At 24.5% G+C, this 109193-nt stretch overlaps 5 protein-coding genes across 7 annotated transcripts; 2 read left to right on the top strand and 3 right to left on the bottom strand.

The window, feature by feature from the left end:
- The first annotated feature begins 990 nt into the window (after window positions 1-990).
- On the top strand, window positions 991-12725 carry LOC112598889 (protein-cysteine N-palmitoyltransferase Rasp). Of its 2 annotated transcripts, XM_025345552.1 has the most exons (10): window positions 992-1106; window positions 3368-3529; window positions 3614-3786; window positions 3865-4062; window positions 4138-4347; window positions 4415-4561; window positions 4629-4849; window positions 12016-12226; window positions 12382-12523; window positions 12585-12725. In XM_025345552.1, the coding sequence occupies exons 2-10, from the start codon at window positions 3412-3414 to the stop codon at window positions 12680-12682; spliced, it is 1518 nt and encodes a 505-aa protein (XP_025201337.1). In that variant the 5' UTR covers window positions 992-1106; window positions 3368-3411; the 3' UTR covers window positions 12683-12725. The 2 variants fall into 2 exon arrangements, with proteins under 2 accessions (XP_025201338.1, XP_025201337.1); XM_025345553.1 differs by lacking the exon at window positions 12585-12725 and having other exon boundaries at window positions 991-1106; window positions 12339-12486.
- On the bottom strand, window positions 5216-8137 carry LOC112598891 (gamma-glutamyl hydrolase A-like). The gene is made up of 4 exons (XM_025345555.1): window positions 7786-8137; window positions 7603-7723; window positions 7183-7406; window positions 5216-5609 (listed from the first exon to the last, which is right to left on the bottom strand). The coding sequence occupies exons 1-4, from the start codon at window positions 8013-8015 to the stop codon at window positions 5240-5242; spliced, it is 945 nt and encodes a 314-aa protein (XP_025201340.1). The 5' UTR covers window positions 8016-8137; the 3' UTR covers window positions 5216-5239.
- LOC112598890 (gamma-glutamyl hydrolase B-like) lies at window positions 8863-10974 on the bottom strand. The gene is made up of 4 exons (XM_025345554.1): window positions 10623-10974; window positions 10452-10563; window positions 10132-10364; window positions 8863-9232 (listed from the first exon to the last, which is right to left on the bottom strand). The coding sequence occupies exons 1-4, from the start codon at window positions 10850-10852 to the stop codon at window positions 8863-8865; spliced, it is 945 nt and encodes a 314-aa protein (XP_025201339.1). The 5' UTR covers window positions 10853-10974.
- Window positions 12726-14236: 1511 nt separating the features above from the next.
- Window positions 14237-69622, bottom strand: LOC112598885 (trace amine-associated receptor 1). Of its 2 annotated transcripts, none has more exons than XM_025345544.1 (8): window positions 69552-69622; window positions 30436-30676; window positions 30182-30307; window positions 23826-23942; window positions 17695-17988; window positions 15034-15189; window positions 14801-14926; window positions 14237-14740 (listed from the first exon to the last, which is right to left on the bottom strand). In XM_025345544.1, the coding sequence occupies exons 2-8, from the start codon at window positions 30655-30657 to the stop codon at window positions 14495-14497; spliced, it is 1287 nt and encodes a 428-aa protein (XP_025201329.1). In that variant the 5' UTR covers window positions 30658-30676; window positions 69552-69622; the 3' UTR covers window positions 14237-14494. The 2 variants fall into 2 exon arrangements, with proteins under 2 accessions (XP_025201329.1, XP_025201330.1); XM_025345545.1 differs by lacking the exon at window positions 69552-69622 and adding an exon at window positions 36859-36931.
- A 10123-nt stretch (window positions 69623-79745) lies between these two features.
- LOC112598819 (prominin-1-like) lies at window positions 79746-98842 on the top strand. Its single transcript, XM_025345450.1, has 14 exons — window positions 79746-80703; window positions 86920-87113; window positions 90254-90441; window positions 94173-94268; window positions 94340-94542; window positions 94613-94745; window positions 95592-95762; window positions 95851-95950; window positions 96542-96775; window positions 96849-97080; window positions 97389-97562; window positions 97646-97774; window positions 98326-98484; window positions 98544-98842. The coding sequence occupies exons 1-14, from the start codon at window positions 79927-79929 to the stop codon at window positions 98703-98705; spliced, it is 2952 nt and encodes a 983-aa protein (XP_025201235.1). The 5' UTR covers window positions 79746-79926; the 3' UTR covers window positions 98706-98842.
- The last annotated feature ends 10351 nt before the right edge of the window (window positions 98843-109193 follow it).

The raw sequence follows: 109193 nt of genomic DNA, 5'->3' as shown, positions 1-109193 counted from the left end.
AAATTTCACAACTGGTATAGCGAAATATTAAGTTATACTACACTGTGCGATTTAGTCTCGAATTGGGTATTTGTGGCCTTGTACACCGCGATAGTAAATGTTTTCGTTTCTGTTAATTATTATTCTAAGTTATTATCTCTAGTTACCTATTTATATTTTTTTCAACAATTTCTCTAGTTACAAAAATCATAAAATATTGGTTTTTTTATTAGTTTAATACAATTTCAGACGACAATAATATTGAGTGTTGGGGGAAATCATCGACCTATTAATCCTTATACTAATAGACAGTAGTACACTAGTACGGTACACAATAGTAGTTCCGGCGTCCACACGTAAGGGCATTACAGGGTACCTGTACACCACACATACGCACAGCCGCGAGTCGGGAACTATGGGATTGTACAACCATTGTAACCGTGCGCCTTATCAATACACACACCGCATACTATCACAGCTAGGAAAGCCCGTACCACCCACCCACAACCACTCCGAATGGCCCATCACGTCTATTATATATATTTATATAGTATTAGGTCTATGGTGAAATAATATAATCTAATAAATAATAATAATTTTTTACCAAAAAAAAAATGGGCTGCCATCTAGTATTATTATTTTAAAGCATTTGATTGTAATCGCCTATAGTAAGAGTAACCATTACCACTTTGGTATGAATCTTGTTTACAATGTGATACCACAGAATACATACAATGCATATTATACTATCCTTTTTTGAATAAGTTAACAGTTCAGTGTTAACAATTTACAGTTATTAGTTTGTTACTTCTATTTAAATATTTGTTAGTTAATAGTTAGGAATTTCAGTATTTGTTGACTGTAGTGTAGTACCTATTACTACCTAATCGTTAGTTGTTAGAGTGTTTTAATATATCGTTCAAATTTAAATTATCACAAAATTCAATATTCATTTTCATTTTAATTTGATTTTTATATTTATATATCTAACAAAATTGACTATTAATTAACAAAACAATTCGATAATAAACTTTTTTCTACTTATAAAGCTTTTTACCATCGATATATTTTGCTTTGATGGATTGCAACTTATTAAAATACTTCTTAATGGTAATGAATAATAATAGGTATGTACTTTTATATCCATGCTATTTAGTTTTTATTTTGAATGGAAATGATGTTAAAAATGAATATTGTAAGTAGACCATACTTATATGATAAATTTGATTAGTTTAATTTAATAAAATAACAATTATAATATTGTCACAATGTTTATCGCAAAAGTTTACTCAATATTTATATTTGTATACACTGTAATTTGTAATCTGGGTATGTAAAAGTCTTTTACATCAATCAAATTATCCAACTTTTATGAGGGGCCTATAGGTATATTATGCTTTGATTTATACATTAGCATACCAATAACAACATAAATAATATTACTTAGTGCATATAATGTATTGTATTGTTATTAAATTAAAATTATCAATGTCTAATGCACGCACTTGATGTTATATTATATACTAATTTGGTATTGTAAAATTATAAGACCTTGTGCAATGATTTTTTCATGAACAAATTTTATGTATAGTATAACATATCATCTGGACAACTTATATCAGATGTATTAAATTTTGAAATTTATGATATAATAGTAATTGTTAGACTAATAATTAGATGTGGAACTGGGGATAAGCTTACAAAATAGTGTGATTTGGCAGCATTTGGTAATTGTTCTATGCTGAGGAGAAAGTCTCAGTGTTGATAAAAAATAAAAAAAATAACAGTTTAACTAATGAAAAAGAATTTAACATATTTGTTGAAGTATAAAGGCTTATTATATAATTACCTAATGTTAAACAATTGAACATTATCAAGCTTATAATAACTTCACTAATTGTATTTAATAAGTTTAGAAAAACAAGATTATATTATGATAATTTTAAGCGCATTTCATTTTTATTTTTACATATGGGTACAAAATAGGAGAAAAAAAAACAAATTGATATATTTTATTATTATGTTAGATTTTATTAAATATAAGTTCTAATTAAAAATGTAGATGAATAATAATTGCAATTAAAATCATATTTATCTAAAGTTATACAATATTTAAAAATTATTTTTTGTTTTATTTATATATATATATATATATTAGAGATGTCAAAAATCCGGATTTTTGGATATCTGGATTATCCGAATAGTATTGGAATCTAGATATTAGTGACACCACTAGTACATATTATTCATATTATTTTGTACTTCTATGTTTTGGTAGTAAATATTTTTGGTAAGTTCAGAATAGTTAAAAATGGAAACAACAAAATAGAATTTAGAATCAATTTTTTAACCAAATTTATTAAACATTCAAAAATCAACTTTGAATGATTAAGAAATTACTAATAATTTGACTGAAGGATAGACCTATATATTCAGTATAAACTTATCCATAAATTTTGACTTTTATACAAGTAACACACTTAGAAGTGGTAGCTGATTTAACTAAGCTAACCTTTTTTTTTTTTAATCGGCAATACACCCAGTACCTGTTAAAACCATGAAGCAATACTTCAGATAGATAAGCTAGCCTAAATTAGAATACCACATCAAATAAGTTAAATAATTTTAGGTATCAATAACTTTATTTGACTAACCAAATTTTTAATTATTTTTACTATATTTAACTAACTAAATTATCATTTGACTATTGACCAGTCATTCAATACAAACATTGTGGAATTGAAAAAATGTTATTTAATATATTTCATTAATCTTTTAAACAATTGTTTTGATTTATTGTTATTTATTTCATGATGTGTAATTTCTAATATACTAGAACACCTAGTTGAATTAATAACCCAAATTTTTAATTAGAAAATTGGAACTAGTGTTTAATAAAATCTTATAAAATAGTAAAATATACAAATCTGGCTTTTATTTTAAATTTTTTTCCTGTGACTCATACCAAACAAGTTTATAACAGTAAATAGGATACATAAAAATACCATTTTATACAGTATAATGATATAACAATATTAAAACCACAGTATAAATTAAAGTGATTTATATATTGAGGTTGCGGGGGTCCTCATTTGCTTGTTTCATTTGTCAATTAATTGATTCATTAGATATATAATTGGTTCAATGAAGAGGAATGTAAAAAGAAGTATTATGGTGAATAAAACATGAAGACTTCTTCACTAACTATAGGATTGTTATTTATAGTTGTAAAAATAAATTAACACATTTTTCACAATTTATCTTTTTTCTATTAGGTACTCAACAATAATCAGATTTTAAATTTTACTATTTATAAAAATGATTAATGATTATAATGCATTATTTTTTTATTGTAAATTAATACTTATCAAATTTTAATTATTTTTAGGTATTACTAATCATTTAATTTAAATAAATATTACAATATTCAAAATGAAAAAGGTGAAAAATCAGTATGTGCCATTGTATCATTTCGAAATAGTTTGCTATACTGTTATTTGGGCATTAGGCATAATTTATGCTGCTTATAATTTATTAGATATCAGCTCCAGTAAGAACTTAAAGATACAATTTAATCTTTTATTCTGTTTAAAAAAAAACATACAGACATACGTTTTCTTTTTTATTTTATTAGGTTTAAAGAATTCAGAAATACCTGACTTAGTACCTGGATGGTCATGGCTTGGTCGAAGAAAAGATACTTGCCCAGAATGGAGAATATGGACAGAATTTCTTATGTACTCATTAGGCCCATGGGTTATTTTACATTCATCAATTCTACTAATAACACAACATTATTTTTCAAAGGTATTTTTTTTATTATAGTTTATGTTTTACAAAGAATTGACAAATTATAAACAATAACTTTTTTCTTGTTTTATATAGATATCAATAATTCGTGATGTATGGTTTATTACTGTTACAAGCTTATGTATTGCTTATAATTTTGGATTATTATCAGTCTTCATATTTTTTGGTTTGACTTTGATTTATTACTGTTTATTATTATTTGGTAATCAAATTTCTATTTGGATTACAAGCATATTACTATTAGGAGTATGGTCATACAATGATTCTTTATTTGTAAGTAAAGAATTAAAAAATGGTTAATTATACATTTATACTATAAATCTATTAACAATTTTTGTATGCTTTTAGACTATTATTGACCCTAGTTCAGATGGAGAAATTGCATATTTATTACTTTTGACAATATACTGGCATCAACTACGCTGCATAAGTTTTTCACTTGGCTCATTGGATAAAGCTAAAAGTAAAACTTTGCCGAATTGTCTTCACTTTTTAGCATATTCATTTTACTTACCATGTTTTTTCTTTGGACCAATAATTATTTACAAAAAAATAAATGTAATTGGATTTAAAAAATTGATTATTTTAATTACTTCAATCTTTTTTTTTTTTTTTTTTACAACAGGATGCAAATACAAATATTACTACAAAATCATTGTGTCAACGTTTGTCTAAACTTACAATAAATTTGATTAGATACTTTTTCTGGATGTTTTTTGTCGAATTTATGTTACATTATGTTTACATAAATATGTTTTTACAAAATATTAAAGTATGTTTTATTTATCTTATCATAACATTATATATTTAGTGTTGACAATTTTATTATTTTCTTTTAGGTTTTTAAACATTTTGGAATTTCAGCACTTAGTGGGTTTGGTTTTGGAATGGGACAATTTTTTTTTATCAAGTACACATTTATCTATGGTACTGTGATTACAATTGCAAGATTTGATGAATTTTTTGAACCACCCAAGCCACCAAAATGCATTTCACGGATTTATTTATATTCTGATATGTGGAGAAGTTTTGATCGAGGACTATACGATTTTTTAAAAGAGTAAGTTAAATTAAATTATTTAATCTGTATGAATGTATGTATAAATATCTAAGACAATGTACCTAATTACATAATAAGTATCATAAATTTATATGACAAACTATTTTAAGTGGTGGAATATTATTCTATATGTATCAGTATAACAGTCAGATATTACTAATATACTATTTCATATCTATTTTAGTTTTAAATGGAATTAACACAAATTAATATTTTGATGTGTATTTTATTAATATATCAGACACTTTGTTCATGCATAAAGTGAATTAAAGAATAAATCATAGCTATCATAAATAGTTATAAATTTAAAGTGGAATAAAGAATATGTTAAATTACTAAATTATTTATAATTATAAAACTATGATAATATTTTAAATATATAATTGATACTTATCCATCAAAAAAGTATACTTGTTCAAAAACATAGTTTAATTTTCCTATGTATGAAGTAGGATAATTATAAATTAATTCGTTATCTAGCGTATTATTATCAATATATCTATGCTTGTTTTTACGACATTCATTAATGAACCAATCATAAAAATAACGTGCTGAATGTATTGCTGACCAACTATGAGGGTCATTTCTTTCCCATTCATAGAAATTCTTTTCTGGATGATATTGTAATCCCACAAATGGATAATTTTTAGCTTCTACTGTGGATATGAATGTTAAATTATTTGAATCTTTATTTACTGTTATGGAATTCCAAAAGCGATCTAACTCCATTGACGTGAAGTTCTTTTCTGTTAAACATTGTCTGTAAAAAACAAAATAAATTATTTTGATAGCTCCTATTAAAATGTTTCAATAAATATTTTAATGAAATCATGTATTCATTATATTATTATGACTCAAGATTGAAAGAATGTAAAATTTTCAAAGTATCTGATTTTTTTTTTTAAATTTGTTTTGTTATCTTTTTTATGGTTATATACTTGTATTCAAGAAGATAATATTTTATAAATTGTATAAAATATTGAAACCAATTGGTAATATATTGCTAGGTTTAAAAAAGGCTAAATATTAATTCCTACATGAATAGGTAACCTTTTTTCATTTTTACCAGTAAATTAAAGATACTGTAATCTCCTACATGAATATTTTTACTTGAAAAAAATAGGATGATATAATTTAAATTCACAATTTTGGAGTCGAAAAGCTCAAAAAGTTAAAAATAATCATAACTTGAAAACAATAAATTTAAAAAATACAAACACTTGAATTGAACATGTTTATTTGATGTATGATGATTCTTGAAGGCTGGCTATATTCATATTATATACTATAAGTTTATATCGGCATTTGCAATACAAAATGTTAATAAATTGGCGATAGTAATTAGTATGGTATTGACACAACACAGACAAACAAAAACAATTTAAAAATATGAATTTATACTTACGCAAAAAATTAAATGTATATAGAAAAATTTCACATTTAGAGTTTATCTCCAAAGTATTTCATAAAATTAACATTAATGATTATGAGTTATGGCTATTGTTTTATTCAATTTTTATATTATTCAAAGATTTTTGTTTTAACTTTTAAGTTTATACTTTTGTATAATATTATGTATTAATATATTGTTGGACTGATATATTTTTATAGTGGTTCAAGCAGTATCCTTTTTTATCATCTTTTATAGAAGTTAACACTATCTTTTATAGGAGTTAACACTATGTCTATGTAGAGGATTACATTACATTTGTGGAAGCTTACCATTCTCCTAATAAAATATATTCGTAGTAAAAACATTATTATACTTGTGTCTTGAAAATATATATTCAGATCTAAAATTATAATACTGTTCATCCATATTTAATTGTTTTTAAATTATGATAATATATTATTAAAATTAAATTTAATATACTATAAAAATACTATTCGTTACCTACTGAATTGTAAATTATTTATATTCTACAGTTAATTAATGAATATTGAATTATTTACAAGATACAAAATGTAACTCATTTAATAATGTTGGTTTCTATCAATAATAATTGTCATTTCTGAACTATATATTAATTATTATAAAAGAGATCATTGGTGGATATTTGATTTAAATTTATTAATTTTTTGCTAGACTTTCATTATTTAGAGTACAGTGATACATACTCAAATTTATTTTTAAACGATCAAAGGTTGTTGATCATACAATTCCACTTGAGGGATAGGGTTATAGGGATCTATTTAAATTTTACCTCTCCCCCAAATCTATCTATGAAATTATGAAAAAGATTTCCCAACAATAATAATAACTGATAATATTTTTAAATTTTTCTGATTGTATCTTATACATATTTAAAATTAGTAATAGAATAAATTCATACCTATGATAGTTAGCTGTAACTGGTTCTGTAAGTAATATTTTTTGGATATCCTTTGGCATTTTTTTGAACAACACACTTTTTTCTTCCATTTTTGGTATTAGATTTAGAGGTAAATACATATCCTGAGCATTACAGTTTGTTAGAGGATTTTTTCCGTCTATAGATGTAACTAGAAGAAGTTCAAATCCTAGACAAATTCCAAGAATTGGAAATCGATCTCCGTTGTCATTGATATAAAAAAAAATTTAAGATAAATTTAAAAACAGCAATATTAAAAATAATTCAAATTCTAAATAAATTCTGTTTGTTAATGATTGTTAACAATGTTTATCTAAAAAACAGAAAATTTAGTTAATGAGTAATAAAAAAATTTAACCATAAACTAAAGTATTTAACTATTAATATCTTTATTTATGTTATATCATTTACATTTTTTGCAATCCGAAAGATTTCATGTGTCGATCGACTGATTCCAAAACTATTATTAAATGTACTCTCTCCTCCAGGAACCAAAATGCCATTCACTTTTTTCACTACATTCCTAAAATATTTTGTGATTGTTAATTGTATTTTATGAAATGTAATTATGCTATTGTTACATACTTGTAATATTCAGTAGTTCTGTTGGTGAAAACTGGTACAACTCGTCCTCCAGAAGCTTCAATTGCTTTAACATAAGATGCAGCTATATACGTGTAATTTGATGGTCTTAAATTTTTAAAACTAGACCAATAAACTTCTTGTGCTAGTATTCCAATCACTGGTCTTTCATTACAAATGGTTAGTTTTGTAAAAAAACTCAAAATTAGAGTAAAAAAAACTGGTAAATACATTTTGGTTGTTAACAAGTTTATGTACTGAATAAAATTCTTATGGTTAAAATAAATTATAAGTTTTAAAGTATTTTAAAACTTATATTTTGTATATTAGTTTAAGTATTGTATAAATGATGATAATTTATGATCTATACAACGAACCTCTACTATTAATGATATATATACTGGCTCTTTTATCTTGCTTTTTAGACCATATTTTTAATTATAATAGTTTAATCAAAAGTATAATTGAAACCTTTAAATATCAAATTAATTACTTATAATTTAAAATTGCATTAATTTAATGACCAGGCAATGATTGTATCTTAATTTTAGACTGTGCATCATACCATAATAACATTACAATTTTTATTATTATAATTATTTATATTATTACTTATTATTCATAGCTGTATTAAATCATTATATTTATTTTTTTTTATGTAATTTAATATTCTCCTTTTTTTAATTAGAATACTGCGTTTGATTAAAAATGTTTATATACTTAATTTAATTTTAATTTTATACTTTTCTGAAAACACTTATTTAATTCAATTTAGTACATGATTGAAGAAGATACAAATCATTAGATAAAAAATAACTATTCAGAATAGTAAAACATTTTTTGGTAGATCAACTTAAAAAAAAATGGTTGACCATTGATGTTATTGAAACTCATGTAAATGTATAGGTATAAACTATAAGTTTTATTGAAATATAAAAATATAAAATATAATTTTTAAATCATTTTTTGTTAATTATGATAATAGCTTACGTATAAAATATTATCTATTGTATTATATGCTTGTTTTCAATCAATTATAAAAATAATAAATAAATAATACTTAAAACAAACAATCAATTTTTATTCATCAAAAAAGTATACTTCTTCAAAAGTATTGTTAAATTTTCCTACGTATGTAATAGGATAATTATAAATTAATTCGTTATCTAACGTATTATTATCAATATATCTATGTTTGTTTTTACGACATTCATTAATGAACCAATCATAAAAATAACGTGCTGAATATATTGCTGACCAACTATGAGGGTCATTTCTTTTCCATTCATAGGCATTTTTTTCTGGATGAAATTGTAATCCTACAAATGGATAATTTTTAGCTTCTACTGTGGATATGAATGTCAAATTATTTGAATCTTTATTTAATGTTATAGAATTCCAAAAGTGATCTAACTCCATTGACGTGAAGTTCTTTTTTGTTATACATTTTCTGTAAAAAAACAATGTTCTGTGAAAATGTTTATAAAGGTCCTCATAAAAAGTTTAAATATAAAAACTTTTGTCAATTGGCAATGATAATAGTTGAATTGAAAAAAAAAACTTAATAATATAGACCAAAATATATTTTCAGTTATTTTGAAATTGTATACTTATAAATTAATGTCATAAAAAAATAAGCACTTTTTTATGAAATTAAAAAATAAGCAAATAAGGTATATTAAATTTTTGATTTTTAAATTAATTATTGTATAGAATTAATTTATAGTTTGGTCTACAACAAATTGAGAGCTTTCATAAAAATATGCAACTCTGACAACTTTCAAGTTCTAACAATGAGTTATTAATTATCTATAACAGCATTTCTTAAACTGTGTAATCTTCCATGAAAATCACTTCAAGGTTCCACGATGTTCATGTAATTTTTTTTTCAAAATTTCCAAGAAAATTACTTTAAAATATGTAACTGAAGATTAGTAGCAGCTAGTGGTAAAAATAATGTTTGTACAACTTTCATCAATAAAGCCCAATATTTGTAATAATAAAAAGCAATTTCACTCATTTTATTAAAATTAAAATGTAGTTTAATTAAAGTAATTTAATAATTACTTAAATAATAATTTATTTACAATTATTACTATTATCACTTTTTCTTTCAACATAATTTTTGAATTTTATACCTTTAACACATTATTATTATATGAAATAATTATAATTATTATTGAAAATAATGCTAAAAATAACTAAAAAGCAAGTAGAGGTTCCACAATAAAAGTGGATATCAAAAAGGGGTTCATGGATAAAAAAAGTTTAAGAAACGCTGATCTTTAAAGTTCCTAATATTTTTTTCCGTTTTTTAAATATATCTAAGTAAAACAAATAATCACGTACTTATGATGATTTGCTGTGACTGGTTTTGTAACTAATATGTTTTGAATATCTTTAGGCATGTTACTAAATAACATACTTTTTTTTTCCATTTCTGGTATTAGTGTTAATGGTAAATTTAAATCTTGAGCATTACATTTTGAAAATGGAAATTTCCCTTTTATTGATACCATTAAAAGAAGTTCAAATCCTAGACAAATTCCAAGAATTGGAAAATGATCATTTACCTCGTTTATCTAAATAACAAAAATATTTTATTCATAGACAATAAACTATTTTAATCTATGTTGATTTTCATAATTATGTTATTTATAATTATTTACATGTTTTGCAATGTGAAAAATTTCATTTGTTGATTGACTTATTCCAAAACTAATATTAAACGCACTTCCTCCTCCTGGGACCAAAATACCATTAACTTTTCTTACTACATCACTACAATAAATTATTTTTAATTATGTTGTATACAATTTATTTATTCTGTTGTTACATACATGTAATATTCAGTAGTTCTGTTGGTAAAAACTGGTACAACTCGTCCTCCAGAAGCTTCAATTGCCTTAACATAAGATGCAGCTATATACGTGTTATTAGATGGTTTTAAATGTATTAAACTAGACCAATAAACTTCTTGTGTTAGTATTCCAATCACTGGTGATTCATTACAAATGGTTAGTTTTGTAAAAAAACTCAAAATTAGAGTAAGAAAAACTGATAAATACATTTTGTTACAAATTTTACTTGAATTAAATTGAAATATTAACAAACGAAACGAGTTATAAACAATACTAAAGTAGAATAAACTTTTTTTTTTTAAATTTAATAATTAATTTTTTAAATAAGCAATCATAGTTTACAAATGATATTATAATATGTAATTGATTAGTTGAATAAACATTAAATGTATGTACATTTAATCTCAAGATAACACAGTGTTACACTTTGGTTTGTTATCATTGGATCTTCCCACCGTCTCTCGCAGGAGCGTTTATTGGATTTTCTTGAGGCAGGGATATGAAATAACTTTTTAGTGCTTATATAAATTAAATAATCAATAATAGTCCTCCAAAAATTATGTTTAATATTTTAAATGCTGGCGCCTAGTATCCCAAACAAAAATAGTCATTAAATACAATCGAGTATAGCTATCACAATTTTTTAACATCAGTTAATCTGTGTAAGAAATTTTATAATAATGATAAATGAACATAATACATTACACTCTTATTACACTTCTTATTTATTTATAAAATAAATTCTAATTTTCTATTTTTTATACTATTTTATACTTTTTACTTATAATTGTGTAATATCATTAATTAAATATAGACATAATTATGTATATTTTGCTAATAGTAATTTTACTCATATCTCATAGGATAGCAAAGTTATAAGTAACAACTACACTATTATCCCAGGTCTTAAAAAAAAAGGGCAAGAGAGGGGATCTATTACCATATCCCCTCCATAAATATGTCACTGGTCTCTCATATATAATAATTATTATAATAAGTGTTTAGATTAGATTTAATAATGGTTGGAAAGTAATTTTTGAATTTCAAGCTTTAAAAATTATAACATTAAAAGAATATTGTCCAATTCAAGATTATCTCATTATTATTTTTGTAGTATTTCAGTAGTTGTGAATCACAGGAATTTTTTATAATTATTTGATACTGATAAAAGAGATAACTAAGTTCATTAGAAATTAATTTATTACATATACCAAGTAGGTAATTAGTATTCAGTAGATATTCATATACATTTAATTTATGAATAAAATTATAAAATTCAAGTATTTTCTAATAAAATTAAAAAATATACAGAGAATCAATAAAAACATACATTATTTTTTCTTATATTTATATTTATATTATTATTTTTCAGGTATATATATAGACCATCTGGATATCATTCAGAAAATGTTAGTCTTACTTCCAAATTAACTAGGTCATTTATGTGTTTTACATTTATTTTCATTTGGCATGGATTATCATGGGAAGTTTTTTTATGGACTCTATTTAATTTTATAGGAATTACATTGGAAACCCTTGCAAGAGTTTTTGGAAAAACGTCTTACTATTTACACTATGTTAAAGTAATTTAAATTCTGTTTTCTACAATATTATAGAGTTATTTATTAAAAATTTGGAAAAGGATTAATTAAACACTATATCTATGAATTAAATAAATTTTAAAATAATTTATAGATCAGTCAATTATCCATAATTATTACATATTATTTGATTGTAGCGCAATCTAAGCGACTCTAATGAAAGGCGGTTTTTAGCATTTATAACCAGTCCTTTAACAATGCTGTCCGCCATTTCAAACTTTTTTTTTTTTGGTGGTATTGATGCTGGATTGAGTTTTTTTGAAGCAATATTCTTATTAAGTGAGTAATTTTTATCATAAATTTTACAATATTTTATTGATTTATTTAATATTTTTTTTAGATACATGGATTGAAAATATTATTATTATCATAATATTTTATTCAATGTGTCAAATATCTATAGAATTCAACCATTATAAAAAATCAAAACAACAATAAATTATATATATATATTTTAAATAAGGTACATATTTTATTCAATTAACACAAAGTATTAAATTTAAAATAAATATTAATAGGTACAGTTTATATAATAAATGTTCTATTTATAGTTCCTATTTTTGATATTGTAATAGTGTAAATGCAATGATTTAATAATAGTTTGTAGTCTACATATGTATGTTGTAAAATAATTAGTAAGTATTAAAAAAAAAATCTAATTTATTAAGTATTATATTTTTATTACTAAATAGTAAATATAATAATGATTACATATTATATTTTATTAGTCATTTTATTTACAGATTCAAATTTCAAATATATATTTAAAAAAAAAAATTGTTTAGTCTTCATACTTTTATGAATGTATTTGTAATTTCCTGTAAGTGTCTACCAACAATTAATAGTATAATTTTTTTTTTTTTATTGTAATATTGCATCATTATGGTATGGTTAGAATAATCTTATTATTATTATACTTACTAGTAAATTTAAAATTAAGAAAAAAAATTTGTAAAGCATTAGTTTTAAAACGATGATTTGCTATATTCTTCCATCGTACAATATCCTTCATTATCAAAATGAAAAACTGTCACTTTCTTATTAATTTGAATAGATATTTTAAAAGATAGTAAAATATAATTTTTATAATAATTTATAATCATAATAACTTCAAATATAAGTGTAGTACACAAACAAATTATCGTCAAGTATTCTTCTTTTTTAAAAGAGATTATGATTGTGTAATATGTAAATAACAAAAACCTAAATCATTTATTATGTACATTGGTTTTAAGAATTGAAGAAGATTGAGAAAAAAAAAGTGCTGTAGGTATTTAATTAGTGCGATTAAATTAAATTAAAAATCTTTAGTTAATATTGCAGATTCAATTCTTGCTATTTGATGGTTTATTGTTAGTTAACTTGATAATTTGTTCATGTTAAACTTTCATTATTTCAAAATATTTATCAAATTATATGTACTTGCTGTTTTAGTCATGTTCAATATTTTTATACTACAGAGTATAAATTTTATTATTTTCTCAACTACAAAATATTTTCTTTCTTTGATAAAGTATATCAAAATATTAATGTATTTGCTAAAATAGTTTAAATTGAAGTAAACAAGTGTGATGGTGAAGAAAGCTCGAGTAGCAAAAATTACCTCTAGAATGATTTATTCACATAATATGTAGGTAATGTTTAATTACAACTAAAAAGTTTTTTTTTTTTACATCAAAATGTAATTGATTTTTTTTTTTAAATATAATTTAGATAGTCACTTTGGAATTATGTTAAACTTTGTGGCTGACAGATTTTTTAAAGATTATTTAAACTATAAAGAAGTTTTACACAAAGAAGTGATTTAAAGTCAATTAAATAATTATACATTACATAATATTGATAATAGGCTTTCATAAAATTATGATGTGTGGTTATCACATTCAATTAATTAGTATGAATCAATAAAGAGATTTTTATTACAATACATTATTTAAATAGGTACTTAAATATCTAATTTTGTATATTTTAATACATTTTGATTCAGTTTAATAAACATGGGTATTAAAAACTGAAAATAATATTATATTATACTAAATATTCCGAGGTTTTAAATACGAAAATTTCAATACTATATTCAGAGCCACCCTGTTAAACGATCGATTATAATTATATGATTCATAATTGTACAGTGATCATTCTTAAATCGCTCTAACTATAATTCTATACACAGATCATATGTACAGTTATTTGATTGATCAACTTGAGTACCTATCTATAGTATATTTATTTTATTCAAATTATTTATTATCAGTATCTCATTGAATGACAATGTTGTATGTCCCCTCTGTGATAAGGAGGGGGCGGAGGCGGCGTCGGGGGAAATCCTCCTCTGTCTTGGGATCCTAATGACTGTCTGTCCACCTCAATAATATCTTCGTTGTCTTTTTGGAGGGTTGAAAAACACATGTCTCTATTGGCGCAACAACTTTCCTGATGTCCAACATTGCAAGAAGATGATATCACACTAGAGTTGTATTTTTTACGGCGAAAAATCTTAAAGAAAAAAATTAAAATTAATATTTGAAAACAACTTGGATTATTAACATTTATTACATTGGTTTTGATTATATTACGGCTGATACGTCTGAACTTTCGGTTCAAAGCCCAGTATATGAATGGATTCCAAAAGCTATTGCTTAGTGCTATCCACGTGATTATGAAATCTACAGCTGGGGGCATCTGTATACATGGTAAATGTTTTATAAAATATCTCATATTAGTGGGGTATATCATATATAACAATATTGATGATTTATATTATATTTATGAAAACAAAAATTACATACTTTTGTGCCTGTACACGCAGTCACAACTTCTTGAATTGTCCAAGGAGTTACGGCTACTATAAAACCTAATGCTACTGCTCCCATAGCCCTGGTAGTTCGTATGCTTTGTCTCAGTTCTTTCGATGCTAATCGATCAGATGCTTCGTCGAGAGCGTTCTAAATAAAATAAATTTTCAAGAGCTTATTATTTAATGTTTATCTACTCTTATGTTGTAGACGTTATAGGTACACCTAACTTAAAGAAAATTATAATTACATAACTAATATTTTAGTTTGTTTTATGATGTGTTTATTCAATTTATATCAGTCTATGTGTCTAACTATGTTTTTTTATACTTTTATGTATTATTAAAACTTTCTACCACATGAGTTATTTTCAATAATTAGACAAAAGACTGCAGGAAAAAAATGTATTGTATTTGATAAATACATTTTTCATGGTATAATATTATAATAGCTAGTCATAAAATATGTGAGTATTTAGTTATATTTTATGGATAGTTAGAAAAATAATATATTTATTTAATCATTAGATACTCCCTTCCTACACACACACACACATTTCATAGTTTATGGTTGCTGTTAACTTTTTCGAGATGAATAAATATAATACAATGGTGGGTACTTATTACTGTAAAATTATTTTGAAACGACTACAGATGGTAAAATATTGTTAGAGATTCGAATTGTATAATAATTGTATTATAACTTATTATAACTAAAAGCGATAACATATTATAATACTAACAATAGTATCTAATTAATATTTGAATTAAAATTTTAATTCAATATCTAATTACCTAATAAAATAAATAGGTACCGTGATTTTTACTTAAATTTGTTCACCTTAACATAAATTAAAATTATTATGTTATTGATATAATTACTATTTCAAATTTCCGGATTTATCAAATATATGGAATAGTGTTTGTCATATTGTGATTTATGGTTTAGAAATTCGTAGGTATGCATACGAAAACAATAGTGTCAACGAATTATTAGACCTTCGGACTAGGAAAAAGGATATAGGGACTATGTATCATACACGAGAAATTCCCGAAATTACCCTTTTTTAGTGTTTTCAGTGCGTCTCAAGAAAAAAAGACTTATTTTTGACATAGCCGTAGTGTTAGTGCATACCAGTTTATTTAGAGTTACTCGAGGTGCACCACAAAGAGTTGAAAAAGCTTACACCCTTGAATTTTTGGTAAACGTACCTACTAATTATTATTTTAAATGGTTTTTTTTATCTAAGAAAATTTTTTTTTTTTTTTTTTAGTACCTATAACTATAAATGTCTGGTGTATAAATGCCATTATTTTAACAAAATCTAGTCTTGATATTTTATTACTTTTAAATTGATTATCTTCGATGTATGATATTTTTTTGCATGTGGATTGTGAACTGAGGACGCACTTGGGCTATGAAAAAGGTAAAAATAAAAACTGGACGCACTTGGGATATCCTCCCCCCACATGGCATACACGATACACCATACACATGAGATAGTACGAAATACAGACATTTTAAAAAGTAACTTTATTTTTTATAAACCCCAATTGTGACTTGTTTATTTTTTTATTGTATAAATTTATTATAAAATATAATTTATAATAATTTTATAAGTACGTTTATTCCATTGGGCCAGTGACGCGTTTACACGTCAGTAACATGTACGTTTGTATCCGTCATAATTTAATCAATTTTATTTTATTAAAGCTAAATTAATACCCCTATAACATTAATGTATTTTTATAGAAATAAAATAAAAGGAATTCACACGAGCTTACAATATTCGGTGAAAAAAAACTAACAATATAAAGTTCTCATGCAAAATTAAATTTATTATTTTATGCTTCACATTCAAGTTTATTTAAATTGTTAGCAATTTTAAAACAGTGCTGAATATTCCTAACTACCTACCTATATGATATTTTATTGTTAATTTGTTCCATGAAAAATACATTTTTAAACTTTTTAAACTATACTTTTATGAGTTGACTATATTAATTATTTTATAAGACTGATTTGTATTTAAAAGTTTATAATTGTGTATTTGTGTAAAGTTACGTGTAAAAAAATTGATTAACATCATATTTTCATAAAGTTTTATTTTTATTATTTCTGTTTTATGAACTCGTCGATACGTTATTATGTTGAGAATTATTAAAACCAATGTTTGTTTAGATGCAATTAAGATACATATTTAAGAAACAATAGGACTACTTGAATTCAAGCTGCTTTTGGTCAACTCAGATTTCAGACATAGGCACTAGGTATATTATATTAGTCGTCGAGTTCCGCAATACATCTTGGCCAAACTATTATACGTTACCTATTATCATTGGTATAAGAGTACCTATCTTTACTGAAAGTTAAGCTACATTTTAAAAATTTAACTCTATTTTTGTTTGAATAAAATATAAAGTTTATAAGTTAATCAGAAAACAATGATTTGCTCTATACTCCTTAATGGTTAACACCACACGTCCCTTGTTTATCGAACGGCACGTGAATATTCTATAACCAAAGAGTAAAGTCCTAGCGGTTGGTACAAAAATAGTAAAATATTGTCTAATTTTTAACGTGAACATTGATTTTATCATATTTTAAATTGCACATTCAAATTCAATGTTGGATATTATAATATTTAATAAGTACCTTTCTGGCGCTATTGGGTAACATTGGTTGCACTAGAATGGCACATATGTTGATTTGTTGTCTGTGCCGAAGCCTGTCCACGTGCAGTGCCGACCCGTAGAAATACATAAGTGCCATTGTCGTGGGGAAGTAAAACAGGCAGGCGGCCAATATTCGCAAACTTGGCCTTTGATAAAACGGCTCGCACGCCATTAATCCATTGCCGTTATAGAAATATCCACCTCGGCGGATTACCGCCGCACCGAATGCGGTTAACGAACCCACTAGAGTCAAACTCAACACCAACATACAGCCCTGCAAAAACAAAATTCAAGTAATTGGCAATAAGTGGTAAAATTTTAATTTTTCAATTGAATTCTAGAATACGTAAGTATACAAGTATATCCAATACTTAATTAGTACGTAGGCACCTACTAATAACAAGTAGATTTTGTAAGCAGTTATTTTGGTGGAAATATTCAGCCGAGAAGCAGTAGGTATATTTAAATAAGAATTTATATTTGATATTTTTTAAGAGCTCGATATATATATATACATACTATACATCGAGTTGTTGTTATTGTCTATCTTAAGGAAGTGAATAACCGCGTACTTATATACTATATAATTGACAGGCTTTGTGACTGTCGTATGTTTATTTAAAAACGATACTTATTTTAATTTTTAACAAATTCAAACATTCATAACAATAGTACTTACGAGGGAACAACTGGACAAATTTTTTTATTTTTATTATTTGTATTATACATATGTAACAAATGTGGTTATTTATTTTAAACTAAACTAAAATAGAAATTTTAATAAAAATTTACACCGGCCTGTACCATATGAAAGAATTTAAATATTTTTTTAGAATGAAATTCACAGTAAACATTGTCACGTATTATTAAAATTATTTTGTTAGAAGTTTCAGTGAAAAATAAAATGGTTTTTGTTATTATAAATTATAGATTGTTTGCATGTGTATTTGAGGTAAAATATTATATCGCATAGCGCATATTTACACTTATTATATTCAATACTCGTATTATAATAATCATTTATGAATTACGATTTACGACGTAAATGTATGAAGTACAAACAAAACGACATGACTGACGGCCGATTGCATAAGTATTTCTTCGTCAAGTTCCATAGGATAAATTTCTTTTATGGATTTTTCTCAGATTCAACACAATTGGAATAAATTATCTAATTGAACAACTATTCTAATTTTTCACTATTTAGGAAGCGTGAAGGTGAACCATACGAATTACGATCGAGAATATTGGATGTACTCTTATAGGTAGTCAAAATGCACAGTATTCTTGGTATCAGAATTTGTACCTTTTATATTTTAAGCTCAATTATTGTTTTTGTCAGGACTGGAACACGATATCAACTAGTTAATTCTTAAACCTTAGTAACGAAATTAGAAAGATTACATTTCCAAAGTCTATAGACATAATTATTGTTTTCATTGTCTAAAAAAAAAATTAGGAATAAAAACAATTATTTTTTTCTTGTTTCAATCAGAATTTTAAGTAGGCATTTACAAATGAAAACCATATGATAAATAAAAATAAATGTTACATTAGTTTAAATTAAATTTTTTTTTCTATAAATTAAAAAAAAATGTATTTTAAGATCAACTAATAACGAAACATTTGTTTTACTTCCATTTTTCGTTATATATACTATAAATTATTATTTTGAAGTTTGAGATCTGTAACAAGTTGATAATACAAATAAATATATACCTATTCATATATTTTTATGTCATTAATGTAGTACTTGTTTCATAAGCAAAGGATTTTTTTTTTATCATACAATTTATATTTATACGCTATAAATTTAATTAATTTAAATTAACATTAATTATCAAATTAATTTTATAAAAAACTAAGGTGAAAAAATATATTTTTTTTTCAATTGATTTCTGGAAAGTATTACGCGCAAGTTAACTTGAAGACTAAATTTAAATCGATTCAGTAATTACTTTTCACATTCTTTTGAATTCTAGAAAAAAAATTTTAAACTATTATATTTCCTGACAATAATGGTAAATATGAAGATGTTTTCCGATTAAACATTTGATTTAAACATTTAAAAAATATATTTTTAAATTATCTTTAAGTTATTTTTATTAGGTACTTATTACTATTACTTTTTCAAAATTAAATACAATTACTTTTAAATTATTTGGAAAAATAGTACCATATTGTTTAGGTTTGGTTACAATTGTATAAATTTATATATCATTTATTATAATATTAACTATTTATTTAAAAATATGTATTATATATTATAGTACCTATTACATAATATAGTAATTAATATTATTATTAAAATGTTTACAGGACATATATTTTACTGTTATTTTTTTCATGAGAATTGTTTTTTTCTTCTTAATTAAACTTCAATGAAAATCAATGTTGTTAATCATTCTATATTGTATGTATCTATAAATGTGTTACGAGGTTCGATTTTGTTTTATGCAGGCTACATATTATATAACTTATAATAGGAATAATATAATATGCAATAAAATACAGAACATATTTGAATTTTGAATTTTTACAATATTTCTAAGTTAATTATATTAATTAATAATTAAAAGATTACTAAAAATAAATTAATTTAACGATTTATACAATAATACTTTATTAAATAACAAGGTGCCTGCTATGTCTACCTATCCACCTATTATATTTTTTTTCCATTAAAATTTAAAAATAATTATTACTTGTTAGTAACTATGAATGCAATTTTTCCAATTAACGTATTTTAAATTTATACATTATTACATAATATGTATACATATTAGGTAAATTTTTTTTAACTTTTATTCATTATAGGTACTTATTTATTATATAACAATATTATATTGTTACAACTTACAATCACTGTTTACATATTTTAATAATATTATCTTAATTATTATTGTTTTAGTTGAATAATTCTTGATTTGCATGTGTTATAGTGTTATAACATATTATAATTATATCTTTGATATTTTGTAACGCTGGACTTTGACTTTGGACACAAGTGCACAACCCTCAATTAAGAAATGATCCACCCGTTTTCTTATTAAATAAAATTATTACTGTAATTTGTTTTCTTATATTATTGCTTAATAAAATATATAGGTAGCGATATAAAATGTGTTGTATAAAATTATAAAATATTTAATACATAAACGTATCTTAAGGATATAGGAAACTACTGAATTATGAAGATAAAATGAAGGTGTATCTACGTATTTTGTATTTCTAAATACTTGAAAATTTTTCGGTCATATAAATTTTCTATGATTCCTTTTTCATATTCACGCGTGAATTGCACAAAGAATATTTATTTTTTTTATTTTTTTTTATTTTTTTAAATATTTTATTTTCATTTTCATGTATATCGGTTACATTACTAAAGCACATCACGTAGACCAATCATAAATTATTAGGAAACGATTTTAAAGCTAAGATACCAATAGATACAAAACAATAAATAATAAATAATACTTCAAACATATTATATAATGTTTTTTTTTAGTATATTTAGGTATTCATAAAAATGTTATGCTACTGAACATGTTTTTTTTTTATAATTCAATGTTCTGTGTTATGATAATTGTAATATTTGTAGTAAATTCCAAAGACTATTTACAATATTATTTTTTTTTATTTTATTGCATAATTTATTTTAATTAAAATATTAAATGAAATATTAATTGTGGTAGTTTATGAAAATAAATGCATTTTCTTCTCTATTAGTATTTTTCAGGAAGTTATTAATTATTATACGATATTATACTGCACGTATCATAACATGGTTAAAATGTACCCGAAACAGTAAATATGTTTCTATAGATGTTTTAATGATAGCACCGACTTTAGTATGACCTTTCAATTAAGTTAAATGTTGTGAATGATACCTTTTGGTTTTCCTAATATTGTTTTCACTACTATATGCTTAGGCCGATGAGAATTTTCAATTGAAACTTTATAAATGTTAATTTCCTCTACTCAAAGTACACAGATAGGAATTCAAGAATCTAACGAAGACCACTAAACTATTTCTTAAGTCGAAATGGAAAATGTATTAGTCATAATTTATAACCTAGCTATTTGAGTATTTCATCAAGATATTTTCAGGAAAAACTAGTAATATACGTACACATGATGTGAATCGGAAATAGAAATTCAAATGACATTCGAACTTAGAGGAAATTACACTCTATATAGCTAATAAAGATAACAAAAACAGGAACAAAAAACTACGGTAAAAATAGGTGTATGCGATTTATTTTCTTAGTTTGAAATACACTTTTTTAAACATGAATGATGAACATTGATTAACTATAACAGAATTATTATACTTTTATAGATTTATTGAAAAAGGATTATTTGAATTTTGAAGCATAAATATTTTTTTTTACAAATTATAGTTATTAAAGAATTTTTCGAGTACATTTTTATAAATATAAATAGTACTTATTTAGTTAGCCTAATTGAATTTGGTTCTCGTGATAAGAAATTATTATGCTATTGATCAGTCGATCGCAAAGAATATTACAAATACAAAATAATTTATCAACATTTGACATGATATAAATTTAGTATAAATATTAAATAAAGATTATGTTAATCGGGAGAATGGAAAAGGAAGTAATATTTCGTTGGTGTAAATAAGCATAATTAAATAATGTTGTTTAATATATTAATTTACATAGTTACTTCTTTTCTAAATGATAAATATTTCATATTTTCATTCTACTCAATTTTCGTTTACATGAATAAATATTAAATATCTTTGTATTCTGAAGTTTAAGAACCATTTCTTTGAGTTTTATTGTTATTTATCATAGATTTATAAATATGAGTTTGAACAAACTTATAGAGAGACCAATGTATCGAAAATATGAAGAACTGAATATAAATGTATCTTTTAAGAATTTTAAATGGAAATTATTCATCGATTTTAAATAAAATGTAGGTACTAAAGGGTACTAAAATTTTATTACACTATTTTATTTGTTTGATATTATTAGTTATGATTATGATTTAATTTTGAATAACCTGTAAATGAATTGATGTCTATGGAATACACATTTTAATAATTTCAAATCAGGCTCGATTTAATTTTGTGTATACCTATAAATTATATGTTAGTTTCATTGAAGTATGTACATAATATAACATCGATTTTTGTTAAAATATCTGTTTTCATACGTACACCTTTTAGGTTCTGAGTAGAAATGAGAAGTTTGAGTTTTGAAATTCAATGTTTTTATACTCGAGAAAACTGGTTTTAGAGTTGGTAGTAAAAAGTAAAAACAATTAAATTTATTTATTTATTATTTAAAACGTGTAATAAACATTCATAATATTAAAATAATCATATAAAACTATGATCTATACAATACCAGAATTATTATTTTTTATTTTTAGTTTTTTTTTAATACAGATTGTAAAAGTACGATTATTTTTACTAAGTATAATTTAATGACATTTGTATTCAACATTTTTTTTTTTTTTACAGGTTATTTGTGTTCTAGAGTTTTAGACGAAGACAATACGAATAAATTATTTAAATATTACTTTAGTTTACCTAAATAATAAGACATAAGACTTTTAAACTTTTGGAACATGACTGTAGTAGATATCAATTAGGAATTTACTCATTTGGTACTCACAGTAATGCTAATGGAACCCACGTATCTTTCGATGTAATGTTACAATTAGAGGCTCTATTGTTGTGCAAATAAAATTGTTATCTTTTTCGTGTAAGCATTTGGTGTTTAAAGTATATCTATAATGTAAATAATTGTTTAAGACTAAATTGTCTTTAGGATTTATTTTTATAGGTATGAATCAATTTTTATTTATGTATAATTTCAGAACAAGATGTGTAATTATCAAAATTATATAATGATACTGGTTTATCGTTTATCATTCAAAATTCAAGTAGTAAATGATAATATAGTATATGATAGTATTTTATAATGTACTTCAAATATATTTAGCTATTAATTTCAAATTTTTATTAGTTTCGGTTAAAGTTACCCTCATCAAAAACCATGAACAACAGTGACAATCTGTACTTACTCTTCATAATATTTTCCATCTTTTCACGATAAAAAATTCATAACTTACTTTTTTACTCGAATGTTTGTGATATTTATCTGGGTGCAACATACATGTGTATCTGTCGACTGCCATGAACACTAATATCATAGCATTTTGTTGTGGCAAAGCTGCCCTTAAAAGAGCCTGAAAATATGATAATGAAAATTAATAAATTGCTTTAATTTGTTAAATAACGTGTTCAATTTTTTATTAATATAGGTCATATTCGACCAAAAAAATATGGTATTAAAACAAGGTGTCAGATTATATTTATATACCTAGTATTATATAAGTAGTATAAAAAAGTTTATTTTTTCAAGAACTCACGTTCTTTGGAACAGCATTATTTCACATGTTTTTAAAATCTGCCAGTGAAGGGTTACCATTTTAGTTTTAATAGTCTATAAGAGTGTACTTTATTTTTGTACTCTTATATTATTTACACTTCTTTGTAAGTGCTTGAATTAGCAAATTTAAATAATGTTTCATCATTTACTTGATGATATTTTAACAACACGCAATATTTTTTGTATTTTACATCAAATATTACGTAATTACAGTGTATTTTTGGTTAACAACTCTGTCAAGTATTTGAATTTTCTAGAAGTATCTAGATATATATATATATTTATATAATTGAAAGATATTTGAGTAGAATTATTATTATGTTATTTGATTAAAAATTTATTCAGATTTTCGTTCAATTAATAGTACATCTAATTTAATATAAAAAATATGTAGAACTGCACTTAAAATGTTCATTATAGTACAATGTATATAAAATAATACAAAGTTAACAATTAGGTACATTAAAAATAAATATTAACAAAAATAAATAAGGTGGCTTAAAAAAAAAAAAATTGACAAATTGGGAATGGTGTTTTTTAAATGTTTTAACAAATGTTACAAAACACTTAGTTTTAGTTATCTGCACTTGCTTTTAAAAGGTCTAAAGATTGTAATGTGTAATATAAAATATATATCTGTGTTCTACACTTGGATTAGTTAAGCTAGATTTAAAATTTAGCTTAAGTACAAAAATACTAGTTAAATGTTGAAAATATAACTTCTACAATAATTTAGTTTATTATGATTATTAAATTTTTTTTTTTAAATGTGTACACATTTAATAATTAATAAGATGTTTTAATTTAAATTAAAATAAGATACAAGTACTCGGTAATTTTATAAACAAGAGTGGACATTTTTACGTCTTAATTGATATTAAAAAGATTCATAAAATAATGAAATTGTTTATTTTGATGTATATTATTATATCAATTAAGAAATTTGTATACTTTACAAGGTTAAGTTAGTTCGTACGCTTAAAGTTAAATAATATCTTTTAGCTTTTATGATACTTATTATTAATACAATATTATGGACTATGATGTAATAACTTTTAGGTACAACCAAACTTTGAGTGGAATATGAGTCTTCTTTAAACTTATTTACCTCTCATATTATAATTATATTATGCAATATGAACCTTGTAATTAATGTTAATAAAAAATTAATGTTAATTAATGTCTTTAAATCGTTTTGAAATAAACACTGTAGAACGAGTGTGTAATTTATTATTTATCATATTATTATATAGTATATTTCGAGTTGAGTTATAAAAGTTGTACTTTTGAAGATTACAGTTAAAGGTACGCTGTACTCGAAAAGGATGGCTCGTCAAAATGATACATTAGAAAACTGTTTATATAAATTACATGTATATAATACATATATAAATATATTTATATATATATTTTTAGGTAATACACCTAAGCGCTGTGCAAATAATATGATAAAAGTCTGCGCGACTCTATATGTACGACGCAGCGTGACTGGATGCGGTGGCGGAAGTGGTGGTGCGGTCTCGATGAATCATGTCAAAGCCGTGAATACTCAAAAGCAATCTACTCCGACCGGTGTTGAATTTTAAAAGGCCGGCATGTAAGAGTGATTACCCGATTAACTGCTAAACGGAACACGCAAGATGCCGAAATTACGTTGAACTAGTGGGTTATAGTTGTGAATAAAAAAAAAAAAAAAAAAAAAATAAAGAAAACCATTTTCTTTTTAAACTTTTAGTAGAATCAATTGTACCCATGTAGGTACATCGCGCATTATTATGGTATTCGTTAGTGTTAGTTTCTTCCGGACAATGAGCTGAATGTTAAACAGCTATTGTTACATTTCGAACATGTATTTCTCACATCGTCATCTCTGTCTTCGTTCAATCTCTTCGATGCGCTGCGCTCGCGCGTATCGGCCAAGTCTGCACGCGTGAGGTTTTCCATTCCGATCACGGTCCGCCTGGTAAGTTAATATAGACTCGAGTGTCTATCACTTTGTAATGCGTCGTGTATAGGCCCTGTCACTACGTTATCATAACTAAACACCTACAGGCTATAGCTGATATTCAGTAAAATCTGTTGAATTTGAAACAGCTTATAAGTTATAACTTGTCTTTTTCCGATATATATTTACAAGTCTATCGGTACAAACTACACTGTCGGCGGCATGTCTTCTGATATGTTTATACTAAGGAGTAAGGACATTAATCCTTAAAAATTATTTACGAAAATAGTTGTAATATTGACATTTATTATACTTGGATCATTTTTAGAAATTATTAAATATGTTGATAAATGAATATTAATTACCAAAATTTTCCAATCATTAAATTCACCACACCTTTCAAATTCATAATCATTGATCTATTATTTTTGGCACATAGTGTCAAATATATCAAAAATTACTCGTTTGAATTTAAATTTTAATGCGTCAAAGTTTTTAGGAAAATAATTAGATAAATAGAAAAAAAAGAGGGTGTCATTTGCAGAACAGAAGTTTGCATCTCCATAGGATACTTGGACACATATTGAGTTGTATAAAATGTCTCGATATTTTGAAAAATTACACTATCGAAGAAGAAGAAAAGGATGAGCATGTTTTTATATAAGTATATAAACATTGTGTATGTATTAACGAAAATTATGAACATTTAGAAAATAACTATATTTTATAATAAATATCTAAACTAATTTGAATTGTTAGCAAATGACTAAAATATATCTTTTATTAGGTACATAAGACACATTACCGTTTAGTTTATTAGGAATATTGTTATAATTAAAAACTTTACCTAGGAATTATGTAAATTTTATTATCGTAGGCGACGTTATATAGTAAGTTTAATGAACGATTCTTAACAGTTGCTATATTATTATTGTATCTTCAATGAGATAGCGAGACTGGACTCACCTCACGCGCATGGTATATTTGCACGTATTGTAAAATTTAAAACTTTAATTATTAAGCACAGGAGTTTTAAAATGTAATAGTAAAGTGAAATGTAAAGATAGATAAAAGATAAAATAGGTTAAATGGGAATTCCCATGCAAGACATAGTAGGTTAAAAATCACCCATGGGTATGCATGCGTAGTTTCCCACACGAATAAAAACTATTACGAGTAAAAATTTTCTTTTTACTTTGTTTAGAATTTTATAGGCTATAAGACTGATAACTTAAAATGTAGTTGGTATGGTAAAAATTGGTCTGTTTTTGTATTGCATCAAAACGTTTTTAATTCAATTTTTAATTGAATAAAGTCTATTATGTAATGAAAAAAGATGCACAAATTGTATTTATTTTGTATAAAATAAGAGAAGTCTAGACTCTAGATAATTGAGATTATGTTACAATGTTGTATAACATGGATATACATATTGTGCAGTACAGAAAGTAGGATGTTATTTAGTTTTATTTCTGTGCAGAGATAATTATAATATACATTGGTTTATATTTGTTTAATTAGGAATTTATGTACTGGTGTCTTTATTTTCGTATAGATATTTAAATAATATGTAACCATTTGTCTATTATGTTTCGTGTGGGAGCTTAACAAAACTTTAATAAATATATTTGTAATATGTTACTTGAAATAATATCATGTATGATATAATAAATATTTTTCTAATTGGAAATAAATTTTAATGATAAATAATTTATTTGTTTGAAAACAATTTGTATTTTTTAATACCACGAGAATTAGCCTTTGATCATATTGCTTAGTGAATATTCATATTTTTAGAAATTTTAGTTTGATTTTCTAAATTTATTGGGAATTGTCATAAAAGAGTAAAAGATAGGGTATAATAAGTATAATATAAATTCTTTTACAAAACAGGCGATTTCATTATTATGTCCAATCAGCCAGTCATTATTGATAATGTCTAATCACCATCATTGCCGGTAACATATAAAGACGAATCGGTATATGGTTCAAAAATAAGTCATCTTTTGTCGTTATCGTTCACATAATCGCTTTATTGCGTTTATATATAAATCGCTGTAGCCGGTCATTTTCACCACCCTTATAGTAGCTTCTTATAAGTTCATTCGTCATAACGAAATTATTTCGATCTTTTTCACTTCTTTTATTATACACAACGGACCGCGCCACACATATTATACAGTGTATAATAATAATAATAATAATAATAATAATAATAATAGTAATAGTAGGTATAATATACATCGACACGATCGTCTATTTGAAAACTCTGTCCGCCTACCCATCGCCGCCCCTTAATGGGATCATAAGAGGATTTCGATAACGCGATCGCGATGTACCGTTCGAACGGTTTCGAATGTACATCTCGTGGGAAATATAATACCGCGCTGAAAAGTGTCTTAATAATTTCCTTGGGACTACGCGTAAAGGCTCAATACGTTGGGTATATAGTCATTTAGATAGCATTAGGTACCATATATTCGCCTTGCACTGCAATATAAGGAATGGTATGGATTTAGCAACGCTATTGGAAATAGTTTTACTTTATATTATATAAAATATAATATATAGAAGAAAATATATGGTAGAGGGGAGGTTAGCTTGATAGATATAGGAGAGAATTCAAACTACTATTTTGGACCATATATTTATATATATATATATATATATATAACATATATGTAAGATCATTATATTTGATATAAATAAATGGATCTTAAAAGTAAAATAGCGTGTTCAATCGTTACGTTTTAAAGTAATATCACCCGCGAAGTCCTGTTTAGCGAAACTATATTATACAACGGTTTTAGATATTATCTAAATTTATCGTTGAATAATGTACAATAAATTATAATAATATATTAAATAAGTATAACAACTAATCAATAATCGAAAAAAAAACAAAAATGTATAGTAAACTTGTAATACACCGTTTGTGATGGGTAGAGTTATTTGTTTTTACCAAAACTACTAATAATGTAATGCGCAATATTGATTATATTATAGATGTGTGTAAAACTCGTTGGCACTTGCATATTATATTAAAAAAATTATGGTATTATTGTGGGATTTAAAATTTTATAATATTTTTATCTTCTATATCGATTTTTTTGATATTTTATTTCATCAACATCGCGTGTTTTAAAATCATCAAGAGGTAATTTGAGTTAGTATTTTATTCAATAATTAGATTTAAGTTGTAAGTTAAATTAAACGCGAAGTATTTAACATTCTGATATTACATACCTAAAAGTATTTTAATATTTACATTTTAATACATTTTAATTTAGTCTACGGTTGTTCATCATCATAAGTCATAACCAGTGTTGTTCAAAATTGTTGTACCGTTACTTTTGGAATAGTTTGGCGCCCTTTTTAGTTGGTTGATTCAGTTATTTAACGGATTGAAAATTAAAAGAAAACTATTATAAAAACAGAATTTTTTTTTTATTGAATAAAACTTTAAAAAGTATCAAGGTTAAGGAAACAAATCAATGTTCCATTTTGATTTATTTAGTGTAGTTTACACTTTTTTTTTACATGATTTTTCGCTATCAAAGCATATGTTGAGAATAAACTAGTCGATTATATATAAAAAAAAAGTTACAAAAATGGGATAGTCATTGCCATGTAAATTTTTATTTATATTTTATACATGTTATCATAGATTTATATTTAGTTATGAAAATATTATTATTTAAGTAATGTTTATTTACAGCAAACTAAAAATCAAGTATGAGAATAACAATTTATTATTTTTTTTCGTATAAATGACAATAGTAAATAAATATAATAATTTTATATTTTATTTAAGTTTCATGATATGTAAGTGATTTATCTCACAAACGTGACGTGGATAAGAATTGTGTATAAATCATATTTTTTCTTATTAACCGTTACTATTGTAATTAAGTTACATGTAAAATATACTAATATTTATTTATTTTGAAAAATTAAAAGACTGTCCAAAGTGAAATGTAATTTAAAATTTATTTTATTTATTAATTGCATAATATATGTTAAATTAAATTATTTATATACATTTATAAATATAAATATTACACTGACCAATACACGAATTATGAACTTACTTGAATTTGACATACGATTTCCGAATATGGCCAACAATGGACTAAAGCTGAAAAAGCGGCTAATGGTGTAACCAATAGTCCAATGGCCAAGTCATTGCAAGCGAGCGATGTCACCAAGTATCGAGGCTGGAAAATGGGAATAAAATATGAGATAAAAAAATTATTATTTTTATTACACGTGTAATATATGGTATCTTTACATTCTATGCCATAAATTATTATGTATTATAACACAGATGAATAGAATATTTTACCTGCGGGTGTATAAATTTCGTATATTTGTCGCTGTTGATAGTGACTATCACCATAAGATTAGCGACGAGTATGGCTACTGTAAGTAACGAGACGAATGCACTCTCTGTAATACCCGATACGGTTATGCGAAATAATAGACCGTTGGTGTAGATACGCGGATGCCAGCAACTGCTATTGTACAAAAGTGGAGCTGTTAGCACTGTTGATCTGCCAGCCCTCATTTTGTTACATGGTTTTATTCTTAAAAAAATACATATTACATAAGTAAAATGAATGCAAATGTTTATACAATAATTAAGTTATTGTTTATTTTCTCTAAGAAAAACATTGAAATAATTACTACTAATTAAAATATTTGAAATATGACGGATCTAATTTCTCAAATACTCAAGTAATAATAAAACAAATATAAGAAACAAGAAGTATGATTTAATAACATTTCTGCTTTGTGCTTAAAGTATAGTCGTGTAAGTATCTATCCACAGTAATTTATTTTATTAATATAATATTATATTAATATACTCTTGCGCATATAAATATTTATATTCATATGGATATTAATATATTCTTTTGTAGCTAAATATAGTTAATGCTACTACATTAACTAGGTGTTGATATAAATATATATTATTTACTGTGTGTGATGAATATATATATTATATACATGTATTTATTATTAAGTTACTGTAATATGTAATGATTGATTGTATTTTCATGTATATTCATATAATATTACGCTACAATATAGATATTAATAATATTATTATAATATCAGGTATCTATTTACTATGAGCTAGACCGCTAAACTACGTATAATATATTATAATTTATACTGTTATCGTATTGAATATTATTATCATAACGATGATGAAAAAAAAAAAATTGTTAGATTTATCGACTTATTTTTTTTTGCAGTGTAACGAAAATACATTTTAAGTAGGTACTTTATAAATTTTGTTCGTATAAGTTGTATTACATGTTATCTTCATCTAAAACTTTGATCATTTCCGCATGCATACCATCCGGCTAAATAGTTTTAAATATAAGCTCTTTTCAAAAGGAATTAAATACTTTTATAATTTACTTTTAACAATGTTCCACGGAATTTTTTTATTCTCATTTTTTATTAGTTGTATTTAAAATAATTAGGCTGTAAAACTTTTTGGATATTCAATAATGCGCGATAGGTGGTTTTTAATACTTGATACTTTTGGCAGAAAGAAAAAAAAGAAGAAATTATTATTATTTTTCTGTTAGGTTATAATATTCAGTACAAAATAAAATATGGTCATACCTAAGTTTAATTTTTTGTTGTTGTGATAAACGATTTTTAGATCTATTTTATATTGAAATATAATAATATGTGTTGACATATTTAAATATTCACGAATAATATTTTTTAATTTTAACAAAATAGTAAATATTGTAATTCATTGTTAAAATATTAAATTTTATTTAAATTTTAACTATAAATATCTATAAAAAAAATTGTGTTTGTATATTTTTAAGAATTTTTAGTTTCAGTATGAGCTACTAATGAGGCATCTTATATTATATTTTCAAGGCTTAGCTATAAAAATTGAATATTTCATAAATTTATAACTACGAAAAATTGATTTACAAGTTCTTGTGATTTAGAAAAAGGTTTAATTGAAATTGTTTACTATAAAATCATGTATAATAATATGTATATTTTTAACAATTTTTTTACTTTTTAATTTAGCGAAGAAAATTTGATTTTCAATATTGAAATTTAAAACAGAAAAATAAACTATAACACAAGAAAATCAAAAATGTCTATACATAGCTCAAAAATATTTTGAATATTGTATAATGGATGAAAAACGTTTAAATAGATATTTGGAAACATTTTTAGTTTATTCGATTATTTGTCCTTAAGTTAGACGTTAAAAAAACAAAAATTCTCATTTTAAATCTAATGAAGGATGAAATCACCAATAAAATAAAAAATTAATTTTTCTACAAAAAAAAAAAATTAAATAAATAAATAAAAAAAATACCACTCATCTTTTTAAAATCAATACATTTATTGATCTGCTCTGAATTAAAAACTGTACAATAGTTATCTAAACCAATGGTGTATTTGTTATGTAAGTCAAAATTTCTTAAAAATTAAAATAATAATTTATTTGTTAGTAAAAGTTTGATAAAAGTACGATAATATACTGACAGATAAAAGTATTGATTATTAACAAAAATATTACAGTAAAAAACTTAATTTATTAATTATGTTCTTGTTTTAATCTGTACTTAAATTAAACTAATTTATTTACAATATAACTGGAAATTCATTTTAACGTTTTATAATCAAACTCGTAGTGGTTTGGACGCAACTGCAGTATTTTTATTTTTATAGCTTGCTATAGCTTAAAATTTTCTTTTAAACACAAATGTGTTAATTTTAACGTCATTGTTGAAATTATGGTAGATACTATTATAATAAATTATATTTATTATAATAGTATCTACCATAATATTAAATACATTTAAAAATAAAAATTCAAAATGCCCGAAAAAGTGAAATGCCAAAACTGAAAATAGTGATAATAAATATTATATTGTTTCATTTATCTTATTTATAACCTATATGTTTATATAATTGTTAGTTAAATATCAATGGATTATACATATTATAAATGTTTGGTAGATACTTGACCTTTAATTTGTATATTATGCACCCTTGTAACACCATAATTCGCAAATAATTTAAAATATTTTATTATTTACAATTTTAACTCAATTTAAAATGTATGATTTGATATAAACTAAATACTGAAATTATTTTATTTTTTTGGGGATAACCAAATAACTCATAATGTTAAAGTATAAAATGTATATCATTTATTTAATCTAAAATCATAATAAGTTTAAAATGTTTAAACGTATGTACTAAATAAAATGTATATATTATTTTTACTAATATGATTCATATTAAAATTTTTATATATTTTTTTTTGTTTTTGATTTTTAATAATTTGATATTACTATGTCATCGATTAGGTATACAGAATAATTTTACTTTCATCAATTATTAGGTATGTGTTTTTCTATTTACCTTTGTAAAGAATTCAAAATATCATTCCTATTTTAAAATAATTACATTGTAGTACTTATTGCAGAATTGTAAATTAGATACTAATTACTATTAGATCTTAAGCTTAACAGTTTATACTTTCAAATTTTATAATTCTTATAATTTATAAGTAAATAAAGTAGGATATCCAAATACGAAAAAATCGAAATATATTTCTCCTTCCCACAATTGAGCTTTAATTCTTATCTATTTGGATTTTAGATTATGTTAAAGTCGATTTGAAATTAAAAACATTTGAATTATTTTATTTTAATTTCTTTTAAAATAACACAATAGGTATATTTTTAGTTAATATAAATTGATTGCACTTGTATATGATGATGCAGTTGCATTTTCATAGATAAATCATTACTTTTAAATTATTTTGTTTCCTTTAAGCCATACATTATATATTTATACTTATGAAGTTTGAAATGAGACTATATAAAACATATGCATGACATGCATGTGCTGCAAGGCAAAGACAACGTTTTAGTTTTGATTGGATAATAATAATATAGAATAACATTTTGTCGTGAAAGTTTAAACATTACAGTGTAATATAAGTTTTTTAAATGGACTCAAGTTTTTCATTTTGTGTATCAATTGGTTCACAATAAATAATCAAGCTTCTTATTTTATATAAACTGACAACTGTCAACATTTGTTTTGATGAAATAGTAAATCATCTACATTTTATTTAAGATTTAATAAAGTAAGAATTATGCGTCTTATATGTAATGGTATAGTATTTAATGATGGGCAACGATATCGATAATTTGAAATTATGTCGTTGCACACCACTAATAATATTGCAGTGTTTTACTGTTTACTGATGACATTAAAATCATTATACGTATAATGAAAAATATAAAATCATAAATAATAATTTATTTATTTTCGTCAAGCTTTATTTATAAATTTAATGTAGAATAAATACATATTTTATATTTTAAAATATGAGACTTGCGTAATAGAATTACTTAACAACATTATGTATATGATAGAATAAAATAATACAATGTACAAGGAATAAATGTTTCAAAGGAAATCAGTTAAAACCATGAATACTTAACTAATTTTTTCTATGACTTGTTAAAATTGTTTTGGTAGTTTTGAAAATAAAGAAAAATAAGAGTATGCAAGTATCTGTCAACTATATAGTCGGCTATTTATTTATTTTATTATTTTTTTTTTTTTTTTGATAGATTGTAATTAATAAAAAATTAAATTATGTATTGTAACTTAATTTGAATTGTTCATATTACCTATTGTAAATTATAAATCGAATATTTATAGATAATTTTTTTATTGATTGGCTATTGCAGTTGCCAGCCGTTTACTATAAAACTTAGACACATATGTATTAACTTTTAATCCAAAAGCAACGATCAATAAAATTACATTTAAAAACTGAATGTGATTCTGAGGTGAGCATTATATCGGAATATTGTCGGGTTGTTTTTAAGATGGGTATAATTAGTAATTATACAGGTGTGCATTGTAAATGATACTCAATTTAAATGTATTCATAACTTTCCTGACAAAAAAATAATAATAACGTATACTAACAACTTAAGCACGACAGTCAACAAATTCATAGTTTTTTTTTATCCAGGCTTGTAACAATGATTTGTGACCTATGAGAAAGTAACATTAACTCTACAGAAATACATACAACGTGGCTCCATTATATTTCAAGAAGACCCTCCTCTTTTCGGACTTTTATTATAACTCTTCGGGTTCGTCCGTATTATATACTTTTTTCTTCCGATGTAACCCGGTTATATTCACCGAATCGTATTTACGATTGTCGGTGCTCAATAAAAAATGTCATCGCACTAGTAGAACACGCGTTACTTTGGCGTGAGAGGTAGTCTTAGAAAATAGAGAGAAAGAGTAAACTAGAAAAAAAAATTATCGTTTTACGAGTGGGCGGGGATTATATTATGTACGTGCAATGCAATAATATAATGATATTATTTTTATTATAGAAAATATGGATTAGTTGAAAAATGGTTACGTTTCATTTCATAAAAATAATAGTTCTTACTTTTTTTATAAGTTATGTATAAAATGTACTTATGTACGTAAATGTATTATTATTTTAATTTAAATCGCTATAAATTTACATTGTATACATTTAATTTAATAACCAATAAATTTACGGTTGTAAATATGTAGTCTAAAATAAGATATTAGAGGATTATCAGCTATTAGAATAATAATAAAACGATGCAAATAATGAAAATGTTGAGTATGCTGAATAAATGTTTAATTTTAAGTATTTTATTTTATATATAAATCGTACTATATAGTAAACCATTTCTTAATAAAAAGTTATGTGTTTATTATTGTGTTAAAATTTAAATGGTAAAAAAGATTTTTGCGATACCCTTTACGTTAAGTTGTTATACTAATCAAAATTTATATATTCGAAATATCTTCTAATAGCATGTCTTAAAAGTTAAAAGTATAAATAGTATAATATTTAAGTGTTAACTATTTACATAATCATTTACCACATATATATGTGTGTAACTATAATAGTTAAAAGGTTGATAAATGGCTATAACTTTAGAGTAAAATATAATAAATATATACTAAATACAAAAAGTTCATGCGAGATTTCAACCAATATATTTGGGAACTAAAATGTAGCAATAATTTAAAATTTATTCTAGATCGGTGAAAACTATTTTTCGAAGATAATAAAATATAATTTATGAATCTATCTTAAAAAAAAAAAATATGAAAAAAATTTTATATTGACTTATTGTTATAGATCGTATTAATATAACACCTTTTCGTAATACTTGTCAAACTTTTATCTTAACGGGTTTTTATAGAGTAATAACTTCCAGCTCATTTAGTCGATCAATAACACTTTATACTTTTTTTTTTTGGACAAATGCCATTTCCAAAGAACGCTTTATAAAATAATCTAATTAACTGTAACCCTTTTTTTAAGTACAATTAGATATTGTCAATTGTTTTGCGGATAGGATGTCCCGGTTTCTTCTTTTACGATTTGCCAATAATTATTTATAAATAAATATTTATGTTGATCGTTGTCATCACAGGTATTTATTTTACATACATAAAATTATAATACTATTAAAAGCTCGCAAAAATATTAAAAAGTCAAGGAGTCAAAATGTAAAAATCTTATAAGTTGGGTATTAGTTATTATACCTATACAGCGCCTACTGCAGGGTAAAGAAGTGTATATGATTAAATAAGTATTAGTTATAAATGTGGTATTAAATACAAAAAAGCACCTTTGTGGTTTTAAAAATACTAATAAGTCCAATTATTATATACATACCTACACGCATGACCCAATTGAATAATCGAACGTTGTTAAATTATTTTTTTTTATTTAAAAAAAATTATTTAAATCTACACCGTTCTAAAATGTGTAATAATCAATTTTGATGAAATACAATATAATAATAACATTTATAGTTAGATGCTCAGCAGTATCAACTGACTATAGTTATACTTATTTAAGTTTAAATTTTATCTCAGTTATATTTTTTTTTTCCTTATGTTATTAGATATTTTGTTTAATGCAACACACGCTAATTTATTACAGTTTAATTTGTATAAAAATTATGATAAGGTAAATATATTACTCAAAACACATGATAGAACATTTTTATAGTCGTAAATTTTCTTTAAAGAAAATAACTGTAAAATAAAATATCACTAAAAATTGCTCTACTAATTAAATAGATTATTGGTATTGAAATAAAATTTATGGATTTAATTAGCTTATAACTATAACGTAATAATACATTTATATTTAATAACAATTCAAATGTTTAATATTTTAAATATCAATTTTACTCAAAGTAATTCTTCTTAAATTTAATATTTCAAATAACAATAAGCAGATAACATATAGCTTTTAGTTTTTTTTCATTTTATCAACTATACTTATTATTAGCAGCTAATAATTACATTTGTTTTTAAATATCTAAATTATTTTCAAATGTATTTATATATATATACATAACATTTTCTAAGATCTATAATATTTATGTTGTGAAATGTGTTTTAAAGTTTTTTTCAATACCACCTTATTAATTTATGAAATATATATTATATACATTGCTAAACTTTTTTTATTTATGATTATTATATATATATTAATTAGCAATTGAATAGTATTAATTCATTACCGGATGGATACCAAAAGTCAAATAAAATCCTTGAGTCTGAAGGGTGTGTAGAAAGCCATGTTTCACCCTGTCAACATAAAACCCTATCCGGTTGTCTGATTTTTCTTCTTATTTTCCTTTTTTCTCATTTTTCTTTTTTTCCGGCTCGAACTGTAGCCAAAAAAAAATATTTCGATACATAATACAGTTCCCGAGCTCCGGTCGCGCGCGTTAGAAAGTTGTATTAGTAACTCGACGAAAAATAACAAATCGCCCCTCACCTTGGCCGTGACGCCAAATAAATTTACCCTCGAGGTTCCCCAGCTACACAAGGGACATGCAGACAATCTCTGTTTTTCACCCAAGCCCCAAGTGTAATCCGTTTTTATTCGATCTCGTAAAATACTGAGGTTTTCCTCTTTCTCTTTTCATTTATTGTGATCACAAAGTATTCTGTCAGCCAAAAACGGTATAATCTATACTTATTTGTACATACATATTAAATTATAATATGCATTTATGCTTTTTGATGTTATTTTCATCAATATTACGCTAACTATTCTAAAATAACTCTAGTTTGTATTTTATACACAAAAAAAAATTAATTTAAATACACAATAGGTAATTTATATTTAAAAACACTGTTTGAAAGGTTTCATGAGGTGTCAAATTCGATTAAATTCTTACTAAAACACGTATTACATATGCATTGTACATTGGTATCTAATCAATAATTACATAACGTGTGTAAAGTTATTATTGTACATATTTAAGAGAGTTAATTTGTAGTAATTAATATACAAGTTTATCTTTGTATAAAATGTATTAAGTATAGAATATTAAAACTGCGCTATAGATTTTTTCGACCATGATACAATTATAAAACTGAAACATAAATTAATACATTCAAACAAAACATTCATATGTAAATAATGGGTTGTAAGGTAAACATACATTGTTGTTTAGCATAAAAGGGTAAACCGTAAGAATTAAATGCCCTTATAGTTGAGTAAAATAAATTATATAAATTCATTTGTTTACTTTAAATAACATTCGTCATCGTTGACTATGTTACAGCTATTGTCTATTTAATATGGCCGTATATTAAAAAATATTTAATTAGTCACATTTATAATAGTGATCTTTATAAGAGAATCAATAGTTTATTTTAATTTATATTTTTAATTAGGTACAGTAATACAAGTTGATAAGTATTTTTTATAAATGATATCATGACGTTTTTTAAATGTACTCATTAATAAGTGTCTTGAATACTGTATTAATTATTTTAAGATTATTTATTGTTTATTCTTAGTTTAAAATGTTTATAACATAACGTGATTATATTGATAAAAGTAAATTAATTTAAACGGGTTTAATAAAGATTTTAAATTAAAATTAAGTGTCGTAAATAACAAAGAAGTACGTCAAAGAAATTGCAACTTCTTTTTGTTTTTAATAAATTTTAAATCTGGTTTTTGTTTCCATTTAATACAATTTTAATGCTTCGTGGAAATAACAATAGGAATAGGAACTCTGACTTTTGACACATACATACAAACTCACGCACGAATATACGAATTTTAGCTCGTATAAACGGCGTTGGCCAATAATATTCATGAGAGATTGCCTGATTATATTAAAAATTCCCATTTACCACGCAGCACCGAGTGCTAATCTTTGAATCACTCGTGGGGTATTAGCGACATAAGTGGTTTTCCGTTTCTACTTGCCACAAACGTCGTATCGGTTAGTGGAAAATGTAAATCAAACAAACCGATTATTACGCTATTGTCAAGACACCGACCGTGTGACCATCTCAATATAATATTTCGTTTAAGACCTAAGACAATAGTTACCGTTTTAAAATAAGCATATGGGTACTATTTATTCACAAACTTTGATGAGCTGATCGTCTTATAATATTGCATACATTCCCTATTATCGACACTTCCATATAAATAATCTGTAAATGTGTATTATTTCATGTGTATATATAAATGTATTAAATATGTTTCGCGGTGTTGGGTATACATCATTGATGGCATGTCATTGCAGATCAAATCACTCAATTTGTTCACGAGTGACGAGGTGGCTTCCAGAGAATAGGAGGAAGTTACGCTTGGTGAGCTGTAAAGTTTCGTGGTTTATGTGAGATCTCTGGGCCTTTTGTGTAACGACAAATGAATCGTGGTCTGTGATTACGTACGTAAGCGGGGGAATTCGTTACGCGTCTTGGGAATTGGACTCGTAAACTGCGATGACGTTCTCTGGGGAGGAGACTGAGCAGGAGAGAGGCATACTCCACTGTCGCGACGGACTGAGCGTTTTAAAATCCTACCGAACTAGCGTCATTCTTCCACTCCTTTATATATATATATTTTGTTCCAAAAATTTGGACTGATGTTCTAAAATATAACATAATACGTGTTTAATTGAAGACAAAGAAACTAACGTTTTGTCTTTTGTGTCTCTAACAAATCACACTAATTGAAAATAAAATTTTTTTTAAAATTGTTAGTAGTTTTCATTGTATACGTGTTTATAATAATTTGTGTTTATTAATATCTTATCATCGAAAATTATTTGTTAATACAATAACATAATAATATGATCGTTAGTATAGTAGATAAGATGTTGCCTTCAAAACCACGAAGTAATATAATATAGTTACTATTATCACGAAATAATATTTATTTAAAATTATAGTTTATCACTTTAAATTGCTTTTTATTTAAAATATTTGAAATTTGTAATCATTAAAATCGTTAAAAAGTTTTACTAACAATACTTTTTTGAAAAAGTAGTTAACTGGTAAAAGTATCTATACACAACATTTTTCAATAAGAAAGAAATAATTTTATCGAATTATAAAAACTTAATCGAACTTCAGAATAATATTTATGTTAATCAACATGAATAAGAAATATATACATAAATAAAATATATTAGGACATTTATCACTATCATTAGCCTTAACGTGTAATTAAAAAAAATATTCATGAAGGTTATATTTTAAAATTTGAATTAGTTTTTGTTGTCCATTTACTTTTTTTGGTTGACTAAACATAATGTGACATGTGGGTAAGTAAGACTTTCAAATAAAATTAATATAGAACTTTAAAATGTCATCTATTCTGTGACAGATTAAAACCAAACGCAAGCCTTTATAACATATTTATTTACAGGTATCCATAGATGTATTTAAAATTGTCATACTTTATGTTAATTTTTTTTGCTTTTATTACACCATTAAAAAATTAAATTTTGATGACACAAGCATAATGAATGGTATAGTTAAATAAAAAAAAATAATTTAACAAGATTACAGTATTTTTTATGAGAAATTATAGACGTAAATGTATTAAAAAAATGCTTCCAATCTCATAACCCTTCCGAGACTCCTTTAGTCATCGATTATAATCCTTTTACAGATTGATTTTTCAAGCACAATAAACCTATTTTAATGTTTAAACTGTACATTTGGTTAAATTGACATTATAGATTCTGAGCGGAGCAATGTATTGATTTTATCATGATGTGTTTTTTTTTGTGCATGAGTACACGATAAGTTGTCGATAAAATGCTTTGATTTTTAAAAATTAGGGAGGTTTTGTATTTGAAATTGGATTTAGTTTGTACTTTAAAAAGGACAAACTTAAAAATCCTTAGTACTTATTTTAATAATCGGGAAAAATAAACAAAAAATTGAGAAAAACACACATTTTTACATAAATCCAATTATCAACAAAATCAATTTTTTTTTTTTTTTATGTAATTCAAAAACAGATAAATATAAATACTTGAAATTTTTACCAAATGTTTATGTTATCGTTTTTTATTTTATGATACATTTTTAAAATATATTTGAGTTATTTTTAGAAATAAGAAATTTTTAACTTTTTTAGTTTTTTTTCTATGAATGTCGATTAAAATTTATTTACTGCGTTAAAATTCAATACACGATTCTAAAAAATTATTCTTATATCTGTATAAAAATACATAAGCACAATTCATGACAACTCTTATTTTTGTTTCTAAGTTTTGAAAATGTTATACAAGATTCTTCATAAGTATTTCATATTGAAAATATAAAATCTAAAAAATGTATTAAAACAATTGTTTTTGGTAGACATTTTAAGTGTCAATTTGAATGAAATTGCTAATTTAAACAATACATAATGGTATATTAATTATTTTATTAGGTATAATTTAAAAACATTATTCGTGAGAACTTAAACTTTTTTGTATTTTATATTATTATGTATTTTATTATACGCAAAAACATTTTTGATTTATTTTGAAATATTATCTAATTATTTTATAGATAGTATAAGTGCTATTTTTACTTTTTTATGGTATTTACAGAAAGGTTTTATTAAATGTTAAATTACGAGTTTATAAATTGATATAATTTAGTATAAATTTATGTTTGTTATACACATAATTGGTACTGCTGAAGATAAATTGATATGTTGTAGATTTGGAAGACATCTTCTTAATATTATAATGGTGTGTGCTGTGTGGCGAAATTACAACGGGACAAATCATATCCGCTTGTTTGTGACTATATCATTTCCGGTCAAACAAATCGCCCATTTGAGCTTTAAGGAACTTACGAGCTGAGAACGGCGCGTCAGGGTAAGACGCACATGACACATACATTGATTTAGAATGTAAATAATAAAATAGATTGTTAATTCGTGATAATAGGTAAAATGGATATCTATCATTTGTGCAAGAATTATTTACTAAAATGGATTGTACTACAAAATAGTTTTTGTTTATTCAACGCCATTATTCTTATGATCATTAATCAATAACAGTTATTTACACATTATGTATAATTATAATATTATAAAATAGGTACATATTTTATAAAAACAATACACATTTGTAATTGATAATACACTAGTTCTCTTAAAGATGGAAGCAAATTCATTCATTTCTATATTAAATAGTCAGTATATAGTAAAGGTATTATTATAAAATAATTATTAATTAGTAATCTATAGATTTTTATTATTATGTATGTGTACAGGGTCATATTTAAACTAAGTCATTTGAGACATTTGCACTAGGTTCATTCGAAATAAGGGACCTCCGACAACAAGCAAACAAAATTAGTTATATTTTTAATTTTATTTTTTGCTTAGAAACCTTAAGTTTCGTCAATATTATTGACAAGTTTTCAGAAAAAAAATGAAAAAAATGTTTGTGAATTCTTCAGTAAAGTTTGACTTAAAGAATTTAGTTTTTTAAAAGTAAAAATTAAAAATATAGAATGTTAAAAAAAAAATTGTTTATAATTTGAATATAAATATTACGTTATTAAGCGTAAATACTTTAAAATGTATAACTATTAACTATAGTATTCTTATGTAAGTATTAGATAATTATGTTTTAACCAATTTTATTTAGTGATTTTGGGGCCCATCATTTTAAATTTTGCTGGGTCTATGAATTGATTAATCGAGACCTGTAGTATGTACAATGCATATTACAATGAGTACAATGTATCATGTTACATATATTATTCATAGGTTCTCTTTGTAGGGATATACATTTATATACTTCTATTTAGTATTTATTGTTTATACATATTTTTAGTTTTTAGATAAATTTTAATAACCAAAGTTTAATGTTGAAAAAATTGTCACGTTAAATGTCGTCTGTTGATTTTTAGTGGGTTGTGGTAGTGATGTATATCTTATAGAATATGATTTAATAATTTGACTTGTAGGAATACAATACCCACTGTAAAATTTATTATTACTCGTTATTGTATAAATCAAAAACTTTCGATAATTACCAATATCTTATAAACTGTAAGTATTATTGCATTATTGTATAGTTTGATAATATTTTATGTTAATTGAATCAGTGTAATCATTCTTTTATAATTATAATCGTATACATTTGCAGCTGTTGAAGTCAAAATGTGCTATCCGTAAACAATGTAAATACGTCTTTATAGGTACATACTTGTATGGAAGAAATAAGGGATTTTTATATTAAATAATAGTCACATTGTCCTCCAAAAATCAGATATCGTATTTCTCCACTGTTGGCGAGTTAAATATTACAACAATCATACAAAGGATAAGATATTTGACGGAGATTTTTAGGTTTGTTTTTGTAACAATGCGTGATCAATTTACAGTTCATTATCGACATGCTATAATTTTTTTTTTTTTTTTATTACTCTTATTTAAGCCCGGAAACTAAGGCCATTAGCTGTGAATAGGAACAGTAGGTTTTTTTTTTTTTTTTGTGTAAAGTTTTTGTTTGTAAGGTTTATTTAGTAGGGTTGGAACCCGTGTGTGTATGTGTATGCGCCATGGATTCGTCACTAAGAACTAGGAGGATGGTCATCCATCCGAGAGCTAGCGATGCCGGCCGATGCTTGACCTCAGATTACATTAGTGACCGAGGCCAACAACCGCGCCACACCAGGCCACATATTATGCTATAATTTGACCACTACGCCAATAGCATTTATAATAGTTGATAATTATTATAGAAGAAATATTTAAGTTTCTATTTTTAACGATTGAATTGATTAGTTGTATAAATACCTAGATGCTAACGTTTGGTAAATCTACATTAAATTATTAACCCATATTGATATCTTTCAGTGGTGGCGTCAGGGACGGGCCAGGTAAAGCTATGGCCCTATCTGAAAATGCCTGACCCTACTGCTGGTCTAACATTAGACATAATAATATATTCATTTTTCATCAGCAGAAAATAATAGTAATTGTATTTTATTCACGTAGTCTGTATGTAATTTAGATTAATATACTTCTATATTAGGTATATTATATAATATTTTTTTTTCAAATTACATATTTTTATATACATTTTATAAATTTTGTTGAAATTTAATTTTTGTGGCCCTATTTTATAATTGTTTGCCTTACCTAAAAAAACAAAATACCGACACCGTCATTGATATTTTTAATAATAACAAAATAATACAATGCATGAACGTTAACATTCGTATTTAACATTTGTGCGATAGTGACACAAAATAATAATGTTGAAACATCAAATAACTATTATTCTTAGGACCAAAGACGATTTTACGAGATTTTATTAGTCTTAGTTTTGCTGTTGTTTTAATATTGTCTACAGTAATTTTATTTTAAAGGATATATTATCATTTGTTGTTAATCTATATATTGTTACCAGTTTTATATAATATGATTTAGTATTCTCGTATCCCATACAAAAAAGATCATACACTTTGCAACTTGCAAATAAACTTAATATATCACCACGCATTAATAAACTTTCAAAATGCCTGTCAAAAATTATCTCTAATGCTTTAATGCTACTTACATCATTATTTGACTCGAATATCAAAGAATGTTAACAGTTTCGTTTTAAACGACATATAGTGAGAATTTCATCTTTGTAAATCAAATTCCTAACCTTCAAATTTTCTGAGATATTCACATATAAAATTCATAAAAAAAAAAAAAGTTAAGTACTTTTGTACAAAAACACTTTAAACTAAGAAATAAAGTAAAATTATAAAATAATGAGAATTTATATCATTTTTGCAGTGTCTAAGTGAATAACTTTTGGTTACATTTAGTTAAACTTGTATAAACAAATTTTTAAATATAACTATTAAAGTACTTTTACATGAAAAAAGTTTATTCTCTGGTGATTTAATTTTATAAATATAACAAATTTTATGTTTGTTAAAATCTATGTAATCCGTAAGATAAAAAATAGTGACTTACTCTAAGTTGATATTAGAATTTATTTATTGATAAATGGTAGAATCTAAGTATGTTAGGGGACATCACTATTAAATATTTGATTTATCGTCGGTGTTAAGTTTTTTAATGTTTTGATATTAAAGCCAATTGGGTATACTATTTGAGATTTGAAACATATGCGATTGCAGTAGAAAAAATGTAGGAAATATAATATCATTTAAATAATGACAATTAAGAATTATGTTTGTATATTTTTATATTACACAACATTGAAGTAAGTTAATGCTTTTTAAATGTTAGATTTTTGTTCGATATATTTATTTAAGATTTTATTTTTAATAAAAACCAAGAGAATTAAAATTGTAAGCAAATATTTATTTTATATTAAACAAAAGTTTCTATTTTCGACCATTTATAATTACTACTGTCATTTATTTATTCTTTAGATTTCGTGCATCATATATTGAAAGCATAACTTTTCAATATTCATATAATACTAAAATGAAGAACTGTATAAGTTTTTTTCCTTTAGTATAAACTTCAAATATAAAAGAAAAAATATACTCTAGGTCGAGTTTTATTACTTTGGTTTTCGATTGGGAAACGCAAGCGTGGTAGTGGGTAGGAAAACAGCTAAACGACTAATACTGACGCCGAAGCGTTACAAAATGTTCTGTGTGTGTTTGAAACTAAATACATTTTGTTTTGTGGTCAATCATAATTTTTCACATTTTGATAATTGATTCGCTCTCAATTGAAACATTCATGATTGACTTTATACTCCATTATTGCTCCATTAAGCATACTAGTTATTTTTTTATGACCGATGACTCATTGAATGTGGAAAACATTTTAATTTGCCAGATCTATTAAAGGAATACTTAGGCCTTACGATGTATTTACGTTTTATCTTGAATTTTATTTAGTTAATAAAAAAATGAATTGACATGAAATAAATATATCGTAAATTAAATAAGACTTAAAATTTGTTTATTATTAATAACAACATTAATTTTTACTGTTTTTATTTAAAGGGAAAAAAATTAAGCTATTAGTTTTACAATAATATGTGATTACCCTTTTCATCCTCTGTTATGTATTTTGGAAACAACTTTTTACTTTATAAACAATTGTCAAGACCTTTGAATTTATTTCTCAATAGTTTTTGTAAAATGTTACGATAAATCATGTAAATAATTTTACGAGACAACTGCACAAGTGATATTTTAGACTATTTTTAACTTTAAAAAAAGTTAAGGGCTATCGATAAAATTCAAATAGATTATTTTTTTAATCATTTAAATTTATAATTTAATAATTATATTCGTGCTGTATTAAAACATTTAAAATTACATTTTCCTTGCCATAATTAAAGATTTAAGCTATTTATAAAATAGTCCAAAAACATTTTCATTCACAGTTTTGTAGTTATGATACTTTTCATTGATGAGTAATGGGTGTGCAAGGAAATGAGTATTTTATTAAGAACATTTCTGAGTATTTTAAAATAATTCATAAGTGAAAAATTATTAGTTGGATGATTTTTTGTTATTAAAATTGTTTTTTAGTCATTGGTCTTTGTAAAGTTGTTATTATTTTTTATAACAATAATAAAACTATCGTTGAACTCATGTTCAAAATTATTTAGTTTGAGAACATTGAAAGGTTATTATATGGTAGTTTGATTGTCTATGCTAATGTACTCGTAATTTAGAAATTAACACGATATAGTTATTTCATGTAACATAAAATATTACTGTTTGTTATTCACGAAGAAAAACATATGCAATGATTGAATAATGTAATAACACATATAAATTTATTTTAAATTATATTGATATATAATAATTTAAAAATAATTTCCAAATAACAAAAACTTTATAATTTAAATTTGTTAGTAATTAGATTAAAATCACAATAGGACAATATTTAAATGCACTATTCAAAGAAGTTTGATTGTACTCGTATGCACCAATATGGCTTAAAACATAAACTTTATATAATGTTATTATTATACGTTATTGTTTTTTTTTTTTTTATTCAAAAAATTAAACATAAAACAAAGTAGCCTTACATTTTAAGCTAAATTAATCTTTTATGTATTTATTTTAAGTGTAAAATTTCAATATAAAAGTTTAAAAACACATTAAAAGTAAGGTGGTAGAAGGTTACCTACCATCATAAAGTAAATTTATTTTATATCAAAATACCAGTAATACATATATTTTAAATCAAGTTAAAAAATAAAACATGCTATATTTTTAATTCTATTTGAAAAAGCTCTTAGTATAAAAGATGTTTTTTAAATAAATTAATGCATTTTCTTTTATAAAATGTGTAAATATAATATATTTTGTAAAAATATTCTAGTATTTAGATTTGAGTATTTTAATGAGATAAAATATCTTACTTTTCGTGAAAAATAAATTTGTCGAATATATTTTATTGTTAAACAAATCCATGACACAAAAAAATTTACATTGGTTTTGAAGTTTTCAAAAAATGCAATCCAAAATTAAGTATATTAATACGTCTTTTAAATCATTTATGACACTTTAGCATGGTTTGTCAGTATATTTACACCATATCATTTTATTTGACATTTATTTAATTTGTTTTATTTTTATGTGGAATGATGGTTAGTTCAAGTTTATCGTAAAACGAGATAAGAAAAGGAAATTAAATGTATACTATTTACTGTTATTAAAAAAAAAAAAAAACTAAGAAAACTTAAGAAATAAAATAATAAACGGTTGTAAAATATATTTATAGCTTCGCTCTGGATCTAAAATATTATTTTCTGAAAGAAATTATATTTTAACTTTAAAAATTATGTAAAAATAGTATTTTGTAAAATGTTAATACCTGTGAATATCATGAATACTTATTTAATTTATTATTAAATGAGTATATAATGTATACTATATTTATACGGTTTTGTTGAATCTAAAATAGTTTGTACATTGTCCATTTTAACTGTATATATAACAAACCAATAGTATTTGAATGAAAATATGTGTTTCGAAGTCGTAAGTCGTTAACACTATTAACTAACCTTTGATTTATAAATTTAATTAATTTTCTATGAAAATGAATTTAAACTATAATTTTACAATGTGTACACTTTGTATATACTTGTAGAATATATAGTGCATATTTTGCATTCATTATCCCTTATATTTTTTATGACGACGACTTGGACCACTTGCTCATTACTACCCTTAATTGCATTTATTTGGAGGCATCTTTTAAGTATTAATAACTGGGTGATAAGTTTATTAGTTTTACATTATTTTCTTTTTCTTTTCCTTATTATTTTTATTTTAAACTTTAGGTAATTATCTATACCAATTAATTTTAATTTATACAAACGCAAGTATAATTTCAGACTCATTTTAAATTGTTAAATTTTTATTATTGGTATTAGCGTTTCAAAATTATATATTTTTACAATACTTTTTGACTCGTTCGATTTATTTTTCATAAGATTTTTTTATTTATGATGACGATTGTTTGTTGAAGTTGATTCATTTTCTTTAACATAAAACTTTAAGCTTTGAGTTGTTTTTACACGTGGTTTAACTATGCAATTATACGATTTTTGTCCAAACTGAAGTATAGAGTAAGACAATGTTTTTTTTTTTTTTTTTAAATCGATGAATACTATAAATCATATATCAATAGAAAAGTAATATTTATTTATAATCATCTATATGTTAAATAAATTAAATAGTTTACATTTTAATATATTTGTATGCATTTATTAGTCAAAAATTACGTACTTAAATTAATAATTTATATTTTTACATGAATTACAACCAAAAACAAAAGCAAAATAAAAAATACAATAAACTTTTATAGTTTTTTTTTTATACATTTTTTGTCAGTTGCCGGTAACATTATTATAATTAAATCTTAAAAATCATATTTATGGTTGTTGTTTTCAGGAGTGTTACATATACTCAATAACAGAAAAGTCGTTTTGAAAGATAATATTTCCGATGACTTTTGTTAGGAAGGTAAATTAAACAATGGGACAAAATTTAAAAATAAAAATATTTAAGGAAAAACAAATATTTAGTCAAACGTCATACCATTATGAGTTTCAGAAGGATTTTGATTTTATTTCTCAACAATTCAAATATTTCAGTCCATATATGCACTTAACAAAACAAGTGAATTATATGTATATTTTTTCGTGATATTACTAGTGTTAGGAAGAACGGCGTAAACTTTGAACTACCGTCTCAGTTGGAATTCGGTGTTGTGTTGTTGAAAAAGATTTATGACACGAAAATATGACCCTTTTCCTGCATACAGTGGTTGTGTAGTTATTATTTCGTGAGGTTGCACACAACTTAACCAAACAACCAAACAAATATAAGGACGAAAATAAATCCAAAATATTGACATAACTTGATAACATTTTTATTTTAAATTATTTATGACCATTCCTATTTCCCATAAATTCTAAACAGTGCGAATGCTGTAGGTATAATCACGTGGTACATGATAAAGAAGAAAATAATAACTCGATGAATTTTTTCCAGGAAATGAATGACGACCATTCCTATATTTCGAATAATACGTCAATCGTTTGATTTATCAGTTTGGAGGGACATTTTCTACCCCCGATTTATTGTTATAAAAATAAAACTATATATAGTTGTAGTTGTTTAGAACTGAAACTAAATACAGCAAAACATTTAAACGAGTTAAATGTTATACATTCGTTTAAAAAATATATAAACCAAAATTATATAGTAAAATGTATTAAAATATGCATTTATTTTCATCGTATTTTAAAACTACATTAAAATGTTACCTATTCAGAAGTTATAACATATAGTTTTATTCACGAATAAATGTATGGATATTTATTAAAATTGGAATTTTGTATAACATATTATTATACAGTTTTCTGTTTATTAAATAAGAAAAAATCCAATTAATTTATGGAAATTAAATCAATATTAATTTGTAATGTTCTCGATTGTTGTTTTCAAAGAAATAAAAACATATAAATATGTGTGTGTGTGTGTGTGTTGCACGCGTATTATTGCATGACCCGGGGGAGGTTCAGAGTCAGCGAAAAATTGTCCCACCGGAATCGCCCAGCAGGGCAGTTCTTTGAGCCCAATAGTGCCCAGTGGACCGTTGACCTTTTTACCCTCCGATACGAATTGTTTAATACGGACGTCGACTAATCCGCTTTGGTGCAATAATTTGAAAATCGTTTTTTTCGGTTCAAAAAGTCCAAGGAACGTGTTGGCATGAAATGAAAATGAAAAAAAATAATAGTTACAAAATACTCTGTTGGGAAAAAAATGAAAAACTTCAAGAGAAAAAGTTACAGCATGCCGAGGAATCGCATGTTTATTGGTTTTTGTATAAGTTAACAAATATCAAGCAAAATGATATCGCTATTCAGCATTCCTGTTATACACTGCAGAAACAAATAATTTCAGTAGAAAATTATTTAATAATCCGTTAGCCATGAGTAAATTAAAATTCTTTGAAAATATTGAACAAAACTTGTTTTTAAACTTTAAATTATTCAATTACCACTTAAAATTCTACACCATACATAACTAAAATTATTCAAAGTTGCAATCTATTTGCTTAAAGTTTTGTACTATTTTTAAAATTTTATTATATGGCTTTCTATTGAGTTTAATAAAAAAAAATTAAGTATTATAAACACTTTAACTAAAATAAATGAATAATAACATTAACCTTATCAGTAACGGCATTTAGAAAAATAAATAATAAGTATAATTATATATTGTAATACAAAATGTATCTATCTATTAAATAATTTGTTTAGAATATCATAATCTGGAATATAATGAATCAAAAGTTTAAAAATATCTATGATATAGCCATATAGATATACACTCCACGATATGTATAAAATAATTTTAAACACATATAAATAATTATTTATCAAGTAAGAGACATAAAAAAATAGCGTAATAGTTTCAAATAATAAATTTAATCTAACACTTTAATTTTCCTTAAATTTATTTTTACAAATAAATACTTTGGATTAAAAATGACACATGGATAAACACAATAAAAAATTAAAAAATTAAATAAAAGTTTAATTTTAACATAGGTACTTTTTTTTTTTTTTTAATGCGTGACATTTTATGATAAGTAGCATTTTTAGGATTCCATATTATTATATTTAAAGAAAACAAACAACAATAAATAATATCTGCTTAACATGTACATTGTAAATAGGTAGTACAATATTGAGTTCTGAGTTTTAAAAATAAATAATATGCAAAATGGTCAATATACTTAATAGATAGTATATTTATATAGGTATTATAAAAATTACATTTATCTACTTCAAAGTTGAATACTGTGAATTTTTTATTAAACCAAAGCAGGCATTATCGTTAGGTTAGGTTATAATATCACAAAACACATTTATGTTTTTATTTAATTAATCTATATTATTGTTTTCCTTCATTATTTTTTTTTTTTTTTTTGGGCGGAAGTTGATATTAAATACATTCAAATAACACTATAAACTATAAAGTTACTTTTATGAGCTTGGAGTCCAAACTAATACTAAAATGTGTAGTATGATACATAATAATTAGTACTCGTACTTGAATGGATTATTGACTTCTTTATTTTATATAAACGATTATTATTGGATATCGATGCAATAGAATTGTATTTACAGCTCAAAAAGGGGTGAATCTCAATAATTCAAATTTCGCCTTTTCGTTCATTATAGCATAAATCGTCAGAAAGCTTTTAAAACCACAATAACACCAATGTTTGGGGCTTTTAATGGTTTTATGGGCATCGGCAATTGAGTTTGTTGAAAAACAATGCGGAAAGTCGCTTTTTCATAATATACCAAGAGAAAGTCTTTTTAATCCTAGTTATTCGTTGTTTGTTTTTAAACAACTTTTTCATCAATATACACCAGAGGCATTTTGTCATGTCCACCTAAAAATTTGGAGAGTTGAATAATAAAGTTTTGTAGATAGAATTTTAATTGACAACCCACCCTGTGCACTGTAAAACTTGCACCGATTAAAAAGTTTCGTACACCATATTAACTTCAAGACAATGAGTAAATGTGAAACTCTTATTTAAATTATTAACCTGAAAATTATAGACAAAAAGACAACAGTTTTAATAACATGAAATATTTACAAGGAAATTATTAATTGTATGTGCACTATTGTATCATTTGTGTATATCTTTATATTTATTAGTGAATTATTTTTTAGTAAATATTATATTATTTATTTAATTACTATGTGTACAATAGAGTATAGAGATAATTAAATATAAATAATAATTAATTTTAAAATCATTAACTATAGCAGAGAACTTACAACTAAGATGAAGTATAAAAAATAGTAAATATATAATTGTAAACAGAACAATATTTTAAAACAGGAGAAAATAATATAAAATATATACTAGAACATATCAAAATACATAAATTCTATTTGTACTAGAACAACTGTACACAACATGTAATAATTGTTTTTTCCTATTAATTTATTGAGTTATAAGTCATAAGTTATAAAAAAGATACATTATGCTATATTTTAAAATTATTTATTTTGTCTAGTCAATTTTGAAACAAGTTCTTTGAATGATAATAAATAACATGTTATTAATTTATTGTTATTCTGACATTTTAAAAGATTATTTACAGTATACAAATAAATATACATTTTTTTTTTTTTTTTTTTTTGTATTATTATTTTTAATTAAAATAATCGAACAATTCGTATACAGTACTACTTCAAGATACAATAAATAAAAAAAACAATACGATATAATAACACATTACATTTGATATGATATGGAAGCTACCACCTTTTTAATGTTAGTTTTGATAATGGCTTAGATGGTCTTTAAGCCAGATCTTTTAAAGTTTCTAAATGAATTACGAGAGATAATTTTGGAAGAAACATAGAAGATAAAAAATAAATTATAAACCATTTTTAACATATAAGTCTATAATGAAGCACGGAATCAATATTTTTCTTTTTATTCAAAAATTTTAATGTCATTATTTAAAATAAAATCTGTATACAGTGTCGAGTTACACATTTTTTTTAACAACTAAATTTACTAATTATTTTTGTTAAAGGTCTTAAGTTTTTAATCTATAGTTATAATTTTATTATTTTTATAGAAATATTAGTTATTCAGACAAAATAATTTCCCGTAAATTTTATTTATAAAAACGATAATTATATAATTATCAATATATTTGTTGATTATTAAATTTTGTACTTCTATTAAATAATATTATCTTATAGTAACATCCGTCATCTATAAAAAAATATAAAATATGTATTTGATTTTCTGTATAAATAAATTATAAAATGCAAACAGGAAACAGAGACCGGAACTTGGACACTCGTCTTGCTGCTTCACTCACTTCAATGTAAAAAAAAGTTATTGATTTATTTTATTATATATATTAATGTAAACTCAAGTATTATTTAAAAATTATGTTTTATTTGTCACTTAAATTTTCATTTATCTATTGTTTAAGTAAATAAGCAAAACAAAGGCATACAATACATATTGTATGTTGTAAAAATTATGCAAAACCTTCAAAATATACATAGAAAAACTGGAAATCAACTAATATGTGCACTTAAATTGTACTTTGTAGGATAAATTAAATTTTAAATAATAAATTGTTTTCAATAGGAACCTATTGTAACTAAATTGGTAGTATATTTGTTTTATTTAATACTTATTTATTCACACTCCACCAATGAAAATGTTTATGACGATTAAGATAAGGCCTTAAAAAAAAGTTATAATAAAAGACTTCAATATTAAACGCAGTATAAAGACTTAAATATAAAATAAGCATAAATTAAAAAGAAGTAAAAATATTGTTAATATAGTTAATAATTGTATTTATTAAAATTAAAAAAATCATTTAAATTAAAATCATACTTGGGAAGTAAAGGAATTCCTTTAATTATAGGGCTAAGTGTCACGAAATTAGGATTATAAAACGGTAAAATTAAATTACAATTATTTTTAATTCTTGTGTTACAATAATATGTCGGCTGAAATTTACTAATATTAACTTAATCCTTAAATAATAAAATAAGTCTTTCATAAGTTTAAGTAATAGTAGAAACTTTAAATTCAGAATAAATTAAATTTATTAAGAATATAATCTATGTTTACTAAGAACAACTTAAATTAAGAAATTTATAATTTTAGACAAAACATTGACATGAAATCAATGTGTGCAGACCCATATCGAAAGTCCATGAGATAAAACTGATTGTTCAAGAGTTAAATAAATAATTCTATAAGTACCTATAGAATTATATAGACTTATGTAAAATAAATTTATATAAAAAAATAAACTATCTACTTAGTAGGTACCTATCATATAAATTATCGAAACTCTTCATAATTTGCATCATTATCATTTATTTATTTTGCATGGATCTGAATTCTCACAAATTTCTGAAATCTGATATACACACTTTTGTTAGTATTGTCTTTCGTGATTTGTTTTTTTATGAGTTATATTGAATCAGCCACAAATTATTAGTCTACATTTAAGAATCGAGATAGACATAATAAGTTATATAGCATTACAACAGCAACCATCTTCCTCGAAAAACGAGGGGAAATGACATAAACGCAATAAAGAAAAATAAGTGTTGTCTTTAAGTAAATATTGCATGGTTTGGATATTTTATTTATATTTATTGATAGAATATACATTTTTATGAACTTCTTGTTGAAATTGTATTGATCGACTAAATAATTCTAATACAGTGCATATTTTTGTGTATAAATGTTTAAATAATATTGCAGTTTTAAGCTTTCAGAACTGCTATTTGGACAGATGTTGTACTTTATATTTTAATACATACTGGCTACTCCGTCAAATCAAAACAACTAGGTATTAAAATGTGTATAAATATTTTTGTACATAAGTATACAATATAGATACGGAATTGTTTACTCGTATGAATATTTAGAGAAAACGAATAAAACACAAAAAAAAAGTAAACAGCTTTAAAATATTAATAATTAAGATAAAGTTATTTTTTTTAAAAAGTGTGCACAAAGAGAAATAAAACACTATATTAAATATTCAGATTTCTATATTATATCCTTATATTTATTCTAACGTTTTATGGAAATTCAGTTATAGGAGCCGTAATAACTTATATTTCATGTTGGCGCATTGCCTGAAATATGAGATTCGAAAAATGATAAAGTACAAAAAATGTTAACACGATCATCAAACCGTTCTCGTGTGTAGAATTTTTCACCCTAACTTTATAGAAAAGATTGAAAATCTAGTAATAATAAAAAAATCCAATATATAATTTTTAGTTATCTTTAAAATGTTTTTCATACAAGAATATTCATTCAATAATTTTGAATTTTTTAAAGTCGTGAAATATTTTAAAATAATGCAATTACTAATATTGTTTATATTATTGTTATTTTTATATTATATGGAAACATAATAGGTATGATTTATACGTATTTAAAAATACATCATAAATTTTTCAGGTATAAGTAGTATAAGCAGTATATACGATTATAAGTTCTTATAAAATTGGTTAGTTAATAACATTTTTCATATTATTATGAAATGATTTTGCTCACATAATTTTATTTTATATGCATAAAAAATTAAAAAATTTAATGTATAATTTGATATAAATTATACAGTTTGATAAACTGTTTATACAATAGTATACAAATTTATTTTTTATCAAAACTTGTTTATAATGCAATAACTATTTTTATAAATTATTTTCTGTTTCCTTTGATAGAAATTATAACGTATTTACTAACTTTTATTCAAAATATTATAATTTAATTATTTATATTGTTGCTGTGTAAAAAAAAAAAAAAAATGATTACAAATATAACTCGTGCTTGTTTGAAAAAAACACTTTTATTTCAATAGTTAATATTAAAATATAATTTTGTAAATGTTTAAATAGATTATTAAAATATTTTAATAAATTATATGGATTATTAATTAGTATTTAGTCGACTTAGAGTATAGGAGACAAATTAATTATTGACTAATTAAAAGTTTTAGAAACATGTATTATAATGTACTATTTGAAATTTCTTATACCGAAAATAAACTCTACTTTCTAAGGTTATAATGGATAAAGCAAGATACTTTTTTATAGATTCGACATTAATGTGTCTCTACTCTTAAATGACAAATCTATTCTGATAAGCAAATGTATAAATTATTTTTTTGTTTATAATTTGACAATGTATACAAGTTGTTATATGTTCAAATTATTCGGTCAGATAAATGATTATAATGATAACAATAATAATAATAATAATTGCAATCAATAATATAATTAAAGGGTTGGCGAGAATAAGGTGCTATATAGCAATAAATTCGTAAATTTCGCAGTATCAAATAAAAACAAAAAATGTTTTATATAATTTTATGTAATTTAAGTGTAATTAAATTTTTCTCAAGCAATTAATAATATTTAATAATTTAAAGGAATGGTTAAGGAAGTACTTCTAAGTTTGTACAAAATACTTATATAACGTTAACTTAGTGTTATGTAGTGACCTAAAACTTTAAATACATTGACTGAAAGGGTACAATATTATTGCGCATAGCTCTTGTGGGAGTTATACGACCTTTCCTTCGTACATGATTTGTAATAGTGTGATAATATGTATATTTAATTTTAAGCATTGTATCTAAATGTACATTTACCAAATGAATATATATATATATATATATATATATGTACATCAAATAACTAGTTTATAACTATACGAATTAAGAAGATTGAAAGGCATCTTAATTTATTTCATAATTTTCAAACAGTTATATAATATTTATATTTAACAATATTAAAAACTATATACTGGACCAAATACCAGACAAATTATCTAAAAAGTCATATTTGATAAAATTCAATTTTTACTATAAATTAAATGAAATAAATAAAGAACTTGTTTAAATTACAAAGAAATAAAAACATGTAAATAAAATAGTCAAAATCAATATTTAATTAATTGGCGCTAAAAAATTCTTAAATCGTAGTTTAATCATAGTAAAATCAAAACATTTTAGTGTAAAATATTGTGTACAACGTATCTTGTATTCCTTATTTTAATTTTTTAGTGAGATAGGTATATGATTAACAAAGACATATTTAATTTATCATTGAAATATAGCTGTAAAAAGCTTTTAAGATTTATAGTGTTCAATTGATTATTTATAATATTTTATACGATAGTTTTTAATCTAGTTAGTAGTTACGACTATGACATATGAGTTATCACAATTTTGGTTGGTTTTTATTAATTTTAATGTATTATATGTCCGCAAACAACCATTTACGAAAAACTTATACTACGGTTTTTTGTACTGAAAAACTTGCATTTGACATCGATTAAAATTATTGAGTGTTTAATAAAAAAAAATTTGAACTTCTGATATAAAATACTATGTTATTTACAAATTTGCGAATATCGATTCAACTGTATAAGCATATACTTATGATGAGACTTACATTATATTATTATATAGTATATTTTTTTTTTTTTTTTCCCGGGCTTTTACAGGCCCTTAAGGCCCATCGCCGCAACAACATATTGTTTCCATTCTTCTCTATCATTTGCACATTCTTCTGCGTTTCTTACGTTCAGGAGTTTCAGGTCTTCCTTTACTCTATCCACCCATCTTTGTCTGGGGCGTCCTCGAGGCCTCTTAGTGTCGGGTTTCCAATTAGTTATTGATCCAATCATTCCCTCTGACCTCCATACATGTCCTGCCCAACTTATCCTTGTACTCTTCAGGGACCCAACAATTGTAGGTTCCTTGTATAAATCATACAATTCCCTGTTGCCTCTCACCTCATATTCTCCATCGTTATTTCTCTTTGGACCGAAGATTTTCCTTAATATCTTTCTCTCGAAAACTCCTAACTTTCCTTCGTCCGATTTTGTCGTGGCCCATGTACTACATGCATACAGGGCAACCGGTTTGACTATGACTTTGTATAACGTTATTTTAGAATTTATTGATAGTAATCTTGATTTGAAAAGTGGCATTAGGCTATAGTAGCATATATTTGCTGCTGTAATTCGTTTTTTAACTTCTTCGTGGCTATTAGCACTTTCATTGATCTCTGTGCCCAGATATTTGAAGCTCTGTACCCTTTCAAATTTGTAATCATCAACTTTTAAATAGCTAATATTGTGATTTCTTCTCGATAGTATCATATACTTTGTTTTTGACTCATTTATCTTTAAACCAATCTCTTTACCTTCATTTAGTAGGATGCTAGTTGTATTTCTCAGATCGTCCTCTGATTCGGCAATGAGGACTATGTCGTCAGCGTAAGCCACTACGGTTAGTTCGTTATTGTTGTTCATTTTTATTCCTTTGGCTTGGATTAGTACCTTTCGTATAACTGATTCTAAGGCGATATTAAATAAAGCTGGCGATAGGGCGTCTCCCTGTCTGAGTCCGGTTGTCACTGGGAACTCATCTGATACCTCTCCTCCAAAACTTACTTTACTCTTGGACTCATATGCACACGCTCTTATCATTCTGACTAGTTTTGCTGGTATTCCCATTTTGTTCATGACATTCCATAGTTTTTCCCTGTTAATCGAATCGTATGCTGCTTTATAATCTATGAACATAAGGTGGATGTCTTTATTGAACTCGTGACTCTTCTCAGCTAATTGTTTGATTATGTGGATTTGATCAACTGTTGATCTCCCTATCATGAACCCAGCTTGATATTCTCCTATTATTTCTTTAATATAAGGATTGATTCTGATCAGAAGAATGTTGGAGAGAATTTTATAAGTAGTGTTGAGTAAGGAGATCCCCCTGTAATTTTCGCACTCCATGATATCTCCTTTTTTAAAAACAGGACATAGGATGGATACTCTCCACGATTCTGGTATTTCCTCTTGTTCCCATATTATGTTTATTAATTTATGAAGTTGGTTTAGTAAGCATGGTCCACCCTTTTTTAAACATTCCGATACTATTTCATCTACGCCTGGTGCTTTACCATTCTTGAGCATATTTAATCCCATTTCTAATTCATTTTTAGACGGGGCTACGAGTAGCTGTTCTACTGTCATTAGCTCGTTTACAGTGATATTGATTATTGGCTGGTTCAAAAGGTTTGCAAACATATCTTTGAATTCGCATGCGATCTCTTTGTTGCCTGTTAGAAGAGTTCCATCACTTTTCCTCATAACATTTGGTCTGGGCTTGTATCCATGTCTTACTTCATTTGCTTTTCTGAAAAATATTTTCGAATGGCTATTTCTATTATTTTCTATATTTTGTATGCGTTCTTTTTCCCATAGTCTCTTATTCGATCTAATCACCTTTTTTACCTCTCTTTGTTTAAGTGCCAACAATCTTTTGTTATCTTCATTAGGTTCATGTAGTACTTTCATGCGGGCTCTATCTTTTTCATGTAAAACTCTTTTACATTCTTCATTGAACCACATTTTCCTTGTTTTTTCTGGTATGTACCCAAGTACTTCTTCAGCTGTGGTTTTTACTATTTGTTCTACTTCTTTCCATATTTCACTTATATTTGGCCTTTCTTGTATATTCTGTATTTTCGACATTAACTTTTCTTGATATACTTTAGCAGTTGATGTTTTCAGTGCATCTCTATCTATTTTCCCATTATGTTTCTGTTTCTTTCGCCACTCTGTAGATATTCTGATATTTATTTTTGCTCTTACGAGGAAATGATCTGACATAGCACTACTCCCTCTCATGCTTCTTACATCTCTTATACAGGACTTAATCCGTGAATCAACTACTATGTGGTCTATTTGGTTTCTTACATATCCACATGGAGAAATCCATGTTTGTTTATGAATATTCTTGTGCGGGAAACATGTGGAACTTATAGTCATGTTTCTAGCAGCTGCAAATGAGATCAGTCTATAGCCATTATCATTAGATTCTTCATGTAAGCTTTCAGATCCTATTGTTGGTTTATATATCGTTTCCTTTCCAATTTTTGCATTAAAATCTCCGATCACTATTTTCGGTTTATCAGCTGGTAAAGAATCGTATAGCATGTCTAAATTATCAAAGAATTCATTTTTTATCTCCTCATTTTTATCTTCAGTGGGTGAATAACAGTTAATTAGGATCAGATTGTGCCACTTACATTTAAGTTCTACGTAACAGAGACGGTCATTTATAGGTTTGAAATTTGTAATTTGTGGTAGTAAATTGTCTTTAATTATAAACCCTACACCTCGTTCGTGTTTATCCTCACCGCTGTAAAACAGAGTCATTCCTTGAGACTTCAAGCTCCCTGAACTTGTCCATCTTACTTCTTGAATAGCAGTTATATCCATCTCGTATCGCTCAAGACACGATAAAGACGTTGTCAAAGCTCCAGTCCTAAACAAAGATCGCACGTTCCAAGTTCCAATTCGTAGGTCCGTTATCTCTTTAATCCGAGGCTTAGAAAAATGTTGTTGTTTCTTAACAATTTATTTTTTAAGTGGTAGGGTTGTCAGCCCTACGCACAACCCCCAACCTGGAGGACCAGTCCACACCAACTAATTAAAGTCAGTGTGGGGCTCGGGGCCCCGGGTTCGCCAAACCCGTAGTACTAGTTGCTTAGTACCCCCCTGAGGGGATTATATAGTATATACTTAATCAAAATTATCGATAATAATATTTTACTATATATATGTTTATAATCATATATATACGTATATATTGCGTACAGTCGTTTAAATAATAACTTTTTATTTAGAAAAACAGAAAAATACACTGGACTACTACGTTTATTTGAATATAACATAATATATCTATCCAGACCAACAATAGTAGTTTTTAACAAATTATATATTTAAGCAAATGAGTTTAAAAATATATTATGATTTATATAAAATTTATTTTTATCAAGGCTAAATGCTGATATTATGGGACTCAGCGTTCGGACACTTGACACATTATATTGTAAAAAAAACTTTGTTATACAAAAAAAATAAAACTATGTGTACGACAAGAAGAAAAATATCTAAATTTTCAGTTTTTATACCTATTTACAAGACAGATTTTTCAAATACATGAAAAGTAGCATTAAGCTATTTAGTTATTGTAAAATTAAAATAATTTAGATAATTATAGAAAATTCACTATTAAAATACCTAATATTTAATTCATAAATTACCTATTGTTGTCTTAATAATAAAGTTATATATATATATATATATATATATATATATATATATATATATATTTGATAGACATCATGATTACATTGTATTAAAATATCAAATGTTGATTATAAACTATAAGTGTTTTTCAGAGAAATCTAAAAATTAATTTTACTAAGGTTTGTGAAAATAAAAAAATTTACCATTTACTAAGTTTATGTTTTTTACTCTTAAATACTTGACTTAATTAAGTAAATAGATACTTATAAACAAGAAAAGATTTACAAGCATTTTGCAACTATTCATATAGAAAGCCACAAGATATAATAACCTTATTTTTTGATACCTATGCATCAAATCATTTTTGAGTATAAGTACCTATTCTATATTGTATTTTTCAGTCGATACACAATTTACAATTTTACTAATACGTACATACATATGTTATATTAAGAATTTAGCTTATATTTAACCTTCTAATATATGAGTTTTTTATTTCACTATTTTTAATTTCACTAAAAATTTCAATAAGCAATTGCAATTCACCATTCATATGTAAATTTTGTAATTTTTATTGCATACGACTTTTAGAATATTATATTTGTAGATTTTTGAGATCAAATTTTAGCGCATGAGTGCTTATGAATTATGACTTATATAACATATTATATGAATTTTATATGATAAACCTTATACCACCTGCTCATAAACATTAAGGTTTTAAAATATATTATAATATTATAGTTGATTTTGTATTATATTTATTAACATGAATTAATATAATATTTATTTTACTTTATTTATTTCTACTTGATTAAAAAAAAAAAAAAAATTATATACGTATACAAAATATATTAATAAATATAAAAACTTTAAACTTTTGAAACTTGTATAAAAATGTTTTATATTTTTATAGCTGATATATAAACCATTTTGGTGATTTTACTTGAAAAATACTTTCATTTTTGAAAAATTACTTATTTAGATTATTTGTGTTTGATATAAGTCTACCACCAGTCACCAGTGCTTGTTTTTTTCGAACTTTTATAAGTACTTATTTTGTTCAAAAAATAAAAATATATCTATTATTTATGACAGCCACCAATCCAACAATGATCAAATCATTTTATAAGATCCATGTTTTAATTGTCTAGATCACTGATTTAAAAATATTGAAATCGTACGATAAATTTTTCGATTTGTTACCGCACTTTTTTCTATTTTTGCGGTGTATTCATGAGCACACATTATTGTAACACAAAGAAAATATTAAATAGAGCAATATTTTTTGTCGGTACTAATAATAAAACACCGGATGATCAGTCAGACGCATAAAACAGTGTTTATACGGTTTATTGTTATTGTGTCGGAGCTTATCATGTTATAATATCATATCGTCTGTCCATCAGCCGTCTGTATACATGTCTGTCACTACAAAGACTGTCTTTCTTGGACTGTTAGTCGTATTATATAATCGTTGTTCATACGATTATTACAATTGACCGAATACACTAACTTGTGCATATAATATAAATTACAATGTTTACATATACATATACAGTCCCAATAGTCTCACGCAACACACTCTTTGTGAGCGTATATCAATAATAAACACAAGGCTATAGTTTAATATTCTCTTTGAAGTATAGAGAAGATGGATTATATTATATAATATTACAATAACGACCGTCTTGCTATTAATCTACCCTTCCCGTTTACAGCAATCATTGTATTTTTTTTATTGATAAATATGTGGGTTAACATAAAATATTGTAAAATAGATAATAAACGACCATTGGATAAGATAAGAACCGGATTTTAAGGAGAGTTTAAAGGAATTTTGAGCGACGATTTTTCATCCTTGCCTAACACGAATGCAACACATGAATTTACTCCAAGTTTCATTCTGATATAGGTACTAATAGAGCCAGTAAACCCATAGCAATTTTATTTCAAAAATAGTTTTATATTTTTTTGTAGTCTTCTTGAAAATAACTTTCCTACATTTTTATTTTATTCTCCTAAATCTTTAATGAAATATATGAAAAATTAAAATTAAAAAAATATAGTTGTAATTAAATTTTGAGAAAATTGAAGATTAAAAAATAAAAATAAGGGACCGTCTATATCATAGTCGTGTAGACCTTAAGATTTTCACAAGATTAATCGGTGCGTTAGAATGAAAAATTTCTGTGTTATGTGTATTTTATATGAAAACAAAAAATTATCACTTTTTATTCAAAATTGTGTACTCCGATCCCATCAGATATTTTATGAGAATTCCTAAAACTTTTAAATGGTAGAAGAATGTAAGGCGGTAAATAGGAATAAAAATTTTTAATAATTATTTATAGATATAAAATACTCATACATCTCTATCACATAAAAGAGTTTTTTAATAGTTTTTTTTTGTTTTTTAGTCTTTTAAAATTTTCGGGGAAAAAAAATACATAAATAAAAATTTAAAAAAAACACAGTTATCACTTATCAGTGTTGAAATATAAAAAACATTTTAGACCATATATTTTATATCTGGAGGATTGGTGAGTGTAGCGAACGAAGAGTAAATCCCTTTAGTAATAGTATAATATTATTGATAAATATTATTTTTTATTTTGGTTTTTGAAATAGTATTTATTCCTGATATAATGAATAATTGTTAAAAAGTAAATAAAAATAAAATTGTGTTGTTAAAATTTTTATTTTTTAAATAAAAACTATTTATGAATATCTTATAACATGTTTTATTTTTTATATTTGTTTTTAAATTGTTTAAAAATGTCAACTTTTCTAAGGTTAGGTCAAAATTGAATTCATTAAATTTTTATTTACAAGATAATACTAAGTGCTAATATTTATTATTACCAATTATTTTAATCTTAGTTAATAACTAATAAGTTTAACTAAAAACTTGAGTTTTGACTTATTTCTGACTATTCTATAATATAATATAATTGTATTCATGTTTTCCAACCTATTTGTACATAATTTAATGTGAACATCTGATTGTACGCATCGACTGGTGCGCGAGTCATAAACCATAAACGTAAACTAGGTATAAAATCGTACAGGTATATATAAATGGAGGTACAATGATTATAATGAATATTAATTAACACAGTTATTTACGCTAACCTTAAAATAATATATAATGATACATGATTCTATAAAATCTTCTGTTTATTATGCTGCTGTTGTGGAATATTTTATTTTATCATTATCGTCGAATTGAACAATTTCTTTTTGATGTCGGTCTACGGTCTGGTCTTACGGATTAGTGGTTTTTTTTTAACTAACAGTCGTTTGCATTTACGTGCATAAGAAATTTTTTTATTATATGTTTAAAATAGCACCAGTCGTCTGGTGTCTTCAATTCTCAAACAATAGTTTTCTATGTGAGTGAACGTTTATTATTGTAGATACTTCATATATTTTACGCATTCCTTTGAAATGATAAATATAATATCTATCTAGTTTCAAATTTACACATTATTATTTTTGATCTATATTTCCCTAGTTCCATATTTTGAGAAGTTCAGCTGAATACATTTGTTTTAAATGTATGCAGGCATTCATGAATATATTTTAACAATATTATGAACGTAATAAATTTAGAATCAAAATTTGGGCAGGTAATTTCTAACCAAATGCACCTAATAATAATATAATAGTTATCATGTTCAAATATAATTGTATTTAAAATATATTTCAATATATAATTACATATACTTACATAAATATTTCTCACCATTTTGTTGTATTTAAATGAGTTTAATTATTGGTAGGTATTTTATGTTCATTTTGCGTACATGTTTACAATTTAATTTAACAAATTATATTGAATCTGAGAATAATAAATATATTGATCGATTTAAATACCTAATTATATGAAACGTTTATCAAATTACAAAAAATATAATTTTTATATTTTCAGCGGTGTTAGTGAAATAATTAGTTTCTTATCATGAGTTATAAATAAACTTATATTACATAAAAAATTAAAAAATCATACTGTAAAAATATATTAAGATTTTTTGTAAATTTAAATTAAAATTGTATTTATCTACATACGAGTATACTGAACAAATTAATATTATATTTACTGCGTGTAGCTACAAATAATACAAATTTTAAGCATTATTAGTTATTACTTACATTTTTTCAAAATATTCATATATCTGATTTTGAACAAAATTATAAATAGTTATACGAATAAATAGTTTATGTTGTAATTTGATAAACTTAAAAACTAATTAAAACGAATATATACTTTTTTAATTATATTAGTATTAGGATACTGTTGGATAAATGTGATTTTTTTTTATACTTATCCAAATAAGTATATAAATCATGTATAGGTACTATTAATATGTTGGCTGTCAAGGGCTTATGCCAATGATCAATTTCCCGGGTCATATGGCAAGTAAATATTGTGCTTCACAAGTCACCATGGTAGAGTTTTATCAATTGCTCTGTGCAGCATTACCAACCAATCTATTCCTAGTACCATTTTTCAGATAATTTGTAAGATTTGTTTTATTTTCTTTAGTCTAAAATAAATGAAATAAAATTATATTTCAAAGTTGAAATATTAATCGTTAAAAATGGGATTTAAATTCTCATTTCAGCCTGAAAACTATTTAAAATTAGTACTATTAAAAACCAAGGAAATTAATCTGTTGTGTAGAAGATTTTGAATACAGGTAATTATATTGAATAAGTTCCTATAATGAATATTTTAAATTTGAACTAAATGATAAATCATTGCATACGTTAAATGGTTCTTAGTAGAGGCGGTGTCTATTAGCTCTATTTCCAAGGATATTTAATAATTTATTTTTTAATATTGGTAATACAATATGTTGAACAATTGCCTAAAATATAAACGTATTTAATATGCTATAATAATTACCATGGTATTATATTGTCTTTATAAATAACTATTCTAAACTTATAATTAAACATAGCTACTTACATTAAATTTGTATAGTATAATTAGTTGAAAATTAGTCAAAATATTTTCAAAATTGCACTGTGTATAGACTGTATAATAATTATTATAATATAATATGCAGTAATAAATTTAAGACTCTACAGTCTACAATTAATATTTTTGAATTATAACATAATATTATTTTTCGTTTAAATGTCATAATAACTAGAACTTTTAATGTTTATAAAAAATATTTTGCATACATATTTTTGTTATTTTTAAATAGTTTTGAATAAAATGTATCAAAAATATCGTATTCAATTTTAATCTTTTTGACCGTGGATTAAATTGTTATCCTCAATAAATCTATAATAAATATTAGAAAAAATTAAAAATGTCTATAAAAAGATCTAAAAAATCAAAACTATTTCAAAAATTGTATCATGTTTTAAAAATGCATTATATATATATATTTACTAAACATTTCAAGTATCTACATTATTCCATTTTAAAGACTTAAAGTACAAGTTACAACAAAATAAAAAAATTAGTGTTGTTTAATATCGTAATTTTTTAATTGTTAAAAATATTTTGGTGGAATTGACCCAAAAATAAAAATTAAAAAAATTGTTACTAGAATCAATTTTCTCAATATTGTAGATTGGTAAGTATTTTTTGGTATAAAAAGTGTCTTTAAGTTCAAAAAATAAAAAAATTTAAGCCAGTGAATATCATTCTGCTGTTTATTAGGTTCGAGTAGGTCATTGTTACAGGTGTGTTAAATTTTAATTTAATGATATATCAGTTATCATTGTATACTAAAAATGATTGTAAACGGAAATGATCTGTCGATTATCAGCCTATATCACTAAGTATATTTCTTGATATATATTTTTTTTTTTTTTTTTTTGATATAGCTATTTTAAAGTTATTTTTTTACTTATGTATTACGTTAGGTTGGTTCTGCTCAAAATCTAAAATAAAAGTCACAGTTACGTTATTATTGTTAAACCAATACATTTTTCGACTCACTAAGAATCTAAAATTAAATTAGATAAGAAATACATAAACGTAAGCTTAAGCAATATAAAATGACTTTTTTTTATTATCATCATTTTCATGATGTTTTTAGAAAATATTAACATTGACAGAAAATTAAATGAAAAATTACCAAACTTATTTAAAACCAAATATTATCAATTACCAATCCATATTCTATAATATAACTTTGTGAAAAACGTAATTAACATTGTTAAGGATTTATTTTCTGTGTTATTTAAGGATTGTAAAACGTCTTTGTCTATTCGAATACTCTGAATCCTTTGTATCATATATTTGGGTAATCGCATAAAAAAAGAAAATTCCTAGAGATTTGTGCATTATCCCATGATCCAAAGTTACTTGTTTGCGATTGTGATCATCGTGTTTCTTTGTTACAATTAAGCTATTTATATGTATACATTCAGCTTGACATTATAATATAATGTACACCTAGTGAATTAATTGAAGGTTAAACATAGGTATTATAGAAGAGTAAATAGGTAGTGATAGGTTATTAACTCACAATTAACGTGGTTATATATCTAAAATGCACATTTGTAAATAGGTACCTGTCATACCTATTTAAATGAATAGTTTATATTTCAATTAGAATTTAGATTGTTTTCCACCTACATCGATCCTTTGAACTTCAAACTACAGTTGCTATTTGATCAACATTTTAATGCCAATCTAAATTCTAATTTTTAAAAAATTGTTTTAAATAATAACATAATATTGTATAACTAATTAATTATTAAATTAATATAAATTATTCAATAAAATTAATTTAGAGAGGAGAAATAGTTTTAAAATATAAAAATTTTATAGAATTGTTACTTTGAAGATTGTTGTATTTCGGGGTAGAATAGAAATTATAATTTACTGTTGGTTTATTTAAATTATATTATTAGGTACAACCTGTAATTTAATTTATTATTAAATAATATTTTGATAGTATAATATTTAAATAAGTAACTAATTTAAGGATAATTAAAACCATGACAAGTTAAAATTATGATTATATTTCAAGGCTTTTGGAATGAAGCAATTTATGTTAATATATATTTTAATATGTAGGTAATAGTGTTTCAGTCTTCAGATACATTAAGTAGTTTGATATTTTACTAGTTAAATTTATTTTGTTTATTGTATTAAATAATAGATAACAATTTATCGAGACAATTTAGTAGTCGATTTTATATTATTTTTGTCTTTTATTCGTAGAATTATATTTTTACACCTATTAAATAAAAAATGTAGTATAATTTATAGTAGTTAAAACAATAAAATGTAAATACTAATATCATTAAAAAAGGGCATCTTGTAAAAAAAAAAAATTGTTTAAAAAAAGCTTAATAACGTTCAAATTTGTAGTGATTAATACCAATGTAGTTGAAATATATTTTCTATTTAAGTACAAATCTAGTGTTTTTAAATATGTCTTAAATAGTGTTATATTTATTTACCTTCATTATGTTGTATAATTATGATTTATAATATTATGTATTAAAAACTTGATTATATTATTAATTTTCAGTAAAATGTAAAAAATTAAAACTAATCTTATTTTTATACTTGTATTATATTTAAAAATATATATTGATCACATGGTATAATTTAGTTGAGATGAAGTTTTAGTAAACATTAGTAATAAATAATAATACACACCAACCATTAATTAACATTGTTGTATTTTCTTTTAATTTTTATGTAAACTTTTAACTTATTACAATTCAATAAATCCATAAAATAAATTATTAAATACATACATGAAAATCGAAATATTTTTTATTTTTATTATATTGCGTGTTTGATTCAAATTTAAATTAGGTGAAACATTTAATATTTTCAAAGTACCTATATGGGAAAAATTGTGACGTGTACGAGATAGTTTTGAATATTCAATATAAATCAAATAACATATAATACTTACAAATGGTCCGCGATGTTCGTCTATTATAACTTGGGTTAAAGGTTGGCCGTAAGCTCGCGGAGCCGAAGTCGAGAACGAACTGTCCGTTACGCGACTTGAAACGCCGATTCCATACTACAAAAAGACAGAAGCGCAAGCGTTCACTATACATGCTGTGCAAAATCAAATTTATGAGCGAGGATTACTATACAGACGGCAAATGCGTAGGTACACAGTAAAAATATTACAAATATTTATTTTTTAGAAGAGGTTTATAGTTTTCCGACATTGAATTCGATCAATGATCATGATACATAATTATTATTGGGTTTTAAATAGTTATCTAAGTACCTATGTGTTATTATAATTTTTCATACCCAAATCTCGCATAATTGTTTCCAAGTATTAATTTTAAAATGTATATCATTATGTTTGTATGGCAGGATTTATACTAGTGTGCAAGATAACAAAGTAAATAGAAATATGGACATTTTAACACAAAATAATTATTATAAATATTTGAAAATATTATGTATTACTATAACTTAAGACAAGTTTTTTTAAAGGATATTAAAATATTTTTTTTACTTAAAAGCCTAATTGGTGATATCATCGTTTTATAAAAACAAATGATTAAAATAAATTAAAACTACATATTTATAAAATATAAAAAATATCATGTATAAAATATTAAACTGAAGTTACGAGTTTATTAATGAAATTTTCAACAATAAATGTTACATTTTGAAGATTGAAGTAGATTTATAATATCAAACTAGAAAATATTTTTATTTAATACCCATTAAATAACGAAGTATTAATCAATTAAATATACCTATAAGGTTTTTAAACATATTGTTCAAAAAAATATTTTGTTACGTTCCGTATCTTTTTAATATACAACTTACGTTTTAATCATTTTTACATTCGATTATAGCTAATATTTAACATTAATTTCTTTTACATTTATAAACATTAAACATGAAAAAATTGATAAATCATAAATTTATAATTGAAATATTGTGAGTAAAGAATGAACATTGTTAAAATTATATTTCATAATATACAATGTATTAGACCAAAAATATATATCTTATATCATCTTAAATTTTTTCATTTAAATGGTTTTCAGTAATAAACACAATTTATTGTATTAATTTTTTAAATTTCGAATCCATAAAATAATTATATATTTTGAAGCTATTTCTTTTATCATATTTTTTTATTTATCCATGTATTTATAACTTGCGTTTTATTTTCTATAACCATAACAATAATCTTTAAAGTCAATAAATATAATCCAAAGTAGATAATATATACAAATAATTTAATACAAGTTATTAAAATATCTGTATTTAAAAAAAATGTATATAGCTATTACCCAAAAAGCAATAGATTTAAATACACCTATAGAACGTTACTGTATTTAGTACCTATTAAAATGCATTTAATTAAAAATACATTATTTTTAAATAATTACCAAAAAATAAAAAAATTATATTGTAACCTTAATTATTTAAATTTTAAAGGTATATTTGAATATACAAAAGAAAGTATTACTCATTACTTTATTAGTATTATTTTAAGTGATGACTACTTAAAGCTTATTATTTTGATTTGTTTTACTGTGCATATGTCAAACTTTGTTTGTACAAAAAAAACTAATTATTATACACCTAGGATAAAAATATTATGTTATTTTGTAATCCAGCTATAAATATGGAACAGCACAATAAAGCTGTATAAAGTAATTTATATTTTTATCCATATGCGAGTTGTTTTTTTTATTATTTATTTTTTTTTTTTTTTATGACAAAAAAAGTAAAATGATAAATTCTTTTAAATTCTGAGTGGAGCAATGTATTATTATTATTATTTTTTTTTTTTTATGTTTGGACACTGATTAAATAAATTACTCTTATATTTTACAATCCGTTTAGCTTTAGCATATTTTGAAAATTGTTTAGTTTTAAGAAAATTGCTCAAATGCTGAATAATGTTTAATATTAATTTTCTTATCTCTATTCGTTTATTTTTATGTATTTATTTTGAAAATAAATTGATATGTACATCATAATGATGTATATTATAAATTTAAATACTTAAATTTAACAGTTTAAAATATCCAAACACTTTAATTCTTAAGTATCATCTATTGTACAATAGATTATAGAATATGTGAAAATAAGACGTATTTTGATCTTTATTTTTCCACAAAAAAGTGTTCGCAATCTTTTTTTTTTTTTTTTAAAGATCACTGTAAAACAAATATAATATATTTGTCTTCACTTAGAAGCTAAAATATGTATTATAAAATATTATATACGTCATAATTTAAATTTTCCTTTATTCATATTTCCAAGTAGTTTGAGTGTGCATTATTAATAGTACTATATATAGGCATAATGTTTACGAAGATTCGAGTCGTAACCAAGATTATATGTGGTTTATGTGTACCACCTGCTAGTATGGTATGAAGATATTAATCTACAGTATATCCCAATAAAAATAGCAACCAATTGAATAATTTAACAATTATTCATAGATATACCTAGGAGTTTGGCTAACTAAAATCAACTATTTCAAATACACAATATAATTGCAGGTTTATCTTAATGTATTTAGAAAGTTTAATTTAAGGATTTTGTGTACTTCAGCTGAATAAGTTTATAACTGTAAAAAAAATTTGGTATTATAAGTGTTCCATATTTTACCTAACATTTTATCACTAAGATTTTAATAAAGTATTAAATTCGTATAAAATATTATAATACTTAAGACTAAAGTACCTGGTAATTATTTTTATATTATTCAAGATTGATGTTGTTTACTTTTTGTCTGACATCTCTATTTATTGATTTTTAATTTTTTTGTATCAATTTATCGTTCATCATATTATATTTTTAAATTTAAATTAAATTTTATGATAAAATAGTTATCATACCTAACATAGAATTTGATAATATCTTAATTATTTACAATAATCGATATTAGACGTAATCTATAATATACTACTTGTTTTTCATAAGTTCTATATTTAAGTTTTTAACAATGGGTGTATTATGTATATTTTAAATTTTTAAATGTTTTAATTAACTATACCTAATGTAATATATGTCATAAAATAATTAATCACTAAAATCGATATTTTAATATTGTTTAGTTAAAAATACTTATAAAAGTTTATATTAAAAATGTCTAATTAGGTATATATTAAAATTTAAAAAAAAAAGAATCTGTACGTGATTCGACATAATTAATGTAGTATGATCCTTTAAATATTATACATTTTTTATGACAGCCAATGGCCATAGTTTCCAAAATAATAGTAAACAAAATATAATTATGGTAATTGCCAATTGAAAAATAATATTATCCTGAAGAAAATATTTACTTGGTAATAGGATACGATCTACCCCGATATTAAATTACCTAAATATTTATGCAATTATTGTCAATAAAATCCTCATCTTTTCATTTATTTTTTAATATCAATATATTTTTGATCGAAATTCTATTAAAAAAATTAATTTGCTGTGTGTCATCAATGATGATTCATCACTAACTACTAATACAACGATAATCGCATATCATCAAAAAAGTAGCAATGGACCAACATACATGATACACTTTAAATTCAATTTTAAGATATTTAAGATATTAAAAGAAACACAAAAAACATATAAATTAAAGAATTACTTAAGAAAATTTAATTAGGGAAAAGACGATTCTCGATGTTTATCAAAAATAGATTTTATCATAGTTCTTCGCAGTGCAGTGGACTCAAACACTAGAAAGTTTACACTAATCCATAGGCAGATTAAATATATTGGTTTAAAATGATAGCGTAGCATAGCTTACACACAATGGCGTAAGAAATAACAAAAAATAAATAAATATACTTAATATCTTCTTTTGATGAATCTTATTCATTGACAGCGTAAATAGTTCAGTTATACGAAAAATTAGTTTATGTAATATATTTGAGCCTATTAAAGCAATTATATTTCCAGTTTAATAAAATATTCAAATTATGAAAAGTCTATTTCAAATATTCTAACGGCTAACTTAACTTATAGTAATGTTTAATAAAATGTATTTCGTTAAAATAAATTTATATCTCACCATTGAAAATTGTTCGTTAGTTTTTCTATAAGTAGCCATGTGGAAAAACTTAACTAAGAAAGTCCAAGCATAATTTTTAATAAAACACCAACATACTAAATTAAATTTTCAATTTATAAGAGTTTCCTTTAATAATATGATTTATTTTTATAAGTTATCAAACAATGTTTATACTTTATAATTTTAATATCAAAGATATAGGTATCCATAAAAAGTATTTGATTACTTTTACAAGATATTTTTAAAAATACAATCTAATAACTCAATAAAAATTCAATTATTAACAAATAATAATACTTGTAAGTTATCATATTATGAATAGTTTCCACAGATACGGTCACTTTTACAAATCATATTTTTTTATGATTTCATATTATGATACATAATTAATATTTTTGTAATAATAGGTAATTCTCTAGCGCTGTTCAATAAAACTTGATTAATATTCTAAGTACCTACCTATCTCAATAAATTTTAAATAACAAATAACCAGCCTAAATTTATAAAACTAAACACGTACATAAATATAATATAATGCATATCAATGTAAATTTCATATTTTAAATCTAAAACTTATCAATAATAAAGTATAAATATCTTTTTCGTTCAGGATCATTTTCCTTTAAATAATGATTAAAAATTGACTTAAATTGAATTAAATCAAATTAAATACATAATTAAAATAATTTTAAAGTGATCTATTTATATATAATGATAAAATAAAAACGAAAACTTTAAAAATTCGTTAACAATAGCGCACTATAGGTACCTTTTTTAAAGTAACAAGAAGTAATTCAATCATTTATTTTTTATTTTATTTTTTAATAACCTTAAAAGTAGTGACACTACATTTTTATTAAAGTAGTGTAGATGGGGTAGCGACGCAGTAGCATATGCTACAAAAATAAATGTATTTTTCTTATCATTGTGCATAGTATAAGAATATTATATTATTATATTAATGCGTACCCATTCTAATTTTTTTTTTTTTTTGGAAAAAAAATCAGAACTTTCGTATAGAACTATAAAACGAAATCATTAAACCTGCTTTCGGCGAATATAATAATCTAAATATACTAATATGTTATGAAACTTTTGATTTAAATTACATTAAAAATAGTGATATCATTGAATGAATTACGTTATGGAATTTAATACAAAAGTTTATTGCGGTAATTTAACGAAAATGTAATTAATTTATACTTAGATCCTATGGTCACTTAATTTATAATCATATGCCAGATAATATTATGTGCTTCTATCTATTACTTGGCGTTTGCTACTAGTTATAAAATGTCAATGTAACGTAATTTAAAAAATGATTTAAAGCATACTGTATTACTGTCATCGTCTCAACATTTTATATTTACGTTATGTGCAAACATTAAAATATAACTTTTTTTATAGCATACACATTTATTATCCATATAAAGTGTACACATATAAGTAAATTGTATTTCTATGGTTATGTTTTAAACCTGGGTCAAAAATCGTCAAAAAACGCCTGAGTGATCAAGTTTTATTCGAAATTTTAATAATTTAGTATTATCTTCAGGTAGTTATTAAAAATGTAGATCTTGTGTTTTGATACAGATGACTCTAATCCAAAAAAAAAATCTGTATACGTCTAAATAATCCGAAACAATATTATTCAAGATAATTTTTTTGAATTCTTTTCATTTGTTTCTCATTTTATCGTGATTTTTAATTAAAAAACACAAAGATAAATGTTTTTCTTGATATGGATTTGTTTTTAAAATATATTAAATACCATTATAATATTAAATTAATTTTTTTGAATTAGAGAAATATTTGTTATAATATAAAAAATACTATACAAATATATTTGGGCATTATTTTTTATGATATTTATGAAGTATAAATAGCTTTAACTTATAGTAAAATTGTACAAATCAACAATTAACAACTAAATAAATAATTAAAACATATCAAACTTGTCAGTTGCCAATGTATTTTTGAGATGTCCAACAGCTTCTTAATTAATTGAACAGGATTAGTTTATAGTGGTATTCTAGAAAAGTATACCTACCTACTTGTATTCATTTTTATGCGTAGTTACTATATTTTAAAACCTTTTACAACATAATATCTACGATTCGTTTTATTGGAAATTTATTTTTAGGTAAAATGAATATTTACTTGCTTCCTTGATAAAATGTTTAAGTTAGTTGTAACATTTTGCATTACTATGTAAGATATAATAAATTATACTAGATACTGAATAACTATTTTGTAAAAAAAAATCCTGTGGGTACTTCAGTATTCTCTTGTAAAATATAAATTAATTCTTTTTTAATTAAATCATAAAATATTTTTAGACTTACTTAATTTAATTGAAATGCTTTCTAAGATATCTTGGTTAGTAAATTGATCGATGTTCATGGTCAAGAATGGTAAATTATTACAAAATTATTATTATTTTTCTTTTTCATATTAGAAAAATAGAAACAAATGACATGTATTTTCATATATTTATATATATAAATAAAAATTTATTATATATATATATATATATATCCACCTTATTTAATGCATGTATGTACATTGTACATCCACACTGACTCTACAGAGCACTTCATATTTATTATTATTATTATTATTATTATTATTTTATAAATTAGTAGTACAATCTATAGTGTATCAAAAAAATTAATTTGAAAATAATAACAATACATATTTTACAATTTTAGACTCAAGATAAATAATAAAAACATTTTATTGGTAAATCATACCTGTATCATAGTTATTAGTTAATATTTAATTTTAATAACATATTAAATGTAAACGTGGTTAAATTTATGATGTTGATATTAATGGTTTGAAAAAAATGAATTTTCTGCTGATTTATTAAGTATCACTTGAGAACGGCACCTATACGGCTATAAATATCTACAATATAATGTTGACAAAATATTGGTAAATAATGATAGACCATTTTAAAACATAGATTTGAAAACTCGAACATAAAGGTATTTTCATGTATAAAGATACTCCACCTTCTAAAATTTTTATTCAATGGATATATCTAGTTAATACTGTGAAACCTAAAAACTAAAATATTCTTATATGTAAAAACCAAGGACGTCAAATAAAATAAATTAGAGCATTACAATATTATAATATTTATTAGGATTTATAAAGCTTTATATCGTCTAAACCCGTGCCTAATAAGTGTATAACTACGTATTGAATATTGATTATTACATAGAGTATAGACCATTATAAGGTCTATACTGTTAGACGATTTTTTTTTTATTAGTATCTTACATATTAATCATATTATATTATTTTTATTTCATATTCATGAAAGTTTTAAATCGTTTCATTTCCATCTTAATAAGAAATTATTATATTATTTATATTCTTATTAAGTAGTAAAAAATATGCACAAATCTATATTTTTATAAAGCTCACCGACTTGACTGGGCTTAAGGGTTTGGGTTATATGATTGTAATGTATTAGTGCTGTAAAATAGTCCATAGTAGTTTTTTAAATTGCATGGTGTTTATGGTCATTGGGAATATAATACTTCCTGTTTGACATTAATGTCGGTATACTTTATATGCAATATACAAATTATATTGTATTAGACCATCTCGCGTTAACATCTCTAGTTTATAATGTATATTTCTAGTATTTCATTGTCCTTTATTTTGCTTAGCGTGTGACTACGACACGCTATTGACTGTTCATATTTTGGGTTAAAATATAAATCATAATTTTATATATGACGGTTTAATTGTAATTTTTGTAATTTTCTATTTATTTTAATAAAACATTGATGTATTAACTTGGATCTTATGCACATAGGTGATGCAGGTACCTACTACATAAGTTATAATAATATAGAAAATAATTAATCGTTTGTTATATTACTATTCGTTGCTATAGATTTCTAGCTTAAATTATATATTCACCGTTCTTAATCAAAAACGAAGTTATAATAAAAACAATGGTCCTTAGACTATTTCATCAACAGTGATCTAGCTTAATCGTAATCAACCGTAATCGTATTAACCACTACTAATAGATAACCGCGTGTGAAATTAATCATATTATACGTTTTGTATTGTACCGAATACACTTTATTGTAGGTTATAATAACTGCAGATAGATTCCATAGTATAAAAAATTGAAGCAATAGACAAACTGAATTTAAACATTTTAACACGTTTCATTATTAAGTGGTTAAAATTAAAAGCTTTATTTGAGAAAGTTAAAAGAAATATTTGAAAAGACTAGACATGTTTAAAATTTGAATAGCAATATCATGTACAGAGAAAATATGATATTATTTAATGTGCACGTGGTGGCTCAAAGGTTTTAGAACGGTGTTACTCACCCGATTTATGTAAATTTTGGTATTTTCAAAGATTCGATTACGTTGTCTATAGTGTAGCAGGCCTCAAATGTTATGCGTTTCATTTTTATTTACATAATCCGTTGAAATGTATGCTCACCTGCAGTGCGTAAAATGAAAATACAATAATTTTTCGATAGTGTGAGTATTCGTTATTGTTATTTTGTCATTTGTCTTAAGAGGGATAGACCATTTCGACTTATCGTTTTCGGGAATAAAATTGCAGTGGGTATACACAAATATAAAATATAAAGTAAATGTAAGAGAAAAGTTCATTTTGTACATATAATGTATCTATATTATTTAATTTATAAAGATGAACCGGCATTTGTCATTACAATAATCTGAAGTACTATTACCCACTTACATATTTATTTTTACCTATATAAATACAACAATAATGATATGTTTACAAATCACTATTTATAACGTCATATATTTAGTCACACTTGCAGGGCGAGAAAAATCGGCGCATCAGTAAAAATAACGAGTCTTTAATCTTTAAGCACGTCATTCATCGTAATGTCGAGAAAGCAGATGGTGAGTCGGGGGCCACATACATAAAATCACGGTTATAGATATAAAATTATTAAACATTTTATTCACATCGTGTATGGGCGTTTGGCATACTCTATATTTATTGGAAACACCAATATATATTATTATATACGTAAGTAAATAGATATATACATAGATACTATTGAGCTCTGCTACGTATGTGTATATGTGTATACAGAGTGATAAATAAAGTATGAATATCCAATTATTTTTTTCATATAATAGGTAATGAATTTATTAAAATTTTTAAATTTACTTAAAGGCCATAATTTAAAATTCTTGAGATTTTTTTAAGCTACTGAAGAAATGTTTTCTGGTGATCTAAACTTCTATTTTCAACGAGGATCCTTCCTTCATTTTGTTACTGCAATAAGTTTTTGAAATTTTGATGTGTCTTATTCAAAATTTAAACGAGTATAGTTTCTTCGGTTCTTAAATATTTATACTATAATTAATAATCCTTAAAAATGCTTTTATAAAAATATAAAATAGTTATAATATTTAATCAAGTATTTGTTATACTTAAATTATCTTTAAAAATAATAAATGCGGATAAATTGATGTTAATTACTAAAATTTTCAAATACCTCTTTTAATTCCAAACTCATTATTGTGAACCTATACTGTCCTTAGTATAAAGAGTGAAATATCTCAAAAATTACATTCATTTAAATTTTGATTTTAATACGTCATTATTCTCATGTCTAATAAACAATTTAAAATGGATAAAAGGAGTTGTTATTTGAAAAATAGAAGTTTGATCTCAACAGGATACTCATTAAGTAGTACATCAAATCTGAAGAATTTTAAAATATGATTTTAAACTTAAAACTACACTTAGTTCTAAAAATCAGATTTCAAATAACTGCATTATTAAAGAAAAAGAGACGAGTGAACATGATAACACGATTGGTGAATCATTCTGTATAATACATAAGGCGGTCTCGGCCGAGCACATAAATGCCAGTGGCGTGCGGTCGCGTGGGGTCGAACTACAAGCGGGTGCACCGGTGGTGGCGGTCGGTGCAGGTTTTCCGCCGTAGTTATGCGGTCCGTTGATCCTTGCGTACACGGGAAACCTTTTAAAAACTCGGGTGAGCATCAGCCGACGTAATAATCCGCCACGGTGGCCAGTCGTTTCCGGCTTGGCACAAGTGCGTGTGTGCGTCTATGCCCAATATCTACCTATATATTATTATTATGTCGTACACCGTACGTACGTGTACGCGGCAATAAATTCTTAGATGTAAACGTTATATACTTTTATATAGGACTAAATCACGTTTGATAAAATACATCGCTCTTAATCATACTATACATTGTGAGTCACGATGCAACGGCCTCCATCGATTTTGCCGTACATCTACTGCGCGACGTCATGTTTACTGACGATGACGACTGTGACGACTGCCGCGATGGTTACCGTAAACGTTACGCATCTGTGCAATACACGGCCAGCGGTGGCTACTACCACCGAACCTCGGCTCACTACCGACATAGGCATAACGTCTTTGTCACCGCCTACCGAAACCCCGACATCTTGGTCGCCGACGTTGGACACCGAAAACCTGACGTCCTTGTCACCTTTACCGCCACAAATTGAAAATCCGATTTTTTGGTCGTCGTCACCACCCGCCAACGAAACGACGATTTTATCGTCGACGTTATTTGCGGAAAACCGGACGTCATCGTCATCACCTACCGACAACGAGACTTCGTCAGCGCCCCACATTACTGAGTTCCTATTCGCCGTCCGTAAACCGGGAATGATGGATCTCACGTACGCTAGCCGTACCACCGTGAGACAATCCTCCTCGTCATCAAATATATCTGCTGGACCAGTAGCCTTCAAACAGATCGGAGTTTTCCCCAGTGCCAAGTTCGGTGAGAACGTCAAACTAGACCAACAGACGTCGAAGTCTGACGGCGGCGCAGGTTCTAGGACCGCGGCCGCGATCGACCTGTTTGGAGTCGGAATCGTGGTGGGCGACGTCGGGCTCCGGTTCATTAGCGTGGCCGAAGACTTGATCATGTGGCACAGCGTACCCGCTGAACTCATTCTTGATCTCTTTAGCAACCCTTACGAATGGGATGTCGTGGCGAAAAAAGTAACGAAAATAACGCGTATACAATTATTATGTCATTTATTAGTTCCTATAAATTAATAAGTTAAGTGAAAAAGATATTGATTTATTGGGAGTGTAAATGATGGGGTAGCATGACGATAGCAGGCATATAGACACAATTAAATCAAGGTAAACATTTTTTAGAGAGGGGAAAGTATTACTCCAATTAAATAACATACTTTATAGTATATACATATATTATAGTCAATTTCAAAGCAAGTCTTTAAATTACAAAAAATATTACGACTGTAAAATTCCACCCTACACACACTCTTAAATGTATGAAAGAACTGATGACATTACAATTTTTTTCCCTTTTTTTCCGAACATATAATGTGCATTGAAATTTGAAATCGACTTATTATTTCGATTTCGTTAGCAGGCATATGTGATATATTATATTTTAATTTGTTTGAGTTCGAGTCAATAATAACTTTTTTTATTATGTGTCTCAGTAACAATGGTTTAAAAGGTATTAAGACGATTTGTATGTGCATATTTTATATAATATTGTATGTAGTATGCAATAAACATAGTGGTCCAGAAAATCAGATCCAAAAGTTCAAGTACATCACAAACACGAACTTCTTATACAATATATGACAGAAAACCACAATAGAATTTGTTTTTAATCTGAGTTGTTCTCCTTTAAGCTTAGCGCGCTATATAGTATATTATAAAGTTTAAAATTGATCGCACATACACAGCATATAACTATATTTACAATGGAATCCATTTAAGTATCTAGAGTCATTAATTCTGTGATTTAAGTTTTTTGAAAATATAATTTTGGCATGATGTAATTTCATTTTAAAATAATATTTTTGAAAATATAAATAAATAATTTTTTAATTTTTTAATTGTTATCATGTTTTAAGTTTTTATTTTTTTGAATTAAAATTGACAATATGAACATTTTAAATCTCATATTCAGCAACAAAATTTTTCCAGGGTAATTATAATAATTATTATAAAGTTCAAATTTTATAATAGAATAGTTAATGAGTTAATATTTAAAGTTTAGATGAGCGATAAACAATGGCATAGAAGTACTCAAAAAAATGTTGGGACACTATTCTGCGCATTTAAACTTTAAATTCTTATAACTTATAACTGTAAGTTATAACTAATTAAGCTACACATTCAAAATAAATATTTTTATAACGTAGTGCTGCGAAATATGAAATTAAAATGTGTTGTTATTCAAAAAAGTAAAAAACATAAGAAAAAATTAATAACGATGAAAGTATAAAAGTTTAAGTTAAAACTTTTCGAAATAATGAGCGTGGACAATTAATTGAATTACATTGTGTATCCGTTATCTACGTTCTACCATAGATTAAATATATTATAATATATTATATTATATTATTATATTATTATTATTATTATATTATATATTTAATCTATGGTTCTACCTAGTACATACGAATGGACGAAGTTCGAACAGAATCATTTATACCACTCTGTATTTACATCTTACATTTTATACTGCACGTGCAAAATTACACATTATAATAAACACCTTTGTGCTGTGTGTATACCTACGCTAACATAAAAAAAAAAAAAAACGCGTGACTGAAAAAGAATGGGCACATTTATTTTTTATACATATTATACAATTTAAACCCTCAGATGTGGTGGTTCTATAAAATTTCTATTACCATTGTATTCAAAAAAATAGAACATTTTACAAAAAAAAATAATAGTCAGTAAAATTTTAATCAATCAGACTTACTATTTTCATTATTACACCTAACTATTAGTACTTTCGTTTTCTATCGAAACTTTTTTTTAAATGTTTTCAGATTTTATCGATCTTTCTGCACTATAATACATTATATACGTACCCATAATATATTTTGTTTATTTCACTATACCAACTAAGAGTATAAAATGCCGGTGTCATTTTTATGACCCCATATACGACTGTTAATCGAGGAAAACGTGATAAAATGTTGTAGTTCATAAAAGCTTTGTTGCTATACTTAGTAGTTAATATCATATTTTTTGATAAATAAGTATATATAAATCGATGAACGTTTTTACATAATGATACATCTAATAAATCTACCCAATCAAATTAATTATATAAATCTAGATCATTAGTACATAATTATTTTCAGATCAAACATTTATTTTACTAGGTAATTTAAATTATGCTTTACTCATAAAATAAGTTTATGTTCATAACAATATATTTTTACATTATGAACCCATAATTATAATATATTATAATAGTTTTCTAACAATAATTATTTATTTTTGAAATTATAAGTTATTTTTTGGTATGTAGATTCACATTTAATACTTTTTTTATAGTTTTCATTTAGTTAGTAATTTATAATTATTAAAAAATAATTCAATGCTATATTGGTGTACAATTATTATTTAATTAATTAATTTGATAAAATTGTATAATATTGGCATCAAATATAAATTAAATTATCAATTAAAATATATTTTCAGTATTTTGGTTGTTTGTTTAAGATTATTCTAGAATCTAAATCAATTTTATATTACATAAAACGATTGCGAAAGTACTTCATTGGTCTTCAATAATTATCATTATTCCCAATAGATCATCTATTGTTTACGGTTACTCAGTAGTTGGTATACTTTTAAAATTTTCAACCATAATTTTAAACTTGAATAATACTGATGAGCATTTGGGCAGTATTTAGCCATTTAGCTCTAATAATAATAAGGGCAAAGGTAATAAATCGTTGAGAGTATAAAATAAACCATCGTTGGTTATATTATACGAAAAATTTATTTTTACTAAAGACGTGGATTTGTATGATATACTTTATATGATAAATAACCTGACCAATAGTCTGCATTTATTATACGAAACATTACAGACAACACAAACAGTAATTTATTTTAACTATAACCAAATCGCAGAATAGAATCTATGCTTTTAAAGAATTTTTTTGTTTCAAAAAGGGATAATAAACTATTGTAAAAATAATTATGTACATTACATTGCCGTCCCTCCTTGAATATCATTATAGGGAACAACAATGCAATATTAAAAATGTTAATGATTCGAAACTCCGACCTGAAAAGAACTAATAGGAGCAAAAGTTATGACAATTGGTTGTGACGTAATTGTCCGAGAGCAGTTGAAAACCAAAAACCCTTATAAGAAATACATACATTTTAATAAAATAAAAATCAATATATTGAGCATTTGCATTAATTTTTATAAGATAATGGCTTGTGTTTTTTCTTTATTAAATAAAATCGAAGACAAAGGCTTATTTTCTTGGTTATTCCAATAATAGGTGGTATTTTACATCCTCCTTTGAAAAAATGTATATCATAACGAAATCGTCAAATGTTGACTAGATTAGGTTAGGTTAGGTATTGTTCATATCATTTACCTATATAAATTTCGCTGAGTCTTTATCTGAAAACGATTAAAACTAGCTATGGGTTCTAGATTACATTAATATTTCAATGAATTATTTATATAAAAATAATCAATTCAGTACAAAACCTTACTAAGATGACATTCACAATACCTTGCTCTCCCACGGGTCACGGTTACCGCAACCACTTGAAAAAAATATTTGCTGATAGTACAAATTTTAAATTCTAAATTAAAAATAAAACATAACACAACACAACTATACAAGATATAACGTTAAATGTATTAATGTATTATAATATTATAACCTAATTTATTTATTTAAAATTCCTATATCATGATAAATTAATAGTTTAATTAATTTAATATTTATATGTAATAAGTAATAACTCATAATAATGATGTTAGGGGGGTATTTATTTATACAACGAACAAATCCATCTATACTTTTTGAGTTTATAATATTGTAAGTTTAAAATACTCCCTCCTCCATGAATATGTCATTGGTCGCAGATAATTACAAATACGCGAATACTCTTGATTTATAGATGCGTGATTACGACTAAATAAATTAAAACATTTTGTTCCTAACTGTGCATTTGTAAGTTTACCGCCTCAAAAGATTCTTTTGATCGAGATTATGAAAAGGGAACACAAGATTTTAGTATGAAGAATAATCAATGTTGTTCATAGTTGAACTCTTGCTTGCTGTCAATATATATTAACAACGTCTACAGTTAGTGAAATTCAAAAGAATTTAATATTAGAAGCACTAAAAAACTTCAGAACTCTAACCTACGTTTTAGCTTCACGATCTGACGGTCTTTAGAATTTAAAAATAAATGAATTGATTTTACAAACACACTTTCCAATGGTAATTTTAAATTAAGTTTGAATTGACAAGTAGCGATCAAACCAAAGCTTTGATTTGAAATAAACCTTGATGATTTTATTGTCGGTCACGAAATTATGTTTAGCAGTTTTAAAAACTTTAGACAATTTAAGTTTTACTTTCTAAAACTAAAATCAAATTTAAACACTTGTCACGAAAACCAAAAAAAAAAAAAACCAATAATATCAACCTTAGTATAGCTTTAGTATTAACAGTACTTTAAAAAATGTAACAAATCCAAGATAAAACATTAAAACATTTTAACTGAATTATACTATTGCTTGAGATGAAAAATTTTATAAGCACGAACCATTAGAATTAGTTATTCTCACAATCTGAGATATTCAAAACTTTTTTTTACCATTTTATAAATAAACCTTTTAACAAATATAAATTTTAGTTCGTACAACTATAAAATATGTAACGTAACATGGAAAGTATTAATATATTTTAACGTTTATTGGTTAAGGATTAATGCCTTCTAAGAATTTTTACATTTTTGTTTGTAAAATTCTCTATGAGAAGTAAATAAATGAATAGTGAATATAATAGTTACGTATAATATTTAAAACTAATGATTTAGTTTCACATGAAAGTATAAATAATGTAAAAAAGAGTTTTAATTTTATAAAAATTGGAACTTATAAATTTGACGTAAAAAAAAAATAGAGATATCGTGATTTTTTTTTCTTTTGATGTACAGAAAAATAAAAAAATGATTTGAAAAGCAATATATTTCAAATATTTTATTTCATTTGTAAACCATTTTGTTTAAATAAATAGTTTTGTGTAAATCTTTATTTAGCTAATGTTGATAAAAAACAATACTCAACTTATCCAATATTTGAAGACTATAATAAAAGTGTACATTGAAATAATTTTATGGATTCACTATTGTATTGTTAACAATATTTATTGTTTGCTATTATTTTTATGTATTAAGTTAGTTCAATAAATAATTGATGTATTGAACATATAAATGATTAAGCTGAAAATTTTTTAAAACTAAATTATTGAAATATTAAAAATTTAAATATTTATATTGAAATAAAAAGTGTCTTATTAAAGTATAATGATTAATGATTATTGCTATTAAAAATATGAGCTAACTTTTCGGAGGTTATTTAAAAAAAAATTAAAAAATCTTTTAGGACGAAAAAAAGTATTCCCTGGTGAATCTATGAAAACCAAAACTTTTACAGGTATAATAATTTAAGTTAAAAAATGTAACAAACTTATTGCAAAAGAAATAATTTACTTTTTAAGTTTTAAATATATTCAGTGTTAATTACTAAAATAATTAAATTAATATATATCTATTAGAATAATGTAATATGTTAAAAAAATATTGTGTAAAGCTTATAATATTATTTAAATGTTTAGAAATAATACTCAGAATTCAAAATAATTTTTTTTTTTTTAATAACAAATACACTAAAAAGTAATATAAATCTAAACTGGAACCCATAAAAGTACAAATAGCTTAACTCCAATCATACTAAGAGTATATTCAATACGATAGCGTGGCCCAGCAGTTATACAATCTAATATTAAGTCATATATAATTTTGTAATTATTTACTATTATTTATCAATATTATTTAATATCCTCAAACATAATTTTACAAATAACTCCGTAGCTGATGAAAATGATTATAAAATGTACACAGTGAACCCATCGTAAAAGACGTAGGTAAACAATACTCTTCATATAATTTTTCTACCGACGACAGTTTAAAAAAATTATCGATTCCCGTTTCCGCGGTCAGTCGAGCTCATATATGTCAATCGAATACCTCTACATTTGTTTTATGGTTTCGTGTTATATATTAAAATACATATTACGATTAAAACAGATCGATAATTTTGTTCTCGAAAGTAAGTAATCAAATTTTCAAATATTAACAATGATATTTTATGACATTTTCTAGATACTGCCGTATGAATGGCCACTGGCTGTGGTCTGCGCCTTAATGATATTCTGCGGTTTAATACTAGCAAGATACGGCGTTTATTGGCAGAGGCGGTACAAAGAGGCTAAGTGGTTAGGAGACACTGGCTGGGAGTCGGGTTGCAAAAAGGGTGTGCTGGTCGTTGCCATTCAAATGCTTCTACTTATGTTAGGGTGAGTACGACACCCGTGAACAAAACGAATGGATAATTTTTGTTTGTAACAATTAATGTTTGTTTATGACATTTAATATTTGATTGTGTCAATAAATGTTTGTCGAAAAGTACGGGTAATTATTGCTATTATGGAGCAAAGCAAACTAATATATAATATTATATCATATATTTAATTTTTAGTTTTGTATTTTTCGGTCACGATTTTATAACGAAAAAACTCAAAATTACGATCCCTCAACAGATTTTAAAACTGTACACAGATGGTACTTTAGAGAGACCATACATGAACATTCACAATACTTTCCAAGTTATTTGAAAAAAAACCACAAACTATATTGGTAATTGGTATAGAGTTTTTCTTTTTTCATTAAAAATTTATAGTTTTAAATTGCTTAATAAAACCTATATAAATATAATATAATATATTATAAAAGACGTTAACAATCATATTTATCACAAAAAAAAAATTATAATTTATAATTATTTTATTATTGTTACTAAATAAAAAAAAAAATTAATTAGTCTCGGTTTATTTTACTATAAAATAATGAGTTTACTTACCACCAATAACTATAGTCTATATGTTTACCAACAATGGTTAATTAATAAAAACATTTAAAATTTAACAGTTAATTAACTTTATTGGGCAGACTTTTGAATGTCATATCACTAATATCTATTGAAAATTTTTTTTTTATCTAAACTCTAATACGAGAACTCAAAAATCAATGAAAAAAAATTTTAATTCAACCCAATAAAATTTTATAATAGGTAGTCTATGAAATGTGGTAACCAAAAGACTTACGTATCCATATGATACTGGTTTCTATCTGTCCATAATAAATCATTCATTTAAACACAAATTAAGTACTCTTTCATTAATTTTGTAAACGGTGTTATTAGTGTAACTGTATTAATTAACGATAATCGACGAATGCGTTTCATCTCAAGAAAGCAACGAATTATGTCTCATTTTGTAAATCATTTCTTTTGTTTTTTTTCCCCGAAAAATAAATTTGTTTGTTGGTAAATCGATTACTCACTATAAGCACTGCCGCACATATATGTCTAATAGATTTTCAAAATAATAAATCAAGTTTTCATAAAATATTAATGACAATAATCTTCAGTATTATAGTGATCTAAAGACTGTTACCTACCTATTATACGTACATGCAGTATTTTGTTATTCCACTATTTTAAGTAAACGATTCGCTTCTACGACAGGTTTTACCACCACGCTTCTATATCATAGTTTAAGTGTAAAATAATTACTTATTTAAAACCCCCGTTAGTCCCAGTGCTGTGCATAATTTACGGTAGTTACGGCTGTGCATAGTGACTATAGTGGGTAAACATAGAACTTAAATACAGTGGAAAACACTAGCGTATCAATATTATGATATTGTAGCATGGATAACTGTTTTTTTGGTAACACAAAAATAATATTGACTTTATGTGATCACCGCCCCTCAAAAAAAAAAAAAAAAATTAAAAAATATGCCTTTCAAGAACCCGGCTTTTATCTGTTTAAAATATAAAAGTATTTTACAGTCAATTTCACTGTAAAAGCGGAACTGTGTTTGTGTGTAATATCCAAGATTTCCATTTTAGGAATTTCTCAGAAGTCTTCCTGAAAATTACAGAAAATCCGTTGTATATTATTGAGGAAAATATTGACACAGCTACCCGTTTATATGTCTATACCACTCCCCTCACTCTTAAATCACCAAAATCTGCTTGTAGAGTTATGTCAGCTTATAATATATGCCTGGAAATTCTCTCCATCGCGTTGTCTCAAAATAAAACGATGCCGTGATTTACTATACTAAAATTTCATGGATAAAAATATCACTAATAAATGACTTTTTTTTAATACTTTCTATAATAATTAAAAAACTATTAAAAAATAATATATGACACATTTTAAATGATTTCATCAGTATAAGCATCATAAAAATTATTTCCCATTAATTTATTTATTTCGATTAGGTATATTAATATTAAATTTCTATGTACATTTTATATTTGTATCTAATAACATAATATTATATTATTTACTTGAATCATCAATTATAACATTATAATAGGTACTCGTATTACATACAATACACTAAAATAATTTAATTTAATTCCTATTATAATTTACACTAATCGGCAATGAATAGTTTGATTCAAATAATAAATATTTAGAATAAAGATCAATCAATAAATCATAAAAATTTGTATACATGTTCTTATAATAAATGTTTTAGGATTGTACAACTTACAAACTTGGTTCAATTAATTAAAAAATTTAATTTAATTTTTATTTATTTGGCTTACAGTCACTCCAATTGTCTTGTTTTATCTTAGTAATAGTTACAATAATATATTTATATTGAATAAATTGTTTTAATAAAGTAAAAGTGCTTCAAGATTTTATAACTTTATAAACAAAACAAAATCACTCTAAAATAAAATATTGATTTAAGATTTCTTTTCAATATTATTTCTACGTTAAAAATCTTTCATGAAAAATGACTAAATTGTATCTAAAACATTTAATATGAGATCCTAATGATTTGAAACTGTTTTCGTGTAAATGGATTAACTATTTATTAATACATGAATAACATTGAAACATTAGCTGTACATATTTATACAATATTATTGTTAGTAAATGTGGAAAATATCATTCTCATTTATTAGAACCTACTTTTAAAGTTGACGTGTTTTATGAATTATAATTTTCATATTTATCACAAAATATTTCTTTGTAGAAAATATTATATACTCAATATTAAATTTTAAGTTTATTTTATTCTGTACTATCTTATAGTGAGTGTTAGAAATGTCGTGTATTATTGGAAACAGGAATTCCACCTTTTAAATACTTGGCGTTATAAGAATGTACATTAAATGGGGAACCGGATTTATGGTGTAAATATTTCGTGTCCGGGAAAAAATATACGACCGTTATAAAGTTCACGTAATGAGTTTAACTGCTTTGAAGGCTTTGTATGAATATACTCATTTATACTCTATAATTGGATGGTGCAATTTAATTGTATTTATGTCCCTTAGTTCGTTAGAAATTTCCAATATTAATACCATAATTAGTTATTATAATAAATTAAAATATAAGTACATATTCAGGGCTGGTGCTTGCGGATTATTAGTAACAAACGAGACAATGGGATCTGCTGTGTCAAGTGTTGGAGACTTAATAGAGTTTGGCGTCGGTGACTTGGTGGATATGTTTTCCATCACTCAAAAACAAATCAGGACCATAACCATCGGATCAATGGATTCGACGACAGATGCGATTTTCTCAAAATTAGACGGTATAATGTCATTAGCCAATATTCTAATATAATAATTCATATTATATTTTTAGTTCAATAATAATAGGTACAAATTATAACTACTTAATTAAATTATAAATTTTGTAAGTGTAATAATACGTTAAAGAATGATCAAAAACTAATATTATTCTTAATTTTTTTGTGAAAATCTTAACTAAATAAATATCATTAAAAAGATAGTAATTAATATTAAAAATAGTAGTAACACTAGTAACACAAATAAATATAAAATAAAATTATTTATATAAAAAATTAATTGTATATTATTTATTATATTTATTAAAAATATAAATAATAATACATTCTTTTTATAATAGGCATAATAGAGTTATTTAAATCATTAACACAAAACAATAAACTGTAGAAAATAAAAAGAAAATCTTAAATGTTGTATAAATATTTTTTTAAATATTCAAGTAAATAATGAAAGATCATTTATACATTTTAGATGTAGTTGACAACTAATCAGTTATAAAAGTAATATTAATTAAAATTAATAAGCTTCATCATTTTTACGAAGATGATTTATTTAGTTTTAAACTACTTAAAACAATATTACTATTCTTTTGCAGTAATAATTATTAATTATGTAAAGGTCCTTGAAACCCGTTAATTTTTTAGTCAATTTAAAAATAAATTATCAACCTACTTTTCGGATTTTAATTTCAATTTTGAATTTGTTTACGTTACTAAATTTCTTATCTCAAAAATAAAATTACAATTTTAATACTCAATAATAAGCAGTAATCAATACACAAATTGTAAACATAATCCAATAGGTGTAAATTAGACTAATTTTATAATAATTACTACTTATTGCTTATATTTTGTATTTATAAATTGGTATAATTCCGGTGCTCAAATCACTTAATATACCAGTGTTTAGTGGATATAAAGTTATAAATTTCTTTTATGATATAAATAGCCTATTATTTTAATAAATCGCAAGTCATAGAAATATTTCTGATTAAATTACAGTATTACAGACTAGTATAATAATTGTTTACATTTACACAAAAGCATATCACGCATACTCAAACAAACATTGGCAACATTTTGAATAAAAATAAATTTGTAATTTTTTTAAATTTTATAAATTTTTTTTATCAAATACAATTGTATCCATATGCATATTTATTTAAATAAAATTAAAATATTAAGCTTATAATTTTAACTTGAGTTTGCATTGTTATTCCAAGTATTCATTTTTGTTTTTCTCGACATTCAATTTCATTTCAGTCAATGTTAATTCCAATTCGAGTATAAATTTTAGAAATAACTTAGAAAGATAATCTGCAAGATGAATGAACTTTGACGTGACTTCTAATTATTTCTACAGTCAATTTTATAAGATATATATGATTGAAGAGAATAAAATAAAATTACCCATCTCAATTGTGTATTCTTCCCCCCTCTAATCTATCATCTAGAACAGATTCAATATTAAAAGTAAGTTTTTTCACTCGACTTATATATTTTACGACTTTTCAGTTTTATAACCCTTTGATAATAAAACGCGCTATGTTTAATAAGTAGCTTTCATTTTTTTCCATTTTCTCTTTATGATCAATTACTAAACTGCAACTTTTAAATTCCTGGTTACTTAATTTGTTGATTTTGTAAGCTATTGATTGAAACTTATTTGCATTTCGTTAATAGAAAACGATTATTTTTAATTAATATATATATATATGTATATGTATATATTTGTAATAATCGTTACAAATTAATTTTAGTAAATAAAATATAATAAATATGAAGTTATTGATAAGCAAATTCATTTAAAAATTAAAATTGTATAATATATAAGATAGCAATTAAAATACAATTTGAAAAAAAAGTAAATTATTTCACAGATTTTGAAACGTACTTGTACTTCATAGACGACTCTAACAGTATAAATGTATATATATATATATATATATATATATATGTGTGTGTGTGTGTTTGTGTGTATGTGCGTGTGTGTGTGTGTGTGTGCGCGTAGGTATGTATATATCTTTCGATTAAGTAGGTCATGTGGAAATTTTCGTCGCCTTTTTCTAAAAATGAGTGTAAGCTGAAGTCATTAACAATAGTATCACTACAGTAATATTTGCGAATATTTCTCATTAAATCTCAAGGAGTGTATTAAAAATCAACTGAACCACCATAAAATTGATTTGAGTATATTTTTTTTTAATTACACCTTAAGTAAAAAAAATATATATATTATCAGATCATAAGATATAAAAAATATAACAAGTAAATAATATCAATAAAAATAAAATATTTTAGTTTGATGATGAATCGTTGGACATATTTTTTTTCAAATAAGTATTCTATGAAAATTCACGTTAGAAAATCATAGTAAATAATTATCGATAATATTTTTTCCACATTTAAAATGATGTTTGATCGTGCGATTTAGAACAAATAAGTTATTATTTCTATAAAAATATTATATTTATTTCAATTCTTTTTTTCAAACATTATAAAAACATTGTATTAAACATTTTAAATACATTTTATGATATTCCTCCGATTTTTTATAGTTAACACGTCGTAATATAATTACAACGATTTCTTTTTATAATATAAGTTAAATTTTCAATTTTTAATTGATCTAAATATACCTATATATTTTTTATTGAATATTAAAATTAGTTATTTATTTCCTGAAAATTTCATTTGGTACATAAATTAAATAAACAACAAATATTTTATTGATTTAAATCATTTAAAAATTAAACAAGACGAGGATGCTAAAAATGTCTTCCTAATCACATCTCTTTACTTTATTTATTTGATAAATCGATAAATATGGCTATAATAGTAGGTATTAAAATAAACACTATGTATTTAGTATTACATGCTCTATAAAAAGTATAAAAAGAACTTTTTATATTAACACAATTTAACATAACTAGTAACTACAGTACCCATATTTCATAAAAACTATTATTATCATTTTTTAAATTGCATTTAAGTTAAAAAAAGTGGATATTTTTTTCTCATTGAACATTGTTAAAGTGATTTAAGTGTAAAATATTACACTATTGTAAATTACCAGTTACCTAATAATTTAAATTATGTTAATATTAGATTGTAATTTGAAATAAAATAGTTGACAGTCGCTGATCCAAAGAATTTTTTTTATGTATAAAAATTCCTTATAAATTTTTAGTCAGTAAGTTAAAAAATAAAATGTCGTATGTCAAAAAATATATAAAAAAAAAAATCATTTGCTTATATAATAAAACAATACATAGTCCGTAAACAAAATACAAAGCGTAAAAGATTAACGATTGGCGTATACTTAATGAGGCGAACACTCAAAAACATGAAATACGTCTACTGTTTATATTTATATGTTAATTTAATTTGTTTATAATCTGCGTTCTCCTGCAGTTATTTAGTGGTCTACAAATCGTTCTTTTGATTTAATTGTGTAGTTTCTCCATAACAAGGATTCGTACTTAACCAACCAACATAAGTAGACCATGAAGAAAATGAACCAGGAATGTAATTATTTACGAGCTTTATACTCTTTGAAAAAAATCTTGATAAGGAAAATAGGCCTTCTAAACAGCTTTATAATAATAAAGTCACATAAACCGATACATAATTTTATATCCAACATAAACTTAAATATTATACAAGTATAAAAATCAATAACAGTTTGTTTTGTTTTGTTTTTTTTTTTTTTTTATTGGTTTATTTCGTTTTAGACATATCAGAACAATTGGGAGGACCGATCGAAAATGAAATATACGGCCCTAGTCATAGATTTGGTTCCAGAACTAATGTTTCTAGAGTAGTTCAAGGTGATGATTGACTGTTATTCATACAATATTTGACAATCTGTATAAATTATGTTTGAATATTTGTATTTTAGACTTTCAGAAAATATTTCCAAAAGCAAAGGATGTAATTTCCCAAGCTGAATTAGTAAGGGAAGACATTATTAAATACAACAATAAAATAATCGAATCAAATATTGAACTTCAAATGGTACCTGAACGATGCCCTCTTGAAGTATCTGTCATGTGTGATATGATTTCCGGTAACAAGTTGCAACCAGAGAATTATACATATTTGGTGTGTAATAATACATCGTAGACGTTATTACGTAATATAGTTTTTACTGTTTATTATTTATTATTCACAGGATGATTTAATAAATGTAGTCACAAGCGTTTTAGAAGTAGAAAACGACGGACTATCGAGTCTACCGTTGACATCGGCTGAAAGTGCAAACATTCCAAAAGCTTTAAATGAACAGACGGAAAAAGAAAGATGGCGTAAGTAAAATTATCGTATACTAATATAACTTTTAATAACCATTATGACTTCTTATATAACCATCGAACACAGTCTCAACAATGTAGGTGATTAGTTTCAACATCCCTAACTGGATATATAAAGTTCTTGAATAGGTATCGAAAATTAAAAGTAAATGTTTTCCTTTCAACTATTAATCACTATATATATTGACCATAACTATATTTTCTCTTATACTATGAATGTTTTGTATTTTGTAATAATTATATTAATTAAATATAATAGAATGTACAAGGATAAAATAAGATATTGATATACGATGTTTATATTACTTACCTAGCTCTAAATATATTCTTTAAATGTTTTCGTTGAATAAATCATTGATAAATAATAAATAGTCTAGTAACATTTTAGTTTTTCATAGAAGTAAGTTATTTTCAAATTTTTGATAAGTAAAAGGAAATTTTATTTAACTTGAATTTTTAAATTGTACCAAATGTGAAATGTCTTTATATTATTTGCTTTATCGCCTTAAATACTTACTTAAATTTATAAACCATCATTAAAGTTGTAAATTAATAAGGATTTTGAAGTTCTAAACAAATTGTTTCTTATAAAATATGTATGTATGCGTTTGAATATTTGAGCATCTACTAATTACGTTTTACATATGAAAAAATAATGCTTATTTTGGTATATAATATACATATTTTTTAAATAAATAATTTTAATATTTTGTAAAAATTTATCAAAAAATGGATAAGAAACACTGATATCGTTTTATTATACCTAACGGCTAACTAAAATGATTATAATTTATAATAACATATTTCAATAGATATAATTTTTTTGTTATCATTATTAAGGTATAAAACAAGCTTTAATGGATCGCAGACGTCAATTAGAATTTTCAATATATCCTTATGAAAGTCATACACGTAAACTTATTTCAAAATTAATGGACATAAAAGAATTAGCTAGCAATTACTTAAATCACTTGAAACAAATAGAAGTGTATAGGTGGTCCATAAGTATTGGTAAGCTATTAATATTTACATATAATATATTTATAATATAATATGTACTCTCTGTTTAATTGAAACTAATTTTATGAGTACCGTATAGGAATAGCAATCGCTGCACTTTTAGTTTGGATTTTATTAGCATGCAGTATTGTGGTAAATTATTGTTCGCATACAACTTGGGCTAAATGCTACTTTTTTAGGTAAGATAACTTAAAATTAGTCTTTAAATCTAAAACAAATAATCGTATTATATAGGTTTGATTTTATGTTGTACAGTGCACATAAGTCAAATATATTGTTTTAAACACGAAATAATAATTTCATATTAAGTCAATTAATACGTTATGATAAATTCGATGATATTTACTATGTTCCGTTTGAATATTTTATATTAAATATATATTTAATACAAAATACAAAAATACAAAACTCGAATCAGAATAAAATAAAAGACAATGTAAATCGATTAAATAACTTATACCACATTAACTACAAGACTTTTGTTTTAATGTATACAACTTTTATTAAAGTTTAATACTATTGACTATTACCAATAACTTTTTCAAAGTCTTATAGAAATATATATGTTTAATAATGATTAATGATGGATTTTACTAACGGTAAAATGTCAACCGCATTTTAATGTTTAAAATTTAGATTATTTTTCTAAATAATCCATATAGAAACAGTATTAGAAAAACAAAATATATATTTCTCCTATTGGTATAATGTAATAAAATTGTACGCAGTTATGTAAATTTTTTTTTTTTTTTTTTGAAAAAAAAATTTAGCTGCGTAAACGCAATGAGATTGACTAGTTTAGTACTTTGGACAGCGGCATTAGTGGGTTTGATTTTAAGCAGCAACGGTGAAGTCAATATTTGTAAACCATTATATGACGAACCTATGTATGAAACTGTAACAAAAATAATGGATTGTCCGTCTATAACAAATGAACGTGGATTCTTTTCGTGGTTCATCTTTGGCAATGAAACATCCACAGCTCCATTCAACGAAGTCATCGAGTAATTGGTTTTATTCGAATCTAAATAACTGTTTGATATATTTTTACATATTTTTCTTCTCCTTTTATTTTAGATTGTGCAGAGAAAATCGTACAGCGCACGCTACGCTTCATTTAAATAAAGTATTTAACGTAGAAGCTAATTCAGATTACAACAAATGGCCAGGTCTTATGGATGCTCTGGATAGTCTCAAAACCAAAAGGGTCTACATAGAATTGGATTTAAACAGACCACCGTCCACTGCTGATGCATTGAAACCAATTGCTGAATCAACAAACTTGGACTTTGAAAAGTTTCGAAGTCTCGTAAGATTTATTTACACACAACTATAATCTACCCTATGTGTTTAAATACAAACTGTGATGTTAAGATACGTAGATAAAAAATATATTGTGCTTTAAAATAACAATAAATTTATTGCAGTTTACTCCTATTTTATACTATTTAATATCAAATCTTCAATATTAATTTTCAAGTTACCATTTCTCTTTGTTTTATTTTAAGCCATTGTTTCAATAAATGTAAGATTATATTACAACTTAATTTATACATTAAATATTATGTCACACTAAATAATGTAAGATAACCATCATAATTTTATTTAATTTTACAGATTTTGCAGTCTTCGTTGGCTCATGGCCGGGTGACTTTATTACGCGATCAACTCGGTGCACTTTCAACACAAACCACCACATTCTCCAATAATTTTAAATTGACATTGAAGCGTGTAGTGACAAATATTACGGATTTAGTTGAAAATATGTTGAACCCAATGAATCAGAAGAAAGTGAGAAATATTACTAGTGTATTGAACAACTTGTTTGTTTTGACTATCTTCAAATCCAAAATCCATGAATAACTCTATTACAGAATATGTTACTCTATCATTTAACATTAATGGAAGTTGAAATGCAACCACTATCAGAATCTTTAAACCGGACTTGGGCAAATGCGTATACTAGAATTGAAAATTCTGATTTTGATCAAATATTGCGAAAGGTATATCATAGTAATTATATTAAAAGAAAATGCTTTTAAGTAATGAATCGTATAATAGTAAACATTAAACAATTAATTTATTATAATAATATTATATACTCATCACCCGAGGATGAATAAGATACACTCTCCTTACCCGCGCACACTTTATCACTAAAAATTCAGCACAAATATGTAACGTATATAACATTAATGATCACCAACTCTAAATACTCAAAAACCTATCAAATTCTCGATTACCCGTTCTCAATACAACAAGCCTTCAAAGCAGAAAACACTGCAGCAGTTAACACTTTTTTTAACACTAAAATTAAGTCAAAAATTGTAAGACTTTTATCGAATATTTTAATTTATTTTTTATTCTATCTTAAAAATTTAACTTATATAACTTATAAATAATTTTAAAATAAAGTGGCCTAAAAACCAATGAAGTTGAAGCTTTAATATAATTTAAAATAATAATATACGCAATCAATGCAAAGGTTAGGTTAGGTTAGGTTAGGTAAATTAAAATAAATTATGTTTTGTTACTTTAAAATGTACTATCTTAGAATATGGCTCAATACATAAACAATTTGAAACTATTGTTGGATAAATATAAGATTCATGTAACTGAAGCAGTAAAAACAGAAACAGCATCGTGCAGACCCGTATGGAATGTGTATCGAATTGGAAGAGATTTAGTTTGCAGGCAATCTTTAGACGCCTTAGTGAGTTTTTTACTACTTAAGAATCATAAACTTATTTTTATTTCGTTTTGATTTTTCAGAATGGATTTTGGGTTATATGTTTTTTCATCGCAATGTCAGTTACCGCCACAATACCAGTCGTGAAAAATTTAAAAATATTTCATAAGTCTCCGCTAACTTCTATGTCCCTATATACCATACCTCCACCACCGGCAATGGAACTTATGTGCACGAGTAGTTAACTTTAAAATGTCGAAAATTCATCGAATAAAAATATTATATTAGAGAATTCAAACATTTAATCAATAATGTATTAGCTGATATTAAACCAAACTATATAGAGAAAACTTTAAAACAATTAACTAATTATAATATTATTCCTACGTTTTGTAAACTTATAATAATAAATATTATATTGTAATGGGTTTTGATTAGATTTTTTTAATATTTTATGTTATTAAAGTAAAGAATATAGGTATAATATAAATATATAATATATACCTGCAGGTTATTGTTATCTATATCTTTAAATTACACCTGTTTTTTATGAATTATTTTAAATTAAAATGTGTTGACTAGTATATTATAATATAAAAGAGTTTGGTCGCTAAAATGTATATTACAACATGGTGCACAAGGTGACGTTCAATTGATTTATCAGACTTTGTAAGTACAATTATTTGAGTGATATAATTTAATAAGCACCATGAGTTTGTTATTTCCACAACCGTGCCTATATTTCACACACTGTGCCACCAAACAATCTGTCGACCATCTTTAGTCTAAAAATTAAAAATGTATGATTGATATTTCTTTGTATCTCGATATCTTGCACTTAATTAAGTATAATACAGTAATACGTGAACTATTTAAAAATAAAAATAAAAAATCTGTTAGTTTGTATTTTGATTATATTTTATAATGCATTATTATGTTATTACTACAGTTATCTTCTTGTTGCTATAGTGTATCTTTCGGCATTTTAAAATATTAATAAAAGTTTATTTTAAGTTAAGTACCTACTTCGGTATTAAACATCTACTTTTTTGTATATTTATTCAATTTTTATAACAAAACGATATCGTTAGAACATAATTTTAAATACGCGACAACTAATATTGGTCAAAAAATACAAATATGATAATTGGATTTTGAGGAAATTATCTTAGCTTTGATTTTAGTTATTAACTACCTACGATGAATACGATGTACGATCTCTTATTGACTGTGAACGTTAAGTTTTGTAGGGGTGTGGTAGCGAGGTTATAACAAACAATAAAACCTTTAAGTATTTTATGAAAAAAATAATTAATATCATAATTATTATAATAACCAATATATACAACAGTAATCATATCTATTACACGTGAACTGATAATGATTGTTTCTATACTGAGCAATTTATTGTGCAAGTATCTATTTATTATTTTATAATTAATTGATAAGAGAACGAAGAATTTGTTTTAAAGAATATTTCATAGAAAAAAAGCACAGTTCAAGACGTTTTAAGAGCAGGTGAATGATATGAAATATTATTATACAAGATTTGACATGAATACACATGTATAAAGAACAAAAAACTTATGATTTATATATAAGCTCGATGTAATAAAGTTGAATTTGGGATTGTTAATCTTGTTGTATTAAAAATGAAAAAGAAACCATTCTTTTGATATTTTTATTTACATATTAAAATAAAATATAGTAACTTATTTCTTTGTGTATGTTAAAAACTACTATTGTAACGATTGCAATAGAATCACTAAAGCATAAAATATCAATAATAAAAATATAATATTATATAGAAATAAATGTACGTCTAAAATAGCTAAAAGTAAATGTATAGTAGGATAGTAGGTATTGGTGTACCTACTAAAACATCGTTACTAGTTTTTAATGTTCTTATCTAAATATTCAAAAGTACTATAGTATGTTTTATTTGTATAAAGAATTTTACTAAAAGTCCATAACCAAATAGGAAACTAATAAAAAATTTAACTAAAGAAACTGATACCACTTATAAGATTAAAAATTGATTTTCGTATATTATATAAATTATAATTATATGTGTTTGGGCGTTTAGCATTGACTAATGGTTTCTTGACAACTAAAAGTTTAAGAAAAAACTATTTGAATTACTCAGTTTTATAAGTAGAATGACACATATTTTACATTAGATTATAAAGAATTATGTATTCTTATTTATTACTGATATGAGAAAATCTAAGAAAAACAACTTTATTGTATCTATCATAAAAAATACTGTTTCTTTTTTCTTCCTTATCATATAAACTGAACATAAAGTTTCTATAAAAACGTAAAATCATAACTAGATTGTCTTTTAATGGATAAAGGCATTGAAAGTGTTTTGTTATCTTTTTAAACCCATAGAAAACATTAAAACGAATAAAATTGATAGAATGTTGGGATAAAAGAAATCTTTACCTTTGGACACTGATGTTTCACAAACTATATTATTCTAATCGAATTGGTAAAACTAGGTTTTACAATAATTTCCAGTTATTTTAATATATATTGATCAACAATATAGTTTGACAGTAATTTTCTACTTATTTAATCATGCTACAATAATTAAAGAAGACTTGCTTATTTCCTTAATATTTGTATTTTTATCTAATTAATCTGTATGTAACCATTTTATTTTATTAATTAACAATTAACAATTATAAATTCATATTTATTTTATAGAATATCAATATAAAACGTAATAATAAATAATGTAGGCTTTTGTTGTAAACTATTTATATTAATAATTTATCTCTAGACTAGAATTCAATAATAAAGTATAAGTTGCATTGACTATTGATAAAGAAAATAATTATAAGTGATAACTATAAGAGTCTATTTTTATAGTATTATTATTATTATTATTTATTAGTATTTTTATAGCTATAATTTTTAAATGTTTCATTAATTTAAAACCCATTTGTATATTAAAATGTACAAAACAGGACTATGCGCATGTGGTTCCCTAATTAATTAGATACATAATACGTGATAAATTGACAATATAATGTTTTTAACATATTGACGCATTTTAAATGAATACAACTAAAATACCAAAAAGGGGAAATTAATAAAAACTTTGACTAAAAATTGAAAACATTTTTCTATAATTCATTATAGTTTTTAAGATAGTTAACTTCTACATTCCACATCATTATAATCAATACATTTTGAATATTTCTACTCACTCGTTTACTTCCAGTATAAATTCATTAAAATGTAAAAACTAATATTTTAATAAATGTGTGTGATTCTAAGCCACAATAATTACTACAACCGCATATTCTATACTTGATAATTCAATTAGTTAAACAACATGATTTTATAATTTAAAAATAATTGCCAGCCAACCATTTAAATATTAGTTCAATTTTAAGATAAAAATAATAGTCCTGAAAATATAGTGACATTATTACCAGCCTTTTAACATATATTAAAATCTCAACATTTAAAATATTTAATAAAAAAAAATAACCACAGGAGACATCTATAATTTTGATTAAATTCTCTTAAATTACTTGTAAAATCATAGAATTCCTAAAATAATAAAAAAAATTTCTAAAATAATTATTAATAAATGTACATAAAATATAAATTAATAAAATCTATGTCAGCGTTATGTTTATCAATACTTCTTAATGATATATATCCTACAATTATTTCTTGTTATTACTTGAGTTTAAATTGTTTTTATTTACAAATACAGGTATTACAGTCATTACTTTCAACGACTTTCATTTGGAATATTCATTTCGACTTTTTATATAAGTGTTTTAGACTCAAAACACAAAAGTGAAGTGAGCCGTGATAAATGTATTGGTTTTAAAATGAAGTTTTTTTAATACTTATCTATGGATATTTTTTTTAGATAGAAGAGGTGTTCCGAAAGTTTTGTCTAACACCTTCATGTATCAGAAATCGAGTTTAGATGGTATACTTTGAAGAGGTCATTTTTCGATTTCCTTTCAAATGGTTATATATAAGCATTAAGGAAAACTATCGACAACTACAGCTGTCAAACATTTTTGAAGAAATGTCAGCAATCACGAAAAATAACCGAGTTTTACCCGAAATCATTTCTCGACATTTCGAATACGCGCGACGGTGATTTATCATTGTCTTCAAATTTAATATTGGAACAAGCCACTATCCGGCGCCGAGTTGAGCGTAATCTTCAAAATATATTTGATCTTGGTTTTTTCTACTGAATATAAAGTATAATAATTACCACGAACGTAGAAGATACAATGGCTGATGAACCAAAATATTTATTTACAGTTATACCTCCTAATAAAAGAAAACAATTAAAAAACATAAGTATATTTCAAAAATAAATAGTTTCCAACGATTATTATTTCTACAACGTATAGCAGAATATAGTAGATTGTAAACTTTTAGGTTTTAAACGAATTCATAACAGAATCAAACTGATTGATAAAAAAGAGTTTTGGTTAAAAAAAAAAATACGAAAACATGTTAACATAATTATGTATACAGGCGTACTCATACTTCGTAAAAATTCTTCATACATTTTGATTTTTTTTTTAGTTTAGTGTAAGAAAAATATGATTTAAGTACATTTAATTATTAAGTTGTTGATGATAAATTAAAAGTTTTTAATCGATTTAATAAAAAACTAAAAAGTTGTGTCGAAGAAGATTTGGTAAAGGTACGAGTCTAAGATAGAAAAATTAATGATGGACGATGGTGATAGTGGTGGGGCTGGTGTTGGTAGTGGTGGTAGTCCATGAATAAATTTTGAATAATTGTCAAAGAATATAAAATCTATTTTGATTTCACTACAATAGTAGTGTATTCAATATTTTTATTCTGGGTGAAATATGGGCTGATCATTTTTAATATAAAGAAAGCTTGGTATACTGAAGTTGTGAATATCTATATAATATTTTAGACTTTTCAGTAACTTTCATAAAAATACTAAAAGCATATTTAAATTTTCCTAAAATTTTAAAAAAGACTGTAGCTCCTAAACCCCATTGACTATGCCACTGCTTATAATTTTCAACTACAACAACTTATAAATAACTATCGAAGAGGTTATAACTATACGAAGAACCTGAGAATAGTAAATATTATTGTTTATTGACTATTGTTGACCAACTTTTAACCTTGATATGTATTTACCACTTCAAAATCATCGAGGATAAAAGTAGGTCAATAATCAAGACAAAAGTGATGACGCATCACTGATGAGGCTCACGAATACATTACGTGTACAAGACTCGTTTAGCTCAGATGTCGTACTACTCAAAACATAATACCCATCACTTTTAAACAGTGACGCGAAAACGGTTTTATCGAGGATTGAACTGTATGGGAGCGGATAAAAAGAACGATACAATGGTATATTTTTTAGACTTAGTATGAAAATTATTACGGTTAACTCGTGAGTTTAGCGTATATAATGTGTATACCGACAGTACTAAACTTTCTTAGACGTTTATAATACCAACTACAAACTTACACATTTTAAACATTTTCACATATATCAATTCAAATAAATTCCCTCTAAAATACAGTAATGAGTAAATAAAAGTTTTTTATTAGAAAATAAAAACTTACGAAAATTATAAATTATGGTAAAATTATGGTTTTATTTCATAGTAATCAAAATTTAATATTTGATTACTTTTTTCTATAATAATTTGCATAATACTTAACTCTTATAATAATTCCATTTTTTTATAGTTATTTTCTCCGCGTATCTATCACAAATCACTATACAAGAATAGCTGACGTAAAAAACAATTTATACAAAAAATACATTTTCCGCCGGTCTACATGAAGAAATCATCAAAAATCTAATGGTATGACGGACGTCGAGAAAACATTCCGTGATCGCAGTTTTCTTTTGAGACATATCGAGGAAAAATTATGTGGTTAACCGCTTTAAAACTATCGTATAAACCAAATAGATGACGTGTGGTAGTCTTGACCGTAGTATAAATCCGGCGACAGCAAATATTACGATATTAATAAATCACATCTATACGCGCTTCACCGTATATATTATTCAATTCGAAATTCGTATTTTATAATTATTATATATTAGTATGTTTGAGATTTATCGATAACTTATAAATTGATTTTATTTTGACTAAATAGATTTTTTCGCTTTTAATAATTCTTTTGAAGTTTAAGTATATCTGCAAAATTTTTTATACGTAATTAATTTTCTACCTTTATATAAACTATTTTATAGCATTCAACATAAAAACAGTTAAGTATCTTTATTATCTTTATTTTCTAAGATTTGTGATTAAAACTAACTACATAGATTTTAGGTATCAATGTAACTAAGTATTTAATTGTAATAACTATATAATATACAATTGAATACAAAGAAAGTAGCTCGAATATATCCTTTTAAGATTGTTAACATTTTAATAAATTAGTTCAAAATTAAAATGTAAAGATATAGATTAAACCAAAATGTTTTACTTCAGCGTTAACTCAAAGCTTCCCAATACATAGTTTACAGTTACACTATTATTTATTGATATTACATTTGAAGAATGATATTATAAATAACAATACGTATATAGGTAAAATTGATTGTATTTCCAACATTTCTAATATAGGTAGTCAAACAATCCCAAAAATAAAAATGTTCTCGTTAGTTTTGTTTTCGAGATATATTGTTTAAAAATCCTAATGGTACTTTTAAATTTGTTTGGTTTTTCGTATTCAATATACTACCTTACATGCAATTACTTGTGTCTAGTGGTATATAGTTCAAAAACAAACATTGAAATATGTATATTGTATATATATATATTTAGAGTGAGGTTTCTATAAACTATAAGTAAAGCTTTAAGATAATGTAAAACAAAAAAAAACAATTGTTATATAGTTCCTATATTAAATTTACTTATTTAAAATGTTTAAGAAACAAATACATATTTTTAAATAAATTATTTACTATTTAAATGAATTTACAATAAAAATATTACACAGTATATTTTTATAAATCAGTTAGTTTCAATTGGTAAATTGTAATCAAACAAATCACTTATCAATAGAGATCGTGTTGCATAAATGAAAAAAATGAACTGTGTATAGCTGAAGCTAACTGATTTATAGGTTTTTTTTTAATAAATCATTGATACACTGATAATAGTGTCAAAGTAAAATTACGTACAGAAAGATTAAATCTTGATTGATCATTGATTGACAAGTGTACACCGATTTTTATACGAAACACAAATCTCATTTGAAATATTCTAATTTTGCACCATAAATTACTGTAATTGTACAACGATTTTTTTAAAACATAAAATTGAAAACAAATATTTTAACGAATTTTTGTAATGGTAACTAATAACAATGTATTTTTTCAAATATTTTTTTTAACAAACTTTTTACCGATTATCGAAGGAGTGAATAAATTATACAATATTAAGTGTAAAATATGATCTTGCGTTTGTTCACCCGTGACTATCGTATCGCATTTAGATTTTGTTATATATTTATGTCGGATATGAGTACTGTAATGAGGGTATATTAACTATGAAAATTTAAATAAATATCACCCTACTTCTATGCCTAAATAAGTTACGGTTCATAAAGTCATTCACAATATGAAACCACGTGAGCTGTGGACCATTTGGCTAGCGGACAAGTATACTATGATATTAAAATAATATTTAAGCAAAAGGACGAGAGTCATCGAAATCGCAGAGCATAATAGAAACATGGTTAATACGAAAAAATAGATTTATTGATTTTCGGCTATTAAAAATACTACGAATAAGCTATTTTAAACGCTCTAAGAAATCCATCAAAATATTTTTTTTATTAAGAAATAAGAAGTTATATTAAATTTAATAAAAATAAAAATGAAAATAAAATATATAAAAGTGCATAACAATTTTTTTAAATAAATAAATACAATAAATACAATTATACTTCGTTTTTAATCTTTACGTGATAAATTTGATAAATTATAAAAAGTTAACATAATTCAATGTCAATAACTTGTTAGAGTGAATTTTCCCGTTGTATTAATTACGATTCATTCCGTGACTATTGTTTTTGGCGTAAAAATTCAAATTCAATGTCTCGTTTTGCTATGTGGAAATTTCAACAGAATGCACCTTTGCATTTATAGGTAGGAATGTCTATATACGTTTAAAATCTTTTTATCCTTTAGTTCTTCTGCATAATACTAGATATAATTATATAACTTTCCAGTTTTCCTGTATAATTTAAAAAGTATTTATTTAATTAATCATTAACAAAAACTCAGTTCATTACATAGCAAATGTATTACAATTTTTTATACTGCAGTGACCGTTGCTTGAATAAATTCTACAAAATTGTGATACAGAATTTAGGAGGGAATTAAAACTCAGTAAATCTATAGAGACTGTATATTATATAAGTATAACTCCCTTGTGCATTATTTTATTTTTATTTATTTAATTAATATATAGGTATTATACGACTATATATTATATTATAGTTTAACGTAATACGGTTATGTTAATTTAATAAAGTATATAATAAAGGTAAATATTATATTATTCGTATTATATATAATATACGCCCGCGTTTAAGTTCTAAACAAAATGTAACACAACATTATATAATATATTTCCTTCTTCCTATACATAAAATAAAATATAGGATTAAACTCCGACCTCCTCCCCCTCACGACGAATCCAATTATTATTACGTCGGCTCCTGTCATTTGAAACCCCATACGAAAATACTATCCCCTCAGGACATCATATATACTGCAAAGAGACATAGAGCACTGTATAGCAATTTCGCATGACAGCTATATATATCATACATGTACATTATACCTGCAGCTGAGAATCGATTGTCGCGGTCATCTCTTCGGTCTTCTTGTGGTTTTTCTCCGGACACTGTGTGCCTTTGTGCTAATCTCCATCCTTTCCCTCGAGCACTACACTCTCCACGGTAAATCTGAATGTGGCGTACACGGTTATAGGTAAATTATATTATCTACATGTATAATTTTTGTCGTCACGACCACCATCGTTGATTAATATTATTAATGTTTCCGTAATATCCAAAAGCCGCATGCTTTGCGTTTGCTGCAGTATCAAAACTAGGTAGTAATATAGCTAGGTTAGGTTAGGTTAGGTTAGAGTAGGTATTTACGAGAGGTAAAAAAATCAATATCATAAAGCTTTGAATTTAATGTTTTCCTTATGTACATTGTACATAGTAGTACCTAACTATAGTAGATTAACGAGTTTCATTTTTTTACCCCATTTTATCAAAACACGTTATACTTTCTACGTTCTTAAATTGATTTTATTTGTATCATTACAAACTATTTTATTGAACTTTTAAGACATACATCCATTAAACTCTAATTATATACATTCACACTTAACAAATGATAGCGGAATCCAAACATGAAATAGCAGACAACGTTAATATATCTACTTTATTTATTAAAAAGAACGAGATGCAAGTGACGAGTATAATAACCTCGCGGCTCAGCGTAGTTTACAAACATTAAATGCATTTACTTACCTAAGTATTTAGATCTATAGTTAATCAGAATTTCAAGGACTCTGCAGAATGGGATGAGTGAAGTATTAATACTTTAGTGACTAGTGACTAAAATAATATTATTATTATATCACTACTTAGAGTGAATTGTTCAAATATATTATACGTATACTTTATAGGTACTCGATAGTTTTGTTAGTTTTTTTTTTTATATTTTAGTTTTAAATTGAGTTATCTGTGAGCACTGTTAAATAATATTTTATTGTTTCATATTGTTATAACTCACTTTAAGACAATAATATAGATAAGAATCACGTCGAGAAATCACATAATATGATGCTGTTGCGTTTAAATGTTATAAAACTTTGTAAATACTCTAATAAAAAACGAACGAAACATTAAAATTTTTTTTTTTAATTTACAACTAGTATAAATGAGTTTACAATAAGCTTATAAGCACATGAAGATAATATTAAAAATAATAACTATTGAATTTGTGAATAACAAGTAATTAAAAGAAACTGTAACTAAATTAAACAGCATTTTCGTTACCAGAATTTATTTTCTAATATGAAATTTTAATGTGTAGTGCATTACGAAATATTCAAAAATTTTTTATCGTTACAAGGTGTAACTATGATAAAATTGGTGTTGTAGTTATTTTATTTAGTTGGTTATTTATCCTGAATACCAAGGGTCAACAACCTTTTTGGTGATAAGGCTGTTTAGTATATTCATTTAATGTGGTATGTATTAACAGTTTTTTAATAATAACACATACTAATAAGCAATATTAAATAAAAGTACAAAGTAAAATTGAATGTGATTTTTAAGTTTGAACCAATTTATTAATCGTAGGTTTGATTTTCGATGTAAACATTCTCAGTATAGCATTCAGGTGACCATCGGATAATCGTGAAGCATATTTGATTTTTCGATATTTCATTAGTGAAAAGGTTTTCTCATAAATATAAGTACTTCCAAACATGGATAACATTTGTCAAGTTTTATATTTTATTTTTCTAAATTTTGTTTCACAGAGACTCGAATAAAACTGAACTAAGTTGTGGCCATCATGAAAAGCAGTTTTAAGACTTTCGTCACTTTGCAACTCAATAATTTTCATTTTTTTAAACAATAATGACGTGATATACAATATTTTTATACTAATTATAAATTTTTATCGCGGG

The sequence above is a fragment of the Melanaphis sacchari genome, unplaced genomic scaffold (assembly GCF_002803265.2).
Source record: "Melanaphis sacchari strain LSU unplaced genomic scaffold, SCAv2.0 Contig4_pilon_pilon, whole genome shotgun sequence".
Lineage (NCBI taxonomy): Eukaryota > Metazoa > Arthropoda > Insecta > Hemiptera > Aphididae > Melanaphis > Melanaphis sacchari.
This window is presented reverse-complemented; position numbering and strand designations above follow the sequence as displayed.

Coding starts and splice junctions, on each gene's coding strand:
- LOC112598889 (XM_025345552.1), top strand. CDS start 3,412: ATGAAAAAGGTGAAAAATCAGTATGTGCCATTGTATCATTTCGAAATA. Junction 3,530..3,613: donor TTTATTAGATATCAGCTCCA/GTAAGAACTTAA, acceptor TTATTTTATTAG/GTTTAAAGAATTCAGAAATA. Junction 12,524..12,584: donor TGAAGCAATATTCTTATTAA/GTGAGTAATTTT, acceptor TATTTTTTTTAG/ATACATGGATTGAAAATATT.
- LOC112598890 (XM_025345554.1), bottom strand. CDS start 10,852: ATGTATTTATCAGTTTTTCTTACTCTAATTTTGAGTTTTTTTACAAAA. Junction 10,564..10,622: donor AGAACTACTGAATATTACAT/GTATGTAACAAC, acceptor AATTTATTGTAG/TGATGTAGTAAGAAAAGTTA. Junction 9,233..10,131: donor GTCACAGCAAATCATCATAA/GTACGTGATTAT, acceptor GTTTTTTTACAG/AAAATGTATAACAAAAAAGA.
- LOC112598819 (XM_025345450.1), top strand. CDS start 79,927: ATGCAACGGCCTCCATCGATTTTGCCGTACATCTACTGCGCGACGTCA. Junction 90,442..94,172: donor GATTTTCTCAAAATTAGACG/GTATAATGTCAT, acceptor ATTTCGTTTTAG/ACATATCAGAACAATTGGGA. Junction 94,746..95,591: donor GACGGAAAAAGAAAGATGGC/GTAAGTAAAATT, acceptor ATCATTATTAAG/GTATAAAACAAGCTTTAATG.
- LOC112598885 (XM_025345544.1), bottom strand. CDS start 30,657: ATGAGGGCTGGCAGATCAACAGTGCTAACAGCTCCACTTTTGTACAAT. Junction 23,943..30,181: donor AAATCGTATGTCAAATTCAA/GTAAGTTCATAA, acceptor TCATATTTTCAG/GCTCTTTTAAGGGCAGCTTT. Junction 14,741..14,800: donor GTAATATAATCAAAACCAAT/GTAATAAATGTT, acceptor TTTTTCTTTAAG/ATTTTTCGCCGTAAAAAATA.
- LOC112598891 (XM_025345555.1), bottom strand. CDS start 8,015: ATGTATTTACCAGTTTTTTTTACTCTAATTTTGAGTTTTTTTACAAAA. Junction 7,724..7,785: donor AGAACTACTGAATATTACAA/GTATGTAACAAT, acceptor AAAATATTTTAG/GAATGTAGTGAAAAAAGTGA. Junction 5,610..7,182: donor GTTACAGCTAACTATCATAG/GTATGAATTTAT, acceptor TGTTTTTTACAG/ACAATGTTTAACAGAAAAGA.